Raw genomic sequence first — 144,179 nt, 5'->3', positions numbered from 1 at the left:
GGGGATTATGACCTTAAAAGCTTAATGTTATGTGTGTTCAGATTACTTCTTTGTAGGGAAAATGAAAAAGTCCTCAAGTACAACAGGTTCTGGTGCTCCAAACTCAGATAGTCAGCTCCCAGAAAAAATCCACAGGACACATTCGGCACGTGCTGCAAAGATACAGGCAAGAAAAGAGTAAGAAGCCATCTTTTTGCCTTTTGTCATAATTACACAACTAGACAAATCACGAACTTACCCACCTTGTTTGTTTATTTGTTTTATGTGTTGTTTGTGTTTGTTTTCTTAATGTGTAAATTTAAATTGAGGATTTTTTTTCTTTTTATTTATTTACTTACATCCCAAACACTATGTCCCCCTCCTGGTTCCCCTATCCCAGAGCCCCTTCTACCATTCCCCCTCCCCTTCTCCTCTGAGAGGATGGGCCCCACCCAGGGTTTCCCCCCACCCTGGAGCACCAAGTCTCTGCAGGGTTAAACTCATTCTCTCCCACTGAGGCCAGACAAGGCAGGAGCCCTGTTGGGGAACAGATTCCACAGTCATGCCACAGCTTTAGAGACAGACCCTGCTTCAGTTTTGGGGGGCCCCACTTGGAGACTGGGCTGCACATCTGGTACATATGTGCCAGGGGGCCTCGGTCTAGCCTGTGCATGCTCTTTAGTTTATGGCTCAGTCTCTGAGAGCCCCAGGTGTCCAGGTAACTTGACTCTGTTGGTCCTCCTGTGGAGTTCCCATCCCCTTTAATCCTTCCTCCAACTCTTCCATAAGAGTCTCAGACTGCTGTCCAGTGTTTGTCTGTGGGTATGTGCATCTGTTTCAGCCAGCTGCTGGGAAGAGCCTCTCATAGGAGAGTTATGCTAAGCTCCTGTCGATCCATGAGCATGGGAGATTTTTCCCAAATTTTAGGGTTTTTTTATTTTTTTTTTATTTTTATTTATTTATTTATTTATTTATTTTTATTTTATTTTATTTTATTTTATTTTTTGTTTTTTTTTTTTTTCGAGACAGGGTTTCTCTGTGTAGCCCTGGCTGTCCTGGACTCACTCTGTAGACCAGGCTGGCCTCGAACTCAGAAATCCACCTGCCTCTCCCTCCCAAGTGCTCGGATTGGTATTTAAAAAAAAAAAAAATACCTTCTAGTTGAATATTATGACTTTAGAATTTTGTAATTCATTAAAGCATGTTAACACATCTACTTGATAATACTACAACCTTCTGAAGTAGTTTTATTATTACACATTATAAATGAGAAAGAAGAACTGGAGAAATAGTTTGGTGATTAGGAGCTACTTCCTAAGGCCTGAGGTTCTGTTTTCAGCACCCATGTTATTCCATGTAGCTCACAATAACCTGTAATTCTAGCTCCATGGGATCCAACACTAATGGCCTCTGTGAGAACCTGCACTCATACACACATGCCCATATGCAGGCACACACATACACATAATTAAAATATTTTTTAAATCTTTTTAAATATGTGAAAAAAGGCAACTGAGAAGTGATTTAAAGAAAGGAAAACCAGATAATAAGTGATATCAGCTAAAATTCAAAAGGATTATTCCTGTAGCTTGGAGTATTTGGGGGGTGGTATTGGTGGTGGTAGTGGTTGTTTTATGTTTTTTGTTTTGTTTTGGAGACAGAGTGTCTCATTTTGTGTCCCTGGCTGTCCTGGAACTGACAGAGATTTGCCTGCCTCTGTTCTTAGGTGCTGGGACTAAAGGCATGCACCACAATGCCCTTTCATACTTTTTTTAATGTGTGTGTGTATGTATGTATGTATGTATGTATGCATGTGACAACTTTGGGTGTCATCTTCAGGAATGCCATTCAACTTCTTTGAGACAAATAAGCACTCTCATTGGCCTAGAGTTTGCCAGTTAGGCTAGGCTGGCCAGCAAGCTCCAGGCATCCTCCTATCTCTACATCCCTAGCACTGGGATTGCAAGTACATGCCACCATGTCAGGCATTTTTATGTGGGCTCCAGGAATCAAACCCAAGTCCTTGTCCTTGCATGCTAAGCTTTTGCCAAATGAGCCATTTCCCAGCCCCGTCACCTTATTTTTTTGAGTGAGGATTCTTCATTAGACTGGAATTCACTAAAAGGGTAGGCTGACTTGCCAAGGAGCCTCAGGGCTCCACATGCCTCTACTTCCCAAGTGCTGGGATTACCAGTATTTTTGAACACATCTTTTTATATGGGTGCAGGCTATTGAACTCAGTTTCTCATTTTTTACCCCAAAAGCTATTTCACCAGCTCCATAGTTTTTTTAAAATTTATTTACTTTATTTGTATGAGTACACTGTAGCTGTCTTCAGACACAGCAGAAGAGGGCATCAGACCCCATTACAGATGCTTGTGACTCACCACGTGGTTGCTGGGAATTGAACTCAGGACCTCTGGAAGAACAATCAGTGCTCTTAACCACTGAGCCATATCTCTAACCCCCTCCTAAATGTTTTTAGAAGGTAAAATTTACTTCTCACACCTTCCATTTATTCATATTCTCTCTTTCTCCCTCCCTTTCCCTTCTGTCTTCCCTCTTCCTCCCTTACCTCTTTCTTCTTCTCCTCTCCCATCCCCAACCCCCAACAAGTAGTAGGAATTAAATCCCAGGATCTGACTTAAGGAGATTCTTAGCAGAGTTACCTAGTATGTACAAAATCTTTGGTTCAATTTGTTCAATTTCCATCATCACATAAAACTAGGTGTGGTAGAATCCCAGCACTGAGAAGTAGAGGCAGGAGGATCAGAAGTTTAAGGTCATCCTCAGCTGCACATTCAGCTCTTTAAAGCCAGTAAGAGGTTACATGAGACACTGTCTCTGGGGCAGGAGGCAGAAGAGGGAGAGGGGGAGAAGGAAATGAGAGGTGGGATAAGTGAGAATGAAAATATGTGTGTGTGTGTCTTGCACAGACCAGGACCACATTTCCTCATCCCAAAGTCACTGTGGAGTCAAGCTAGTCTTGAACTCTTGATCCTCCTGCCTCTACATGCTAAGTGGTGGGATTATATAAGAATGTGCCACCAAGCTGGGCTTAAATTAAGTATGGGTCTTAATAAACTTTTAGGTGTTTTCTTTTTTTACATCTCAAGGGAAATATTAATTATTCCATATCCTCATTCTGATTAGAGACCACAAAGGACTAGTTCCAATTACTCCACCCAAATGTTTCACATTAGGTCAGTCATAGTAATGGGGAAGTATAAGAGGATGCAAAAATCTAGAGTTGTCTAGGATTTCAGGAAAATGAAAACTACTTCATAAATAACTAACCTCTTTTTCCTCTTAAAAGTGATAGAGAGATTTCAGCAACAAAAATACAGAAAGCCTGGTTCATTTATGTGGACAAAACATTGTTTAAACTCCTAAAACATACAGTTTGTGCAGCGGTATGTATTTTTCCCCCCTCGGGCAGAGGTTATTCCTTAACTAGTTAAAAGACCAGTTAATTAAAGATAAAACAGATAACCCTCTTTATCTCTGACTTGGATATAATAATATTATATAGAGTTCTAAGATTGCTTATTTTGCGAATCTCAAATGAATATTTCTGGTCTTTTTTATTTCTATTTTTATTTACTTTATTTGTATGGATGTTTTGCCTTCATGTGTATCTCCGCACTGTGGCATACAATGCTTGTGGAGACCAGAAGAAGACATTGGAACCCCTGTGACTGGAGTGAGAGGCAGCTATAATTGGGTACTAGGAATCCCACCTGGGTCCTCTGGAAGATCAGTTAGTACAGTGAACTGCTGAGCCATCTCTCCAGCCCTCTGGGTTTATTTTTAATGTGGATGAGTATTAACTATTTTTCTAAAATTAGCATAATGTTGTATTTCCATTTTTGAATTTGTGTCCTTATTTGAATATAGGAGATAGTGATCTTCTATCGAAAAAAAATCTCTAGATTAAGAACTGAAGGTTTAGCTCAGTGGTAGAATGTGTATTCAACACATGTAAGGCCCTGGGTTTGATCCCCAACACTTCCAAAAAAAAAATCCCCGAATTTAAAAATGTACTTTGCTTTTACCCAGTGGTTTCATTTTTTTAAAGATTTATTTATTATGTGTATTTGTGTGAGTCTGAGTGAGTTTATGTGCACTATGCGTGTACAAGAGCCTGCAGAAGGCAGAAGAGAACATAAGATTCCCCTGTCCCCTGGAACAGAAGTTACAAGCAATTGTGAGCCACCATGAGGATGCTGGGAAGCAAACTAAGGTCCTCTGCCAAAGTTGGACATGCTCTTAACCACTGAGCATCACCATATAAAATCCAGCCCAGCAGTTTCCTTCTAAGAGTGCATTCTCCAATACAATTCCATTGCAGCCCTGATTCATAAACACAAGTAAATGTCTCTTTCTTTATGTGTAAAGCTTGAAATAGTAACAATATTCCACAATAGGAAGACAATCAAGATAGTTTGTTAGTGAAAAGGGCAAGTCAGAACAGTATAAGGAATATAATCCTATTTGAATACAAACAATAAACAGATGCCTATCCTCTTTCCCTGCCACAACCAAAACAAAACAAAAACCCCTCTGGAAACTGTTCTGCTATCAGAATAGCCACAGTAGAGGAATTTTAGCAGTCCTGAAAAAGTTTGAGGAATATGTATACTTTTTTCACTGTCTTACCCACAGACCTATTTGTGTTATCATACAAAACTAATTTTTAATTATCATGTTACTATTTTCCTCATAATTTAGATGCTTAGTAAATAAATGAAGTTAATTTGTTATTTTTTTACATCTTTAATTCAATGCTTCAAATTAATACTTCACATCAAAATGCTGTATCTTATTAAAATCCCATCATTGTATACTTTATGGAATTATCACAGGCATAAAATTGAACAGGGTCATTTAAGGAAAATAATGGAAATTTTAGAGTCAAACAGATCTAAGTTTGAGACCTAGCACTTCCTCATTTATAAAATGAGATACTATTCTAATTGTGTTGTCGTTATGATTAAATGAGGATGGATAGATAGATAGATTAGATAGATAGATAGATAGATAGATAGATAGATAGATAGATAACCACTATACTACATGGTAAATAAAATGTGCTTAAAAGCTAGTCATTTAATACCATTATTATCTCCATATTCATTCAATATTAAACACTTGTTAAGTTTCTTGTGTGTTTCAGGTTCTGTATTAGATGCTAGGGTTATAATAAAGAATAAAGATGTTGTCTCTACCTTCATGGTTCTTATAATCTAGTTGGAGGCACAGATAAGTCTATATATAAAGGCAATAGATTGTGGAAAAGTATTATCATAGGGAAAGAACAATGCCTGTGATCTCAAAAGGGATGGGAACTCAAAATTGGAGAACCATAAGTTGAAATAACTGACTCTACTGCATAGATGACAAATAGAGGAGTCAGAAATAAAAATGCTGCTCTGCAGAACCCTGAGACCACTGTACTGTTCACTCTGCTTCCATTCTTATAATCAGTAAGTGAAGCCTGAGCAGTTTACAGTGCCATATAGTTCTGTTTACAGTGCCATCATTTATTTCAGGAATTTTGTGTGGCACATGAACTACTGAAGAAAGTAAGCCCCATAGAGGCTGCACTTTTGAAAGATCCTAGCATGGAATGTAAAGTCAGATTCAGGTAATGTGACTATGCTAATTTATTTCACAGGAGAAATAATAGAAATGATTTTTTAATCCTGATTATTACTCAGGACAAAATTTAAAAGTAAGTGTTTTACTTACACTTGTTACATAAAAAGGCGAAGTTGCCATAAAGTTTCACCCCCATTTTGTCCATAAGTATGAGCATACTTGTGACTTTCACCTTTAGATCCATTTCTTTATAGGCCCTGTATTTGAAAAATACATGTACTTAATAGAGTTGTACAATTGTATTAAGTACAACTGTATTATGTACATGATGAAGAAGCAATGGGGTACCACAGTTGATACTGCATAACTTTTTTTATCTTTATTTCAGATTCAGTGGTGAAACATTTCCACCTTGCATTGTGTTTAAAATTTTTTTCAAAAGTGATGGCCATGGTTACAAGTATTTCAGCGGGAAAAATTTACTAAAGCCGGCAAGTAAGGTGATGCTTCGTGACGTATGTTTTCTATTATTATTGTTTCTTAACATCTATGTAATATCTAAATTGCATTCCAAGTATATAGGCTACATTATTTTGCCATTAGTCAGCCCACCAAATGGGTAACTTTTTCCTAAGCACCATGCTTCAAAGTGTCTCCACTAAAATAAATTTGAAGTTTATTACTTATATGAGACTTCACAAAAAAAACTATCAATTTTCTTTGCATTAAAATTTTAAATTCTGCAGAGTGTTGGGTGCAATTTTCTTTGCTTCAATGGAATTTTGTTTTTCCTTTGATTCTGTAGTATACCTAAAAAATATGTGCTGAATATTGGTACTGAAAATGTCCTTTTAAGTTGAGTGTGATGGCACAACTCTGTAATCCTCATAATGTGACAAGAAGCTTCATTGCTCGAGGCCAGCCTAAGCTAAATAGTAGAGCCCTTTCTGAAAGAAGGATGACCTGGGGAAGAGGAAGAGAACTTTCAAAATAGTTATTTTTGACGGGAGTTCTCATAGTATCTTGGCAGTTCAGGAATCATCGCCATAATTGTGTCTAGCACTATGAATTCCATGAGGAGCTTGTCAAACTGCTGTCTCTCCTTTTAAAGGCAAAGATCTACAGAGGAGGTTTTAATCCTTTGGCCTTTGCTCTGAGTATAATAGAGTTTAAAAGGTAGATATGGTCATTTTAGCCATTAATAGAGACATTAGTCTAGGCTACCTGTGTAACTTGGTGGTAAAACTTTTGCTTAGTATATGCTATGCCATATGTCATACATTCAATCCCAGGCAATGCAAAAGAAAAAAACCTTTGAGAAATATGTTACACAAAAAGCATGGCCTATCTGAAATCATAAATGTGTTCTGGAGAGAAGACTGCACAGGCCGGCAACTTCTGATTTGATCCAGCAAGTGCAGCTTTTAGTCTCTGAAAATTATTAGAAAAGTCATTGGGGCTGCTTTGCTTTTTGTTTTCCAGCAATATCAGAGAAAAATAAACTCCACAAATATAGCAAATGAACTATAGGCTCTCATTATGTACTATGGAATGGTGTTTCAAAAACATTAATATTTATCTATTATAAAAATTGGAATAGATGGAGAAATATATATTGGTTTATTGAAACAGGATTTCTCTCTGTAGCTCTGGCTGTCTTTGACTTGTTCTTTAGACCAGCCTGACCTCCAACTCAGAGATCTGCCTGCTTCTGGCTCCTGAGTGCTGGGATTAAAGGTGTGTGCCACCATACCTGGCTTGAGAAGTATATTTTCATCTTCCTCTTGAGGGATAAATTAATATCATTATCATATTCATTTTCAGAGTAAGCTGAGGTTGGTTCTATAAAATACCATCTATTGTTTCTATTCTAAAATGATATAATCAGACTTTTCCAGGAACTGAGATTCTCCTGGGTTAGTTCCACCATCCCTAATGTGCTTAGGCTTTAAGAAAATGAGAAGTTCAGAAGGAAGAATTTACTAGAAAACACTATTAATACATTAAATCTCATTAGAACATTGTAAAACAACTTCTTTAATTTTTTGTTTATTTATGAAGTAACTGTTAGAAGGGGAGAAAATAGCCCAGTGATATAAAAAAGAAAATGTGACTTCCCTTTTCTCCAGCATCCTGAAAGCTTCATCACTTGTCTTGCTGTGTCTCCATCAGCCACGTGTCTGAGAACCTGCTAACAAACAGGAGGAAGACAACTGGATCTTAGGAAATCCCAACTCAACACATAGATCCTTTTATGGCTACTTCATCTGACAAAAACATGGAAAGTCAGAATTCACAGAGCCAGAGCGAACTAGCTGGCCAAAGACATCCCCTACCAGAAGAGAATCCCAGGATGAAATGCAAGGACTGTGGGGCCTTTGGGCACACTATAAGAAGCAGAAAGTGTCCTATCAAGTGTTGGGATGGGGCCAAGGCACCACTACCGTTGGGAGTAAAGAAGGAAAAGGAGAACCGGGACCCACAGAAGAAGCCACAGAATCCCCAGAGTCCTGAGCCAGTGAATGAGACAGAGAAAGAGAGAGAAGAGAGAGAAAAACTAGAGAAGAGGAAGAAGTCTCTCTTGCTCAGATTTCCCAAGAAACCCCCAGAGAAGAGGCCACCGGGTTGGAAGGATACAACAAATTCTGGTGGCTATCTGAGGCGCCCAAGCAGACCAGCATTCCTCCATATAAACAGGAGATTATTCATAGGCCATACTGAGGTTAGTGTACCAGCAGACGAGAAATCTGATGGCCAGCCGTGCCATACAGCACCTTCCACAGAAGACCCTAATACTATCTTACCTCTTGAGGAAGACGAATGGCAGATCCTGGAAGTCCCTAGTGTGCCAAAACCAGCATCTGAGCACAATGATGAGGACCCAGCTGTCAGTGAGAATCCAACAGACCAAAGCGCCAAGTATTGCTTCCATCAACTTCCACAGGTTGCATTCCAAGTGCAGGAAATGGGCCACATGTTTAACACTCAGTCACCAGCCCAGCACTCTGATGAAGCTAAGCATTCCCACCTATATTTTCTACATACAGATAGCCAGGATGCTGAACTCAGCTTCAAGGTAACCAGTGAGAGAAATTTCCAGGTCCACACACAGATTATTCAGAATTCTACAAAGAAATTGCGACTAAGCTCCTACCAAGAACCTAAGAAGAGCACCAAAGGGCCTGTGGGGAGGGCTTCCTGTCCTGTGCCATGTTCTAGTACCAGTACAGTTGAACCAAAAGGATTACCTCAAGGAGCCAATGTTGAACAACAGCCTCCACACAGTAGAGCTCTCCTGAATTTCAGCCAGCTTCACACTGAGTCCCATCATCCACTGGCCAGCCACGTTCCAGTGCAACCCCTCCGAATGGTCTTCACTAGATTGAGAAATGGCTACTGGAGCTCCAAGATCTTGGATACTTCCTCATTCCGTATTACTGAGAAGAAAATATCTCGGGGTAAGATTTTACTCTCCCTGAAGAGGTCTGGAGGATCTTCTTCCTGGGTCCTTTATAAGTAACATTCTAACCTCCTCCTTTGAGGAAAGTAAAAGAAAAGAAGCCCACTTGAAAACAGAGACTGCCTCAGGGTGACTTAAGGAAGATTGTTGGGTAGAGGGGAGGAGAGTAGAGGAAGCTGACTGAGCCAGTTGAACCGGGTCCTCTGGACAGAGAGGCCTGGAAACAGGCAAGATACGATCAAAAGCACAACAGACAGACGCTTACTATTCAGATCACAGAAACTGTACTTTGAATGGAGCTTACTGGAGTGAAACATTAAGGAGTTTTAGGTGAAGTCTGAGAATTTGAGCTAGCATGTACGTGTGCCTGTTTATTCACAGATAAGTAGAAAACAGGAATTATCCTGTTTGGCATTCAAATACCTGCATTAGTGGAAAGTCTGGAGGATCTCTACGACCTACATCTTCACGGAAGCACGCTCTCATGGGTAAAAGCCATCATGAAGAAAGTTCTTTTGCACTTACAGATGTTCTTCTTTAATGACTTGTAAATACATTTAAAAAATATGTTTCAGTGTTGATAAAGTTCTAGAAATGATGCCAAAGAAAAAAAGAAAATGTACCTTTCTGCCTTTCCTACTGTGGTAAAGCTGTCACTCTCATGGAGTAACAAGCCCTACCAGTCCATCCCGTGGCCTTCATTTTCCCCCATGAAGTAGAGATTTTATAATTCTGTTTGTTCTTCTTATTAAGATGTTATCACACTATTCAGCCTTTTTCAGTGGACACTAAATGTTCTTTTAATGAACAGAACATACTCAACTAGAAGAGAACAGTTTGGACTGCCTTTGTCCCTTTCATTCATTTTCAAAACATATTTGACTAAAATGTTAATTCATAGTTGAAAGAAAACTTGCAATGGTGGTGGGATTTTTCTCGTTCTGAGTTTACATTTTTGATCTTTGAATAAAAGTTTCTTCAGCAAACTGGTCCAACTTTTCTGTTTATTTCTTTTTTGTTTTGGTCCGTTTGTTTGTTTGGGACGGTCTCTCTGTGCAGCCCTGACTGTCCTGGATCTCACGAAGTAATCCAGACTGGCCTTGAACTCCCAGAGATGCCTGCCTCTCCCTCCAGAGCTCTAGGACTAAAAGCATCTACCACTACACCTAACTCGTCTTGAACTTCTGATTGTCCTGCCTCCACCTCCAGAGTGATAGGATTACAGGGGTGCAAGACAGGTGGTTTATGGGGATCAAACTCAGGGTTTCATGTACACTAGGTAAGCACTGTGCCGACTGAGCTGTATCCCTAGACCTAAGTCTGTTTCTATTATTTTATTATGTATACGGGTGGTTTTGCCTACATGTATGTCTGTATACAAGTGTGTCTGGTGCTGGAGTCAGAGGAGGGTGTCAGATCTCCTGAAACTGGAATTAGAAACAGAGGCAAGTCATTGTGGGAGTGCTGGGAAAAGAACACATACACTCTGTAAGAGAAATCAGTGCTCTTATCCGCTGAGCCATCTTTCCAGCCTCTCATTTGTTTCTTTATATAAGTAGGTCAGTCTTAGTTTGTTCAGATGTTTAGTCTAAGTTTACTTATCTTTGAAAATAGTCTTATGTGTATGGAGTGGATGGATGTTCCTGCATGCCTGTGTACCACATGCATGCCTTCCTGGCGCCTGAGGAGGCCAGAAGAGGGCATGGATCCCCTGGAACTGGAATTGCAGATAATCATCGTGAGCTACCAGCTGGGTGATGGGAATTGAACTCAGGTCCCCTGGAGGAGCAGCGCTAGCTAGTGCTCGTAACTGCTGAGCCCTCTCTCCAACCCCTCAAATTCTGTGTATAAAGAAGGAGGAATGTAACACAGTTTTGCTCCATCATTCCCCTCCATAGTTTCATTTCTTGTTGTAATTCCTTATCATTTTCCAGCTCTCATGAATTCACAAAAACAAAAACCAAACAAGTGAAAGGGGAGGGAAAAAAACAGAAAGTTAGATAATTTATACTACCTGATTGCAAGACTTATAAAGCTACAGGAATTAAGGCAGTATAATGGTGGCATAAAGACAGATGTAGAATCCACCAGGAAAAAATAGAAACACATCTATATATAACCAATGTTTTCTCCAGAGGTGCCAAGGCAGGTCAAATGGTTCTAAAGCAGTGCTTCTCAGCCTTCCTAATGCTGTGACCCTTTAATGCAGTTCCTCGTGTTGTGATAATCCCCAACCATAAAATTATTTTCATTGCTACTTCATAAGTGTCATTTTGTTACTGTTATGGACTGTAATCTTCTGGTTGTCTTGGGTGACATCTGTGAAATGGTCATTCAAACCCTAAAGGGATCATGACCTACAAGTTGAGAACTGTTGTTTTAGTGTAATAGAATAATAATGTGTATATGTGTGTCTGTATGTGTGTGTTCCCATTTCATTTCCCACTTTGACAAACTATTTTCTCAGCATTGCTACGTTGCAAGAGAATTGTCGTTATTGTTGGCCCACCAGAAAATTTACTAAAGCCTTGCTACCCAAAGCATGTGCGGCCTACACATTGGCATCCACTGGACCATTTAAAAATTCAGACCTTAGAGACTGGAGAGATGGCTGAGCAATCAAAAGTATGTACTACTCTTGCAGAGGACACAAGTTTGGTTCTCAGCACCCTATCAAACACTTGTAACTCCAGCTTCAGGGGATCTTGTGTCCTCTCTGGCCTCCTCAGGCACCTGCATGCATGTGCACATGTGCACACAGAAAGAATAAAAATAAATATTTTTTAAAGAAAGAAGCCATGGTCCTACTTCAGATCTCCTGACCCAGCATCTACATTTTAGCAGCCCCTCAGGTGATCCTTGATACCATATCATTTGTAAGGACTTTCCTATAAAGCCTTCCACTCTGTGGCCTGGAGGCCACTTATTAACTGACATCCTTTTTTTTTTCATGTCTGACAGTTAATGTACCTGCATGATAATGATGTTTAAAGCAGCTAGATCTCACATAAGTGTAAAATTATTACACTTACAGGCTACAAAAGGAGCCTGGGGATCTATCTGACAGGCCTGAACTGTTAACATCCAGCAATTGTTATTTTATATTGAAAAATTCCTATCCCTTTAAATTTCATTCATATAAGACAAACAACAATAGCCACCCTTGTTGTTTAATTATTCTGTCTGTCCCTCACCCCTCCCCCTCTTCTTCCTCTTTCTCTCCCTCTCCCCCTCCCCCTCTCCTCTCTTCTCCTCTCTCTGTCTCCCCCTCTTCCCTATTGCTCTTTTCCCCCCTCTGTCTCAAGTCTCATATATACTAGGCTAGCCTTGAACTCATTATGCAACTGGTCTTGGGCTTCTGGTGTACACCACCATATCTGGTTTGTACGGTAAGTTCTGCGGATCAAACCCAGGGCTTCATGCACACTAGGCAAGCACTCTGTCACCTTGCTATGTTGTCAGTCCTACTTGATCACTTTGGGATGGGGGAGTACAAAAGCTGGGGATTGAATTCCTCATTAATTCCTATCTTATTTTTGAAACAATCTCTCTGAATCTGGGGTTCACCAATTTAACTAATCAGGTTAGCCAGTGAAATTCAGGGATCTGTTCATCTGTCTCACAGTAGCGGCGTTTCAGATGTATGCTTTAATGCTCAGTTCCTACATGGGTACTGACGATCAGAATTCAGGTCCTTATGTTTATGCAGCAAGCACCTTACCAACTGAGCCATCTCCCCAGCCTTCTGGCCCTACTCAGTCAGTTTCTATCAACTATAATCTCAAATGTGCATTACACATAATCCCCATAAAACTATTCTGTATATGAAAGCAGAAAGGAGACTAGTGGGGAAGTGGAATGAGAATTATTGGTAGTAGAAGGAAAACATATGTGTCTAAAAATGCCATAACGCCTAATAATGAAAAAATAAAATCACACATTCAAAAAAATCAAAGACCAAGTAACTAGCTTAAAACATTATGACTAGAGTGTAAAGGAACTGAGGCCAAAGTCCATGTTCTTAACCATGCCTGAGGTCAGGGACAACACTCGATGTACATGGTCTCTCACATGGCCCTCCCTCTTCACTATGGTGAGAAATACTATTCCCACTTTGTCTGTGAGAAGGCTAGAATTTGAAGAGACTTGGAGGCACATAAGTGAGATTTGAATGCTTATCTGTTTCTGCCATACTGGGTACATTTCAAGGCTGAAGCAATCCCAGTAGTTATTGAGCTTTTTATTTATTCTGTATCTTCATATAATAAATTATTCCAAACCAAATGCAAAGGTACCACTTATCGCTACTTCCATAAGTGGGCATTTCCAGCAAGAATGAGCAACTGACTATGTGAGGCAGATGTCTGTCTATTGGGCAGCACTCTTTTTTCCCCCAAATACCCCTGTGTTTGTTTGAATGAAAATGTTCCCAATAAGCTTACACATTTGAACACTTGGTCCATGATTCACCGTTGTTATTGGAGATGTGTTCTTTTAGCTTCCTGTTCTGGCCACCTGCTGCTGTCTCTCACCCTTCTATTATGGACTCACCTTCAGGAGCTGTAAGCCAGAATAAGCTCTTCCATAAGTTGCTTTTGGTCATGATTTCATAGCAATAGAAAAGTTACTAATATATCCTCTCAAAAGCAAGCAGAGTTTTTTGTCCTATGCTTCTAAGCATGGTTTTCTTTGGCCACAGGACTAGAAACTACAACTGAGGCAATATATGAATAGGAAAACTGGGCCTAGGAGAGATAGGTGGTAGTGAATGAGTGGGGCATTGGAAGGAAGGAACTGATAATAAATACCTTTTCTAGGTAATTTGAGCTAAGGTAAAATATAATAATTCCTACAGAAATGCCTAAAGCATAAACTACATGGTTTAATACCTGTTCAGTGTGCCATGATTTGTTTTTACCTTTAGTACGGTTGAGCTGGTTCAAAACCCACAGGACATTGTAATAAAGTATAACAGAGAGATGTACCAATGTCTTCATTTCTTCAGGTGCATAATGTGCAAAGAAATTGGTGAGATGAAAAGTAAAAATAATCTACCTATGGGAAAGCTCATATTTTCATTAAACTGATCACCTCGGTGCATTAATAATAAAATATGACCACTGAAATCTTTTCTTCCCATTTCATTTTCCATGGACATCACCAAAGCTTTGGAATTCAAATCAAAATTTAAAAGGACTACTTAAAAACTTTTAAAGGAATATATGAAGGCAAGCCATTTTGTTGTATTTTAAATAAAAAGAACAGAAGCTCTGGGTTTTGATTCTGCCCAAGCAATCTATTCTGGCCTCCTCAGTGTTAACATGGTTTCCACACTTTCGCAAATAGCACATTCTGAGGTACATGGGGAAAGAATTGATCTGGAATAAAAATAGATTTAAATTCTCTTCTTTGCCAGCCTCCCTCCACATAAGCAGACCCTTTGTGTCCAAAAGCACGGATCCATATTATAAATAGGTATTAGACAATTCAGCACCAATATTATCAGAAGGATAGATATATATGTGGAAGGAGTTGGTATGATGAGAACCAAGACAAAGAATTTTAAGCCTCCGTTTTCTGTGATTTTTCTCTCACTGGTCTCTCAGACACTTTCTTTGATTGTAAATTGTTGACAGTTTAGAAAGAAGAGGAAATCCTTTATTTGCTTTTCTTTGCCTACTGAAAATGAAGTCTAAAGGAAAGGAAAGTGTACATCCACATTTCCATTTGGAAGCCATGAGTTAATGAACAGAAAAGAGTGTTGCTTCCAGGAACCTTTTATTCTAGTTCCTAGGGCACCCCCTTTAATCACCAGGTAAGTTTTCCCTGACAGAACAAATGAGTTTATGGTGTTCTTTTTTTTTTAAATAACCAAACTCTTGGGCCTGGAGAGATAGCCATCTCAATAGCAATTGAGAGCACTGACTGCTCTCCCAACTGACCCAGGTTCAATTCCCAGCACCCATATGATGGCTTGCAACTATCTATAACTCCAGTTCCCGGGGACCTAACACCATCACACAGACATACATACAGCCAAAACACCAATGTACATAAAAATAGAAATAAATAAATAAATACATTAAAAAAAAATCTTTAAAAGATGGTCCAGGCTTGAAAGAAATCTTAATAGTTAAGAGCACATACTGTTCCTGTGGAGGACTCTAGTTTGGTTCCCAGCACGCACGTCAGGAAGCTTATAATTGACTGTAACACCAACTCTAGGAAATCCAACATCCTTTTCTTGCCTCCTTGAGCACATGCATCAATTCACATACATATACACATAATCAAATATAAAATTTTTTAAGATTTAAAAACTTTTTGTGTGGTACTGATGTATGTCTGTGCACCATGTGTGTGCAGTGTGCCCATAGAGGCCAAAGGAGGGCTTCAGATTCCCCTGGAACTGGATTAACAGATGGTTGTAAGCTGTCATGTGAGTGCTCTTTTTATTTTAAAAAATACAAAGGCTATGGTCCCTTGAGTACTACAGACTCAACTATACCTATAGTTATATTTTAAAAGTATGCATCAATGGCTATGGGAACAAATATCAAATGGTTTAAATATCCATATGTAAGCCAGACACAGAGGTCCATGCCTATATGCCCAGCACTTGGAAGGAAGAAGCAAGAAAGCAAGAAGTTTAAGCTCATCCTTAACTTCACAGCAAGTTCAAGGCCTGCCTGGGTTACATGAGACTCTGTCTCAAAATAAATCCATATATAGCTGGGCATGGTGGCTCATGCCCCAACATTTAGATCTAAGGTAGGAGGCTTACTACTAAGTTCCTGACCAACCTGGGATACAGAGTAGACCTTAACTCCTTCCTCTACATCCCCCAAAACAGCTATATGATATCTTTTTTGTAATATAGACTTTCTATTAAGATAGTAAAGGCAGAAACAATTTTTGCTACATTTGTCAGAATATACAAAATATGTGCCAATGATTAAAATATATTATTTTTAAAATCTACTTTCTTTATAGGCAGTGGCTGATGCTTATAAGATAATGGGGGAAAGGAAATTTTATCAACAAATTATGCAAGATGAGTATTTTTTCAAGAACTTCAAAGTAGCGGATCGTGTGGATATTGTCACAGTGCAAGATTACATGCAAGTAAGGAGTTTATATAGAGATGTTGAAAATTCAAACAAAAATGTTTTCCTGACCTCCAAAGGAAAAAAAATCATACTTTTTAAAATTGTGATAAAATACACACAACATAAAATTTAACATTTGGGGGCCTAGAGAGATGGCTCAAAGATTAAGAGTGCTGTGCTTCCAGAAGACCCGAGTGCAGTTCCCAGCACCTAAATCAAACAGTTCACAACCACCTGTAACACTAGTATCAAAGGATCCAATGCCCTCTTCTGGCCTGTGAGGGTGCAGCATACACACACACACACACACACACACACACACAGAGAGAGAGAGAGAGAGAGAGAGAGAGAGAGAGACAGACAGACAGACAGACAGACAGACAGACATGTATCTTCAGATGGAAGGACAGTGGGCCTGGGTGACAGACAGGGAGAGAAGCTGAAGGAATCTATCTGGCACTATTCCTGAATTTGTGGTTTGCATAGCTGGGCAGAGCAATGCTGAACTGGGGCATTTATGTTCCATACCCAAATAATAATAATAATAGCAAATGCTTCTGAAATACTACACTTTTTCTCCTAACAATCCACAGAGGCAATCAATGAAGAAATAAAAGTTGTCGATAATCTGATCCCTAATGTAATAATAATGTGACTAGAGCCTCATTTGGGTACCTCACTTTCATATATGACATAGTGCCATATTTTGTTATTATTCTAATTCCTTCTTTCTCCTGAAGCCAGAGGTAGGTTTTCAGCACTGGAGCTTGAACCCAGGGTCCTTGCATGGCACTCTACCCCTAAGCTATGTCCCTAACCCCATACAAAGCAAACTTAATCATCGGTGGAGAAAATTGGTTGGCATGTTAAAAAACAACTGTATATGCTGGTGCTTGATATAAACTCAGCACTCAGAAAGTTGAAGCAAAGAGGATTTAAAGTTTGAGGCCAGCCTTGGTTACATAGTGAGCTTCTAAGCAACCCTGAGTTACACAGCAAGATCCAGTCTCAAAGCCCAAATAAAAGGAAATATTAAAAGCTCTCTTATAATGGACATGGAAGCCTCAAACCTTTAGTACAGTATTGTTTAAAACATTTAGAAACACTGAGAGTGAAAGTTTTATTTCTTTGTAAAAACTAATCAACTGGGAAAACACTAAAACCCAACGAGTTGGTCACTTTATTGGGGGGTGGGGGGTAGTATTTGTATGCGAATGACAACAAGGCTGTGAGTATAGCACACTCACAGGTGTAGTTTGGTGGTCCAGCACCTTAAGTTCAATCCTAACATAGTCAAAACCAAGAAAATCCATGGGGAACGAAATCAAAACCAAGAACAATAGGAAACCTCTTAGGTGACTCAGACCTATAATCTTAGATGTTTAGGAAGCTGAGAAGGATCAAAATTCAAAGGATACAAGTTCAAAGCTTGCTGAAGTACAGAATAACTGTAGGCCAAGCTAGGAAACTTAGCAAGACTATATCAAAAAAAAAAAAAAAAAAAAAAAAAAAAAAAAAAAAAAAAAAAAAAAAAAAAACTTTAAAGGTTGAAGGGCAGAGCACTAGCCTAACATGCACAAGACCCTGGGCTCCACCCCCAGTCACCCACTACCAGAAGAGCACCTGAGAGAATATTTGCCTTCTTGTTCTCCTGTAAGTAACAATAGAGACCAACTGTCTTGCTGTAACTTCAACTGCTTGCCACACCCCTAAGTTTGAATCAGTTGCTGACATTTTAGTCTTCAAGTTCAATATGATGCAGAATGTGTTAGACTTCTCATGATGTGACAGCTTTTCTGCCAGTGTCATTTCATTCTTCTTGTCACAGTCATGTACATTGGTAAGTTCCCCTTCACCGCATCCCTCTAGCTACACAGTTCAAGTCTCTTGAACGGTGGCAGCCTTTCACGGCCTCCTGTTTCCTCAACACTACAACTCACTTCACATTGGGTTCTGATTTCACCTCCAGTGGTTCTGTGTTTGGTACGTTTGCTGGCCAAGGTTGTCTTTTTAAAAAAAAAATTATTTTTATTTTACTCATGTGTCTGAGGTAAGACTGTATGCACATGTGGACAGGTGTCCACAGAGGCCAGAAGACAGCTTTTGGATCCCCTGGGCCTGGAATCCCAGGTGGTGAGCCAACTGCCACGAGTACCACAAACCTAACTCAGGTCTTCTGCAAGAGCAGCATGTACTCTTAACTGCTGAGCCATCTCTCCAGCCCCCTGATTCCCTCTTTTGAGTATCATTTAAAAAAAAAAAAAGTGTCACATGGGTTTATCATTGTGAAACAAAGGCACACAACTGCATATCTGTATGTGAACTCATTAAGGGATTCACAGTGACCAAGCACTGACAGAGTTTTACAGACAGAACATGACATGTCACTAAATATGATTGCCCACTTGTCACTAATGTAGTAGGCTATGAATTGAAGATCTAGCTGCAGGGTCTGTGCTTTATTCAAAGGCTTGCAGTTATATTGTGAAAACTAGACTTGTCTGTCTCTTGTTGAGAGACTGGGATTACTCAACAAAATGGTGGCAACTGACATTCTGCATGACAAAATGGGGTAAGTGTGCATGTGCTTGTGTGCATGCATTCGAGTGCACATGAAAGTGAGTGCACACTGAAGTTTGAGAGCATATAGTAGATCTTAAAGTACTCGCGCCTAGCACCGTAGCTCCTCAGCCCCGTCCGCATCTCTCCAACACACATTTGTAATGTTAAATTGAATATATAAATTATGGGTTTAAATTGCTTACTTGATATCATTTTAAATTGGAAAAAAGTAAAGTAAGATTGCTACAAATATTACAACAATAATGAAGTTCTCCACTTAGCACCAGAGAATAACTCATCATTTGTAAAATAGCGTGTGCCAGTGTTTATACATTAGATAAACATTTAGTGAGTGTGGCGCTGTATGAACTGAAACTGCACTGGCCTGGGTCCTGCCTTCCAGTAAGGGAGTTAAGATGAACACAGAAAACAGAAACGTCTGGTTGGAATGAAAGTCATGGGAGAGAGATGTTGATAGAGTTTGGAGGTGAGCACCAACAACTGACCATTGTGCATTTTCTCCCATATAGTACTGCAGTCTTATAGATGAGACCCCTGCATCTTCTGGTGGCAAGAATAACCACTGGCGAAGACTAAATCTCAGAAGCATTCCCAAGACAATGATGATGTATGACATAGTTGATTATGCAGAGTCTGGAGTAATCTCAGACCGTTTACAAAAAGAAATGAAGTATTTGTTGCAAAAACCACAAACAGAAAAGATGCGTCTGCACCAGCTAGAGATTGTTTCTAAAGTTAGGTAAAAGACCATTTTTCTTGAGGTTACAGCCCTAAGCGCATTGCTGAAAATGTTCCCATTCTGATACACAGTCTACTAAAGATGATCAGAAGGCATATGGGAAAATTTAAACTGGGGAAGATTGTCCCAAACATATGCAACGTTGTAAATAGAGTACTAACAAAGGTATTGGTGCCACTGGTACCACCAGACTGGCACCTCGGGGTGACAAGAGGCTGCCCTGACACAGATTAAAAACAGTAGAGTAGTAAAGGGGACCTGCGGGCCACTCTTTAACTCTAGCAGGTGGTAGAACAAGGACGGAAGGGAAGCCTCAGGCCAGCACGGCTGCCTATGAAGAAGCAGTGTAACCTGGCAAGAAGTAAGACCCATCCTAACTGACAAAGTGGTAGGCACAGCAGAGTGACACAGGGCTGAGTGTGCCTTTCTGGGAAGAGGGGTCTGTGTGTAACTGTTAATAGTTTTGTTTTCATGAATACAGCCAAAAGGGCTTCTCCCATTGCCCATTCAGTGCGGAGATGAAGGCTTTTCCCTTCCCATTGAAAGCCTTAGTACTCTCACTCGCCTGACTCCTGTTGCCTAGAATCAATTGCGTATAAATTACAGTGGCATTATTTCCTTCTTTACCAATAACAAGCAAACCAATTTGTGTTTTGGAAAGCCATGTTGTATTAGGATCTGAAATGACAGGGACAGAATGTGATTGTTCCAATTAGATTCCTTTTAGTTTCCATTACCAAGACTCACCCAGCCCATCTTATCTAGAAATGAATCTGGCTTTCTTAAGAAAAAGAAAGTGGCGATAAGGCTGAAGGGGACTTGTTGGTAATACATTTTCACACATATACTTTCAATGAGAAATATTCCTTTAGACCACAAAGAAGATGCTGGCGAACATACTGATGATTCTCAGGCATGGAGATGAAAGGTGCTGACTCAGCAACCTAATTTAACTCCTTTATTTTAGAGGCAAGGATATTCACTTTCCAAACAGATACCCTGGTCCAAGTCACAGCCTGTTATCATGAAATTGATTTTCTCTAACTCACACATATAAGCATTGAATACAGAACTTAACCCTATTTACCACCAAGGTCAAATAAATGATGTCATTTTCCTCACTTCCATATATAAGCTTGAGCTGACTGCTTTTTGGATCCATGCTACTGATTATCCAAGAATGAGTCTTTTAGGAGCCAAATATCTAACCAATTTTTAAATCAACTAAAGAAGAAAAATATTTTCATAAGAGCATGTTTAGTTAAAGCCCAGAAGCAATCCCCAGCATCAGGAACTGATTTGGAGCGGTTTATTCGGGAGGTGATTCCAGGACCCACTGAGGGGTAGGGCAGTAAAACAGAAAGGTAGGCAACCCAGACTGTATTAGCAAGCTAGTTACCGCTGGAGCTTCATCCTTCCCGAGAATTTTAGGCCAGTGTATAACATGCAACTCAAGAGTTATCCCACTGGATACACTAATACCCAGCAGCCACTGGTTAAGTGTTGGCAATCAGGGTTGGTATTCTTGGATGTTTTTAACCTTCTTTGCACATGGAGTCTTGTTCTGAAAGAGAATTCTAAGGATGAATGAATGATACAGATGCTGGCAGTTAGATATTGGGCTGATCTGTCCTGTGATAGTAAAGCAGAGGGGACTGAGTGCATGATATGAGCTATATCAGATCCTAACACTGATTTAATAAAATAGCTTTCACTAGACTGGAAAGATAGCTCAGTGGACAAAGTAATAATTCCACAAGCCTGAGAACTAGACTTCAGGTCCCCAGAGCCTATGTAAAAAGCCAGGCAGGTGAACCAGGCAGTGGTGGCACATGCCTCAAATCCCAGGACTTAGGACTCAGAGACAGGCAGATCCCTGTGATTTCACGGCCAGCCTGATCTACAGAGTTCTAGGACATCCAGGGTTCTGTAGAGAGATCTTTTCTTGAATAAAACAAAACAAAAAAGTTTAAAATTTTTTTATTAAAAAGCTTTCTTTCTCAACTATTATGAAATGTAAATTGTGGTGTTAGTTATGGTGTTAAAAAATATGCTGGATGCAAAGCCTAGACACTATTGCTGATGCTAAAAAATGCATACTGACAGGAACCTGATATAACTGTCTCCTGAGAGGCTCTTCCAGGGCCTGACCAATACAGAGGCAGATCCTCGCTGCCAACCATTGGACTGAGCATGGGGTCCCCAATGGAGGAGTTAGAGAAAGGACTGAAGGAGCTGAAGGGGTTTGCAACCTCATAGGAAGAGCAATAATATCAACCAACCAGATCCCCCAGAGCTCCCAGGGACTAAACCACCAACCAAGGAATACATATGGAGGGACCCATGGCTCCAGCTGCATATGTAACAGTGCATGGCCTTGTCAGGCATCAATGGGAGGGGAGGCCCTTGGTCATGTGAAGGCTCGATGCCCCAGTGTAGGGGGATGCCAGGGTGTGGAGGTGGTAGTAGGTGGATGGATGGGGAGCACCCTCATAGAAGCAGGGGAAGGGGGGATGGGATAGGGGGCTCAGGGGGAAAGGGGATAACATTTGAAATGTAAATAAATAAAATAACCAAAAATAAATCACGCTGGAGGCTTGACTCTGTGAGATTGAGGTCAGCCTAGAAAACATAATGAGACGCTGACTCAAAAAAAAATTTTTTTTTTAAGTGGCCACTCCACAGTATTGTCCAGGAAGGCTGGAGCATGTCAGTAAAAACTGGCATTCAGTGCCACTCTACATACTGAGGTCTGTCAGTATGCTAGACAATGCATTGCAGTTTACAATTTGCCTCAGGTTTAAGTCTTATCTTGTGGGGTTTTTTTTTTTTCTGTCTCTAATACAAATGTCTTCTAGGTATCCATCCATTACAACGGGCCGTCCCTTTTACCAGCCCTGGGAACAGCAAAGGAAAATGAAACATCTGGGTCGTCGATCCAAGCAAGCACAAAAGAAGGTTGAAAAAATGAAAAAAGCCTATATGAAAAGTAAAGAAGAAAAGGCTTCCTCCCAGGTAACTGCAAGTTTAACAAGCAGTGAATTCTCCCTCGTTATTATGGACAATTTTCAAAACTACCTATAAGGTTTTTCTTATGAACAAGGAAATACAAGTTCAAAGGTGAAACGCTTTTGGCATTCTATATCTGAGTAGTATGAAGCTAATTTCATCCTGCTAACATCCATCTTTTAATTATTATTATTATTATTATTATTATAAATTATATGATAATATTATAATAATTATGTTTTTACACAGGGTTTCACTATATATCCCTCAGGCTAACTTCAAATTCACAGAGATCCACCTGCCCCTGCCTCCTGCGTGCTGAGATTAAAAGTGTGTGCCACCACCACACCCAGCTGCATTTTTGGTTCTTAAGCATCTGACACGGTAACACACACTTTCTAGTACTAAGAAGGCAAAGGCAAGACCGTGAGGGTCACACAAGCTGGATTACATTGTTAAGCTCAAAGCCAACCTGAGTTGCAAAACCTTGTGTCAACAAAGAGGGAAAAAAGAAGGTGGTGAAAGTGACCTGACGAGATGGCTGAGTGCTCAAGAGCATTGAGCTGCTCTTCCAGAGGTCTCTGACTCAATTCCTGCAGCCACACTGTGGCTCACAGCTACCTTTGACTCTAGTCCCAGGAAATCTGACCTGCTATTTTAGCCCCCAAGGTCGCTGCATGAACATGGTGCACAGACATACATGCAGACAAAACATAGAATTAAAATGAAGGTTAAAGCTTTTAAAAAAAACAGATTTCTTACACAAATATTGATAGATATTCTATTAAGAATCTGCTGTTTGGCCTCCACATCAGCAAAAGCTGGCAGAGAAAGAGAAGGAGAGAGAGAGAGAGAGAGAGAGAGAGAGAGAGAGAGAGAGAGAGAGAGAGAGAGAGAGAGAGAGAGACAGGCTTCATGTTCAACCTAGCACACCCCGGCTAGTGCTTTTCTCAGAATGACAGCCATCTGGTGTGTGTGCTCCAAGTTAAAGCAGAATATCACTCAGCTATATTCCTACTTCTGCCCCTTTTGAGACATGAGGTCTTTTCTGAGCTACCCAAGATGGCCTCTCCTTCTGGGCTCAAGTGATAGTCTTGCTTCGGCCTCTTGAGTAGCTAGAGCTATGAATTTCTAGTTAACCACAGAAAGCTATGCTATGTAAATTCTGCCTCTATATTTCCACATTGTAGGGATATTTATAATGAACATCTTTTGATACAGTACTTTATAATTTTAAAATAGTCTGCTGGGCTGCTGAGATTCTCAGCAAGTACAGCCACTTGCTAACAAACCTAATGACCTGAGTTTGAGTCCAGACGCCACACTGTACAAAGAGAGAACCAACTCCCAAAGAGTTTGTCTCTGACCATCACACTTGTGCCATGGCACTTACATATATTTTCACACACATACACACACACATACACACAAACACACACAGTAGATAAATAATACACAGTAGATAAATAACACACAGTAGATAAATATATTTAAAATATTCTTAATTCTGCTATAAATTTTTGGAGGGGGAAGCTAAGTAAAAGTAGAAAATAAAAATACCAAGTAGTAAAAACCAAGTATGAGACGCTCTCCATTCATTTTTAATTCCACCTAGGAACCACCAGCAAGCCGAACACAAGTAAAGAAGAAAGTCATCTTCTACACTCCAACTTTTGAAATTTTAAAAGTTGATGAACTGATAGAAACCGACCTGGAAAGTGATGAAAGAGAATTATTTGCCTGGTATCAAGATCTCTATGTTAAAAATTCTTCATTATTTTGAAATACTAAGTGACCAAGAGCACAAGTTGTTTGACAGTATTGTTGTCTGGCTATAAATAAAGAGCAATCAACTACAAAGAAATCTTTGGTATACTTTCTGAATTCGTGGCATAACGTATTTGTGAGCTCTTTTGCATTACAGTAGGTGGGAATGGTTTTTAACCTGAGTTTGTTACTTCCATTAGATGCCCTGGTACTAGCAATGTACAGTTTTGTCCAAGAAATGAGAAGAAACTTACTCGTCCTTGGTTTGCCAGCCTGTTATTTTTTTTTCAGAACTCAAAGGGTCTATTTATTAGCAAGGAAATGTCAGTGCTTTATCAAAGATGAAGAGGTCAGAAAGAGATGGTGGAATGGAGGACCCTCAGCCGGGACACTTCTTGGCCACAATGAGGACAGCAGAAGGCATGAGTCCCAGTTCCTGCAGAGGCCACTTCATGTCTGCCTCTGAGAAAGCCCCTCTGGTTGGGGAAGCCACTGAGCCACTGCACAGGGTCCTGGTCCAGTCCAGGTTCCTCCCCACGGTGAAGCTCCACATAGAGCCTCACATCTGCCAGCTGTTCCCGGGCCGGAACCTTTGGGTCAGTGAAGTTCCATCAGGCAGCCTAACCTGCATGCGACTGGTCATACTCCTGCTTAGTAGGGGACTCCTGGCTGGGAGAAGAAGGAACAGGACCTGGATCTGTTGCTGGTGGGGATGACCAAGAACCCACACTACCACCAGACTTCTTGGCTCTCTCTGCTTTGTCCCTTTCAATTTTTTCTCGCACCCTTTGTCTGGCAGCTAACTCTTCAGCTTTTTCCCTCCTGCGCTCCTCAGCAGCCCGGCGCATCTTGTCTTCCTGTACTTTCTGTCGTGCAACTGACAGCTCTTACCCTTGTCTCCTCCGCTACTTTTCTGCTTCTCACTCTTCTCTTCACATTCCATTGCTTCTGTGCCTCGAGGTCCAACATTCTCCTAAGCTGTTCTTGTCTCTCCTCTTCAGTCAAAATGGATTTGCTTTCTCCAGCAGCAGACCTAGATCCTTCAGGGCCAACTTGCTCTGAGGACATGGGTTCTCCTTCCAGGATATGGCTGAGGGGAGTCTCTAGAGGTTCCTACACATGGGGGTCGTCTTCATGCTCCATAAGCCAGTCCATCTCAGCTTCGATGACTTGGTTCCCTGTGAGGGCCAGAGCCTTCTCCGTGTGTCCCCTGGGAAAGCCCATCTCAGTGAGGCTCTCCAGAGCCAACAGCCCCGCCATGGTGCCCACCTTCACTTCCGTGGTGATCAGGGATAGGGAGATCCAGGGGTGGGGGAAGTAGACACTGCGTGAGGAGAACAGAGGGGAAGCAGAAGTGCCCTGTCTGTTTGTGTCACGTGGAAGCAGGGTGGACCCAGCCTGTTAATTTAATAACTCTGTCTGGGGGTCCACCTTCAGGTTCAAATCATGTATTTTGGCTGCTAACACGTTGATGTTGTTAAAGACAAGCTTTAACACGATGAGCAGGAATAAAAGTATTCCCAGGGGAAAAAAAGGACTAGCATGATCAAGCTTTATATTCCAGTCTTGAAGTTTGACCAAAATAGAAATACTGACCTCAGGCCATGGGTAATTTTATCAGCAGTATATGCCTCATCAATGCTCAGCAGAACAGCATTCTTGAAATTGACAGGCTCACTATGTATCGTTAAAACATCCAGAGAGGTGTTAGAATTATGCCAAATACACTGCAAGTGTTTTTAAACTTTTTCCTAATTATAATGACTACTACTGTAAATTTTAGAACTAACATGAATCCAATGGTATTTTGCATGACACTCAAGATGGCTCCTTACTCTTAAACTCAGAACCTCCTTCCAGTAATTTGAATAGGATAAAGAACATCAATCCATTGTTCCAAATACCTATCTAAATCCTCTTGTATATTCAACACATTAGTAACATTTTTTGCTAAATGATTAACAAAAGTAGTTGTCTTAACTTCTTGTGTCAAAGCCATTTCAGAAGCAGTGGTGCTAGCAATTAATGTAATTAAAGCTGTTATACCAGCAATAATCAAGCCCACTACCCTCTTGCTTCTGCTTAAAGACTGACTCACTTCTTCCTGTACTTGCAAGCTTTTTGTCAGAAGACCAAGGTTCTGTGATACTCAGGGCAATAAAACAAAAGCTGGTTGATAGACCTGCATAACTGACATGCCGGATTTCAACACACTAACACAATTAGAAAGTGTACAATCAACACAACTCACATTAAATATTGAAGAAAAAACAAAAGTATCTGCACAGAGCTTTACCACCCTAAGAAAGAAGTGCATTGCTTTTGATAATGCATGTTCCACAATGGGTAAGGAAGGCATTCTTGGCAGAAGGACCTTAGATAGGCTCAGTCTTGTTAATGAAATAAAAAAGGGGGAGCGGCAGAGAGCCTTTGGGGTTGCTTGACAAGAATCTGACATGGACCAAGGACAAGGAAGTGAGCTTCAGGCAGGAATCTGACATTAGCCTAGAACAAACAAATAATTTCAGGCAGGAATCTAAATTTTAGGCTAGCACAAGGAAGTAGGCTTCAGACATGAAAATGATTTTGGGCTAGGACAGGGAACTTAGCTCAGATATTTTGGTCGTCCTGATAAACCCTTAGAAACAGAGATCACAGGAGTGCTCACGTAATTGGGTTTAATGCCTTGCTTGTTCTTTGACTATTTGTGTTTATTGTCTTGCTTGTTCCTTGACTATTTGCATCTATTGTATTGCTAGTTCCTCAACCTAAAATTGACCTTAATACTTGCATGTAATTAAAATGAGGTGGGGGGGTGGTTTCTAGGGAGGGGAAATGGGGAAAGGGGATGGCATCTGAAATGTAAATAAATAAAATATCCAAAAAAACTACAAAAAAAAAAAAAAAGAAATGAGAAGAAAATTAATCCCAAAGCATTTGATTCAATGTTGATTTTTCTCATTAAAAAAAAAAAACTGATGAGGCCATGTAGGAACTATGCATCGGAAATGGGAGGGGGGGTGCTTTCCATGATGGTGGGTCCCAATAACTCAAGAAAGTCCGGAGTTCCAAGAGTTTTATTGTTCATGGCATGTGATAGATGGTCTAGGTGCACCCCCCATTTAAGCCAGAGTGGGCCTGGCTTAAATAGGGAGGAGGAAGAGGGGAGGATCTGGGAAGGAGTAACTTAATTAGCTAGACCCTCTGGTCTTTAGGTAACTCATTAATATGGAAATCTCTCTAGGGCTGAGGCCTGTAGTCACGCCCTCTACCTGTGGATGGTGATGTAAACCTCTCTGGGAGGGGCTGCTTTGTCCTCTGTGACTGAAGGGTGCAGGTTAAATGGAGATATAGACCGTGTGTCAGGACCCTGGCTTCTGGGGGCATGACAAAACACCTGTCGTTGCCCCATTGGGGTCACGAGGTTCCAGGCCCCTGCCCACCCAAGAACCAAGATACCCTTCCACAGCCCGACAAGGCCATGCTTAGCATGAATATTTGAATTCATAGGATGAAGGGCTATTCTTTAGTCGACCTCCATTATCTTTGTTTAGCTGCATGTTAGTTTTATGTAATGGCTTTGGAACAACCTATTCTGAATTACAATAACATGATAATAGAGCTGCTGTGACAGTAGACACCACGGTCCCTAATCATTATTATGCACTCTAAGCACCTAGGTCAGAATATAGCATCTGCTTTGGACATTTTTCAAATATAAAGACTGTTTTGAGTAATATTTGTCCATTTCATTTTGAATTGACAAATTCACCTGCCCGATAAGAGCAATTTTTTTTATTTCTTTTGTGATCCAAGCTACTGAGTCATATCAAACATTGCCAGAGATTATGAAGGCTAAACAAAATGTAGTTATTTATTGAACTTCTAAAATGAATTTTTTTATTTTTCTTAGGATTTAAAATACACTGGTTGATTGTTAGGCTGCTCAGGCATCACATGGATTGTTAGAGTCCAAAAATCCAAAATAACCCAAGCAGTCACAAAAGTCCAGCAAAACAAGACCTTTATTTGATTTAGGCACCAAAAACTGACCAGTCAGGGACAACAGCACAGACTCTGGAGCTGACTGCATCTTCAAACATTTGTCTTCATGACTATTTAAGCAGATGACAAAAATGCATTGTATTCAGGCTGCTACTGATCGATCAGGGCTGCAGAACAGATGAGAGAGCTGAACTGTGACCCCGAGCCAGAATGGTACAGAGTTTTTGAGCTTAAAAAAACGCAAATACCTATGTCAAGTTATCCCACCAATCAGGATTTAGGGACAGATTATTCAACTGTGGTGGGGTGACTAGCATTCATGTCTTTTTCTGCCAAACAGGATGTCAGTTACCTAGGGAGATCTTGAGAACTTACACTTTATTTGACCCTGATTCGAAATGGAAGTTTTATTCAGAATGACTTCAGTTTGGTTCCTTCTTACAGGATCTCATTCTCTGTTAAAATACTCTCTTAAATGATAAATATTGGAGGAAATGTATATGATTCCTGTTGGAATATATTTAACACAAACATGTACTTTTAAATATTAATACAGCCTCTTTGATATTCATAAATGAAGCGTAATCCCTTCTCTTTAGAATTTGTCTCAACATTGGTTGAATTTAAAAAAAATACAACACAGCAATTTGTCCTCCTGAGTCACAGATATTTTCATTAATATAGGAAGCAGTTCTTCATCTGATCAAATGCATATGAGATTCAATTCATAGTACAAGTAATAGCAAAGCTAAGGAAGATGTCACGTAGAAGATGAGGAACAGGACAAAGGAAGGCCACACTATGTCTCAAAGAACCCATTTTTCCTGTTTCATTATAATTTCTGCCCCATCAGATCACATAATAACCAATGCAGCCACATCATAGAGAAACCTTTACAAAGCAGAATTGTACATAGTCCAATCTCTGGAACAACTGGTTTCTCTTACCTATACCTTTATAATCTATGTGAACGCATATATATATATATATATATATATATATATATATATATATGCGTATATATATATATACTATTTAAATTGTATAAATTATAGCTTTTATTATAACATTTTCATACATGTGTATAGTATATTTTGAACATATTCACTCTCTATTACCTTCTTATCCCTTCTCTTGCTAGCTCCCTTCTTTTCCCCAAATAATCCCCCTTCTACATTCATGGGTTATTTTGTTTGTTTTGGTTTTTTGTTTTGTTTTGGGTTAGGATGGGTTGGGTTTGGTTTGGTTTTTTTGAGACAGGGATGTCTCATCCAGATACTCCTAGATGTCCTAGAACTCGCTCTGTAAACCAGGCCAGCCTGTCTTTGCCTCCCTAGTGCTGGGATTAAAGACTTGTGCCATGATGCACAACTTGGTTTTTTTTCATTTTACATATGAGAGAAAACATAAGGGATATGTGTTCTTTTAAATGTAGTTTATTTTATTTAACATGATAGTCTCTAGTTTCATCCATTTTCTGCAAATAACATAATTTCGTTATTCTTTTTAGCAGAATGAAACCTCATTGTGTGTATATGCTGCATTGCTTTATCCATTTATTGGCATCTAGACAGGTTCTTTAGCATAGCTATTGTGAATAGAACTATAATAAAATATGGCTATGCATGCATCACTGGTATATATCAACTTTCATATTTTGAGTTATCCCCAGAAGTGGTATATTTGGATCATATGCAAGCTCCACATTTAGTTTTGTGGGCATAATCCATGATGGCTTCCAAACTGGCTGAATTTACATTTCCACCAACAGTATAAGAACTGGGGTCTTCTAAAATGTGTGCATGTGTGCACCCGCGCACCACACACACTTGTCATGGTGGGAGGTTAGAGGACACCTTTTAGGCATCAGTTTTCTTGTTTTACCATAGGTTCTGGAGATCAAATTCATGTTGTCAAGTTTGCATGACAAGTATTTTTAATCTCTGAACCATCTCAGGAGTCCTGGTTGTTTGTTTTCTTTACATAGCCATTCTGATTAGGGTCTGATACAATATCAATGTAGTTTTCCTTTATATTTCCCTGATATTGCTCATACATTTAATCATAGGTAACATCCAAGTTTAAATTTCTACTTAATGTCTACTGGGCATAGTAGTGCATGCCTTTAATCCCAGCACTCAGGAGGCAGAGGTAAGTGGATTTCTTTGAGTTTGAAGCCACTCTGGTCTAATAGTGATAGATAATATAGCCAGAATTACAAAGAGAGACCCTGTTTCAAAAAAACTAGTTTAGTTCATTCAATGAATAATTTTAATGGTTACATGATAGCTCGTTGGGTAAATAAAATACAAACTGGCTTAGACATACCAAATGATTGGATTTTTTTTTTTTTTTGAGACAGGATTCCATTAGACAACCCAGGGTGTCTCAGTTAAGGCTTTACTGCTGTGAACAGACACAATGGCCAAGGTAAGCCTTATAAGGACATTTAATTGGAGCTAGCTTACAGGTTCAGAGGTTCAGTCCATTATCATCAAGGCAGGAGCATGGCAGCATCCAGGCAGGCATGGTGCAGGAGGAGCTGAGAGTTCGACATCTTCATCTGAAGGCTGCTAATGTAAGACTGGCTTCCAGGCAGCTAAAATGAGGGTATTAAAGCCCACACCCACAGTGACACACCTACTCCAACAGGGCCACACCTCACAATAGTGCCACTCCCTGGCCCAAGAATATATAAACCATCACATTCCACTCCCTGGCCCCCAAAGGCTTGTTCAAACATATGAGTCTATGGGGGCCATGCCTAAACATAGCATAATGCAAAATACATTTAGTACAACTTCCAAAGTACCCGTAGTCCATAGTAGTCTCAACAAGGTTAAAAGTCTAAAGTTCAAGGTCTCGTCTGAGATTCATCCAATCACTTAACTGTAATCTCCAAAGCAAGACAGGAAACCAGCTGGGCAAACTCCAAACTCTGCATCTCCATGTCTGATATCAAAGCAGTCTTCAGATCTCCAACTCCTTTTTCATCTTTGTTGACTGCAACAAACTTCTTTGTCCTGGGCTTGTTCCACTCCCTGTTAGCAGCTTTCCTCAGCAGATAGCGCACGGCTCTGACATCTTGGGGTCTCCAAGTCAACTTCAGTTTCACAGATTCTTGTTCCAATGTCTGGGATCCACACATGATCTTCTGGGCTCCCCCAAAGGCCTTGTGTACAGCTCTGCCCTCTGTAGCACTCTATGCTCAGGTTGATCCACTCCATTGCCACTGCTGTTCTTGGTGGTCATCCCATGGTACTGGCATCTCCAATATGCTGGGGTCTTCCTCTGCAACTAGGCTGTCTTAGGGTTTTATTGCTGTGAACAGACACCATGGCCAAGGAGGCCACTCTTATAAGGACAACATTTCATTGGCCTGGCTTACAGGTTCAGAGATTCAGTCCATTATCATCAGGGCAGAAACATAGAAGCATCCAGACAGGCATGGTACAGGAAGAATTGAGAGTTCCACATCTTCTTCTGAAGGCTGCTAGCAGAATACTCACTTCCAGGCAGCTAGGATGAGGGTCTTAAAGCCCACACCCACAGTGACACACCTACTCCAGCAAGGCCACACCTACTCCAACAGGGCCACACCTTCTAATTGTGCTACTCCCTGCATGGAGCATATACAAAACATAACATAGGCTTCACCAATAGTTTCTCATAGGCTCTCTTCATAGTGCCAAGCCTCAAATCCTTTGCATGACCCCTTCAGTCCCGGGCCATCAACTGCAACTGAGTCTGTACCTTCACCAATGGCCATCCATGGCCTCTCACAGTGACAAGCCTCAGCTGTTCTTCAAAACCAGCACCACCTGGGTGACTCTTACACATTACCAAGTACAGCTGCAGCATGAGGTACAACCTTGGCTATCTCTGGAACACAGCTTCTGTGTGCTCTCAGAAAACACTTCCCAGAAGATTTCACCTTAGTGATGGTGGTCTCTTCTTAAATCACTGCTTATTTCTTAGCTCTAGCCAACCAGCATCAATTGTCCCAGTAGTTCCTTCTATTCTTGACTCTAAAGCCAGAGCCAAATGGCCAAAACTGCTGAGTTCTGCTGCTTGCTGGGGCTGGAACATGAACATGAGCCTCGCCCCCCCGCTTTGTTCAACTTTATCAATGCTGGGATAAAGGGTGCACACCACCACAGCTGGACTTAAGCTTTTCTTCACCTAGAACTTGCTCTGTCCCAGGCTGGCCTTGAACTCAGAGATCTGTTTGGCTTTATCTCCAGGGATTAAAGGTATGTACCACCATGCCTGGTTCTAAACTTAGCTGGGTAGGATCTTGCACCAAAGTTATACTCCCTTATCTGCTCTCTCCTAGAAAACAGGATTCATCTCCATTCTACTTCCTGGTTCCCCTTTAATATTAAACCATATATTTTATATTTTTCCTTTCTAAGCTTGCTATACTTGTTCAAACCCTCTTCCTGAGACTTACCGAAGAACAAAGTCTATGACGGGCATTTTTGAGACTTCCTTTGTCATCGCAATTAATCTGAGTCTCTTCACCTTAGCCTTAGGCAGATTCTTCAAACAAGGGCAAAAAGTTTTTCACCAAAATACTAGAAAAATAGTCTCTAGCGCACATACTGAAGTTCTTCTCCACTAAAACCTCTTTGTCCAGGTCTGTACAGTTGAAATCATTCATAGCAACAAAATCTTCCATATTTCTACTAGGATGGCCCATTAAGCCCCACTTAAAACATTCCATGGCTTTCCAAATCTAAAGTCCCCAAATCCACATTCTTCCAAACAAAAGCATGGTCAGGTCTATCACAACAATACCCCACTCCTGGTATCAACTTCTATCTTAGAGTTTTACAGCTGTGAACAGACACCATGACCAAGGCAACTCTTTTTTTATTGGACATTTTATTTACATTTCAGATGTTATCCCCTTTCCCCATTTCCCCCCAACCAGAAACCCCCTATTCCATCCCCCCTCCTGCTTCTATGAGGATGTCCCCCCCATCCACCCACCCACTCCCACCTCCCCACCCTCGAATTCCCCCACACTGGGGCATCCAGCCTTCACAGGACCAAGGACCTCCTCTCCCACCTATGCCCAACAAGGCCATCCTCCCCTACATATACAGCTGGAGGCAAGGGTCCCTCTCTATGTGCTCCCAGGCTGGTGGTTTAGACCCTGGGAGCTCTGGTTGGTTGGTATTGTTGCTCTCCCATTGGGGCCCAAACCCCTTCAGCTCCTTCAGTCTTCTCTCTTACTCCTCCATTGGGAACCCCATGATCAGTTAGCTCAATGGTTAGCTGTAAGCATCTGCTTCTGTATATGTTAGGCTCTGGCCTAATCGTTATTTTAGTTAATCAGGAAGGAACTCCAAACTGTGTGGTTTAGAATAACTTTAACTTTCTATCCTCCTGCCTCTGTCTTCCTAGTAGCTGGGATTACATATTGTGATGGTTTGTATATGCTCCGCATAGGAAATGGCACTATTAGAAGGTGTGGCCTTGTTGGAGTAGGTGTGTCACTGTGGGTGTGGGCTTTAAGACCCTCATCCTAGCTTCCTGGAAGCCAGTATTCTGCTAGTAGCCTTCAGATGAAGATGTAGAACTCTCAGCTCCTCCTGCACCATGCCTGCCTGGATGCTGCCATGCTCCTGCCTTGATGATAATGGACTGAACCTCCGAACCTGTAAGCCAGCCCCAATTAAATGTTGTCTGTTCCGCACCCCTCTCTGAGTCCCCTTTGCCCTCGAAAGAGACACGAGAGGCAGTGTTCGGGTGGTTACTACAACGAGGCTTTATTCTTGTATCAGCAGAAGCGGAGAAGACCCAAAGCCCGGGAAAGGCACTGCTATATGTACCCTAGAGTGGCGTGTTCACTTCCGATTGGCTGTTCACTCATCACCCCATATTAGGCCCCGGGGATGGGCAGTGACTTTGGTGCGCTTTTGCCTTTTGCACCTGCGCAGTTAGTTGTTTACTTGTGGGAGCACAGGATGCCCGCGCCATCTTGTAATGGCGAATGTTGTCACGCTCACTGCAGCTCCTAACAGTTGTCCTTATAAGAATTGCCTTGGTCACGGTGTCTGTTCACAGCAGTAAAACCCTAAGAGTCATACAACTAAAGGCTCACCTAGCCAGTGAAGACACAGCAGCTAGGTGTACTCTACACAGAGCCTCCGGTCTGGTTTCTAGTACCCGGTTCTTAAATAATAGCTATCTTGAGCCACATGCAGTCTATGGACATGAAACCTGTCTGTATCCAGCATGAAACAGAGGGGCAAAAAACATTGAAGACAATGATAGACCACCTGAATCCGAAGCCTTTTAGAAAATGATAACCAATGAGAGATAAGAAAGAGAAAGTTAAAGAAATCTACCAAAGCTGGGTGGTGGTGGCACAGGACTTTAATCCCAGCACTGGGGAGGCAAAGGCAGGCAGATTTTTCTGAGTTTGAGGCCAGCCTGGTCTACACAAAAAGAGTTCCAAGAAAGCCAAGGCTGTTACACAGAGAAACCCTGTCTTGAAAAACAAAACAAAAATGAGGAGGAGGAGGAGGAAGAAGAAGAGGAGGAAGAGGAAGAGGAACTCTATCAAAGGCAGCTAATGAGATAGCTCAGTGGGTAGAGGTGCCTGCTGCCATGTCTGATGACCTGAGTTCAATTCCCAGGATCCACATGGTAGAACTCCCATGAGTTGTCTTTTGATTTCCATACATGAGCTGTGGTGTACATACACCAATACACCTACACACAAAATAAAAATTTTAGTGTAAAAAATTTTCACAATTTTAAAATAAGAACTCCATAAGGAGCTATCGAAACTGCAAAATTTCAAGTGACACAATGGTGGCTCAAACCTGTAATCCCCACACTTGGGAGGCTGAGGCAGGAGGATCGCAAATTTGAATTCAATGTAAACTACCAAGTGGGACTTGGATTCTTAAAAGAATAACCAGAAAGCTTTGTGTAATGTTTTAGAATGCTACCGACACAAAAGACCAGTAACAGTCTTACAAAATTCCAGAAAGAAGAAAATAAACCCACATGAAAGCTCAGGGTCAGCTTTCTCACTTGCAGTGCTGCCAGCTACAAGACAACAAAGTGATGTCTTTAAAATCTAATGATTGATTTCCAGAGCAAGCCAGAAGGAAGACAGAATCAGGGTGTTTGAGATTAGAGCAATTTTAGCTCCCCTTTGCTTTTCTCAAGCAACCCTAGAGGATATGCTTTTACCAACATCAGAGCACAAAGAAAGACGAACTTGGTATCCAAGAAACAGGGTGTACAAGAGAGATGAAAGAAATACTTGAGATAATGAGAAAGCTCAGAATAGGAGCCATGGAGCAGACCTGGAAAAGCAAATCAAAATGGGCCAATCAGATGGCTCCAGAAACGTTTCTTCTTCCTTTTTTTTTTTTTTTTTTTTTGTTGGATATTGTCTTTATTTATATTTCAAATGTTATCCCCTTTCCCCGTTCCCCCCGAAACCCCCTTTCCCATCCCCCTCCTCTGCCTATAGAGGGTGCTCCCCCACCTACCCACCCACTCCCACCTCCCCACCCTGGCATTCCCCTACACTGGGGCATTGAGCCTCCACAGGACCAAGGGCCTCTCCTCCTATTGATGCCCAACAAAGCCATCCTCAGCTATGTATGTGGCTGGAGCCATAGGTCCCTCTATGAGTACTCTTTGGTTGGTGGTTTAGTCCCTGGGAGCTCTAGGGTGTCTGGTTGGTTGACATTATTGTTCTTCCTATGGGTTGTAAGCCCCTTCCTTCAGTTCCTTCAGTTCTTGCCCTAACTCCTCCATTGGGGACCCCATGCTTAGTGCTGTGAGCACCGGCCTCTGTATATGTCAGGCTCTGGCAGAGCCTGTCAGGGGACAGCTATACCAGGCTCCTGTCAGCATGCACTTCTTGGCATCCACAACAGTGTCTGGGTTTGTTGACTGTATATGGGATGGATCCCCAGGTGGAGCAGTTTCTCGATGACCTTTCCTCCAGTCTCTGCCCCACATTTTGTCTCCCTATTTGCTCCTGTGAGTATTTTGTTCCCCTTTCTAAGAAGGACCAAAGCACCCACACTTCGGTCTTCCTTCTTCTTGAACTTCATGTAGTCTTTGAATTGTATCTTGAGTATTCTGAGCATAAGAAACTTCTGTTTGCTTGTTTGTTTTGTTTTGATTTGATTTTGGTTTTTTGAGACTGGGTTTCTCTGTATAGCCCTGTCTGTCCTGGAACTCACTCTGTAGACCAGGCTGGCCTCAAACTCAGAAATCCACCTGCCCCTGCCTCCCAAGTGCTGGGATTAAAGGTGTGCATCACCACTGTCCGGCAAGAAACTTCTAAGAAAGACAAAAATCATAAACCTAAGGAGTCTAACATTTGAAAAGTTTCCTTAACCATTGAGCCATCTCTGTAGATCTATATACATCTTATTTTAAAACTTTTATTTTAGAGATGACTCAGTGGTTAAGAGCACTGACTGCTCTTCTGGAGGACCTGGGCTCAATTCCCAGCACCCACATGGCAGCCCACAAATATCTGTAATGCCAGTTGGGAGAGGTGGTCTCACACCCTCTTCTGACTGCTGAAGGCACTGTACACATGTAATATACAGACATGCAAGCAGCAAAACACTCATACACATAAATATAAAAAATAAAAAACTATAAAAAGCTTATCTTAAAATATATTTGTATGCTGAACATGATGGTGTATGCCTTTTATCCCAACACTTGGAAATCGTCATACTTGCCCTCCACGGTCACAAGTCCTGTCTATCAAGGGCAACACTGCTGTTACATTAGGTTTTCTTACTAGCCCTGCTCCTCCATGACTCATGTTCCACCCTTCACTTCTCTCCAAAGTAGGCTTCTCTTCAGAGCACCAGGCAAGAGCAGAACTGAATGTCCAAAGGGCACCCCTAAGGCAGGAGCAAGCTACTGGAGAAGACGCCTCAATAATTACCACTGTGTCAGAAGAACCTTGACTGACCGGTCCAGCCACCACCTGCCTTCTCTTCACCTCTCCTAAGAGTGAGCCTACTCACTCCTTTTATAGTAATCGTTCCCTTGCTTGCTTGTGTCATCACCTAAGCACGCAGCCACAAACATGGCACTTTCACCTATTTTCATCTAGAGGTTCCCTGCCTACCTCTCTTTAAAATGTATTTCTTTGTTTGTTTCTTTGCTTATGTATTGGTTTTTCAAGATAGGGTTTTTCTGTTTAGCCCCAGGTGGCCTGAAACTCATTATGTAGAACAGGCTAGCCTTGAACTCAGATCCACTTGCCTCTGACTTTACCTCTGCCTCCCAAGTGCTGAGATGGAAGGTACACACCACCATGCCCAACTCCATTTATATTTTTATTTTATGTGTATGAATGTTTTATCTCCATTTACATATGTGCAGTACCTGTATGTAGTGCCTGTGGAGGCCAGAAAAGGGAGTCAGTTCCTGGAACTGGGGTTATAGGCAATTATGAAGGGCAAATGGTCTTAACCAGTAAGCCCTGTCTTCTAGCCTTCTGTTTGTTTGTTTGTTTTTTTAAGGTTTGTTTTTTAATTTTTGTATTTTTAGGTTTTTGTTGTTTTGTTTTTGTTGTTATGTTGCGTTATTTGGGGTTTTGTTGTTTGTTTGTTTGTTTGTTTGTTTGTTTTCAAGACAGGGTTTCTCTGTGTCACAGCCATGTTACCCTGGAACTCTCTCTGTAAACCAGGCTGGCCTCAAACTCACAGAGATCCACCTGCCTCTGCCTCCAATGTGTGACACCACTGCCTGGCATATTTTTATTTTTTATGTGTATAGGTGTTTTGCTTGCATGTTGTCTGTCCAGTGTATGTGCAGTACCGGCAAATGCCAGAAGAGGGCACAGAAACTGGAATTAGAGTTGTTAGATGCCATGTGGAAACTTGGCACCAAATCTGTAAGAATAGCAAGTGCCCCTTATGGCCCCAATGGCCATCTATCTCTTCAGCCCTGCCTGCCTACCTCTTTTTCATCTTTACAATTTGTTGATTTAGCTGACAGCATCTTCCAGAATCTGGGGTGTGAGGATTGAGATGGAGTATCTCTACATAGCCCTGGTTGCCCTGGAATGTGCTCTGTAGACCCATCTGGACTCAAACTCACAGAGATCTACCTGCCTTTGCCTCTCCAGTACTGGGATCAAAGGTGAGCACCACCATGCCCTGCTAGGATCTGGATTTTTTAATTGAATATCCACCACGTGGCTAAAACTGTTATTAAAAACAATAAAAACAACCTGAAAAATGAACTCAGCAAATATATATTCAATGTGTATTATATATTTGAATGTGGAATAATTTTAAAACTGTTTTCATCATTTCAAGAAACTTGACACATCCTTCTTTAGGAATAAACTGATAATGTTCACATTACAACATTAACCTGGTCTCTATATTAATTAGTTTACCATTACTGTGACAAAATGCCAGAATTGGTCAACTTAAAAGAAGGAAATAGTTATTTTGGTACAGAGATTTCAGGCCAGGGTCTTTTGGCATTGTCCTTTCAGGCCTTGGAGAGACAGTGCACTGTGGCAGGACTGTGTGACAGAAAGTCTGTTCAGCTCATGGCAGTTGGGAAGGAAAGAAAACAGGAAGGGGCCAGGGTCCCAATATCCCTCCTTTAATAACATGCCCCCAGTGACTTAGCTTCCTCCCACTCCCATTTGGTCCCATCTCTTAATCGGTCTACCACTGTTCAATAGTGTAACCAGCTGGGGATTAAGCCTTTAACATACTTCCAAGTCAACAGTCTCCAATTCAGAAGACAGTTCCAAAAATGGCAGGCCTAGCTAGGTGTAGTCCACACCTGTAGGCTCAGCACTTAGGAGGCCAAAGTTGGAGGGTTGCTCTGAAGTCTAGGCCAGCCTAAGTTACTAAGTGAGTTCCAGGATATCATAGGCTACAGAGTGAGTCTCTATTTCAAAAAAACAAACAAACAAAAAAAAAACAAACAAAAAAGAAGAAAGAAAAACAAAAGAAAGAAAAAGAAAATTAAGTTGTTTTACATGTCCTTTCATTTAAAATTAGCTTATGGCTTATTTTCAAACCAAACTAGTGACTATAATATAGTAAGTTTACAAAGTTAATCAGGTTTTAATAACAAGAGAATTTTTTTCAACTCTACTATTAAATCTTTGTCTAGAAGCAACATGAGAGGTTCAGTATCTTTGGCCAGGAAAGGTGCAGAACAAGTTAATATGGCCCAAAATCCAAAACTGTCTGAACCTAGTCTATAAATTTACACTATTATATTCAACTATGAGTCATAGAAATGACATTAAACTTAAAATATTCAAGTGTGCCATTTTTTAAAGTTCTCGAAGAGTAAATCATTCTCCTCTGTATTTTTGGAAAAGTGAATATTCATTTCTCCCTGGTGATATTAAATTATGACAATCTTTGGCATTCAAATTAACCTGTCAAATTATATCCTCCCCAATTCTCCAACATTTGCACATATGAGAAGCTTCTGAAAATGAAAATAAAAAGATATGATGGTTATGGGCCACAATAAAAAAAAATTATGCTGCTCCATCATGGAATTTTTTAAAGACTCAAAACATATTTTGGGTCAATAATTATGACAGATTTCTATAAATAAGCTTTCAGTGTTAAAAGGTGTTGGATCAGCATTTCTGGAAATCTATGACTAATGCCATTATACTATCTGTCTGAAGAGTTTTATTATGATGTCATCTCTTCAGAAACTTTAAATATTAATCCATAGGTTATTCTTAGCATGCTGTTTGTTCTTTTTTTCCTGATTCAGGATACTTTGTCTCTTCATACAAGTGAATTCATGCCAGACGTTGGTCACCACTTTGTTGAGGGAGATATTTAAAACAGCGGCACCTGATTTGTCTTGTGTTAAGGAGCCGCCATGTTCCCAACTAAGCTAGGCTTGATGTCACAAGCAGCGATGTGTTCTAGCTGCTGCACGAGGATCAGACCGCTGGCTCAGTCCACAGGCTCAGGTGGCCAGAGACACCGGCCCTGCCACCCACAAGATGCCAGTGTGGGAGATGGCTCTGCCAATCTTTCATGCTGTCTCCACAAGGCTAGACTGAGCCCAGACCATCCCACCATCCATGCAGTACCCTGTAGAAAATGAGACTCTAATGTTTAAAAATTATCCAATAGCTTTATATATTTGGTAATGTTCAAATATCAAGATGCCCATACAATTAGAAGTGTTAACCAATTAACTAACCTAGATATAAGTTGTTACCCAGGACTGCTCTCGATACATGCGTGGTCATCCATGGCTCCTACATGTCTCCCTCCCTTGCTCCTCTTCCTCCTCCTCTTCATCCCTTTACTCCTCCACTTTCTCTCCTTACTCCTCCCACTTTAGTTCCTCCCAACTTGCAAGGAAAATATGCCGCTACATAAATGAATGTAATTCTTTTACCATGGTTTGAATCCATTTCAGCCAAATTAAAATTTCTCTATGCAAAGACAGTACTTTGCCAGTCTCTCTTTCTTTTCACAAACTATGAATGAAGGCACAACATCAAAGGGATTTTTTTGAGACCTGTCTCACACTCTGTTGCCCAGACTGTCCTCCAACTCTTAGACTCCAGTGCTCCTCCTGTCCCATTCTCCAGCGTGGCCAAGACTTGAGCCACGTGCTCACTGTGCCTGGTAGGAACATTGTTTCTGACAAAAATTCTGGATCATTTATGTGGAATACATTTCCATAGTTCTAGTAATTTTACAACAAATTAAATGATGGTATTCATGTTTCTCTTCTAATATCATGCAAATATTTCTATGGAAGCTAATTTCTCTCACTTCCAACCACACTGTAGCAGATACCTGGATCTCCTGGCCTTTACCGAACTTCCAACTTGCCAATCCCTAGGCATCTTTGTTTATGACAGATGCCCCTAGGTTTAAGGAAGTGGGCAAAACAGGTAGAGAATCAACTCAGCTCTTGAGTTACTATCCCTCAAGGACTGAGAGAAGTTGGTTGGAGATATCCCAGCTCCTTCTGCCTTATATGTGAGCTTTAAGATGGGTCTCAGAATTTTCCAGCAGAATTGAGTTTGAGGCCCCACAGTGGTCACTGCTTTAACACACCTCCTTTGTTGGCTCTTTCACTTAGCCTTCCTTCCTTAGTAATTTCCTCACTTTCCTAAGGTATATTTTGGTTTGCTTGTGTTTTTGAACCTTCTCAGTGACTGCAGCCTTGCCTAGATTTCAGCTTCTGCCAGCCTGAGGCTCACCAACCTGTGCGGCTCTGCTTTGTTCTTTCCTCTGCATTTGAATTTGTCATTTCCGGGGCTTACATTGCAGAGAACAGAGTAAATGTCAATTTTGTTAGGAAATGGCTTTCCTGTTACTTCTGGATCTGTCTTCTTTGTAGTCTGTGTCAAAAGACAGTCATTTTATTCCTCAGCTAATCCCTCAAGATAAACAAATCTACAATTGGTTCTGGCAACCTGGAGAGAAAAAATTGGGTCTCTGGAGTCGCTATAGTCAAACACAGGTTCCAGTCAGTGATTTCAAGGGTGTCATTCGGCTTTAAAATTCAGTGAATTTTATCCAGAACTCTACAGAAACTATTCTATAAAACTGAAGAGGAAGGAATACTTCTCAACTCATTTTACAAAGACAATGTCACCCTAATAGCAAAAGCAGACAAAGGCTATACAACTGGAAAAGGTTACAAGTCAAATTCAGAAATATCCAAAAAGAACTGTGTGCACCACAATCAATCCGAGATGTATTTCAGAAGGTGGGTGTTTGATATTCAGAAATCAACTGGGCTGGCTCAGCAGTTTAACAGCACTTAACGGACCTAGTTTGGATTCCCAGCACCAGCATGGCAGCTTACAATAATCTGTAACTCCAGTTCCAGAGTAATCTGTCACCCTCTTCAGACCTCTATGAGCACCTGGCACATACTACACACACAAACAAGTAGTCTAAATAAACACATAAAATTATTTTTTAATCTTAAAAAAATTGAACAACCAATGTAATCCTTTAACCATATTAATAGGCTGAAGTAATTGATTCAAAACAAAGGAAAAGAAAATAATAATAAAAAGGCCCACAATGCCATTTAGAATTACTATTTAAGCCAGGTGTGGTAGCAGCTCTCTATGGTTTCAAGGCTAGCCTGCTCAACATAGAGAATTCCAGACAAGCGAAGGCTGCATAGTGAGACTCCTGTCTTAAAAGTTTCAAAAAGATACCTAGGTATAAACCTAACAAGACGTACATAAGCTCTGTATATTGGAATTTTTAGAATGATGATGAAAAGAATCTAGTTTAGAAATGCCAAAGTCAGTATGCATGTAAATCCTGCCCAGATTGATACACAGGTTTGACACAAATCCTATCAGATCCAGCAGGACTTTTTTTGGTAGATGTAAGTTCATTCTTTTTTCTTTTTATTCTTTTTTTTACAGTCCAGATCTTATCCCCCTCCCGGTCCACCCTCTAATTGTTCCACGTCCCATACTTCCACCCACCTCTGTCTCTGTGGGGAGTCAACAGAAGGCAGCTATCATCCTTGCAGACATCTTGAGCCATATTACCTGACAAGAGACTTGATTACAATAGCCTACAACAGCTGAGCACACTCTGATAACATCTTGTTTTAGATACCCAGGATTTTCCCTTAGGTGTGTGAGACTTAAAGGTGTGTGACTTAAGGGAGTGACTTAGAGATCAGATTTAGAGACAAGACTTAAAGGCATGATTTAAAGGCGTGACTTAAAGGTGTGGCTTAGAAGTGAGACATATAAAAGGCGAGAGGCAGACAGAAGAAATTATTAGACACTTGTACTTAGTAGGCACTTGAGACAAACAACTATTATTAGACACTTACACTTGGACTAGACACTTGGAAAAGGAACTTAGAACTTGGAAAGTACTCGAGACTTAGACTTAGAACTAGGGACTAGGAACTCAAGACTTGGGACTTGGACTAGGAAGAAAGACTGAAGAATAAACGGGATTGAATTGCACTCTGTCTGCTCTCCATTCCTCATGTCTGTCCTCACTCTCTCTCTCTCTTGCTGAACCCCGACCGTGGACCAGAGCAGCCTGGGGCAGTGCTGGGCTCTAACAATTTAGCCCCCAAGGCTTTTGGCAGTGCGAATTCCGACATTGACAGAGTGGTCCGTGACATTTTGGCCCCCAAGCGTGGGGTAGCTCAGGCCACAAAATGTCTCCATGAGGATGTCCCCACCCCCTGTACCTCCTGCACCCCCTACCCCACTAGACCTCCCCACTCCCTGGGGCTTCCAGTTTCTTGAGGGTTAGGTGCATCTTCTCTAACTGAACCCAGACCTGCAGTCCTCTGCTGTATATGTGTTGGGGGCCTAATATCAGATGGTGTATGCTGCCTGGTTGGTGGTCCAGTATCTGAGAGAGCTTGGAGGTCCAGGTTAATTGAGACTGCTGGTCCTCCTACAGGGTCGCTTTCCTTCTCAGCTTCTTCCAGCTCCTTCTAAAAGTTATGTGCAGAAGACAAAGGAACTAGAATGTTGAAAATGATTTTAGAAAAAGAGGAATTAATTAAGAATAATGAAGGGAATATTGACATAAGACGTAGCTGCAGAAATCTAGGCAGCATGAAACCAGCAGAAGAAACAGATCAATGGAGCAATGCAGAGTCTGTAAGTGGACCAAATAATTTGTAATGCAAATAATTTCTTACAAAGGTGCAAAGGCAACTCAATGGAGAAAGAATGGTCTTTCCAACAAATGTCACTCAACTGATTAGCTGGCCATAAGCAGAATAAAAACACAAAAATTTAACCTGAATAGTACACGGGAAAGTTTATGAAAAAAATCATCAGTAACTGGAATTATAGTGGTTTTTTTTTTTTTTTTTAGACAAGACACCAAAAAGGCAATCCATAGAAATCAATAATTGGACTTTAGAATAATTAGACTTTTTACAATGAAAAACTGTGCTAAAAATGATGGAAAGACAAGCTACATAATAGGTGAAAATATTTGCAAATAATATGTCCTACGGTGACAGGTCCCCAGACCTTAGTAGGCCCCAGACTTTAGCACAGACTCCATGGTGGAAGTACCATTCAGGCTGTTAAACTCAGCAGGCAGACAGCACCACCTGCCAAAACTGAAACAAAGGCCTGATCCATCAAAGTCAATAGTTCTGGGAAAGTTAACTAAATGTACTAGCCTTGCTTTTTGGCTTCTGTAGTTCTGCTTCTGGCCAACTATTCTTGTTAACTAAAGTATGTCAACCTTTTTGCTTAAACTCTCACCCTGAGAAAGGTTTTGGGACCCCAAGCACCCAGTGTAGTCACTGGCCGGCTAATAAAGACTTTCTATTGGCTTAAACCCATGTTCAAGAGCAGTCTTCTCTGGTGAATAGCCCACAACACCACAGAGAACTTGTTTCCTGAATATGTAAAAGAAGAAAAGGGGGAGAGGAAGAAGAAAAATAAGGGGAGGGAGGGGGGAGCAGGAGGAATAGGGAGGCAGGGAAGATCACTACTCACCTAACAAGTGCAAAATAAAAAACGATAATAGCACCAAATGCTTATGTGTGCTAAAATCCAAATAACCACTGAGATCAGGAACCTAGTAAGAGGAGAATCTCCCAAAGGGTAAATAAAACAGGTTATAGAGGGATGAAGCAAACTAGACTGGGAGGATTAAATTACGATGGGGATGGGAGAGTGGGGTAAGAAGGAATATATATGGGGAGGGAGGGACAACTAACACTAAAGGTCTTTTGAAGAATGACATAGAAATCTACTGTTCAAGAAGCTTCCTAAAATATGTACATATATGAAAGGAAATATGTACATATATAAATGGAATCTCCATGAAGGAGACAATGCCCGAACTAGACATCTTGTGCCACCAAATTCAATGTCTAATGCCAGAAATGGGTTATATCTTATTGAGTCATTGGCCAAAGGGGCTCTTTAATCCCCCAAACTTCATAGGCTGTTGCCAAAACTATTGGTTACCCTCCATAAGCTGATGGTAAGGCTTCATTCCTGAAAACACCACTTACTTATGTCATAAAGCATAGAGAAATCAAGCTGGTGTCCAAGTAGAATTTTCACCTCCTAATGACTAGCATTCTTGATGCTGGAAGGTACTCTGGATGCTACCAGAAGAGAAAGATGATCATTGATATCACCCAACTACAAACCCTGAGACCTAAAACAGCTACATGCCTGTTAGATATACTGATGCACTAATAGCACATATATTATGGGGGTAACCAGCCACTTTTATTGGATTTAAGATCCAATCTATGAGATGAAACTCATAGCTTGCATTTCGAAAGTGACCAAGACCCTGAGACTAGATAGGAAATGGACTTAAGGGAAAGTTTACTACTATTATTCTGTTAAAGGAATACAACAATAAAAAAAAAAGGCTTCTGGTGTCATATTGTTATACTCATAGCTCAGTCCTCACTCAACCCTTATCAAAGAAGCTTATTCTTGCAGCAGATGGGAAGTAACACAGAGATCCACAATTGGACAATGTGTAATGAGTGAGCCTTTGGAACACTCAGTCCTATATGGGATATCTTCCTAACCCCTCCCCTCAAGGCTCAGAGGTCTAAGCAGAAGAGGAGGCTGAAAGACAGGAAGAATCAGAGGTAGTGATGACTCCAAAGAAACTGTCTTTCAGGCACAGTGAGACTGATGCACAGAAACTCACAGGCTGTGGCAGCACGAAGAGGGCCTGCACAGGTTCCAGCCAGACAAGGTCCCAGCACTGAGAGGGGAAAGTGGACATGTACTTCCACCTCTAAGCAAGAAGCTATTTGTGATTGGTGACTGGTGGCAAAGGGAAAGTTAGTCTTCGCTAATGGAGTGTCACCGGTCATATAAACCACACTCCAGGGCAGGTCCCATGGCCAGGAGTAGGTAGCCAACACAAAACAGATTCCATGGGGTTTATTTGAGGGGAGTTGCTCTTGCTTATTTCTTTGTTACTTTTTTTGTCTCATTGGGCTTTTTTGTTTATTTTGATTTTTGGTTTTTGTTGGGGGTAGCATTATTTTTGTTTTGAGAGAAAGAGAAAAGAGGGAAGAGGGGAAGAGAAAGAGAACATGATGTTGGGTGGGTAAGTAGGTAGGAAGGATCTGGAAGGAGTTGAAGGAGGGAAAATATGATCAAAATATATTGTATGAAAAAAATCTCAGAGCCTGGAGAAAGAGTTCAGTGGTTAAGAGCATTTGCTACCTCTACAGAGAACTAGGGTTGATTCCCAGCACTTACATGGTAGCTCACAACCACCTGTAACTCCAGATTCAGGGGATCCAACACCCTCTTTTGGCTTCCTAGGTCACTTATATATAACACACACACACACACACACACACACACACACACACACACACATGAATAAATAAATAAATAGTTTTAAAGAAAAGAATAATCTTAATAAATAAAATAATATCAAATTCTGGTAAGATGTGGAAGAACTGGATCACTTCATAAATTACTAGTTTGTTTCCACTCTGGAAAACAATAAAAACTAAACATGCATTAGCCATGTGACTGAATATTCCTACTGTTAAAATATTTATCCTGAAGAAAACTTTGTCCAGAAAGACACTGTGTATGGATGCTCACAGCAGCTTTACGTCCCAAAGTAAAATGCTAGACACATCCTAAACCCATCTCCGTGGGTGAATGATTGGGCAAACTTCTGTATATCTGTAGAATAGAATAGTATTTCGAAAGCAACAGAAATGAATTATTGATATTTTATCAACAACTAGCATGGGCCTCAAGCTCATTATTCACAGGGAAAAACGTTAACCTCAAAAGGTTACACACTGTATGATTCCATCCATATAATATGCTCAGAATAACAAAACCGTAGAGAAGAACAAATTAGTGGTTGCCAGGCAACAAGAACAGGAGTCCAGAATGTAAACTACATGCAAATACAAAATTCTGAGATAGTATTCCTTAGTGACAACGGAACATGTCTGAGTCTTGATTGTGATGATCAGTACATAAATCTACACATATGATAAAATGTACCCTCAAATCCACACAAACAAATGCAACATAAAAATGGTGAATACTAAACCAAGTGCAGTGGCACATGTCTATGATCCCTGCACTGTGGAGGTGGAAGCAGGGAATCAGGAATTGAAAACAAGCCTTGGCTACATAGCAAGTTTAAGGCCTGCCAGGGTTACATGAAACTGTATTTCAAGAAAACAATGTAAACCAATAGTGAAAATTGAACATCTATAAGACAATGAACAACAATTAACTGATTACAATAATTTTCAATTTCCTGGTATTTTATATTATATACAATATCACCATTGAAAGAAGCTGGAAGCAGGGCACATGGGGTGACTTGTAATGATTTTAACACTTCCTGCAAGATTTCTTCCAAAGGAAAGAAATTTTTAATTCTAAATTTGTTATCCTAGTGTGAGAAAGAAAAGGCATAAAAGCTCTTTAATTATTATTAGAGAAAGAATCTATAGGTCATACTTAGAAATGCCATAAGTACTTCAAATATAATAAATGTATTAGGTGGAAGATGTAGCTCAGTGGAACAGCACCAGCCTAGTATGAGTAAGATTCTGGCTTCAATCCCCAGCAAAGATATAAATAGATAGATAGATAGATAGATAGATAGATAGATAGATAGATAGATAGAGATATTACATATATATTATTTACATATGAATGTGATATTATAATTATAATAATATATGTGTTATATACATATATGTGGGTATGTATTATATACCCACATGTATACACAAAATAGAACAGTAAACACATTGATGTACATAAATTTCTGGCAAAATGTAAATTACCCATCACTAAAACCTTAAGAGAATGAGCAAGAAGAGCTTGAGAGCATTGGAGTGGAAATGCTCTGACAGGACAGTTTCTGATTTCCTTATCCCTGTGTTTTAATTTAATCTTCTCTCTTTGTTTTGCTACTGCTGAGGGTACATAAAAGTTCATGAATTATACATTATATGATGATAAGATATTGCTCTTTGTCTTATTAAATGTTTGCTGTTTTGAATTCTATTTGTCTATTATAAAAAAAATTTCCATAATGCTTTCTTTTCCCAGAATTTGCTTAGTATAGCTTCCCAACTTTTATTTGTAATCTTTGCTTGTTGTTATGTGTGTCTTTTTCTTCTTTATTTCTCTCTTTTGGGACATGCACTCATGTAGCCCAAGCTATGTGGCCACAGATGATTTTGAGCTCCTGATCTTTTTGCCTCCGCCTAAGTGCTGGGAACACAGGTGTGTGCCACCGTATCTAGTCTTTTATGTGTGTCCTTGATAGAGAACCAACAGTTGTATATTTTCCCAAATGAAAATCTTCTATTGTTTAAGGAACAGTGCTCCATGGTGGCACACCTAAAATCCCAGCACTTGGGAAGCTGAGGCAGGAAGCCAGAAGTCTGCATAATGAGACTTCATCTTACAAAATGTGAAAGAAGAAATAAAAAATGATATATATTTTTAAATATTTTTAAAATTTTGTCTTATGTGTATGTGTGTGTATCTCTGTGTGTGCCCTGTGAGCTGCCCAACATGGGCTCTGGGAAACTTTGGGAGAGTAGCAAGCACTTTTAACCAACGAGCCATCTCTCCAGCCTCAAGAAAATGTACCCACTTGTTTTATTGTGACAACTTACTCTTTGATTTGTTTTTCAGTGGTCTGTGTCTCATGTACTCGTGACATTTCCTTTCCTTTCCATCCTTTGGCCTTTGCTTGGATGGCCCAGTTTGTACTGGTCTTTACTTTTATTTCCTCTAGTGACTTACAAGGTTTATACACTACTTTCGTCCTAGTATTATTTTCCTTAATTTGCTCAATTCCTAATTTTGTTTCTATATTTGAAAGTGTACAATTTAGGGCTGTGCAATGATGGCACATGCCTTTAATCCCAGCACTCAGGAGGCAGAGGCAGGACAGCCTGGTCTACACAGAGCAAGTTCCAGGACAGCCAAGGCTACACAGAGAAACTCTGACCCCCCCCCCAACTATACTATTTTAGTTATGAAAGTTGAAAAATGTCTACATTTACCTCCTGGGCCCATTAAGGCATTTGTCACATGTACTCAGGCATCTAATATTTTGTTGAAGTCTTTTGTTTATGTTTATACTAAACAAAACCCTTTAGTTTGCTAGATAGAAATTTTCAGTTAGCCCCCAGGAAACACTCCTTAAAGATATTATCTTTTCGAAAAATACCTCTGGGGCCAGCAAGATGACTCAGTGGAGAAAAGCATCTGCCACCAAGTCTGAAAATGCAAATCTCTAAGACCCACATGGCAGGAAGGGACTGAATTTGCCAGCTGTCCTCTGACCTCCAGGTGTATGCCACACCACACACACTCATACAAACACACATGTCAAAAAAAATTAAAATGTAATAAGTTTTTTTAATTAAAATATAAAATCACCTTTATAGTTTTGTCAAAAACAAATCAATTGACTGCCTCTATGCAGGTCTCCTCTGCCCTCCCTGTTCTAGTCCGAGGATCATTTGGTTCTACCGTCACTGCAAAGACACTGGAAGAGCCCACAAAAAAGGTCGATAAAACCAGTACATGGATTTAATCAAGGTCATAGGATATGAGATCAACACACAAAAAAACCCCAATTGTATTTGTATACTACAGCAACAAAACATTGGAAATTGAATTTTAAAACTGTAACGTTTGCAACAGCACTAGAATGCCAAATCCTTAGTCATAATTCTTACAAAGAGTGAACAAGATCTGGAGGCTCACTGTCTTAATTCTTCTGAAGTCGGTTACTGAGCTCTCCAACTTCGTTCTTCAAAATTGTTTTGACTATTGTAATTCCTTCGCTTTCTCAAAGACATTTTAGAGTTTGTTTGAAATTTTCTACAAAAAGCTTTCCTGGGGTTGAGATTCCTGGTAATCTTTTGATGAATTTGGAGAAATATGACATTTTCTTTATTACTGATTTACCAAATGGCTCCAAACCTAGTGGCCTGTAACAAGCATATTTATTACCTCATGAATCCTGTGGTTCAGGAATCTGGGTAGAGTTCAGGGCCTCCTACCTCAGGATCTTTGGCTCACAAGGTTGCAATCAAGTCGTCAGCCAGAGCTGAGGTAAGGATCAGCTGGGAGCTTCCATAGTCATAGAGTCGTCTGCATGATTAGTGTTGTTCCCAGCCCCAACATCAGGCAGTTCACGCCTGCCTGTCCCTCCAGCTCCAGAGGTTCTGATAGCCTCTGAGAATACCTGTACACTCATCCATGGTGTAGATTTGGAGACATCCCAGTTTGCTTTCTATTGTCTACACTAATCACCATGACCCAAACCAGCTTGGGAGGAGAGGGTTTATTTCAGTTTACAGTTTCACATACACTCCATCACTGAGGGAAGCCAGGCCAGGAACTCAAGCAGCGCAGGAACCTGGAGGTAGGAACTACACAGAAAAAACCATGAAGACATGCTCTTGTTTACTGGCTTGATCCCCATGGCTTGCTTTTTCATACAAGGAAGTAACTCTAGCCCAAGGGTGGCACCACCCACACTTGGCTAGGCCTCTCACCTCAATCATTAATCATGAAAATGGCCTCACGGGCTTGCTTGCCTCCAGGACAATCTGATGGAGTCATTTTCTCAATTGAGTTTTCCTCTTCCAAGATGACCCCAGCTTCTGTCATGTTGAAAAAAAAAAAAAAAAAAAAAAAAAACCCTAAGCAGCCCAGCAGTCAAGAAGACAAAATGCTCTTTCAGAGGACCTGGGTTCTAGTCCCAGATCCCCAGTAACCCCATGGCAGCTCACAGCTGTCTCTAACTCCAGCTTCAGAGGATCTCATGCTGTCTTTCGGCCTCCTCAGACTTCAGGCGTGTAGTGATATACACACATTCATTCAGGCAAAACACTCCATGTAAAATAAAATTAAACACAGCAAAATTATATATTTAAAGATGTTGCTAATTGTGGCTGGAGGACTCTCCGTGGTTCCTTTAGCCTCTCTTTAGAACTGCTCACAACATGGCAACTAACTCCCCTAGGAGTGTGAGAGTGAGTGTCCAACAGAAACACGGCCTCTCCGGAAGCCTATCTAGGAGGTGATACTTTCAAAACTTGCCTCTTACCTCTTCTGTTTATTGCAAGTGTGTATCTCCCTCCAGTGCACCCTTCAAGAGAGGGGTTATGTAAAGATATGAATGCCCAGAAGGCAAGGCTCACTGGAGACCATTTTTTAGGCTATCTGTCACAAGATATCCACAGTGAGGCTTCAGTTGAGGAGCACATTGTACTTACTCTGGCCATCTTTGATGTTTTTCATTGAAGTTTTGTGATGCTGAGCCTCCAGACCTTGTACATTCTTTGTAAGAATTATGACTAAGGATTTGGTATTTCTAGTGCTGTTGCAGATGTTACCATTTTAAAATTCAATTTCCAATGTTCTGTTGCCATTGTATACAAATACAATTGGTTTTTTTGTGTATTGATCTCATATCCTGTGACCTTGATTAAATCCATGTACTGGTTCTAGTGACCTTTTTTGTGGGCTCATCAAGTGTCTCTGCAGTGACCGTCTATAGAAATGGGCTTCTTTCTTCTTTCAGATTAAATGTCCTTTCATTTTCTAGGCAAGGACTTTCTGTGCTGGCTATTAATCACTATTCCTTCTTACATTCCAGAGGCTTTTATCCTTCTGAGATATGTTTTGGAAGGCTCTTTTAGAGACTAAATTGGTACGCTGGTTGCTATGTAAGTATAAGGATCCAATTTTCATCCCTGGCAACCAAAGAAAAATGTCAGGTGCCCCCAGATCTGGGGAAACAAAAAACAGGAAGACCCTTAAGGATTGCCAGCTAGCCAGTCTATCTGAATTGTTCAGTTTCAGGTTTAGCAAGAGACCCTGTTTCATAAGCTAAGGTGAGAAACCATTTAGGGAAATACCTGACATTTGCTTCTGGCCTCTACATGCACATGTGCCCTTGAAAACACACACACACACACATTAATTAAATAAGTGCATCAAAGTTGTTTTAATGATATCTGTTTATGGCTGAAAATATCTTTATTACTCCATCATTCATAAAAATTTACTTATTGGATATAAAAGACTACACAGATAGCTTGTGCTTTTATTGCTTCAAGGATACTCTTTCATTGTCTTACAGCTGTCACTATCATTGAAGGTCTTCTACTTGTCTTTGAAGTCCTAAAGTTTTATCACTCTGAGTATGAATTAGTTTTATTTATCATACGTTTAGCTTCTTTGGTTTCTGCATATGAAGACTTGTGTATTGACTGACAAGATAGCCTTGAACTCACTTTGTAGCCAACAATGACGTCCTTCCCTCCAGACCCTTTGCCACCACCTCCAAGACTGCAATCACAGTTCACTTCCTGGTCATTCTTTGAAGTCAATAGAATATCTCCAAAGACTTTGTTTGCTGTCTGGTAGTTTTCTGTGGGCATTCCTAAGGACCACTCTGAGGTTTCCATCTGGGAGAGGACATATGAGTGGATTTTCTTGGTCATGGGCTTTCATTAGCTGAGCTTTCCAGAGATGTGTTTTCTTTTTCCTCCCTTCTTATGTGATGGAAGGGGAACTCCCTTTTGTACCCTTGAGTTACTATGAGAGCTCTTTGGCTGCACCCAAAACCCCAATTAATACAAATGCTGGTTAACAGGGGACAAGAGAAAGTTTTATTAATTTCATGACTATGGGGAACAGCATAATTATAAAATCTGAAGCAATGAACAAAAGAAAGAAATGACTGGAGATATGTGAGTCTTGAGTAGGGTAGTACATTCTAGGGATGTTACGAACAGACACATAAACTGGGTTGTAGAGATGGTAGAGCATAAAGGTTGGTGGGACATGCTAGTAATCCTGACATTCCGGGAAGTGGAGTTAGAAGGATCAGGAGTTCAAAACCAGGTTAAGCTACATAGTTACTTTCAGACCAGCCTGGTCTACATGAAATCCTGTCTCAGAAACCAAAAATGAATCTGGGAGAGAGATGTCTCCATAGGTGAAGATGCGTGCAGCTAAGCCTGACAGTCTGAGTTAGATTCCCAAGACCTACATGGTCGAACAAAAGAACTGACTTCCAGGGGCTATTCTCTGACCTCAACAAGAGTGCCATGACATATACATGTCCCTGCACATATGCACTTGCACACAACAAAATAAATTAATGCAATAAAATATAAATTGAAAAGATTACTTTGGGCAAACCAAGGAAAGCAGCACCCTCCATGGCCTCTCTATCAGCTCCTGCTTCCAAGTTCCTGCCGAATGTGAGTTCCTGTCTTGATTTTCTTTGGTGATGAACAGCAATGTGAAAATGTAAGCTGAATAAACCCTTTTCTCCCCAACTTGCTTCTTGGTCATGATGTTTTGTGTAGGAATACAAACTCTGAGTAAGACACAGGTGAAAGACTAAGGCAGACTCAGGAAGGAACATTTGGCTGAAGCAGACACAGGAGAAAGGATGTTCTGCTAAAGCAAGCACGTGAAAGGACACGTGATGAAGGATTCTTCACTAATGACACACACATGTATTGGTCTGCCTTACATTGTATAGTTGAGCTACATTTGTCTGGACTCCATAGAAAGAAACACACCAAAAAAAAAAAACTTGTAGTGGTGTGCTGCAGTTTCTTGCTACCCTTGGACTCTGACTGATTAGCAGAGTGATGTCAGCTGAGACAGACACTCGTGCTGAGGCAAGACCCGTGGAGGACACGTGATGTTTGGAGGGCCATAAACAGACTGGACAGACAATGATGGAGGCTGAGCTAGGCTTGCTTATAGAACTAGCTGTGTAACGCTTGTTGGTCTTCGCTGAGAGAGGCACAGCCGAGAACTTTTCCTGGCGTCTTTCCGGGTCGGATCCTTCCTGCTAACTTGTGCGGAGGCTGAGGCCTGGCTGTCTCTGCTAGGTAGTGCCACTGCTGCAGATTCCTGTCTGCTATCCCAACTGGACAGCTGGTGTGTATCCATGAAGTGTTTGTGAGTGGATCAAGCTGCTGCTGCTGACCTGTGAACTGAACTGCTGATTTCCAAAAGACACAGATGGTAGTTGCTCCAAAGAACCTTTCTAAACAGGTCCACCACCCCCTATATCCTTTCTTTTCCACTACCTCTGGTGGATGGTGAGACAAAGGGGAGGCTAATGTGTTTAAGAACCACCATTAAAAGTAGACTTTGAAAAAAACTAAAAAAAAAAAAAAAAAAAAGATTACTTTGAAGAGCTTGGTAAGTCAGGATCATTAAAGCTGCTGTGACCAAGACTATTTTCCAGCCTTGATACCAAGGACATTTGTCTCATAAGAAAGTCTATGGCTTGTTTCATGCTTGGAAAGATGGCCTTGATTGTGGTTCTGGATCTTCAGTAGTTTCAGATTCCAATGATGGATGTGACAAGGTGGCATATTTTGATGTGTTTTGAGACGATGAGTCAGCGACTCCTTTACAAGGGAAAGTCTCCAGTCTGACCTTACACATTGCCTAGACACTAGGCTTTGTTTCCCGTCCGTTACAACATGGCTCTAGGCTGCAGTATAAATATGGTCTCTAGTTCCTATTGTGTGCTTTCTGCTCATGTGTGTCCTGACAGAAATTCCCTTTCTTTTTCTCTTCTTTCTTTTTTAGCTTCATTTTTAATTGTATTTATTCATTTCATTTTATTTTTATGTGTGAGTGTTTTGCCTTAGTTTATGCCTGTACCATGTGTGTTCTGTGTGCCTGTGAAGGTCAGAAGTGGGCATTAGATCCCGTGGCACTGGAGTTATGATGGTTGTGAACAACCATACAGTACTGGGTGCTAGGAATTAAATTGGGTCTTCTGCAAAAACAAGTGCTCCTAGCATCTAAATCACCTGTCCAGCTTTTCCTTCATTTTTCTCTTCTACTCTCCCTATTAAACACTTAAACTTTTTGACATTGCATATGTTCTACAAGGCCTTTCTTCAAAAATATAGGCCTGAGCTGGAGAGATGGCTCAGTGGTTAAGTGCACTGGCTGTTCTTCCAGAGGTCCTGAGTTCAATTCCCAGTAACCACATGGCGGCTCATAACCATCTATACTCTCTTCTGTCTGGTAGGCATACAAGCAGGCAGTATTTAAATAAATAAATAAATAAATAAATAAATAAATAAATAAATGTAGGCCCCACTGTTGCATTTTCTTTTACTGGAATTTCTTCTGTGTTGTATGTCTTAAGACCTGTATAAGAAAGCACCATGGATACTCCTTTTAAACTACTGTTATGTCATTTAACCATTTTTTAATAGGTTTGACCCCCATAGATTCATGTGTTTGAATATGCTTGGCCCATAGGGAATGGCACTATTAAAGATGTGGCTTTGTTGGAGAAAATGTATTACTGTCAGAGTGGGCTTCGAGATCTCAGATTCTACCCAGTGTGGAAAAAAAAACGTCTTCCTGGCTGCCCATGGAAGACAGTCTCCTCCTGGGTACCTTTGGATCAAGATGTAGAACTCTGAGCCCCTTCTCCAGCACCATGTCTGTCTGCATGCTGTCATACTTCCCACCATGATGATAATGAGCTGAACCTCTGAAACTGTAAGCCAGCCCTAATTAAATATTCTCCTTTACAGTTGCCATGGTCATAGTGTCTTTTCACAGCAATGGAAACCCAAACTAAAACAGCCATACATTTTTAAGATATTTTAATGAATAAGCATGTCAGTTGTGTTGCATGGAGTCCCCTGGGAAACAGACACTGAGATGAAGATTTGTGGACAAGAAACCCATCAGGAAGCACAACTGAGAGGAATGCCTCTGGGAAGAGAATCATAGGATGAAGCAACAGGGGTGTGGTGGGGAGTGCAGGTAATTATGTAGCTAAGTCATTAAATCTCCAGCTCTGGAGCTTGCAAGGCCCTGCATCATGGTCCCAAATTGAAGGAGAAGGCTGGTTCTTCATATTCCTGTGTAAGTTGTTATAAGTTGTCCAGAGCTGACTGACAGTGTCCAAGAGGTTTAAAGTGGTATCTGAGTATCACATCACAAAATCTACTATGGACACTTTGGACTCCAAACAATACAAAATACCATTGAGTTGTAGTTTCCTTTTCCTTGTTTAGTGTAAGATCTGCCGCAGATGATGGCTGGCATCAAGAGCATCCATCCTGGATCAGTGTCCGTGGCCCAGTGGGTAAAAGCACTTTCCATAAAACTGGCGATCTAAATTTGATCCCTGGGATCCCCATGATGGAAGAAGAGAAGTAACCCTTGTCCTAGCAAGCTCTCTTCTGACTCACATACATGCACACATGTGTGCACACTCACACACACATAATAAATAAATGTAATTTTTTAAAATGTGGATTTATTTTTATTTTATGTGTTTGTGTGTTTTACCTGCCTGTATGTCTGTACACCATGTGTGTGCCTAGTGCCTGAGGAGGCCAGAAGAGAGCATTGGATCCCCTGGAACTGGAGTTACAGATGGTTGTGAGCTGCCATGTGAGTGCTGGGATTCAAACGTAGGTTCTCAGGAAGAAGAGCCAGTACTCTTAACCACTGAGTCATTCCTCCAGCTCCAATTATGTAATTTTTTAAAAAGAAGGCTAGAGAAATGGCTTAGCCATTAAAGGCTGGACTCACAAACCCAATAAAAAGTAGTCCCCCCACCAATACCTCCTCTTTTTTTCCTATCAAGAAAATAAAAATTGCTTTTAGGGAGATAACTCAATATATAAAGGTGCCTGCCACCAAGGCTGACAACCTGAGTACAATCCCTCCACTCTGGATGGTGAAAAGAAAAAAACTGACTTCAGTAAACTGTCCTCTGGCCTTCACATACACAGGTATGTTCACACATACATGCAAACACACAAGGAAATAAAGCTAATAAAAATGGTAAGCAAGCTGCCAGCTGTCCCCTGACCTACATCATCTGACCCACAGCTCTGTCTGCCTTTGAGGGGCCACAGAAATCTAGGTTACATCCCTCCCCTACCAATCCCTTGCCTTCAGGGTCTACCTGAGGCACAGTCAACGCAAATGAGCTGCAAACTATCCCCTGACCTCCATCTTCTGGCCCACAGCTCTTCCTGCCTTCCCCTAGGAGGTCTGAAGGGCCCCAGGGACATTCAGGTCCACCTGGGACACAGCCAGCAGAAATGAGAAGCATGCTTTTCCCTGAACTCCACTGTCAGTTCCATGGCTCTTCCTGCCTCCCAGAGGAGTCCTGCTGGCATGAGGAAGATTCAGCCAACACCAGGGACAACCAGATGGCTAAAGGCCAGAGTAAGAACACAACCAACATAAGGATATAATCAACAAGAGGACATAACCACCCACCAGAGCCCAGCTATCCTATACAGTAAGCCCTGGATATCCTAACACAGTTGAAGCTCAGGAAGATGACCTAAAATTCAATTTTACAAAGATGATAGAGGTCTTTAAAGAGGAAATGAATAAATCTCTTTAAAAATACAGGAAAATACAATCAAACAGGTAAAAGAAATGAATAAAATTGTCCAAGAATAGAAAATGGAAATAGAACCAATAAAAAAAAGGGGGGGGGAATCCTGGGGATGGAAAACCTAGAGATGAGAATAGGAACTACAGACACAAGCCTCACCAACAGAATACAGGAGATGGGAGAGAGAATCTCAGGTGTAGAACATATGATTGAAGGAATCGATAAATCAGTCAAAGAAAATGTTAAATCTAAAAAGTTTCTGACATAAAACACCCAAGAAATTTGGGACACTATGAAAATCCCAAAGACCTTGGATTGCGGAGGCTCCCAGGACTCAATGTGGGTGACTTTAGCTGAAATGCCCAACAATGGGGATATGGAACCTGAAGAGACTACCTCCAGTAGCCAGACAGGACCCCCAGAGAAGGAATGGGGACACCAACCCACCTACAAAATTTTTGACCCAAAATTGCTCCTGTCTGAAAGAAATGCAGGGACAAAAATGGAGCAGAGAATGAAGGAAAGGCTGTCCAGTGACCGGCCCAACTTGGGATCTATCCCATGGGTGGGCACCAGACCCTGACACTATTACTGATGCTATGTTGTGCTTGCAGACAGGAGCCTTGCATGGCTGTCCTCTAAGAGGCTCTACTCAGCAGCTAAATGAGACAAATGCAGATACCCACAGCCAAGCATGAGATGGAGGTTGGAGACCTCTATAGAAGAGTTAGTACAAGGATTGAAGGAACTGAAGGGGATGGTGATCCCACAGGAAGACCAGTAGTTGTTGTGGATGGCCCTGATATTTTGTATTTTGATGTTAATTCAGCTCTCCTGGGAGGGGCTGTGGACAGTACTCAAGGACTTCTTGTGAACCATCCCCTAATGAATAAAGGAGCCAATCACTGGGCAAGTAGGAGGCGGGACTTCCGGGTTCCACGGAGAAAGAGAAGAAGCCAGAAAAGACTTAAGGCTTTTGTAACAGGGTTAGGAAGGCTAAGATGTAGTGCCAAGAATTTCTCAGTATCATGGATCCACCACTGGAGGATTAGATTTAATAAGGCTTACAAGATTAAGTTTTAGTTGTTGCGTCCAGAGATTGAGTTATCATTGTTCCTAAACTCTGTGTGATGTTTTTCTTCTAGAGGCAACTCGACCTAGTTCAAGAGAGAAAGGTATGGCAGCGGCAAAGCCTGGGTTTGTGTGATATGCCCCTCAAAGGCCGTGGGGGTTTGAAGCATGGGGATGCCATGGAAGTGACCCACCAATGAGAATTTAGCGAGCTGGGTGGTGAGATTTTGGAGCTCTGGAGTTCCTGTCTATGCTGGGCATAGTTCGGGAACATGGCGGCTGAGCCGGGAGCCAAATGGGTGCTTCTCTTTTCTAATACTTCCTGCTACAAGTAGTATCAATTAACCTGGACCCTTGGGAGCTCCCAGAGACTGAGCTACTAACCAAAGAGCCTACACAGGCTTGTCAGAGGCCCCTGGCACATATGCAGCATAGCCGCCTTATCTGGACTCAGTGGGATGTGGTACATTTACACAATGGTGTACTACTCAGCTATTAAAAACAATGAATTCATGAAATTCTTAGGCAAATGGATGGCACTAGAAAATATCATCTTGAGTGAGGTAACCCAATCACAAAAGGACACACATGGTATGGGTATGCACTCACTAATAAGTGGATATTAGTCCAAAAGCTCGAAATACCCAAGATACAACTCCTAGACCACATGAAGCTCATGAAGAAGGAAGACCAAAGTGTAGGTGCTTCGGTCCTTCTTAGAAGGAGTAACAAAATACTCATGGGAGCAAATATGGAGACAAAGCATGGGACAGAAACTGAAAGAGGGGTCGTCTGGAGACCATTCCACCTAGGTATCCATCCCATGTGCAGTCACCAAAGGTAGACGCTGATGTGGATGTCAAGAAGTGCATGATGACAGGAGCCCGATATAGTTGTCTCCTTAGAGGTCTGCCAGAGCCTGACATATACAGAGGTGGATGCTCACAGCTAACCATTGAACTAACTGATCACGGGGTTCCCAATGGAGGAGTGAGAGAGAAGACTGAAGGAGCTAAGGGGTTTGTGGCCTCATGGGGGAGAGCAACAATACCAACCAACCAGAGCTCCCAGGGTCTAAAACACCAGCCTGGGAGCACATAGAGAGGGACCCTTGCCTCCAGCTGTATATATAGGGGAGGATGGCCTTGTCGGGCATAGGTGGGAGAGGAAGTCCGTGGTCTAGTGAAAGGTAGATGCCCCAGTGGGGGGGGAATTCGAGGGTGGGGAGGTGGGAGTGGGCAGGTAGGTGGGGATACATCCTCATAAAAGCAGGAGGAGGGGGGATAGAATAGGGGGTTCCTGAGTGGGAAAGAAATGGGGAAAGGGGATCACATCTGTAAATAAAATATCCAATTAAAAAAAACAAAAAAAAACAAAAACAAAAAAAAACCAAAACCCAATGACTTCATGAAATTCCTAGGCAACTGGATGGAACTAGAAAATATAATCCTGAGTGAGGTAACCCAATCACAAAAGAACACACATGGTATGCACTCACCGATAAGTGGATATTAGCCCAAAAGCTCGAAATACCTAAGATACAACTCACAGACCATATGAAGCTCATGAAGAAGGAAGACCAAGTGTGGGTTAGCACAGGGGGCAGGGGAGTCTAAGGAGAATGGGAGGAGAGGAAGGGAGGGTGCAATCTGTATATAAAGTGAATAGATACATACATACATACATACATACATACATACATACATATATACATACATATAAATGAAAATAAGCAAAAAATTCTACGTATTAAGAAAAGAACACAGAAAGCCTCTAGTAGACTTCATATAACTCCTTGACTAGAGTTGGCCCCTGTGGCCACTCTTGGTTGCAAGGGAAGGTGGGAAAATGGGGTGAAGATTGCCATCATTTGGTGCCTGGAGCAGTGAAAACTGTTGCCCTGAACAGCCTCTAAAGGTTGTTAGTGTAGAAAACAGGGAATGATGTACAGTAGGCCATGAACAGTGCTCTGCTCCAATAGACTTCTCAAAAATGTTTTGAAGAGTAGCACCTGGAGAGAACACTCCAAAGCCCCATATTCCTGGACAGTGGGGCTATTGCCTATGCTATACCGTTGTTAATATCCTCATCAGCTCACAGTCTTATTTACAATGTCTCTGCAGGTTGAAATGCTAAATATGTCATTTCTGGATGGCAAATGTGTTTTCTAAAAAGGACTTTGATAGAGATTATGAATATGTACCTGACAGAGGTTCTGTAGTTATAATCCAAATAGCAGTAAATAGAGTGACCTAGTTTCCCACATCCTTCTTGACACTGGGGACTAACACTCTTATTTTTCCTTCATCAGTCTTATATTATGGGGAGAAAAAAAAAGAACCTTGTTTTCATTTGCATTTTTATTACTTTTATTCATCATATTTATTCAAGGTTTGTAACCTCCCCCTTTTAGTTGTGATTCAAAAATGAAGACAATTTCAGCCTTTGGGAAATTATTGTGGTGCCATGTTCTGCTCTTGTGCTGTTCAGGTTAATCACAGCAAGTCTGCATTAGCCTGAGCTGTTCAGTTGAAGCTCCTGCTTGACACTGTCTAGTAGTCAAAGCATGAAGTGTATTGATTAATAGTGTCTCTGTGTAACCAGGAGTCCAGAGAGTTTCAGGGCAGTCTGACCCAGCTTGTCAGCATTCTTTATTGGTAACAATGAGATTGAAGAGTTGCACCTGGGCTTGAAGTGCTGCCTGCCCCCACCCTCATCCCCACTTGCCTCTCCTTCCTCAGAGATCTGCTGGTTCCACAGCAGGGATCTGCCTATATGACCACCAACACAAAAACAACCTCAGCAAAGCCTTCATTTGAATCTTCCACTTCCAAAGTATCCCCTCCACAAGTCAGTGGGTCCTGATCCAGGAGATATTTGGCCAGGCCTTTACAGATAACAAGCCTGGGAAGATCCCACATCTGGCCCCTCCAGACCCCGGGCCAGGAGTCATCTGCTCTGTTGCCTAGCCTGACTTTCTTACCAGTGCCTCCTTTCTTTGTATAGATATATGAGGGGTTGTGAATCTAGGGTTTGGGGGAAGGGTTGTTCTGACTTTTGGTGCAAGGATTGAACCCTTATGTGTAGTAGGCATGAGCTCTTGTCACCAGGCTATACCCTGAAGCCTATTTAAGCATGCTGCTGAAGCTGCTAGATAGAATTTCTGAAAATGTGTGGCCACCAGAAAGGAAAGTCATATTGTCTGCTAGATGGGTTTCTTTCAGGGAAGCTATTAAATACGACAGACAAACCATATTATTAAGTGGATCCCCATCATATTTTCCCTTTGTACATCTTGATGCCATTTTTTTTTTCAGATTGTTTTGGCCTCAAATTTTACCAATTTAAGTAATTTTGACCTTTGGTTTCACATAATTTGCATCTGGCTTTATGTGGTGGTCAGGGATTGAATTCAAGTCACTACATTCTCACAGCAAGTGATTTACCAATAAAGGCATTGCTTTAGCTCCAGCTGGTTTGTTTGTTTAAATATTTCTATGGAGTCCAAGTTTTTCCTTATCTTGCAATCCTCCTGCCTCAGCCACCTTGAGTGTTGGGATTACAGAGATGTGACACCATTCTCAAAGTTCTTTGATAACAAAAAAAGGCTATAAAAACCTACTAGATCATGGAAAATATCTCAGGAGCCAACTTTACAGCAACTACAGCTACAATGACATGAACATTAGTGTACATAACTGAAGTGGGCTAAGACGAAACCAAGTTGGAATCTGTGGGCTGATATTACCAAAAAAGGAACCTGTATTGTTTAGCTTTTAAAACTTCATTTTAAAAGGATTTTATGGCACTGTTAAATAAAATATTTAATCAAAACAACAATATTTTTTATGCTGGCAATTGAACCTTTGGCTTCAAATACTGAAGCACAGATTCTACCTAAGCAATATACCCAAGCCTTGTAGCAAGAATAATTAATTTTAAAAAAGCATCCCCAGGCCTATATTGCCTGCTTGTCAGCATTTTAAAAATGAAATAGTATCCTTTAGTTCTTTGCTATTCAGCCAAGTTGAGTTCATATTTACTTTTTTCTCTCTTAGTTAATAAAGTTTTAGATTTAGATATGTATGAATTATTTGTAGTCTTAAAACTGCCTTTTGTAGTTTTTACATGACTTCCCCAAGTTTTGGCCACTTGTGTTTTTCAATCCTTTATTATCATAGTATATTTTTGCTGGATTCTTTTCAAGATATGTGAACCAACAGAGACAAGCAAAGGGCCAAGCTTTTGGTTTCTCATCAGTAGGACATGGATAGTAAGAATTCCTGCCTTGGAGGGTTATAAGTCAAAAGTGGGTGACTCAGTACATATCAGTGCCTACCACACAGATGTGTCTAAAACTGGCTAGCTATTACAAAATTGGGAACGATAATTTGACAGGCCTTACAAATCTTTCCACCAAGTCTGTTTTCTCCTGGAAGCTTATGCTACAGAGAAGTCTATGAAGACAAGTGTTTCTGCTTCCTTCAAGCAGAGTACTTGGTACTTTGGGCTCCACCCACCTTAGTCTGCACGATAGCTCCCTAACTCACTAGCCATGTAATGTTAGGGCAGCTGTTTGAGCTCCCTTATCTTGACTGTCATCCCTGGATACAACACAGTGGACAGGGAGAACCAATGTCTCCAAGTTGTCCTGTGACCTCCACATTTGTACACATATATAAATAAAATTTAAAAGGTGGACACATGCATAGGCCAGAGGACAACTTGCAGGAGTAATTTCTTCTGCCATGTGAGTCCTGGGGATTGAACTCAGGATGTCAGGAAAGCACTGAGTCATTCTCTCTGGCCCATTAAAAATAAATTTTAAAATGATTGCCAAATGTAGCTACGTGCAGGTAGTTAGATCTTCCTGGAGTGTCAAGCCTTTCATTCTGCAGATACCATTTTCTGAAGCTCAGGGCTCCCTTCTTTGTAACTGCCATCTTTCCTGCTCTGAACTGGAACAGCAAGTGCCCCTATCTATGCTGGTGCCGGCTCTGTGTTCTCAGCATCGCTCATCTCTTTCATAATTCTCTCTCTTCTGCCTGGGAAGGCTGCGGGTCCTTGGGGCTTGGCCTTGGGCGAAAGTAAATTGTCATCACTGGATTGGTGGACTCAGTGTGCTGAGTCTAACACTCCTGAGTCTCTGTGGCTTATGGGAGGAAGATAAGCTGGCCCGCGGCCGCCTGAGGGAAGGGGTTCTGGCCAATTTTCTGGCTCCCATTATCTCTAAAAGCAGCAGCTGCCCGAAAGTAAGTGCAATGTGTGACTCACCTGTGACAGGACTCCATGCTTGGGTGGGGTGAGAGAGAAGCCAATTGTGGGATCCCAGGACCAAGTGCTGCTCGAAGCAGCTGCCGCAAGCTGGGGCCTCTCTGTGGGAGCTGGCTACAAGGGCAGACCCACCCTTAGGCCCAGATCTGGACCCTCTCTGCGTTGAAGGAAGCATGTTTATAGCAGCCCACCACTGTGTGAGCATATAAGTGTGTGAAGCTCTGCTCCAGAGCCCAGGCTCCACTTGACAGCTTGACGTTCTGTTCCGAATCCTTGCTTTTCTCCCAGACAGTTATCCCACGGTAAAACTTCCAAGTGCCTCCACAGACCAAATCATAGACTGCTCTATCTCTCTTGATTTTCATGTGAACTGCCCCCCACGTACCCCAACATAGTGGTACTATCAAAACGCTCAGTTGCCAGGCACCTAGGACTATTGTATGTGGTTCAGACTTTATTGGAACCTCACCTCTATTTGAGTACTGTCCAGGGCTTCCCTCAATTTCATAGGAATTCCCAAACTTCCACAGCTCTGTTTGTTCTATACATGAAAATCCCAGATTTGAATATTTTCCAAGATTTAAGATACAAGTCCCTTGGTTCCTACTGGCTAACCTGGTCTACTTTCCTTCATGGATGGGTATGAGGTCAGTATTAGCCAACAAGAAGAGTGTGTCCACACCCAACACTGGTCACTGTGCAGCACTGGCCTGATAGATCTCATCTTAAAGCCACCATAATTCCCTGAGGTATGTTCCAAGATTACCACTTAGCAGATGAGAAGACTCAGGTTGGATAAATAAATGAGATCTTTCTTTTTAGGAGAGTAGTATTTTTAAAAAAAAAAAAAAATCACTTGTAGTGTGATAGGGAACAGGGAGATGTAGTCCACTGTTCTGTGTTATTCCCCTTTCCATCCCTGCCACAAACACTTAAGATAATGCACTTAGAAAAAAATTGACTTTGCTTTATGGCTTCAGAGGTTCCCATCTATAACCAAGTAGTTCTGTTGCTTTGGGGGTCTAACAGCTTACAGCCATGAAGTAAACAAGGGGAAAAGAGAGAGCAAGAGCAGGATCCCACAAATCCTGTTGAGGGGAGCCCCTCAATAACATAACCTTCTCTTAGTAGGCCCCACCTCTGAAAGGGTCCACCACCTTCATTCTGATGGCTCCATGCTGTGGAGCAAACCTTACTTTTGGAGAATATTCCAGATCCAAACTAAAACACCTTTGTATCTGAGTATAAACCTTGAACCAGTCCTCCTGCCTCAACCTTCTGAGTGCTAGATTATAGGTATGGTTTCCGTGGTGCTGGGAATAAGCCCAGGGCTTCATGTATGCAAATACCCCACCAGTTGAGCTATAGCCTCAGGCCCAGCAATCAGGATTTCATTTTGTAGGCCTGGCTGGCCTTTGACTCATAGAAATCTGCCTTTTTCTCTCTAATGCTAGGATTAAGTGTTCACCACCATGCCCATCCCCAGCAATCTCTTAAAGCTATGAAGTAGTTTGGGCTTTTTCTTCTGGCTCTAAAAGTAAATACTTTTCAGGAACAGTTTCCAAGTCTTCCAAGTTGTTCCTCGTTCCATGCTGACGGATACCACTTCCAGTCCACATTTTTCCTGCTGCTGAACTCTCCCTTAATTGTGACTCCGTGGAGTCTGGTGGTCATGCCTGCTTCTCATCTTCTCTAGCCCAGAAGTCAGTGGTAGTGTGAGGAAGTTTCTGTACCTCTCAGTGAGTTATGAAAGGCTAGTTTATGCTACAGTCTAGACCTCTCACTCCCTGTCTGGTTCATCATTGTGATTATTCTATTTCATTCTAAAAGATGGTGGGTAGGGCTGGAGAGTGGGCTCATCAGTTAAGAGCACTTTCTGCTCTTGCAGTGAACCCTAGGTTCAAATCCCAGCATCCACATGGTGGCTCACAACCATCTGTAACTCTGGTTCCAGAGGATCCGTTGTCCCTGTGTGACCTGTGTGGGCAACCAAGCACACATAAATGCAGAGAAAAGACAAATAAACTGATAAACTCTAATTGCACCCCCTCCAAAAAAAACCTAAGAAAAAGAATGTGGCTCACAGGATGGCTTCTGGGACCAGACTCCAAATGTTAGGCCTCTGCCCAGGGAAGGCCCAAGTCTGAACAGAACAAAGTTGTGGGGGCAAGAATGACAAACCTTACAAAACATCCCCTCCACCCTTCTCTTGTATAAAGCACTCTAAAACGTGAAGTGTGGGTCTCTGTTTCTGTCTAATTAACTCCATTTGCCTTCAGATTCATTTCAAAGCTGCTCGTAATTTCACATGGCTTTCTGTCAATCTCACTATTTTCAATAGGTTTTCATCTTTTCTTCTAAGCTCGTGGAATACTTGAGGGAAAATTATGAAGTGTTTTACTGTGGGTTGCAAAGTCCAATTTTCCTTGTATCCCTTTTTTAACAAAGTCATCTGTAGCTTCACGAATATTCATAAATATGTTTTTGTTGTTGTTTGACATTCTGCTCCCATAGTTCTTTTGGTGAGGGATTCATCATTCACAAAGCAATCCATATGCTTCTCACTCACATCTACCCATGCAGTTCCCTCTGGCCCAAATCCTCTTTATTTTTGGCTTTTAGCAATTCAAGAACAGGATGTTTCAACCTGCTGCCTTGTTTTGAGTCTGGAGACACTGACTCCATCTTTTATTAGTTACTTATATTTCAAATGTCCCCCTTCCCAGTTTCCCCTCCACAAACCTCTCACACACACCCCCAAACCCCCATCCCATCCCCCATCCCTCTGCCTTTATGAGGGTGCTCCCCCACCCACTCCTACTTCCCCGCCCTAGCATTCCCCTACACTGGGGCATTGAGCCTCCACAGGACCAAGGGCCTCTCCTCACATTGATGCCAGACAAGGCCATCCTCTGCTACATATGTAGCTGGAGTCATGGGTCCCTCCCTGTGTGCTCTTTGAATGGTGGTTTAGTCCCTGGGAGCTCTGGGAGAGGATCTGGTTGGTTGGTATTGTTGTTCTTCCTATGGGGTTGCAGACCCCTTCAGCTCCTTCAGTCCTTACCCTTAGCTTTTTCATTAGGGTCCCTGTACTCAGTCCAATGGTTGGCTATGAATATCTTCATCTGTATTGGTCAGATGCTGGCAGACCCTCTCAGGGGACAGCCATACCAGGCTCCTGTCAGCATGCACTTCTGGTGTCAGCAATAGTGTCTGGGTTTGGTGTCTGTGGACAGGATGGATCCCCAGGTGGGGCAGTCCCCGGATGGCCCTTCCTTCAGTCTCTGCTCCACTTTTTGTCTCTGTCTTTCCTTTTGACAGGAACATTTCTGGGTTAAAATTTTTGAAATGAGTGGGTGGCCCCATTCCTCAACTGGGGGCTGTGCCTATCTACTGGAGGTCTCTCTCTCCTTTGTTGGGTATTTCGGCTAAAGTCGTTCCTGTTGGGTCCTGGGAACGTCTCACTTCCCTGGCATCTGGGACTGTCTAGTGGCTACCCCCAGATCCTCATCCCCCACTGCTACATGTTCCTATTCAATTTCTTGACCATCTGTACTTCTGTCTCTTCCCATACCTTGATCCTGGACCCCCCCTTTTCCTTCCCCCTCCTCTCTCCCTCCCAGGTCCCTTCCTTTACTTCCCGTGATTATTTTGTTCCCCCTTCTACATAGGACTGAAGCATCCATACTTTGTTCTTCCTTCTTCTTAAGCTTCATATGGTCTTTGAGTTGTATTGCGTGTATATTTTTGAGACAGTCTCATTCTGTTGCCTTGGCTAGCCTAAAACTCTCTACGTAGATTATGTTGATCCTTGAACTCAGAGAGATCTGACTGCCTCTGCTGCCACGGTGCTAGAATTAAAGGGCATGCTCCACTATACCCAGCCTGACTCCATTTTTATGAGTACAACCAGTTTAACTTCAATTTTAACAATATGATGAGTTTATTTTGGGCATAGATCTTGCAGTGTAGCCCAGGCTAGCCTCAAAGTAACAATCCTTCTGCCTTATATTCTTAAGTACTGGGATTACAGGGTATGTACCACCATACTAAGCTCCAGTCTGGATATAATTTTATAAAGAATATATTTCTCTTGAAGGGAATGGGAGCACACCTTTAATCACACCCTTGGGAGGCAGGGAGAGGCAGATCTCTGTGAGTTGGAGGTTAGTCTGATCTACATAGCAAGTTTCCATTCCAGCCAGAGCTACCTAGTGAGACCCTGTCTCAAAACAAACAAACAAACAAACAAACAAACAAAAATAAAAGCAAACAAAAGAATATATTTCTCAGGTGGGAGTGGGTGGGGGAGCACCCTCATATAAACAATGGGGAGGGGGAATAGGATGGGGGTTTGTGGAGGGGAAACCAGGAAGGGAGATAACATTTGAAATGTAAATAAATAAAATAACCAATAATAAAAAAGAATATATTTCTCTGTACAAATTCAAATCCACTTAATTGGTTGATATCAATTTTCTTAAATAGTGCAAGTAAACTGTTTCTGGTATTTTTTTTTTAATCTTTTACTGACATTATTTTAATCTGTAAAATTCCTGTTTCTGTAAATGTTACCAAATTGAGCCTGGCATGGTGCTATACACATTGAATATCAGCAGAGCCAGGCAGAGTTCCAGGATAGCCAGGGCTCCACAGAAGAACCTTGTCTCAAGAAACAACAAACAGGGGCAGGAGAGATGGTTCCATGGTTAAGAACACTGGCTGTTCTTCCACAGGACCTGAGCTCAATTCCCAGCAACTTCACAACCACCTAAAGGGATCTGATGCCCTCTTCTGGTGTATCTGAGGACAGCTGTAGCCGTATGAACTCATATGTACTCATGTGTACTCTATACATAAAATAGAACAAAATTTTTAGAAAACAACAAAAACAGAAACAAACAAAAAACTGCCTGCATAGTTTATTTTTTTACAACTTTTTAATTTAAAACAGGGTTTCTCTCCATGTAGCGCCGACTCTTGAGCTTACTGTTTACATGAGGCTGTTCTGGAACTCATAGAGATCAGCCTGACTCTGCTTCCCAAATGCTGGGAATAAAAAGCATGTGTCACCACACCCGGCTATCTTTTTAACCATTTGTTAAACTTATTATGAGTGAGCTAGTTTACTGTCTCTATTATAATTTTCTGTATTTGAAAGATCTTGTCAGCCTAAGTTTTGTCAAAATGTGAGTGACTGACAAAATGCAATCGAAAGTAACAGTGCTCTCATACCCCTGTACATCTAGCCTTACCTGCAACTTTCTGCTTAAGGTCTGTCTCAGCCTACAGCCAGACCTGAAGTGCTGGGTAGTTAAAGTCCCTGGGAACCACCCTAACTAAGCCAGTGACTCATGGGAGTTGGAGGAAAAACACCCGCAGCTTTCTAGTCTCAGATGGGGTGTGTTCTATACTGACTTCTTATTCTCAAGGAGAGAGGACTGATATCAGTTGTCCCCAAAAGACGAAAGTTTTTATTTGTTTGATTGATGGATTGATTTGTTTTTGGTTTTTTTTTTTTTTTTTTTTTTTGAGTCGGAGTTTCTCTGTATATCTCTAGCTGTCCTGGAACTTGCTCTGTAGACCAGGCTGGCCTCAAACTCACAGAGTTCACACAATGGCACACATGCCCCTATACTGAGATACATACATACATTTTGAAATGTTATTTGGATGTATGTACATGTACATCCTGGTGTGTGCAGCTGTGAGCATTCGTGCAGAGATCACAAGAGGATGTCAGGGTCCTCCTGTATTACCTTCTGTCTACTGAAATGAGGTTTCTCCCTAAGTGTAAAGCTTGCATTTCTTGGCTAGGCTAGAAACAGGCCCCCAGAGAGCCTCCTGGTCTACCTCTGTCACAGATGAAGTTATGGGAATGCCTAGGATACTTGGGTTATAACATGGGTTCTCAGATCCAAATTCCAGTCCTCAAGATTGTGAAGCCGGTTAGTTCTCTTGAGAGGTCATCTGTCCAACACCAGCGATTCCATTCTCTGTCCCACCCTCCAACCTTCGATTCCTAGAATGATCTCTCAAACTAATCATACTTAAATTCTCTTTTCAGGGGAGTCCAGACTAAGATCACAAATGCAGGTCTATAGTTTTTGCCACCGTTGGTTTAACTTTTATTATTCGAAAATTTTACACATGTTTACAATGTATTTTGGCTATACCTTACAATGTCACTTTTATTGTTAATTTTTTACCAACTCTGAAATATTTTCCATTGCCATTTGTTTTTCTTAAATTCTCAGAATAAACACTTGTGTTAAAATGAGTCCAGGCATTGATTTTATTGAGAACAAATTTTGCTAGGCACTATCTTATGTTATTTCTGCCTGCTACATAATACAGCAGAGTCAAAGATTGAAATGTTCACTTAGCAGATTAAAGTCATAGGGTCAGGGTTGAATGCCTTGGTCAGAGCCTCCTGCCTTGTGTGACCTCCCCATGTATTTCTGTCTTTCTTCCCTTGGCACCCCTTTCTTTCCCATATCCACCCTACTGAGACATCCTATTTAATCTACATGACCTAGTAAAAAGTCAGTCCTGCATGACAAGTACAAAGTCAGCTCTACCATCAAACTGGTCCTTGTCTTCCTCAATGGCAATACAACCCCTGAACTCTCACAACAAGCTACTTTTTCCTCTGGCACTTTTTATTTTCAGCGATATTTTTTTAGTTGTTCACATTCCATCATTAGCAAAGTGGATCTTACTTGGTTTATGGTAGCATGTGTCTTACTAGGACCTGCTGCTTTACCACTGAGCCATGTCCCCAGTTCTTTTTGAGTTTTGAGATAGGATCTCACTAGGTTGCCCAAGTAGGCTTTGAACATACAGTTCTCCTGTCTCTGTTTGTAACTGAGATCACAGGCCTGCATCACCACAGTTGCCCTCTCCCCCAAGCTGACTTGGCTCCTGCTGACATCCACATAGCAGGTATTCAGTGAGAATTTAAAGGTGAGCTGAGGATGTGGCTCTGTGGATTGAGTGGTGCAAATGTGAAAATTGAGAGGATCAGTTTGGATCCCCAGAATCCATATAAATGTCTAGTGGGTGCATCCACCCACCTATATTCCCAGGCCTTGGAAGGCAGAGACAAAGTATTCCAGAGCAAGATAGACAGATAGACTAGCCATATGGGCCAGCTCTAGATGATGAGAGAGACTGCCTCAGCGAGTAAGGTGGAACTTGAGGAAGACTGCTAACATCAACCTCAGGCCTCCTAATGATTTGCACATGCACCCTCAAACATATATGCTCCCATACATACAGACATTAAAAAGCTGAACATATATTTTCATTATAGAAGAGAGACCTACAAAGAATTATCCTGATAGCCAGATGAGTAGAATGTTAAGTTAGCTTTTGAATAAGTTTCCTCTGGAACCTTTAAAAGTATACACCTTTAACAGTGCCTTTATCAGCTTCCTTCTCGCACAACTATTTGATGCTTAGTCATATTGCTTCACCAGTATATGTCCCATCCCTTTGATTTTCTCTAGGCAGTTTGTGTCCCACAGTTAGTGAAATGCAACTGTCTAATTATTAAAAATTGCCTCAACAGGGGGATGGAGAGATGGCCCAGTACCTAAAAGTACTTGCTGCTTTTGCAGAGGAGCCAGGCTTGGTTCTCAGTATCCACGTGTCAGCTCACAGAGTTATCTGTAACTCTAGTTCAGGACATCCAACACCCTCTTCTGGTCTTGGTGAGCATCGGGCACACAGGTAGTACACATGCATGTAGGCAAGCAAATGTTCATGCACATAAATCTTTTAATTGCCTCAGTAATTGAATATATTTTGGTTCCTGTCTGAAATAGTATACTCAAATGTGATGAAAGAATGGCCAAAATTCCATAATGGAAGGCTGGAGAAAGAACTCAGCAGTTAAGAGCACTGGCTGCTCTTCCAGAGGCTTCAGGTTTGCTTCTCAGCATCCACATGGCAGTTCACAACTGTCTGACCTCCACAGGCACCAACTATGCACATGGTGCACAGATATACATGCAGACAGAACACTCATAAACATATTAAAATAAAAGCAACAAAACTCTGTAACACAACCAGACGAAGTGGCATCACATACCTATAATCCTAGAATTTGGAAGGCTGGAGCAGGAGGATCTCAACTTCAAGGCCATCTTGGGTGGCATGGTCCAAGGCCAACCTGGACTAGTATGACTCTGTCTCAGAAAAAAAAAAGGAACAAAAAAGAGAAAAAGGCCTGAGCTGGTAACTGGCTTACATCTTAAATCTCGGGAGTCAGTGGCAGGCAAATCTCTATGAATTTTAGGCCAGGTCTACATAATGAGGCCCTATCTCAAAATAAAGGTGAGAGAGGGATGGAAAGAGAAGAGAGAAGGAGATAAACGGAACTAGAATTAGAATCAAAATATAATTTTCATCTATTTGGTATCTGATTTTTTTTTAAGTATAACAATCAGTACCTGTGAGGATATAGCACTCAAGTCATGTCCAATACTAATATGTATAACACTCTACAATTTGCTGGAGCCAAATCCAGCAATATTTGTGACAGACTCTGAACACTTCATTTGGGGGCATGAAGGTATGACTAAGTGATAAAATTCCCCCTTATGCATGCATAAGGCCCCAAGTTCAATGCCCTGCATTACAAAAGTAAGTAAATAGAATGCTCTAAATTTCATTTTCAGAAAATTACTTTAGAGAAATACTCAGAAGTTTGGATGCATTAGTATAAACAAAAAAAGAACATTAAATTTATGACATTTGTGTGGGAGTGTGCACATGCCATGGGGCACAAATCATGGTACCCTTGTAAAAGTCCGAGGACAGATTGTAGAGTTAGTTCTCTTTCCACCAAGTAGGACCTAGGGGTCAAACTCAGGTTGTGAGACTTGGGGCAGCAAGCACTTTCCAGCTGAGGCATCTCACCAGCCTTGAAATAAAGAACAAAGTGTAGTGTGTATTACTAGAGACAGGGCCAGATAAATGACAGTATAGCTAGATTACAGAACATGGAGCAATCATTAAAAAGATTTCAAAGAAGTTTAAAGGCTTGGAAAATTGCTTCTAATAAAATTTTATATGAGAGACAGAGAGAGAGGGAGAGAGAGAGAGGAGGGGAGAGGGAGAGAAAGGGAGAGAAAGAGAGAGAGGGGAGAGACAGACACTTAAGTTTTTGACACAGCCCTTATAGCAGCATTTTAGGGAGAGGATTCGCTAGGCTCCTTGTTTGGCCATTCTGGAAACCCTACTTCCTGTAAGTTGTACAAATTAGTTGTACAAATTATTTTCCTAGAGGGAGAAGATAGAACCTCCTTGTAAAGAAAACCCTCAGCATGCTGTCATCTTGGCCTAGAATCTGACTTGGCCTGTAGTATGCAGTCCAGAGTAAAGCAGAGTGCCTCAACTAGAGACTATACTCATTTTCTTTGTAATTCTGTAACTATGCTCTAAAATTTGGTTTTAGGATTTATGTGTATGATTATTTTTCTTGCATGCACCTCTATATATCATGTGCAATCTGGAACTGGAGTTATGAATGGTTGTGAGCCACCATGTGGGTGCTGGAAATCAAAACCAACTCCTCTCTCTCTCTTAACATAACTGATTCATGTTTCCCACCCCTTAGCTAGACTTTTTAAAAAGCATTCTGTGATCAAACATTTAGTTTACATGGAGATAAAGAAAAATCAGAACGAGTTAAGTGAACTTCTAAGAGCCTTTAGTAATGAAAATGCTAAATCTGATAGATACTTCTCTAAAAAAAGAGGACTGGTGTGCACTGCTTCCCAATATTATTGAGATCAGTGAATTATTTTCTCACCCCCACATTTTGAGACTGATGTCTTGCCAAGTACTTTTAGTCTGTTTTACTTGGTATTTTTGGCCTGAATCAAAAATACTGAGATGTCAAGGGAAGTATTTGTTGACAACTGTAACAGCTGTACACATCAGCCTTTCAGTCATGAAAGCAGTGGCAGTAAAAATGGATGGAGACTCTTTACGGAAGGCAACCTTTGTGGGCAAGTTCTGTAATACAACTTTTCACCAGGAACATCTTGTTGGTACTCCTCCAATATTCTTGCTTCTAAATTATTGAAGACTTACCATGTGCCAGTCAGATTCTTAGAAGACAAAAAGGACAGTATTTATCCTTAGAGTTAAGGGTATAATGGAGAAGGCAGTTTTCAGGCATCAGAAAAGGTAAAATGTAGGTATCAACAAGGTGCTATGGTAAGACATAAAGGTAGATATTTTAAAATGACAAGAAAGTTTGTTACCAAGATTGGTTTGTGAAGACCAAAAAAGAGTGAGCCAGGAGAGGAAAGGGTGGAGGTGGGGGTAGAAAGGCAATGAGGCTTGTAAAAGCATGGCCTACTTAGAAACCCATGTGGCTTATATAGCTATATAGTTAGTATAGGATATATGGCAGTGACCAGGGAGTTGGGGATGCAGCTCAGTGGTAAAGCTGTTATCTGGCAAGTGCAAGGTTACATCCCCAACAGGGAGAGCAGGAGGGGAAGCTAAAAGGTTTTGCATGGCACACTAGTGAGCTAGGTCTTATTCTCAAGATAGGGGCGAACATTGGAGAATGTTCAATCTCAGGATCAGATTTAGCTTCAGAGCTCGCTCGCTCTCTCTCTCTCTCTCTCTCTCTCTCTCTCTCTCTCTCTCTCTCTCTCTCTCTCTCTCTCTCTCTGGCAGCAGTGTGTAAAAGAGAATTATGGAGGCTGATCAGAAATTTCAGGACAGAACCAGACAAGTATGGCTTAAGAAGATGGCTTAGAGTTGACAGTGGCAAGAGATGAGTTGATAGAAGACCTGTATTCCCAGCACTAGGGAGGCTAAAGTAGAATTACACAGAGTTCAAGGCTAGCCTAGAATATACAGTGAGACCCTGTCTCAAAAAAACAAAAACAAAAACAAAAACAAAAACAAAAACACAAAAACCTGGAGATGGGTGACAGAAAACTCATATATTAGGTAAAAACAGGCCATTCAGATTTCTGCGTTGAACTACCACAGGCTATGGCAGAACCACATAATCCAGGGAAAACTGTGGGCCAGGTGTGAAGAGAGGGAATACAATACATTTGAGACATAAATGTCCTCCATAATCTCAGGCATTTGAACACTTGGTCACCAGCTGGTTATTTGGGGAGGTTTAGTAAGTGTGGCCTTGCTGGAGGAAATCCTGTTCCTGGGGTGGCCTTTAAGAGTAAAAAGTCTAGCCTATTTCTTGCCTGCTCTTTTTGACTTCATGTTTGCATTTGAGGATGTGAGCTCTTTGCTTCCTGCCCCTAGCACCATGACTGCTTGCTGCCACAGCACTCTGCTATGACATAAGGACACTTATCCTTATGAAACCATAAGCCAGAGTAACCTCTCTTCCTTAAATTGCTTTTGTTCTAGTATTTTATCACAGCAGTAACAAGGTAACTAATACAGGAGATAGTCAAACGTGTTCAGTTTTATAAGCCAATGAAACATGTAAGGAATGTTCAGAAGGCTGGACCTCTGAGTTGAGAAATGCATGGATTTTGTTGTTTTGTTTTGCTGGTTTTTCAAGGCAGGATTTCTGTGTAGTCTTGGCTGCCCTAGAACTCTTTTTGTAGTGAAGGCTGTTGGCCATGAACTCACAGAGTGATTCACCCACCTCTGCCTCCCAAGAAATGCAGATCTGTTAGAATACAGAGTTAAAGTTGGAAGGGAAGCTGTAGGTGTAGCTAAGATTGAGTAGAAAGTGTGTAGATATAAAGAAAGCAGAGCTAAAACTCTGGGAACTCTAACTTCTCATTCATCTGACTCCCTACTGCATTTGCCACTAACCTACATGGAACTTGCCATGCTGCAATGAACACAGCTCAGAGTTCACTGTGAACATTATAACAGGGTAGCCCTGGTGGTCTTTTCATTCAAGGTAGTAAGAGAAGGTATTTATACTTAAAGAGACTATGATCTAGGCATGGAGAAAAATTCTGTACTGGGCTATTGTACAAAATGAATGAAATCAGACATCTAAACATGTAGAATGTAGAAGACACAACCAATTCAGTGGATGTGAAATACAGGTTTCAAGGGGAGAGGTGTGTTACTTTTTATTGCTGTGTTAAAATATCATGACTAGGGGTTAGGGATTTAGCTCAGTGGTAGACTGCTTGCCTAGCAAGTACAAGGCCCTGGTTCGGCCCTCAGCTCTGAAAAAAAAAAAAAATCATGACTAAAGAAAATGATAGAAGAATTTTGAACTTACTGTGCCAAGGATTAGAGTCCATGATAGCAGAGCATAAGCAGCAGGCAGCAGCCGCAAACATGTGGATGGAGAAGCTGAGAACTGAGGGCTTCCATCTCTATCACAAGCATGAAAGAGAACTCACTTAAAATGACAAGTCTTTTGAAATTTCAAAGACTGTCCTCAGTGACATCCTTCCTCCAATAAGACCACACACCTAAGCCTCTCCTTGAGACCAAGTATCCAAATGCCTGAGATCATCAGGAGACAGCTCCTTCAACCATCACAAAAGCATTTGAGTTGGGCCTCATAAAATAAGTGGATTGACAGAGAAAGGGAAAGACAGTTTGAGGCTGGAGACGACAAACACACTGAAAGATGACAACAGAATGCAGAAACTATATAAGAACAGACTGCCAGAAGTGATGCAGAGAAAAGCTGGAAAGGGATCTGAATGATTCAGGTCTGCAGGACTCCTGCTAAGGTTTCTTAGGGGTCCGTGTGAAAGAAGGTGTATGTGTGTGTGTACACATACCCAAGTCCTTTGCCTAAAGTATTCAGAAATACCTTTAAGAACAACAAAAGAAACAAGTCAGAGAAAACCTAAAAGTCACCAAGTGAAGTTGAGGGCTGTATATGCTTTTTCTTAGTTCTTTGTTTCTATTCTGTAAAACTGCAAAACTCTTGTTAGTAGATCTTTAACTACTTGGCTTTGTTAGATCATTTCCATAAATCAATTTACTCTAATGCTCTCATTTGAATTTTCTGTGGAAAACATTGGTAGAAATCACTTTTCTTGGCATGTTGAAGCGTAACAAAACATACTCTTTAGTAAAGAGTATGTTTTAATAACTTACTAAGTTATTAAATAACTTTAATAACTTACTAAGTTATTAGTGACTTGAATATGAAAGACTAAAAGACTAAATAATCAGTTAAAGACATAGTTTTAAAGATTAAAAATATTTTATTTAAACTTTTCTTCATAAACACTTTTAACTTTTTTTCAATTTAAAAACAGAATGGATAGCATAAAACATGTTGAATAGATTATATCCACGGCTTGGGAAAAAAAATAACCTGACAAAAAAATGTAAAGGCTCTCAAAACAGGTATAAAAGGCAAACCTTAAATCATTCTAAGACTTTAATATCGGCCCTAGGATTATTTGACTACTGGCCCCAAAGGTACCTAAAGGTCAAAATATTTTTCTACAGACAAAGTATGCCCAAGAGCATAGGGCATATACAAGTTAGGTTAAAAGAAATGAAAAGAAAAAAGAACCTTTCTGGTCACCTCTTCAGAACATTCCTTCAAAAAGTACCCAGTCCTTAGTGATACACTGATTAGTAACTTTTAATGCAGCTGTTCCCAAAGAAGTCAAAAGAAAACCCAAATGTTTTAGGATGGAACAGAGCTGATGGCGTTCTCAAGGCTACTCACGGAACAGTGGGAGTTATACTGGTACAAGGAAAGGATAGGATTCCCATGAATCATCTATTCCAGTCTGCCTACAGGATATTTGAAGGAATAAACTCTTAGAAACTAATTTTGAGTGGATTTTATTTTTAAGATAAATATCTTTTTAGAAGATATTTATTCCCAAACCAACTCTAAATGTAATTAAACAAATGCATGATCTCTCAAAATGTTTAGAATACAAAAACAAAACAAAAAAAACTGAAAACGTGGTAGACAAACAAGAAAACTGGCACTAGCAGTTTCACTGCTGTATAGCCCTCAAATATTTCTAATTTACACTATTGTCTATGTTGTTTTACTTCAGTCTAAAACTTTAAATTATGTATTCTCAAGAGAGCTAGTCTCTTCTGAGAGATAGCTTATAAACTGAAATAACAATTTATATTATAAACTGAAATGTTATGACCTACACCCACATATACATATATAAAAATAGTCCCAAAAAACGTTTGACATGATTAATTATGCAGCTCAAATAATTTGTTATAAAATATTTTAAAGCTTAGTTTCATGTAATTAAGACAAAACTCTCCATTTTACTTCTTCCCACACAAGTGTGTGTGTTCTTTACTGTGATTCTCAAGCTTCCCAGAATGAGGTGTCCAAAGGTGCTGCTCTTAAAAGATATGTGAAGGGCTCAGTAAGTATTCATAATTAGAGTAACACTCACACAAAGCAAAGCAATAAGGAGGACACAGGAGAAGCTATCAAGAAAAGCTAATCATTCTATAATTCTTTGCCTTTAGAAACCAGTAGCATTTCTTCCAATACAAAACCTTCAATGTGAGAATCTTGTATTTTATGAAAAGCCTGTAGTGCAAGGATTTTCTTTAACATCAAAACTTGGAAGGTCAAAGACATGTAAAAAATAATAATAAGCAGTGCCAGTTAAAACACCATTAAAAAAATCAGCTACTTTTTGTGAAGTCTAGTTTTTAAAATGTGAAGTAAAAGATGACACATTTAAAGATCCTAACAGTTAAACCATATAGTTTCAAATCACTTACTGAGTTTTTCCAAAATGACAATCTTGATCATATGTAATGCATATAGACTAAGTAGTTCCAAATGAAGCACAGAAAGGCTTGAAAAAAACTCTATGAGAAAATTTCCATAGTTTAGTATAACAAAAATAAATCTCTTGCAGCTATTAAACCATAATTTTAAAAGGGAATGTAAAGTTATTTGTGGATTTATAATCTAAATTAAAACTACAGTTTCCTCATACATTCTGAACCCAAGCAATAGCAACTAGTCTTAAAGCTCAAAACTGATTACTGCTAAGATTATAGTCAGACATGACTTACTTGAAGCTGAACCCAGAATTAGTTCAAGTTAAGATTCCATGAATTTTTCTGAAACAATCGTTGACCTTGGCCTTGTATCTTCAAATGGAAGACCAAGAATATTCAATTGTTTGTGCAGATGTTAACCTACACAAGACTATGAAGTTGTAACAAAGCAATTACAGAGAACTGCCACTGGAGTGTAAAGCCTTTGATATGGGTACCCTGTCTGATGTCCTCTTCTTGGTCATTTCCAACAAAAGATATCAAGGAAAATAATGAAGACATTATTTTATTTAAAGCAACACATATAAACTTCTAAGTATATTAAAAAATAAGATGGCTAACCTAATTTATAGTTTCCAAAAGCAAAATAAACTTATTTTTAAAATAAAGAAACATTTTACCCACATTCTAAGGGAAACTCAAATAACAAATTTTATTTTCAGAAATCAGAAATAAATGAAAGGCCACCTAATGAAAATGGAAGAACCATATATTTTGAAAGACATTATTTTGATTCCTGAAGGAAAAAAAAAAAAAAGGTTTTCCTTTTTAAAAGCTACTTGTGTACCTGACACTTCCTAAAACTCCACACCTCTGGTTTTACAGTTTTGAAAATCAGGCTTTACGCAAACTATGAACTGCAGTGTGGAGAGAGGGTGAGAAGAAGAAACCAAAATCTTCACATTTCCATGATTTCACACTTCCATTTTATATTCAATGGTGCCAGCAGCAAAAACAAAACAAAACAAAGTAACTAGAAAAATTTATACAACAGCAGCCATATAGAAGGCATTGCAATATTGCACCAAAGTCACAGATCTGGCAAGCTATGCCAGGGTAAGCTTTAATCACATACAGACTGCTCACAAGAAAATGGCCATCAATGATATCACTTTCAATGATCTACTCACAGATCATTCTTGCTTAATTTTTTTCAGCTATATTTCCTTCCTTTGAATTTAAAGAGTTGAAGTGTACAGCTAATCCTAAACTATTTATTATAAATGCCTTTAAAACAGCTATTTGAGACTTTCTGGTGACTATCCTTCATGCTAGTAGCTTCCAGAAATAAAAAAAAAAACAAAAAAAACAAAAAAAAAAACAAAAACAAAAAAAAAAACAAAAAACCCATGTTGAGGGTTGTCATCTCTCTAGTGCCACAGAATATTTTGTACTAACTGATCAAGCAGATATAACCAGTAATATTATAACTCGTTCCTAACCTCTCAGTCAAAACTGAGCTCAAACTGTAAGAGTTTCTGGCCCACATTCAACACCTGCAGCAGCCTGGAGAGAAACAACGGGAGTTGCACTTCCTTTTAAGGGGCTTTTACTTAGGAGTGTGGTATTACCTAACTTTTCTTTAAAAGTGCTTGTATGATGCAGGGTCAGAGCTTAACACAGACCACTCTGAGTCTCACTAAAACAGGGCAACCAACATTAAATAGACTGCAAAGAAAAAACATTTTTAAACAAGAAAAAGCATACACTGACATGTAATATTTAGTTTTGAAAATAAAATGCCAAACATTAGTTTTTGCAAATCCATACATGTTTCAGAACTATGAGTTCAAATTTTACTGAACCAGTATGGACTGAAGATAGACTACTTTGATACCAATGAGGACTCCAGTTATTTTAACTTTCTAAAAACATTAATACATTAAAGACATTATTACATCTAAATTTCAACAAGTATGGCGAACTGTTTGTGCAAGTGCACTAGCTTAAAAATATAGAATCCTAGCCACGCATAAAAGGAGTGTGCCTTATATATTTATAGGGTGTATATGAGCATGGGTATGCTTTCACTAACGCAATGCACATAAGAGAAGGCAGCTTAGAAATAGTGTTCTGATATAAAAAACTTTTGTAGAAAATTTAAATTTTTGCATTTTCAGCAAAAAGCCATGCAAAAAGGTCAAGAGTTTTAGACTTTTAAATAATAAACCAAAACATATAGCAGACTAAAATAATCTCCAACGAGTTCAAATAAAGAGGGACTGAAATCATATCCAGTGACACTTACTTGGTCTTCGCTTAGAAGATGCACAAATACTACACTAACATCTGAAAGAAATGTGTAAAGCAGAAAGTCAACTTCCCAGGTAAGTGGAGCAGCTTATAAACTGCTTTTGGAAGTAGTTTCAAGAGCTAGTGCTTCAAATGAACTTATTGCGTGAGTCTGAGGCCACTGAAAGGAAAAGAAAGATGCTAGCACAGAATGAAAACTTACAATATTAGACCAATGGCTTTGATAGGAAAACTGGTGAGGTTTTTCTTTATGCTTTTAAACTACTGTATCACAAATGCTTTATTTGCCTTTTTCCTTTTAAGGGAGAAAGATGTCATCAGTTGCAACGTCTAACCTCATCCAGTACATAGTCCGGAAAATGTAGGTTGCACACCTGTAAACCATCCAGCTTGCAGGGCATCCGAGGGTACTCATCTTCTTTCCACTTATTTTCATCTGGGTCAAAGGTGAGAATGGAATCACTGTAATGACCATTATAACAAAGGCCTCCAAGGACCATTATCTGTTTGTCCAGCACAGTCACACCATGACCACTTCTACCAATTGGCATGGATGCCAAGATGGTCCACTGATCGGTATCTGGGTTGTACACCTCTGTGGAAGGGCAGCCCTGAGATTCAAAAGAGGCCCTCAAGATCACACAGACACCACCAAAGACATAAAGCTTGCCATTATAAGAGATCATTTTGTGAAAGCATCTGGCATAATTCATCTTGCTCTTATTCTCCCAGCAGTTGGTGACTACTTGAGTTCTTCTGGTCCGCTGTTCTATGGTCCCTTCTTTACTGGGGTCAAACACACACACCTGTTTAGATGTGGAAGATGAAGTGATTCCTCCAGTGATAAACAACTTGTTATTGAGCACTGTCCCTTCATGTCCATATTTGTTAACTGGATAAGGATCTACAAATTCCCATTTATCATTAGTGATATCATATCTTTCTGTTGAGTAGAAAGTTTCATCTCTTGTTCTGCCTGCTACAGCATAAATAAACTTCCCAATGACACCAACAGCAAATTCTGAGCGGGGTACAGACATGTCTGCCATACGCAGCCAAGAATTTTGTCTTGGATCATACCTGAACACTTTTGAAGAGGCATGGAATTCGCCATCGGGGCCCAGTTCTTCTCCACCTAGCAGGAATACAAAATTATTGACAATAGCAAGGCAGTCTGGCCTTAGAGGTACTTGGGGACCCTCCAGTTCCCACCAGACTCTTGGTTTCTTTAACAGAAGTATTTTACTATTAACCATGCTATGTCCAATCATTCCTCGGAATACTGTAGTTTGGGGTTTGGCAGAACGAATACGGCTTGACTTCATGTCCAACAAGGGCTGCTGGTGAACGTTTTGAAAGTAATTCAATGCTTGGTCAACTTCATATCGGAGCTGTCGGGAGTATCTATAAAATTCTGATGTTTTAACCTAGAAACACAAGTAAAAACATTCAGCCAAAAGATAAAGCATAAACATAAATCAAACTATTAATGCCTACTGAAATGATCCAGATATTATTGTAAGACTCCTTTGTAAAACTGTATTTCCTAGCAAAATTATCTACGTTGTTTTCTACAAAGCTTACTCATTGTAACTGTTTTTATAACTTGCATTTAGAATCACACAGATATATTCCCAAGTCTTTAAAAGTAAATAATCTCCTTTTAAGGCATAAGTTAATTTTTAGATAGAATAAGATTTTTGAAAAAGTCTACCAGACACCTATTGTAACATTAGGCCCTAGGCTACGAGTGCGGATAAGTTCAAATACAGGGCTTCATAGTAGAAAAAGACCACAGCTGTAGTTTTCTTAACCAACAAGAATATATACCATAAAACAAACTCAAATGCATCATTTGGAAAAATTATGGTGGTGTTAGTGAAATTTTTATATACATACACAATTCCTAGTAAGGTTTTTACATAAAGACTTAGTCTGTTCAAGGCCAGCCTTATCTACAGAGCAAGTTCCAGGACAGCCAGAGCTACAATGAAACCATGTCTTAAAAAGGGGGGGGGGGGGGAGGCGGGCGGTGGTGGAGCACCCCTTTAATCCCAGCACTTGGGAGGCAGAGGCAGGCGGATTTCTGAGTTCGAGGCCAGCCTGGTCTACAGAGTGAGTGCCAGGACATCCAGGGCTACACAGAGAAACCCTGTCTGGAAAAACAAAAAAAAAGGGGGGGGGGGGACTTAGCATGTCACCAACAATTCCTACAGTAATAATTCAGCAGACAATAGGTCAACTTTTCCTTTCTATTTTTGGAACTAGAACTACCTCAAGATGGCTCCTATCAAGATCTTTCAAGGCTGGAGAGATGGCTCAGGGGTTAAGAGCACTGATTGTTCTTCCAGAGGTCCTGAGTTCAACTCCCAGCAACCACATGGTGGCTCACAACCATCTGTAATGGGATCTGATGCCCTCTTCTGGTGTGTCTGAAGACAGCTACAGTGTATTCATATAAGTAAAATAAACAAATTAATCTTTTTTAAAAAGATCTTTCAAAACACTTAAGTGCTGTATTTAGCACTATGAGGAGATATAAAGTAAGTGGAAGAAGTGGTTTATTTCCTTTAAAAACTTAGGATATATTTATAAAAATGAAAACATACATATATTGGTTAATAGAATCAGTTGACAAGTATGAACACATCTCTCTACGGTGGCACTTTAGATATAGGTGTAAGAACATTATCAACCCAACCAAAATACCCGAAAAATACTTTGTAAAAGAGGATGCTAGAAACCAGCGGGGGGCGGGGGGGATTCTGCTTGTTAATGACAAAGATGCAGGAAGAGAATCTTAAATTTGGACAGGAGAAATGAAACAGTGTAGAGACAGAAAAAACTCTCTAAGAAGAGGAATAGAGATGTAGCTTAGTAGTAGCACTTGCCTACTACATGGCAAGGTTTGGGCGCCTTCTTCAGACTGGAAACAATTCTACAGAACTCCATGACTAATTTGATACTGAACAAAGTAGAAAGGTGAGAACTTTAATGTGATTTGTGGATTTAAACTTGAGGCATTACACAAGAGTGATGGATTATTAATATGAGAAAAGCAGCTAGCTTAGGAAAGGTATTCAATTCCCTGGCAGGTAAATTGTTGACAGGGTACCGAATTAGGAAACTTCTGAGAGTCTGTTGGAAATACAAAATCAGAGCTAAAAAAAAAAAAAAAAAAAAAAAAAAAAAAAAAAAAAAAAAAGTCAAAAGCCAGCAAATGTCCCTTCTTAGGTTTCTTTCATTAATCTATCCTGCCATTAATTCTCCCAGATAAGTCCAAAAAATAGCCAATACAATAAGCAATCAAAGTTAGATGTTTTCTTAACTGTATTCAATAGAACTGATTTCCTCTGTAATTCCAGGCATTTCATTTATGCAAATAAGACCATTTTTTTTGATATGGAGGTTCTCCCCATGGGCTTCACTAAACTAAAACAATTGTAGAAAAATTCAGCAAATAAAAACTGTAAATGAATGATTGCAATAAGGAAAAATAAGAAGACCGCTAATCTTTTACTAGTTTTACTTCACATTTAAAAAACACCAGTGGCGGGGCAGTGGTGGCGCACACATTTAATCCCAGCTCCTAAGAGGTAGAGGCAACTAAAGCTCTTGTCAAACAATCCAGTATGGAGATTAATAATTCAATTTAGAAAATTTCTGATTTGGGAACACATTAGCTGTACAACCTTGGACTTTTAGTCCTGTTTCCTCACCTGTTATTACTGAGGTAACAATAGCACCTATGCTTCTTAACTCCGTGGCAGATGACTGAAACAGTCAATGTGCCAAGGACTTAGATTGGTTTCTGTCATATGCCTACGTATAAAAATCATCAGCTGCTGTATTAGTAATTAGTCTGTCGAGTAAGGCAGAAATGAGAGGAACCTACTTTGGTAGAAACTTGGTTAGTGATGTACTAACAGACTACTACTCTATAGAAAGAAAGTCTTGTTGTTTGGAGATGGAGAAAGGAAAAACTTTGCATACTAGATAGGTAGCTTTCAAGTTTTTTTCAAAAGAAAATCAGAAACTATGCAAGGAAGTGTTGGGAAGGCATGGAGGCTGAAGTACAGTGCTAATTCTTTAATTGCAAAACATATGGATGAGAGGGAAAAAGTTTAAAAACTATGATGTGGTGCCAGAGAGTTATCTAGAATTCAGATGTTAAACAAGCTCATGGAACAAATATTATAAAGAGTGGAATGAAACTGTAAGAAGGAAGTAAAATATGCTGGTACTTTTACAAACTACCAGATACTAAACAAACAACAGCTTATAGGTTAAAGTAAAAAGTAGAAGACAAAATGAATCTGTCCCCCATGAACTACTTAATGTATTAATAACAACAAAGAGGAAAAGCCTCAGGTGACACACACCATTAATCTCAGCACTTGGAAGAGATCGATGGATCTCTGTGCGTTCTAGATATACGTAACAAGTTCCAGGCTAGCCAGAGACCCTAACTCAAAGAAAAAAATTAGTGGAATGAACTACAGTATATACCATTATTTTTAATGCTTATATATGGCATGTGAAATGAATCTAAAATGTACTGACAGATGTTCAAAATGTTAAATAAGGAAAAGCAATGAACATTACACATATCCTCAAACAATAAAAGTCAGCTGTTTTAGATGAAAGCATATATGGGAGGGTCTGCATATGTGTTCAATACTCAACTACCAGTGAGCTCCTGTGATCTACCCTGTTTTGATTCTTTCTATATGGGTTGGAACTGGGGTCAGAATATACAATTTTTACAAGGATCAGAGCCTTCTTTTGTAAGAATCAGTAAGAAGGTATCTATTTCTCCCAAACCAGGACAACTGGACCTCTGGAGTCAGTAAGTCCTCTGCTACTGGAGGCAGTTCAGTTGTGGTTAGCAGCAAGAACAATAGATGGGGATTCCAGTGTCACAGAAGACTAGGCTAGATGACCTGACACATTCTAACCCTGGCTCTTAGAGATCTCATCAAACTGGCCTAGCTTACCTGCTTTGGGAATCATTTTCCAGTCTTGCATTTTATACCCAATCTTCTAGTTTCTTTGTCCTCTTCCCCATTCATTCTATTGTGCTCCTTTGAAACCTGGGTTCCAAAGAACTTAAGAGATTCACTTCAATTCTATGTTTAAGTCCAATCAAAGTGTTCTACCTCTAAGCTTCCAATAACAGAAATCATGCTTTTTGAAATAGCTAATTCAAAAATCTTCCAACCAAAGAAATTAGTTCCTATTTCTTTCAGTCAAAGCAAGTTCTAGATCTGCTTTGCTCTTTTCACAAAACTACTTAAGGCTGTGCTTTTTAAAAACTACTTAGTATCAACAAACACAACTAACTCCTTTCATTGCGGGGCTAAAACTAATGTCTCTAAATCTTGGCCTAAGTAATTTTATATGCACGCACATGCACTCTACTTTAAAACAAAAACAAACAAACAAAAAAAAAAAACATAGGGATGAAACCGTATGAAAATCCTTGAAAGTATATTCATGACAAGAGATACCCAAAACCAAATGTGATTCATCTTTTCATAAAAAGGCACGTCTCCCATCATTCATTCCTCATGTAACAGCTTAGCCATCTATATATCAGGTACTCTCAGAAGACAAACATAGAAAGAATGACACACCTTTCGTGTTTTTGAAATACTTTCATTCTCCATTCATAAAAAGCTGTCTTGTTTTAATACTTGGAAAGATTATCACTTTCCTATTTTCATAAGTTAAGAATTTTATTATACAAGTTGCATTTTTGTTTTAAAATGAAATCCAGGGACACATGTATAACCTCTTAAAAACAGTAGTCTGAATCTTTAGTTGTCCATTTCCTCCTCAAAACTTGTCAATTTCGTATAATTGTGTGCATACATATATGCATCATTAGGAAAGGAAGAAATATGACAAAAGATTAATTCTGATTGTGGTTCCTTAAAGATACTTAAACAGGTAGTCATTAGAATAGAGAAAAAATGTTTCTTCTTAAAATATACAATCCATTTATTAAATAAGCAAATTTAAAAGGTAACTTGTTTTTATTACCTGTAATTTTGAGAAGTGAAATGAACTTGTAATGTACTAGGCATTTCCCTAAAGGGAATATAATTATATTACTAAATTTAACTCAAAATCTGTGATTTCAAATATCTACCAAAACTAGCTACAGTCTAAATCTTAGGTTTGTAAGCAACAAATTTAAGATACTATCAGCTATTTCATGCGTTCAAATAGTCCTGGTGGTCAAACTCAAGGTTACATATATGCTAGGCAAGTTCTCTTCTACTAAGCTATACCCCTCAGTGATGAAATAATTTTTAATGTCTAATATATTTCCACCAAACCAAAGAAAATGTTCGGTATTAATATTTCCTTCAATGTGAGACTCTGAACCACACTCCTTTAGATGTTTTCTTCCTTATAGGAAACATCAGCTACATGAACTTCTGACCCTTCCTACATCCAAAAATGCTAACTCTCGGAATGATGGGTGCAAAAAGTATCATGTACAAGTTTCTATCTTGATTGTAAATTTCATCCTCACTTCTCTAGCATGATCCAATCTTCTAAAGTGACAATCAAAAATAAAGTACTACCATGGGGCTTATGCTAAAACTGATCTTACAAAAACCACAACTGCCATTTCATTTAATTTTAGGGTTTTGTTGGTGGTAGTGATTAGCCAGTTTTATGAGATAGGGTCATACTATATGACCTTGGCTGGCCTGGAACTATGTGGCTTAGTCTGGTCTTGAACTTGTAAGACATCCTCCTACCTCAGCTTCCCAGGTTCTAGGAAATGGCACCAAACCTGGTTCATTTGATAAAAGTTTTAATTGTTAGTAAAATTTGGGGTAGTCCTTCATGTGTTGTACTGGAAAACTACTGTGTCAAAGTTTATGAAATACTCAGGGGTAAGGGTGTGGTTTAGTAATAAAGTCCTAGCCTAGCATTCATAAGGCCCCGCAGCTTTGCTCTCAGAAGCAGAACATATTCACAATCAGAACTAAAGCTTATACTTATGTGAAATAAAAAGTTAGATGCACTCAACAAAGGTGATGCATACCTTTAAGAGAAGCAGAGGCAGGTGGATACCTGTGAGTTCAGGGCCAGCCTGGTGTACAGAGAGTTCCACAGGACAACCAAGGGTGTTAGACAGACAACCCTGTCTCAAAAACAAAAACAACAACAAAGCTAAAAGTAAAATGCCTTTTATTAAATAAAACCTTTGTCCTAAAAAAAAAAAATTCAGTGATAAAAAGTAAATTCCAATTAGGTGTGGATCCTTTCAAGTAGTAGTACTATGACTGCTCAGCTCTTAGTATCAGAGACGATTGGTTCCAGGACTTTATGCTGATGCTCCCATCTTTTTAAATGGTAGAGTTAACATTTAGTGGGCATTCATGATCCAGCATGCTCTAAACCATCTCTGGATTGCTTTAAGTTCTTTAAAAACTTCAGTATGACAGAGCTCTGTCAGAAACAGTGCATAAAGGTGGGAAATCATTTAAAATAGTTCTTAATATTTGAGTAGCTATAAGATTAAAGATTAAATAATCTGAAAGTTAAAAAATAAACTTAATAGTGTTTTAAGGCTGTTTTCTTTCCCTTAAAAAAAAAAGATTTATTTATTTATTATGTAGTGTTCTGCCTGCATATATGCCTGCATGCCAGAAGAGGGCACAAGACCTCTCATTACAGATGGTTCTAAGCCACCATGTGGTTACTGGGAATTGAACTCAGGACCTCTGGAAGAGCAGCCAGTGCTTTCAACATCTGAGCCATCTCTCCAGCTCTATTCTCTACTGTATATTTTATTTATAATTATAGTAAAGCAAGAAAGCCAAATAAAAGATTTAATCATAAAACTTAACTTCTTATGAGTCATGAGTCTTTTTTTTTTTTTTTTTTTTTTGGTAATAAATTTAAAATTTAATACTTCAAACCAGGTAGTAGTAGCACACACCTTTAATCCCAGAATTCAAGAGGCAGAAGCAGGTAGATCTCTTGAGTTGGAGACCAGTTTGGTCTACAGAGGGAGTTTCAAGACAGGTTTTCAAGACAGGTTAGGGTTACAGAGAGAACCCGTCTCAAAACAAAAACAAAAAATAAATAAGACTTCAAGGCCCAAAATACAAACATTCCCCTTGTTCCTAACCTTTTCTCCAGTCATTTTGACATTTGACCTTTTTAAAAAGCTTTCACAGCAATGGTGATTGCTGTGAAACCCAGAGGCACCTCCACACTAGGACAAGCTCTCTACACATCCAGTCCCCTTTAATCCTCTCATTCTGTTTTTCTATCACCTCTTCCAATTTATTAAAAAGGGTTACTCCTCTTACAGATCAGCAAAGAGGTCCTTATCCTCCTGGTTTTGTTTCATCTTTCTTATTGAAAAAGGGAACAGTGAAATGTTTTCTTTGAAAACAGTGTCTCATGTAGCCCTGACTGACCTAGCACTCACTGAGATCCGCCTGCCTCTGCCTCTGGAGTACTAGGATTAAAGGTGTACACCCCATGACTGGCCCAAGCATCAACTTTCAAACTCTTGTTTTCAATAAATTCCTATCTACTTACTACACTCCCCCCAAACACACTGCTTTTCCCAAGACTCTAACAGCAGTCAACATCTAGACTTCAGACATTCTTGAAAAAGCTGTAAGCCTAACTGAATCCAAGTCAGAAGTAGGAAAAAAAGCACTCTGTATACACAGCAGACTTTAAAGCCTAAAAAATACTATAGGTCATTTTTTTCTAACTGCATATGGGTTAATTCCAAGCTTCTATGGGCCTGGGAATAAGGATTAGCAAAAAGGAGACTGATATGACTGAGAAAACTCATTTAACATTGGCCTAATTCCCAAATGAAAATCCACCCATTTTTGTTTTTACTTGAAGGGCTAAATGAGCTAACTGTTCATTTAAGCAATTTCAAAGTCTAGCTCCATAAATACTATTTAATATCTGAAGATGATTTTAAACTTTTTCAAGCACAACTCAAGTGTATTACAAATTTTGGTCAACTGTCCAATTTTTTTCTTTAAAAAATATTTTTTACAAGGCTAGAGAGATGGTTCCATAGGTAAGAGCACTTGCTATAAAAGCAAAAGTCTGAATTCAAATCCCCCAGCACCAATGTAAAAGCTCTCAACATGACCCAGCATTGGGGGTCAGAGAAAAGCAGATTCCAGGAGCTCACTGGCCAGCCAGCCAGCCTGGCCAGAATGGTAAGCTTTAAGTTTAGGGAGAGATTGTCTCAAAAACTAACGTGAAAAGTGATAAAAGACTTCTGACCTCCTCTAGCCTCTATGTACACGTACACAGACATCTTACATAATACACAAACACTTAATACACATGTGCACATATAATTCATATATACATGCATTATTGTCAACTACAATACTGTTTATGTATTTCTAAAATTGTGAGGGTTACAGGGAAATTTCTACTTGTTCTATCTCTAATTGAAGTCGTTAGATATAAGCAAAGTCTTTTCAGAGGTTCTGACTAAATGGTGTTAAAATTACAAGTAACGGTTTGGTGGCTGGACATAAGTTTTACTTCAGACAAGTACCAGATTAGTCAACATGTTTCAAAACATACATGAAGGGATCCCAGAGAGCAAAAATAGCATCTTCGCTTTATTACATGGGCTGTACTTCAATTAATGAGAATATCATACCCCAAGTATGAGATCAAGAACAATGCTAACAGTCCATTGTGAATGCTGTGTAGATCAACTACACTGATGGAGAAACTGTGGAAGATTCGTGTTTAGTGAAAAGCACTGACAGCTACTATATTCTAAGGTATACTTCAGATGCGATACTCTCATCCTTGAATTCTGCCAGTTTCTAGGTGACTTCAGGATGCTTTATAGCCTTGTTTTAAAATATTGCTTTGAGTGTGTATGTTTATATGCATGTGGAGGCCAGAAATCAACCTTAGATGCCATTCTTCTGGCATTGTCCACCTGTTTTTGAGACAGGGTTTCCTACTGGCCTAAAATTGGCAAATGAGGTTAGGCTGGCTGGCTAGCAAGTACCCAGGGTTTTGCCTCCTGTGTATTCAGATTATAAATGTGCAATATCAAAGCAGGCTTTTTATTCTCCCACCACCCCCACATGGGTTCTGGGAGTCAAACTTGGGTCCTTATGATTGCATGGCACTATACCAATTGAGCTATTTATCCAGACACCAAAATATAAGTTTGTTGTTGTTTGTTTGGGTTTGTTGTTTTTTTGAGATGGGGTCTCACTATGTAGCTCTAACTGTCCTGAAACTATGCAGACCAACCTGGCCTTGAAATCACATAGATCTGCCTGGCTCTGCCTCCTAAGTGCTGGGCTTAAAGGTGTGCCCACCATGTCTGGCTCAAATTGTAGCTTTCAACTCTAGGTGAGTATTATGACATAGGCCTGTAATTTCATCATTCAGAAAGCCAGGATAGGATGACTGCTATCCTGGCTAGAATGAGATCCTGTCTTAAAACATCAAAGTGTTAGAAAGCTTTTCTGAAGCATTATTTTCACTGACTCTTGCATTAATTTTCACTAATAAAGGCATATTTTAAACTATCAAAATTGCCAGAGTAGTAAATATTCTATTACATGTATGTGGGGGTGTGCATGCCACTGTATGTGGGTGAAGACCAGAAGACAACACTCTCCTTCCACCATGTGGGTCTCAGAGATTAAACTCAAGTCATCAGGCTTGGCAGCAAGCACCTTTACCCATTGAACCATCTTGCCAGCCTAAAGTAGTAAAGAGTCTTAAACTTTTATAAAAATAAAGATTTATTAAGTCTAAATATATTACCAATGATAGAAAAGTACTATTCTAAGATATAAAAGTACTATTCTAAGGTCTATACATACAACAAATACACATTATGGCCTTTTCTCCTTAAAAACATTAGTTCTGCATTTTAAAATCTATAGGGACTCATCATATAGCCCAGTGGTAGAGTACATGCCCTTGGGTGTGCTACCACCCAAAAAATATTTAAATTTTATATAAATCTAATTTGGGGGTAAAAACAGTGAATTATGCTTAACCAACAAGGAAAAAAAAAGCATACTCTGGAGTCACACATAAAACAAAGTACTTAAAATAAGCACAATGGGTTTAAAGCAGAATACATCTATACAGACTGTTTCCTTAATAAACAGCCACTCAAATCAACTCTAAAAGTAAATAGAAAGCTGAACTAATCTGGTTTTCTATCTTCATAAGACTTAATAATTTTGAAGTTATTTTATATTAATATAGTATCGAGAGGGCCAATGGCATGCTGAGTCTTACCTTATGAACATATATAACTTATGAGGATGTCCCAGGTTCAAAAATGTTAAAATATGGACTTGCATTTGCCTAGCATATAGAAGGCCCTGGCTCACTCCACAGCACCACCAAAATAAAAAATGTTAACATGGCACTAGACTATTTTGTCATTATGTTCTGGTTTTTTGAAACAAGATCCTACACTGTAGCTCAGGCTGGCCCCAAACTCAAAGCAATCCTCTTGCCTCAGCCTTCCAAGTACTAGAATTACAGGAATGAGCCACCTATGTCACTGTATTAAAGAATAAAAAAGCAACAGATGTGTTTCTAATCAATAAATTAACAATTCTGTTACCAATAAGATGCATTTATTTAATAATTTATTCTATCTATTTATGTATGTGTGGGCATGTGGACAGCATGGCATGTGCGAAGGTCAGAAAGTAACTTGGAAGACAGTTCTCTCCTTCCATCATTTAGGTCCCAGGGATGGAACTCCAGTTGTCAACCATCTGACAAGCCCAATATTGTTTGGTATTGTTGTTGTTGTTGTTGTTGCTGCTGCTGCTGCTGCTGTTGTTTTTGTTTTTAAGCACAGCATGGTGGTGCATGGCTTCAGTCTTATCCCTCCAGAGGCAGAGGCGAGCAGATATCTAAGTTCTATGCTAGCCTGTTCTACAGATCAAGTTCCAGGACAGCCAGGGCTACATAGAGAAACCCTGTCTCGAAGAGGAGGAGAGGGGAGAGGAGAGAAGAAAATAAAAAGAAAACAACAAAAAGCTAGCCAAGTACAGTGCATCACAATTGTAACTTAGGAAGCTAAGGTAGGTCCTTCAGGTCTGGGCCAGAGCACTGAGCAGATCTTGGGTGGCAGCTCTGCCCCCAATCTCTAAAAACCCAGAGGAAGCGGGAATCCCAGGTGCTCTAACTCGGGCAATATCTTAGGTAAGCAGACAGCAAAGCCTGCCCCAAACAGGGAGTAACTGGGACCCACAAGGACCCAGGAAGTCATTTCTGGCCCAGAGCACTGTTCCTTCCTGTCTGGGCCAGAGCACAGAGCAGATCTTGGGTGGCAGCTCTGCCCCCAATCTCTAAGAACCTAGAGGAAGCAGGCCTCCCAGGTGCTCTAACTCGGGCAGTATCCTGTCTGAGCTTGAACACTGAGCAGATTTTGGACCAAAATGCTTACCCTAGTAGTTACATCCACCCAACAAAGTTCTGATACAACCAAGATAGGAAAGACAGACTCCAGTGAGGGACAGGGCAGGTAGCACTAAGGAGATACAGATGGCAAAAGGCAAGCGCAAGAACATAAGCATCAGTAACCCAGGGTACTTGGCATCATTAGAACCTAGTTCTCCCACACAAGAAAGTCCTGAATTCCCCATATCACCAGCAAAGCAAGATTCAGATTTAAAATCACTTTTAATGATGATGATAGAGGACTTCAAAAAGGACATAAATAACACTCTCAAAGAATTTGAGGAGAACACAGGTAAACAGGTAGAAGCCCTTAAAGTGGAAACACAAAAATCCCTTAAAGAATTACAAGAGAACACAACCAAACAGCTGAAGGAATTGAACAAAACCATCCAGGACATAAAAATGGAAGTAGAAACAATAAAGAAATCACAAAGGGAGACTACCCTGGAGATAGAAAACCTAGGAAAGAAAAAAGGAGTCATAGACACAAGCATCATGAACAGAATACAAGAGATAGAAGAGAGAATCTCAGGTGCAGAAGATATCATAGAAAATATTGACACAACTGTCAAAGAAAATGCAAAAAGTTCTTAACACAAAACATCCAGGAAATTCAGGACACAATGAGAAGAACAAACCTAAGAATAGGTATAGATGAGAGTGAAGATTCCCAACTTAAAGGGCCAGTAAACATCTTCAACAAAATTATAAAAGAAAACTTCCCTAATCTAAAAAAACAAGATGCCCAGAGACATACAAGAAGCCTATAGAATGCCAAATAAACTAGACCAGAAAAGAAATACTTCCCGTCACATAATAATCAAAACACCAACTGCACAAAACAAAGAAAGAATATTAAATGCAGTAAGGGAGAAAGGCCAAGTAACATATAAAGGCAGACCTATCAGAATTACACCAGACTTCTCACCAGATACTATAAAAGCTAGAAGATGCTGGACAGATGTCATACAGACCCTAAGAGAACACAAATGCCAGCCCAGGCTACTACACCCAGCAAAACTCTCAATTACCATAGATGGAGAAACCAAGATATTCCACGACAAAACCAAATTTACACAATATCTTTCCACAAACCCAGCATTACAAAGGATAATAGCAGGAAAGCTCCAATACAAAGAGGGAAATTATACCCTCGAAAGAGCAAGAAAGTAACCCTCTTCCAACAAACCCAAAAGAAGATAGCCACACAAAGATAACTTCACCTCTAATAACAAAAATAACAGAAAGCAACAAGCACTGTTCCTTAATATCTCTTAACATCAATGGACTCAATTCCCCAACTAAAAGACATAGACTAATAGACTGGATACATAAACAGGACCCAGCATTTTGCTGCATACAGGAAACCCACCTTAGTACAAAGACAGACTCTACGTTAGAGTAAAAGGCTGGAAAACAATTTTTCAAGCAAATGGTCCTAAGAAACAAGCTGGAGTAGCCATTCTAAAATCTACAGCCCTAGAACACAAAGGGAGGGACTCATGGCTCCACCTGTATAGGTAGTTGAGGGTGGCCTTGCTAGGCATCAGTGAAAGTGGACAGCCTTGGTACCTGAAAATTTGGATTCCTTAGTGTTGGGGAATTTCAAGAGCAGGGAGGTGGGAATGAGAGGATGGTGGGAGCCCACCCTCATAGTAATTGGAGGAGGAAAGATGGAGTAAGGGGTTAGGCATCAGTGAAGGTAGAGGGCCTTGGTGCCTGAAAGTGTGGATTCCCAAGTGTTGGGTAATTTCAAGAGCAGGGAGGTGGGAATGAGAGGATGGTGGGAGCACACCCTCATAGTAATTGGAGGGGGGTAAGGGGTTAGGCATCAGTGGAAGTGGAGGGCCTTGGTGCCTGAAAGTTTGGATTCCCTAGTGTTGAGGAATTTGAGAGGAGGGAGGCGAAAATGGGAGGATGGTGGGAGCACACCTTCATAGAAACGCCCAGAATTATATGGATTAGATATGATAGAGGCTGGCAGCCAGAAGACTAGATTCCAGAATTCAAACAAACAATTATCTTGATACTAAAATTTGTTTTGAGAATTGTATATTGCAGAATACACAGCCTTGGTGTATCTACTCATCAAGCATACTGAGCAGACCTGCTCGAACCTCTGATGTCCTGGAATTCCAGCTGGATGCAGTGAAGACACAGCTTCAGAGGCTTATCAATTTACTCTTCTCCCAAACCTTCTTCTAATATCTCAACACCCATAATCAGGTTGAAGAAGTTAATGAAGAGTCGGCGCCCCTATTCCCTGGGCTTGGGGACTGAGGTAGTTAATATTGGGCTGTCTTTCTAGGGGAAAGTGGTGGTTTTGGTGGAACAGGGAGGATTAGCTAGGATTTATTGCATAGCCATAATTTACTGGTAGAAATATGTATAATTGTTATTAAGATGAAGTTATAATTCCTTAAATGGTACAAAATTTACTTTGATTTCAAATTTAAGGTTCTCATTGGTACGAGCTTCTTATTAATATAAAAGTGAGATGAATATTGTTACTATCATAGGCATTGCAACTGTATAACACATTTAGGAATACAAGGCTTAGACCCAGTCTTTCTTTAACTTTTTTAACTTATTTGAGATGGTTAGCCTGTGAGTTAAGGGCCTAGGGCAAATTCATGGCTTTGAGTTTATTGTTAGGGAGTTTTCTGTATTTTCTTTAGAAATAGCTGAGAGGAGTTAACAGACAACAGTCCAGATTGCCTTACATGGATAGTTGGTTTTCAAAACATCAGAAATCCTCAGAATTGACGTCACAGACATTTCCATATTAATGTTCATTTTGATTAGAGACCTGTCTGCTCCTGACAGCTCCCTGTCTTGGATTCTAAGAAGAAATTGAGCACCTTTGGAGTTATTCCAGTTGTGGTGAGACAGCCACTAGGCAAGAATTACCTCTCTCCATCTACAGACAAATCACTGTCCAGAAAAGGACACACTTGCAGAATAGTCAACTGATTTTATCTGCCAAGATAGAGTAATCAGCCCTTAATAATTCTGCATCACTAGGTCTGTCAGATGATCCTGGGCCAGAAGGCTGAAGATCGGGTGCTCCAACATTCTGTAGTATAGGGACTGTCCAGGTGTTCAAAGGTCTCTATAAATTGACTATGTTTTAGAAGCTATGCTTTGTGCTTCCCATAATTTCAGTTAACTCAGTCATTCTGGATTTCTGATGAAGTTGAAAACTTATAGTCTCATAGCCAATCCTGGCTATTTACTTTGAGAGAAAAGATTTGAGAGGACGGTTTTCAGCTGACATTCATTCTAAAGCCAAGGAAAAAGCCAGGTTCAAAACTAAGTCTTTTATTTAGGAGAGATGACAGAGGTTCTGCTTAGTCAACAAAATGATGGACTGGGTATCAGGTCTATCTTGCACCTTCCTGACATAAATTAGTATAGTTATACTCTAACTGTATTTTGAGAGAAAAGTTTTATTTTAACAGGAAGGGTGATATATAGGAGGAGCTAAGGTGGGAGGAGTACAGAGAGGAGGAGTAAGAAGAAGAGGAGGAGAAGGAGAGGAGTAGCTAGGTGATGAGAGAGAAAGAGAGAGGGGGACCAGACATGGAGGCGGATGTTCACATGTCTCTGCCAGTCAAAGATAGTTGATATATCTAGATTGGGTATTAGGTTACACTTCTGATTGATATTGAGCATTACCAAACTTATAAAGCCTTTGGTTGACATTTTAAAAAATTGTATAAAAGCAAAAAGGAAAAGGGGGCATGGCATAGGGGTTTTCTAGGGAGGGGAAATGGGAAAAGAGGATGGCATCTGAAATGTAAATAAAATATTCAATTAAAAATAAAAATAATAAATAAAAAAAGGAATCTAAGGTAGGAGGACTGACTCAAGTTCAAGTCTAGCCTAGGCTATATAGTTGAGTTCTAGCTAAGCCTGGGCTACTAAATGAGACTCTGTCACAAAACAAAATTGAAACAAACAGCATAGTTTAAATGGTTTAAATCTTTACTGAAATTCATTATGATAACAGGCCTTATCTTTTTGTTAACGGATGCAAAGGCCATCAAAGATAGTAAAAAAAATACATGCCAGATATATGCTTAAGTAAAAATTAAAATTTCAGTTTAGTTTCAAAGCTAAGGATCTGATACAGACAAAAAAACCCATAATTTAAACAACTATGTTTTTAAAAGACAAGATCTAACTTGGAATATAGCTTAGTAGTGGAGTGTTTCTTGTAATATGTAAAGACCTGAGTCCAACCCCTACCCAGCATCAAATTAAAATAAGATTCTGAAATTGTTATTTTAATTATATAGTAAAAATGTGCTTTCATACCTTATATTCTTTCAGGATTATGAACTTCTTAGTTTTTGTTGTTGTTGTTCATGCTAGCACGTTAGAATTTCAAATTTCTATTAATAACTTCTAAATGACCCAAGGTGAATCAGCATACATTATGCACCTCCAGGGACTCTCATTAGTCTATCAGCTTTAAGAAAGATCCTGAAATAATACATATTCTATGACGGGTAATGAAGTCATTCTTGGCAGAATGACCTAAGACAGTTTCAGTCTTGTTTATGAAATAAAAAGGGGGGAAAGTAGAGAGCCTTTGGGGCTGCTTGGCAAGAATCTGACATGGGCCAAGGACAAGGAAAGGGGCTGCTTGGCAGGAATATGACATTGGCCAAGGACAAGGAAGTAGGCTTCAGGCAGGAATCTAAATCTTAGGCTAGAACAAAGAAGTAATTTCAGGCAAGAATCTAAATATTAGGCTAGAACAAAGAAGTAACTTCAGACAGGATTCTAAATTTTAGGCTAAAACAAGGAAGTAGGCTTTAGACATGAAAATGACTTTGGGCTAGGACAGGGAAATAGGCTCAGATACTTTGGTCATCCTGATAAGCCCTTAGAAACAGTGATCACGGGAGTGTTCATGGAACTTTGTTTATTGCCTTGCTTGTTCTTTGACTATTTGTGTTTATTGTCTTACTTGTTCCTTGACTATTTGCATCTATTGTATTCATAGTTCCTCAACCTAGAACTGACCTTAATACTTGCATGTAATTAAAATGGTATAAAAGCAAAAAGGAGGAGGGGGATGGGATAGGGGGTTTCTAGAAAGGGGAAATGGGGAAAGGGGATAACATCTGAAATGTAAATAAATAAAATATCCAATTAAAAAAAAAAGATCCTGAAATGAGAAGTAAGCAGACCTGGACTCCAGGCTGGACAGTGCCACTTGATCTGGAATCATAGTCCTAACCTTTCTGAACCTGTTTTCTTCCCTATAAAATGGGGATAATATTTGGACTCTATCTATGTGGAAATATATTTATTTAGTGCACAACCTGACACAAACACACATGTGTATGCACACACAAAACACCATGCATGTTTGTCTATGTATCTGCATGTTATATGGTGTTCTGATAAACAGTACAGATAGATGCCTTTGAGGAACTCAGGGGATCTGGAAGCCTTGGCCTGTGGTGGCCAGCCACAGCACAAATTGAAGCAGTGTGCTGAGCTGAGAAAAATTCAGAAGGGGTTACAAGGAATAATGCAGAAGAATAAACCTAGTGATTTCAACACAGCTAGAGAGCATCATCCAGATTCCTGAGACTGAGATTGGATGGGGTGGAGCTCTTCTTTCCTGAGAAACAGAATGAATGCCTCTTTCCCTTCTAAAATGCCATCACTCAGATCTGAAAGCTACTGTTCCAGGAAGAAGCTCCTCCTCAAAGCTTTGTATAGGTGCTTATTTTCCAGAAGACATAAAAAGGATCTTTAAAAAAAAACATGCTATATTCATTAACCATTCCATAAAATCTTTAGATCTGAGACTTCTTTAACCCTTACTGTATATAGCCATAACCAAAGGGTGAGTATTAGGAAGGGGGGTTAAATATGTTAAAAAGGCTGTTTACTATATACCTATTCAGAGTTGCCAATGAAAACTCACTTCCTGAACATTAGAGCAGTATTCTGCTATAAAAATATAATCCAAATAACAAATGCAAGCCAAAAGATGCAATTTTACATGCCCTACTATTCACATTTTTAAAAGCACAAAAGGTGAAATTTTCTTTTATTTAATTCAATATACCCAAAGGACAACTTAAACATGTAACCAATCTCAAAATTATTTAAGTCTGGAGATATAGTTCAGTACAGAACACTTAGCTGGCATCCATAAAGTCCTTGGTTTAATCTTTAGTTCCAAAATAAATCTGAGATAATTACCATCCTTTTGTTGCCTTTTAAAAAATGATTCATTTATTTCATGTGTATGGGTATTTTGCCTGCATGCTCATATATGTGCACCACATGCATGTCTAGTACCACAAATCCCTTAGAACTGGCATGACAGTCAGTTGTGAGCTGTCATGTGAGTGCTGGGAATTGAACCCAGGTCCTTTAGAAGAGCACCCAGTACTCTTACTTAACCACTGAGCCATTTCTACAGCCCCCTTTGTGTTGTATTAATCTCTGAACACTGGAGCTCAAGTCACAGTTACAAACTGATTTGGATAGTACTGGAGACTGAACATAGTATATGCTAAACTCTACTATTCAGCTACAGACTGAAATCTCAGGCTGATTTTATTAACAAGAAATCTTTCACTTTTAAAACTTCACATAGTTTTAAGTCTAAAAAACTGAAGGGTTTTTTTTTTTTTTTTTTTTTTGAGGAGATGGGTTTCAAAACAGGGTTTCTCTGTGTAGCCCTGGCTATTCAGCCCTCTGTAGAATAGGCTGGCCTCCAATTCAGACATTCTCAGGCCGCTGCCTCCAAAGTCTTGGGAAGAAAGGTGTGCGCCACCACTGTCCACTATTATTCTACTTTTTTAAGAGAGAGAAATTTAATTACTATAAAAGAAACTTAACACAGAACAAATTAAATAAATCTTTTGATTTTAGTCACAGAAATGGGCTGCTTGGAGTCACAATACAAAAAGGGTGGTGATTGGCCATTTCTAAGCCTGATCTGAGCAACTAAGTGGTTTTCTAAGTTTTCCTCTGAGATTACAATATTTTCCTGTAATTGTTCCTGAAAAACTATCATGTTAAAATGTAGATCTGTTAATAGGAAACAAGGGGTATAGAGAAACAAAGTAAACAACACAAGGAAATAATCAGATATATCTAGAATACATCCAGCATGTAAGAACACCAAGACAACAAATGAATAAGCAGTCTGGTCTTTCTCAAAAAAAAAAAAAAAAAAAAAAAAAAGATGGCTGCTGTGGATTAAGACAGCTTAAATATACAAGATGGCCAAAAGCAATGCATAAACACTATTTTGGAGGCCAACTCCAAAAACTTCAATATGCATTAGCAATTTGATGATGGGCCTTAGTGTAATTGCACCTAAGGTAGAAATAGGATTGTATTTAGATAAGAAAAGTCCTTACTTATAGGAGAAATACAGTAAATATTTAAGAGTGAGGTATGTTTTTACAACTTATTTTCAAAGGCTAGAAAATATGGCAAATATAACAGTAACAGGTTTTTTTTTAATCTAGGCAATAGCTGTACACTACACAGGTATTCATTACACTATTCATTCAACTTTTCATTTTTGAACATCCTTATAACAAGAAAAAGGAGAAACAATTCAAAATTAAAACAGACAACGAAATGTACTGTGCAAACCTTGATTAAATTTTAGTTCATGAAAAGCAACTAAAAAAGACACCTTTGAAATGACAGAAAATGGCCTGGATGTTATATGATATTAAAAAACATTATTAATTCTCTTGAATATGACAATACTATTTTGGTTATGGAGGATGATATCTTTAATCTTGGGAACTGACAGCTGAAGCTTTTAGGGATGATACTCACAATGACTACCATATTCTTTGAACCAGTTCTGGGAGGAAGAAAGGACACATGAAGACTATACAAGGCCTGCTGCCTGGAGCAGACACCCACCTGGTCGGCTCCTGTGTGGACACTGTATCCTGAGACATCCTAGAGGGACCACTGAACCCAGAGTGGCAGGTAAGAACACTCACATACTGCCCTACGCCCACCCCAGAGCTACGACTGGGGGCAGGGAGTGTGCAGGTTCCAGCAGACACCCAAACCTTACCCCTTCGGAATACCACTCCCCTTCAGCCCCTCGCCTGGGCCTACTTGGATCAGACACCCACCTGGTTTGCTCCTGTGTGGACACTATCCTAGAGGGGCCACTGAACTCAGAGCAACAGACACCAAAGCCGGAGACATCATAAAGGAACAATTGAACTCAGAGTAATAGACACCATAGCTCGAGACATCACAGAGGAGCCACTGAACTCAGAGCAATGAGCACCCATATCCTGAGACATCCTAGAGGAGCCACTGCACTCAGAGCAGCTGGAGCTCAGGATTACAAGATCACAGAGACATCTGGACCCTGAGGAGTTCAGACACAAGCAAGATAACTGGAAAGGCAGGCTCCAGTCAGACATAGTGAGTGCAGGTAGCACTAGAGTTAATCAGATGGCAAAAGGCAAGCGCAAGAATGTAAACAACAGAATCCAAAGTTACATGGCATCATCAGAACCCAGTGCCCCCTGAACACCCCAACACACCAGAAAAGCAGGATTCAGAATTAAAATCACTTATGACGATGATAGAAGACTTTAAGAAAGACATAAATAACACTCTCAAAGAATTTAAGGAGAACACTGGTAGAGAGGTAGAAGCCCTTAAAGAGGAAACACAAAAATCTCTTAAAGAATTGCAAGAAAACACAACCAAACAGGTGAAAGAATTAAACAAAACCATCCAGGATCTAAAAGTGGAAGTAAAAACAATAAAGAAATCACAAAGGGAGACTACCCTTGAGATAGAAAACCTAGGAAAAAGATCAGGAGTCATAGACACAAATATCACCAACAGAATACAAGACATAGAAGAGAGAATCTCAGGTGCAGAAGATACCATGGAAAGCATTGACACAACTATCAAAGAAAATGCAAAATACAAAAAGCTACTAACCCAAAACATCCAGGAAATCCAGGACACAATGAGAAGGCCAAACCTAAGGATAAAATAGGTATAGATGAGGGGGAAGACTCCCAACTTAAAGGGCCAGTAAATATCTTCAACAAAATTATAGAGGAAAACTTTCCTAACCTAAAGAAAGAGATGTCCATAAATATACAAGAAGCCTACAGAACTTCAAAATAGTCTAGACCAGAAAAGAAATATCTCCAGCCACATAATAATCAAAACATCAAATGAACAAAACAAAGAAAAAATACTAAAAGCAGTAAGGGAAAAAGGTAAAGTAACATATAAAGGCAGACCTTTAAGAATTACACCAGACTTCTCACCAGAGACTATAAAAGCCAGAAGATCCTGGACTGATATCATACAGACCCTAAGAGAACACAAATGCCAGCCCAGACTACTATACCCAGCAAAACTCTCAATCAATATTGATGGAGAAACCAGGATATTCCATGACAAAACCAAATTTACAAATATCTTCCCACAAATCCAGCACTTCAAAGGAAAATTAGTGGAAAACTCCAACACAAGGAGGGAAACTACAACCTAGAAAAAGCAAGAAAGTAATCTTCCAACAACCCTAAAAGAAGATAGCTACACAAACATAACTCCACCACCAATAACAAAATAACAGGAAGCAACATTCATTTTTCCTTAATATCTCTTAATATCAATGGACTCAATTCTCCAATAAAAAGACATAGACTATCAGACTGGATACAAAAACACAACCCAGCATTTTACTGCATACAGGAAATGCACATCTGTGAAAAAGACAGACACCACCTCAAAGTAAAAGGATGAAAAACAATCTTCCAAGCAAATGGTCCCAAGAAACAAGCTGGAGTAGGGATTCTAATATCAACTAAAATTCATTTTCAAACAAAAGTAATCAAAAAAGATAAGGAAGAACACTTCATATTCATCAAAGGAAAAATGTACCAAGATGAACTTGCAATTCTGAACATCTGTGCCCCAAATGCAAGGGCACTCACATACATAAAAGAAACTGTACTAAAGCTCAAAGCATATATTACACCTCACACAATAATAGTGGGGGATTTCAACACCCCACTCTCAGCTATGGACAGATCATGGGAACAAAAACTAAACTGAGACACAATGAAACTAACAGAAGTTATGAACCAATTGGACTTAACTGGTATCTATAGAACATTTCATCCTAAAACAAAAGAATACACCTTTTTCTCAGCACCTCATGGTACCTTCTCCAAAATAGACCACATAATTGGTCACAAAACAGGCCTCAACAGATACAAAAAGATTGAAATAATCCCTAGTACCTTATCAGACCACCATGGACTAAGACTTGTCTTTGACATAGACAAAAACAACAGAAAGCCCACATACACGTGGAAACTGAACAATGCTCTACTCAATGATAACTTGGTCAAGGAAGAAATAAAGAAAGAAATTAAAGACTTTTTAGATTTAAATGAAAATGAGGAAACATCATATCAAAACTTGTGGGACTCACTGAAAGCAGTACAAAGAGGAAAAATCATAGCTCTAAGTGCCTGCAAAAAGAAACTGGAAAGACCATATACTAACAACTTGACAGCACACCTGAAAGCGTTAGAACAAAAAGAAGCTAATATACCCAAGAGGAGTAGACAGCAGGAAATAAACAAACTCAGGGCTGAAATCAACCAAGTTGAAACAGAAAGAACTATAGAAAATATCAACAAAACCAGGAGCTGGTTCTTTGAAAAAAATCAACAAGATAGACAAACCCTTAGCCAGACTAACCAAAGGGCGCAGAGACAGTACTCAAATTAATAAAATCAGAACTGAAAAGGGAGACATAACAACAGAAACAGAGGAAATTAAAAAAATCGTCAGATCCTACTACAAAGGCCTATACTCAACAAAACTGGAAAATCTGGATGAAATGGACAATTTTCTAGATAGATACCAAGTGTCAAAATTAAATCAGAAGATAAACCATCTAAACAGTCCCATAATCCCTAAAGAAATAGAAGCAGTCATTAAAAGTCTCCCCACCAAAAAAAAAAAAAGTCCAGGACCAAATGGTTTTAGTGCAGAATTCTATCAGACCTAATACCAATTCTCTTCAAACTATTACACAGAATAGAAACAAAAGGAACAATGCCCAATTCATTCTATGAAGCTACAATTACACTCATATCTAAACCTCACAAAGATCCAACAAAGAAAACTACAGACCAATCTCTCTTATGAATATTGATGCAAAAATACTCAATAAAATTCTCCCAAACCGAATCCAAGAACACATCAAAATAATCATCCATCATGATCAAGTAGGCTTTATCCCAGGAATGCAGGGATGGTTCAATATTCAGAAATTCATCAATGTAATCCACTACATAAATAAACTCAAAGAAAAAAACACATGATCATCTCACTAGATGCTGAGAAAGCATTTGACAAAATTCAACATCCCTTCATGTTAAAAGTCTTGGAAAGATCAGGAATTCAAGGCCCATATCTAAACATAGTAAAAGCAATATATAGCAAACCAGTAGCCAACATCAAACTAAATGGAGAGAAACTTGAAGCAATCCCACTAAGATCAGGGACTAGACAAGGCTGCCCACTCTCACCCTACCTATTCAATATAGTACTGGAAGTCCTAGCTAGAGCAATTAGACAACAAAAGGAAGTCAAAGGGATACAAATAGGAAAGGAAGAAGTCAAAATTTCACTATTTGCAGATGATATGATAGTATACTTAAGTGACCCCAAAACTTCCACCAGAGAACTCCTAAACCTGATAAACAACTTCAGCAAAGTGGCTGGATATAAAATCAACTCAAACAAATCAGTAGCCTTCCTCTATTCAAAGGATACACAGGCTGAGAAGGAAATTAGGGAAATGATACCCTTCACAATAGTCACAAATAATATAAAATACCTTGGAGTGAATCTAACCAAGCAAGTAAAAGATCTGTATGACAAGAACTTCAAGTCTCTGAAGAAAGAAATAAAAGAAGATCTCAGAAGATGGAAAGATCTCCCATGCTCCTGGATTGGCAGGATTAATTTAGTAAAAATGGCCATCTTGCCAAAAGCAATCTACAAATTCAATGCAATCCCCATCAAAATTCCAAATCAATTCCTCATAGAAATAGCACTTTGCAAATTCATTTGGAATAACAAAAAACCCAGGATAGCGAGAAATATTCTCAATAATAAAAGAACTTCTGTGGGAATCACCATCCCTGACCTCAAACTGTACTATAGAGCAACAGTGATAAAAACTGCATGGTATTGGTACAGAGACAGGCAGGAAGATCAATGGAATAGAATTGAAGATCCAGAAATGAACACACACACACACACACACACACACACACACACACACACACACACACCTATGATCACTCTATCTTTGACAAAGGAGCTAAAACCATCCAGTGGAAAAAGGACAGCATTTTCAGCAAATGGTGCTGGTTCAACTGGAGGTCAGAATATAGAAGAATGCAAATCAATCCATTCTTATCTCCTTGTACAAAGCTCAACTCCAAGTGGATAAAGGACCTTCACAGTAAACCAGATACACTGGAACTAATAGAAGAGAAGGTGGGGAAGACCCTCGAATACCTAGGCACAGGGGAAAAGTTCCTGAACAGAACACCAATGGCTTATGCTCTAAGATCAAGAATTGACAAATGGGACCTCATCAAATTGCAAAGCTTCTGTAAGGCAAAAGACACTGTCAACAAGACAAAACAGCAACCAACAGATTGGGACAAGATCATTACCAATCCTACATCCGATAGAGGGCTAATATCCAATATATACAAAGAACTCAAGAAATTAGACTCCAGACAACCAAATAACCCTATTAAAAAATGGGGTACAGAGTTAAACAAAGAATTCTTAACTGAGGAAACTGGAATAGCCAAGAAGCACCTTAAGAAATGTATTGTATTTCTAAAGATAAAACCTGTAATCTGCATTGAACCGGCGGCAGCGCAGCCCGTAAGGTGTCCACCTGCAGAGGGCGCTCTCTCTCTCTCTCTCTCTCTCTCTCTCTCTCTCTCTCTCTGTGTGTGTGTGTTCGAATCCCGCTCACTCCCACCAGCCTCCTCCCACGTCTCGTGGGGAAAAAAAACCTGTAATCTGCATAACTGAAGTGCATCTCAACATTTAAAAAGCCACAAATTGGTTTGTTAAGCTTAAATCTCACACACTATTAAGGCAAGCTTACTCAAATAGAAGTGAAAGATTTTATAATTACAAAACAATGAATTTTTTTCTCCTCAATGGGGTCTTAAGTTTTCCTAAGAAAGTAATTCTAGAAGGAAGCTTTAACATTTTTATAATAAAACCAAATACCTAGTGAATGGTGATAACCACTGTTATGTTGTAGGTGCAAAAGGAAGTCAGCAAGTTCAACTGTTAAACAACTACCCGATAGCATTATCTTTTAGCCACTATAACAACTGCCTATCTTGAACACTGATACTCGAAGTGTAGACTAGCCTAGCAGCTCTGCATTTGTAAATTAACCGCTATCAGTTAACAATTATATTGTCCCACAAGAGAAGTTGTATTTTATATTTTACAAATACTTTCTACTTCTATCTAAATTGAAACTGGGGGACAAGGGGATCTGTTTTAGTGATGAGAAAGCATCGAGATTTAATGTATAAAGACAAAATATGAATCCCCAGAGAAAGACAGCAATAAAAAATAGTAATAGCAATAGTAAAGGTAGAAAAATCAAAACCTAAACAGCAAATGGTTTACATAGTTGATGTGGGGATGGTGCCTACTGAACAAAAACAAGTAAATTTTTTAGTTTTAATTATTTTTTATACTAATAAATTTTGAGAATAAAGATAAAATTCCATAAAAATGAGTTTTCTATTAAAGATGATAATGACAGTTCATAGCAGTTTAGAAGGGAAAAAAAAGCATGCCAGGCTACTGAGTGTGGGGGTTTTTTTTGTTTTTGGTTTTGGTTTTGGTTTGGTTTGGTTTTTCGAGACAGGGTTTCTCTGTGTAGTCCTGGCTGTCCTGGAACTCACTCTGTAAACCAGGCTGGCCTCGAACTCAGAAATCTGCCTGCCTCTGCCTCCCAAGTGCTGGGATTAAAGGCCTGGCCTGCTGAGTGTTATTTAAAGGCACAAATTTGTTTATTTTTAAAATGGCATAATAAAACTTTTTTCCCACAAGATCTGGTGGGTATTTATCAACCAACTTTTGTATGCTTTCTAGAAAGAAGGAAAGATGCAAGAGATAAACAGAGTCCCAGAGGTAACCATGTGATTAGAAACCAATTAAGTTAAGCAATTACTGAAGCTGTTCTCTCTCCTTTGGGCAAGAATGGATCACAACTGAGACTCTGATAAAGAAATGAAGATGTTTTTATGCAAAAAGGCCAGGGTTGTTTTTTAAGAAAGTATTTTTAAAAAAGATTTATATGGTAGAATGTACACAGAAATGCTTTGTGGGTGTACATAGAAGATTTATGGTCTACTAGTTTGGAAATGTCAAAATGTTTTTAGACATATAACTTGTTTTTGTGGTTAACCTTAGTATCCACAGTAAAGTGGGGAACAGAGATAGGCAATAGTATGGAAGACTATCTATCACTCTATGGCCTACTGGTTATCAAGAGTATGTGCCCTTACTGCATTTTAAATAAGAAAATGCATTTAATGTATATGCACCATGTAGAACTATAAAAATCCTCAATGCAAATTCTAGCATGTATTACTTAACTTTTAAAAATAATCTAGCCCGTTTCACATTAAGAAGAGCTAAAGTAACTTTGTAATATTTGTATCACATCATAATCTAACCTTAAAGGTACTTGAAAAGTTGAAGTATTCTACTACCTACCTGGTTTATCCTTCACCCACAAAATGTACTTTTAAAATTCCTAAATGCATAAGATTAACAAAATCAGCATCTTATATATAAAATATTCTTATAAACTACTCCTTTTTTGACTCCTGACCAACTCTGTGAATCTTATCTATAAAGACATCTGCTTTAGCTAAATTGAGGAGTCCTGTCTACTGCTTTCAAATGCACCAACCTTCTCAAAAACGCTGGATGGAGTCATCAGACAAAACCTGATGTTCTGAATGATGGTATCTGTGTGTCTCCATCGCCGTCTATCATGTCGCAGCCAAGACTGCACAGCCTCGTACAGCTCTATTTCTGGAAACCTGCTCAGATGATCATTATCCAAATAAGACATGAGCTTCTCAAAGCTCAGATATGACAGGAAGTCAGGTCTGGACATGAGTGGCACGAAGTTGTCTAGCAGAAAGGCATCCAGCTTCTCCCTGACTCCCTCGATGTTAACACCGAAATCATCTAACAGTCTCATAATTTCCGCACAATTTTCTAAGCAGATTTTGGCTAAGAGAAAAGAGCAGCAGAATTTCACCACTTCTATAAGCTGAACATACATTGCTGCCTGAAGGATTTCATGAACCGTATTCATACTTAATTCTATAGTTCCATAATACATAAACTGAAGAACATGGCTGAAACCAGTAGCTGTTAGACCTTTTAAATGAATTTTGTTCTGATCTCGTTCCCTCATGTCTGCTGTGAACATAATTCTGAAATAATCACTCTGAGTGGCCAAGAGGGCTTTATGGGCCTGGAACTGATGGTCTTCAATAACCAGAGTGACATCGAGAAGCAATCCCTCCTCATACAGTGCTCTGAACCCAGCAGAGACACTGGTGTCATGAATGGAGGAACAGAATCCTTCCACGTCCCCTGCCATGAATCACCTGGAAAAAAGTAATTAAAGAAAATGGTATTAATTATGACCATATTGAGAAGGTACTATTAAGAATTATAACAGTTTTTATAATATATTAGATCTACTACCAAAGTCCTAAGTATATAAACCCTTAAAGAGAAGGCAACCTTCTATGATAGTTTCCAAGCTAATGTTTTTCTGGCTTCCTACCTGGAAAAAAGACTCTACTAAAGACAGATCTATTAAACAGTGCTGGTAACCTATTAACTTATAAATACCCACCTATCTGACTTTATACAATTCACCAAATATATTCATGCTTCAAAATTAGGAATACAAAAGATTTCATAAACAAACATTTAGTTAAGGAAAAGCCAATAAATAGGGAAAAAAAACCAATCTCAAAAATGCCTAGAAATTCATCCCAAAGAAAATAATTGGATAAACATGCCAAAGTTGTACAGATAAAATTCTTCTTCCTATGTATAATAAAACCATTATAAAGTATCTGACACAGCATCATGCATCTGCAGTTCCAATAGGAGAGGCTGAAAGAGAAAAATCACTTGAATCCAGAGTTCCAGTCTAGCCTAGGAATGATGAAGAAAAGGATAAACGGAGATGGTTGGAGAATGGAGGGAAAGTGATAAATAAAGCTTGCTGAGAATTCAAAGTCAGCCTGAGTTACAGAACAAGTTCTAGACAAGGTCCTGTCTTGGGCTATATAGACAGACCTTCCCTGTCCACAAAAAATATTCAAAAGTTTAATACTTATGGGGCATGTGGAACACACCTATAATCCAAGCACTCAAGAAGCAGAGGCAAGAGGATTGCAGTAAGTTCCAGGCAAACCAGGGCTATATAACAAGGCACTCTAAAACAAAAAGATTTGACAACAGATTATTAAATACATATGGTACACCCTAATGGTAGATTAGTATAACAGTTAAGAGTGGCAATAGCAATCTGCCTCATCTAACAAAGGATGTTTAGATGTTACCACAATATACTGAGTATACCTTCAAAAATAAAATACTTAATATTTGTTCAGACGAGACAAAGTCTGAAGAACAGATACCAAAATGATGAAGCTAGCTAGCAAGTTTTAAGAACACTTCTTCTCTTTTACACTTACCTGATTAACCTCATTTTTAAGAAACAAATGAATACTTTTTTATATTTACAGTATGTAATTTTAAAGGAAAGTAAAAAATTATTCTGCATAGTTTAGAAATGAAACTAAGATCATACAATTAAAATTAGATCTAGGAGACTGGGCATAGAGGCATATCTTTAATTACAACACTAAGTAAGGTAGAGGAAACTGTATCTCTCTGAGTTTAAGGCCAGCCTTACCTCAAGTTCCAGGCTAGCCAGAGCTACTCAGTGAGACCTTATCTCAAACAACAACAAAACAGATCTACAGCTCAGGGAGAGTGTGTATTTAGTTTGCAGGCCCTGGATTCAATTCCAAGCATCACAAAAATATAAATAAGAAAAATAAATTAGGTCCAAATAAGGCAAACATAAACTAATTTAGTCTAGTCTATTTATGAATTGAAGTAATTTCTTTTTCCCACTAGCACTGGCCTCAGGCCATCTTCTATCTTGCTCTTCCTTTGCATGCTCAAACAGCTCCTAGCTTCCTCTCTAATGATTTCTCCATTCTTGAATGCCTCACAACTGCTTTCAATGTGTCCTGTGGAACCTTCCTTTACTATATACAAATTTCATTACATGTATATGTTGGTCCAAAGTTCCTTCTCCATCCTCATTTAAACATTTTTTCCTCAAATTCCCACCTTCCAGACATCCTACTTCTATACTTCCTACTTTCAGTATTCTTAGAAAAAAATACTCTTTGAAGGCATACAGATATTTCTAATCCTTTCCTTAACTTTTGACCATCTTTTTCCTAAATAAAACTTAGGCCTTTTAATAAGATAAAATCCCATCTTCTGGGGCTGGAGAGATGGCTCAGCAGTTAAGAACACTGACTGATCTTCCAGAGGTCCTGAGTTCAATTCCCAGCAACCACATGGTGGCTCACAACCATCTGTAACAGGATCTGATGCCCTCTTCTGGTGTGTCTGAAGACAGATATAGTGTACTCATATACATAAAATAAATAATTTTTTTTAAATCCATCTTCTGCTGTCTCTTGTTACACATTTCTTGATCAATGGCTCTCCCATCTGACTAGCACCTGGCTGAGTTATATGTACCTATTCAGCATTCTCAAAAGACAACGCACACAAAAAACTGAGTCACAGCCACTCTCTCAACTCCTATATACTATCCTTATTCCACTGCAAACCTTTAAGACCTGCCTTCATCCAGAACTAGTCTACATCTGAAACCTCAACTATCAACTTCCTAATAAACAATGCTCCTTTTAAAGAAAGAAACTCACCATATAATGCAAACTAGTCGAAGATTCACAGGCCTCCTGCCTCTCAAATGCTAGGATCATAAGCCTTTACCACCATAGCTAGTGACCTTCCTCCTCTTTCTTCACACCTTAGCATATCTTAACTCATATCAGATCAACAACTCCTGCCAGGGCCTCCATTTCCCTCCCCTCTTTGCCTTTTTGCCTGTCCTACATACCTTCTAACTAAACAAAAACCATGCTGATCTGTCTTTTACTCTTAAGGTAGACCTTCAGTGTCTGTAGAGAGTTTTTTCTTTGAACAACTGTAAGACCATTCCCTACTGGTGAGTACTGATGCACAACCAAAAAGATGTTACCAAACTAAGATTAACTGACTGATAAGGACAAATCTCTGGAATATTATAACCATTGAAGGAGAGGTGGTTTTCAGACAGGATTTCAGAGTCTCACTCTGCTACAGTCCAGGCCTTGAACTCACAGCATCTTCCTGTTTCAGACTCCCAAATCCTAGAAATACAGAAGTACATCACATGCCCCACAATACAGCCACTTTGAAAATAGTCTAAAATTTCTCATGTTTTGGAATTGTATGTTTGGGCCCTCTGCTGAAATATTACCAGGCTTTGAAGGATACATCTCGATATCTGTGGCACTGAAACCCTACCAAGTAACAATGCTGGGACCTAATCTCAATTCCTTTTCCCTCTGGTTGGGTGTTTGGACCAAGAGCCTTTCCAACTAAGCAACTGGCAACACATCTGACTTATGTCACATACTCTATCTACCTCCTCCTTCTAGAGGCAACACCTGCCAATCTCACTAGTCTATTACCATAGCTTCCCTGTTATTTACTGAAGGAAAAGCACCTGTGTGCCAGGTACCACACTACATATGGCTATATGTGCCAGGCAGGAATCTTCTCTGTACAATAGATGTGGTTAAGGAGAAAAAAGCAGCATTCAAGACACTAAGCCACCACTCCTCCACTCTCATGAGGATGTGATCACTAAATTTCCTACTGCTTCAATATGTTATCTATGACACTATCTTTTAACTTATTAACTTTTTAACCTATTTAATCAGTGTCGAACCTGGCTTGAGCTCACATAACAAAAGAATGTTAGTAAGAAAAAAGTCTGAGCTAGGTAGAGTGGCATATACCTGCAATCTTGGTATAGGAGGAGGAGAATAGGAGTTCAAAGTCATCCTTGGCTACAAAGGTAGGTCAAGACTAGCCTGGGCTACACCAGATCCTGACTCCTAAAAAAAAAAAAAAAAAAAAAACAAGTCTGAAAGCTGGAGAGATGGCTCAAAGGTTAAGAGCACTGGTTGCTCTTCTAGAGAACCCCAGTTCAATTCCCAGTACTCACATGGTAACTCCAGTTCCAGGAGATCTGGCACCCTAGTACAGACATGCAGGAAAAACATCTATGCACATAAAAATAGATCTTAAAAAATAGTCTGAAAGGGTACTATACCAAAAATATTAAGAATGGTTTTCTTGGCATGGTGGCACGTCAGCCAGTTTCAGTAATGGCTAATCTGTTTTGTAATCACTATATCACTGTTTTTACAAAAACCTGCTAACAAAAATCTTTAAAATCCTGATTACTTGGTCTCTTTTTCTTGAACCCTTATGCAGCATGATATAAGCCACTGGCTCATGGCTGTCAGCAGCACACATTATTCTGAATCTCTTCTTCATTCTCATTCATGGGTTCACTTTTCTCAAACTGACACCTTGAGCATTGGTGTCACCTGTAAGTCAGTTTTTGCTCCCCTTCTCTCATGTAAACACTGTGTCCCTCTAAACAACTGTGTCTAAATCCATGGTTTCAAAGATCTACTTTCACAAATATCTTGACAGTCTTTCCATATTTCAATCCTTCCTCCATTCTGCCATATAATAAATCAGTTGTGCAACAAACACTTCTGTACACTATACTTGGGACTTCAAAATCAATATACCTAAACAGAATCCCAATCCTATCTGCCCCTACTCAGTTTTTTTCTTTTATAATTTTCATTTTATCAAGAGAGATATTCTAAGTACCCACTTCTCCCCATGTCTTTTTTTTTGCCAAGGTCATACTCTATAGCCATACTGGCCTGTAACTTCTGTAACTCATTATGTAGTTCAAGCTAGCCTCACACTCAGAGCAATTCTATTGCTTCAGTCTCCAAAAAGCTATGGCTATAGACATGGACTACTATACTCAACGCCGTTAATCTCTTAACCCATCTTTAAGGCCTACTGATTCTAACACATTAAATGTTCACTAATCAAAGATAACACAGTTATGCACTAAATGAAATTAAGATCAAAATATTTGGTATGTCATTAATTTAAAATTATACAATTTTAACCAGGTTTTTGTTTGGGAGCAGGGACTTACTATACAGCCCTGGCTGGCCTATAACTCACTATGTAAATCAGGCTGTCTTAAACTGATTTACCTGCCTCTGCCTCTTAGTTGAACATGGCTACACAGTAAGACCTTGTCCAAAAAATTTTAAATTAAAAAAAGGCATAAAATAATTTTTAAAAATATTTTTCAATCTTTTTTTGAGACAGAGTCTCTATGTAGCCCCAGCTGTTCTGAAACTTGCTTTGTAGACCAGGCTGGCCCTCAGACTCAGAGATCTGCCTGCCTCTGCCTTCCAAGTGCTGGAATTAAGGGTTTGCAAGACCACTAAAAAATATTTTTAATATGAAATTTTGAGAAACATAGGAAACAGAGGGCTATTTTTATGGGGGGCTGTTCTGGATGACATAATTATATTTATCAGAATTATTTTAACTCACACATTCAAGATTAAAGTCAGCAGGCAAAGTGCACACCTAAATCCTAACATTCAGGAGGCTGAGGCAAAAAGACTGCATTTGAAACCAGCCTGGTCACATAGAGGATTGAAAGTCAACCTAGGCTACTCACTACTCCTCAACGTTTTTTCTTGTCTGAAATTTTTGTTTGTTTACTTTTTGTTTTTTAAGACAGGATTTCTCTGTTCAACAGCCCTGGCTGTCCTGGAACTCTCCTTGTAGACCAGGTCAGCCTCAAACTCACAGAAATCTGCCTGTCTCTGCCTCCCAAGTACTGGGATTAAAAGATGTTGAACCACAAGGCCCAGCCTGTCTAAAACATTTTTTTAAAGTAAAGTAAATTAGCTCAGAAGTTTCCCAGTGATATAAGGCATATATACAAATATAAAATACTAGAACAAAAGTGACCTCAAACAGCATGGTATCTGGATAATCAAACCTTCTGATTTGTATAAAGCTACCAAAATGCTAACTACCAATTTTCAAAATAATTATCAAATAAAACATCATAACAAATTAAACTGGATAAAAATTCTGGTATTTCATTATTTTCTCAGGGTCATGGTTACCAATTATCATTGATAATTCAGATATACCAGTCACATTCAATGATAATTTAACAACAGAAGCCTAGACATTACCATTCATATACTATGAAGTGTTCTATTTTGTTAATCTGTTATTTTGACATTGCCTAAATCAATTTTATATATCTTCATAACACAGAGATCTTCTCTAAGGCCTGGAGCTCAGTACAGTGCTTGACTACCATGCACAAAAACCTGAAATCAATCTTCAACACTGTAAGAAAAGTGATCCACTACTACCTAGAAAGGTTTCAAACAGCTATGTTCATGAACATTTATTTTAAAAAAACTGTACCTAAATGAAGATCTTTTTATGTTTGTTTATTTTGTGTGTATGAAAGTTTTGCCTGCATGTATGTATGTGCACCACATGTATGCTTGGTTCACAATATGGCACTTGATCAGTGGAGCTGGAGCTACAGATGCTTGTGAGTCACCATGTGGGTTCTATGAACCAAACTCACTTTCTGTAAGAGCAACAAGTGCTCTTAGCCACTAAGCCACCTCTCCAGCCCCTAAATAATAACATTTAAATGAGATACATGACCTGCAATAAAACTCCACATGTGCAAGTCTCCAGGTTCAATTCCTATCCTGGTTCAATCCATGTGCAGCAAAAATAAAAGAGGTATTGTACTTTTTTGTCAGGGGAGTATTTTTGTTTGGGAGACAGGCTATGCACTTGAAGCCTGCCTCACCTTATGATCTTCTTGCAGGATATATCAAAAAAGTAAACCAAGCCCAAGTCTGGTGGGTCATTCTTATAATCCTAGCTACTTAGAAAGTTGAGGCAGGAGGATTTCTACAAGTTGCAAACCATCCTGGCCTACAGTGTGAGATTCTGTCTCAAGAAAAAAAGTGATCAAAATACCTAATGATGGCAGAAATATCATATGGCAATCAAGCATGTCAAAAAAAAATCCAAAGACATAAGCACACCTGTTTTGAGTACTGAGCACCATCCTAGCAGGTAGGCTCTTCTGTGGGTCTAGCCCCAATCACATATGGTCAAATCTACCTGGGAAATATTAATCAAGATGAATACCATTCTGTTAACAAATCTAGAAAGGCAGGGGAGAGGAGAAAGGGAAGAAGGGTTGTATACTGACTATGAATTACTAGAATTAAACATTTCAAAGAGCAGCTATAGGCATCCACTTGTGGCCTAATTATCACAGAAATGCGTCAACTGAGAAAAAAATAATGCCTAGACAAGAATACAGAGTGTTTCATAACACCTTCATTTTCCAGTCCCCAGATCCAGATCTGAAAGAAATCTTTATGTTCTTGGAATAGTCTCCCTTGTTATTACCTGAGCTGACTTCTACTTACAGCAAAAGATCCTAAATAACAGTCTTAGAGCAGAAATATCTGTTAGTTACTTAAGATTTCTTAGCCTTGTCTCTATAAAAGAGAGAGAGAAAGAGTGCACATTAGATATAATCTCTGAACTTTTGAGGCATACTATTCTCATTTGATTTTCTGATTTTTGTATGATTGTATAGATATGCAATGCTCTTACATAAATATTAAAACTAAAGTTGGGTAGTGGTTGCTCACACCTTTAATACCAGCACTTGGGAGGCAGAGGCAGGTAATCTCTAAATTCAATGACAATCTGTTCTACAGAGCTAGTTCCTAGACAGCCAGGGCTGCCCAGAGAAAACCAATCATGAAACTAAACAAACAAGCAAACAAAGTATAGATACTTTAAAGTTCCACCAAGATACATACATAATCTAAATATAAGATCTACAATCCACTTCAAAGTAATTTGTGATAGCTAGGGCATATGCAGTAATTCTTTTCCACTCAATGCACTTAACAGTAAGATTAACAGCTTTAGACCAGGATCAGTAACTTACACTTGTATGGGAAACAGAAATACTCCATGATGAACTGACAACACCATACAGTCTCTCAGTAAAAGCATGAGTCAAAGTCAGATCTAGAGTCACCCTCAAGAGATCAAATTGTAATTCTGCCTCTACTAGCTCTGTGACCTTACAGCAAGCTATTTAGCTTCTCTGTGGCCTAATATCTTCATCTGTAAAATGAGGGTACTAATAGTAATAGAATCTACATTATTGGATGCTTTGCGAATTAAATGACTTAGTGCATATACAGCACTTAGCATGATACATAGCTCTGAAGTGCACTATTAGTACTGCATCCTTTCTCTTGGTGCCATTCAAGCCCAATAGTAAACTTAGAAGTTGAATAATAAATCTGATCCTGCTAACCTCATAGAAACCTTAACAACAACACTTTGAATCATAGCCCACCTTCTCAGAACCCAGACCAACTGTAACTTACTTGATAGATGAAGACACTAAGGTTTACAGATGAATACACACTATTCAAGATCACACGTCTACTTTAAAAAGTGTTAAAAAGAGAGGGTACATACCTTAATAATAGAAGGGAAGAGGGGCATAAAAAAAAGGAATTTTTAAGGGGATTGGAGAGATGGCTCAGCAGTTAAGAGCACTGACTGCTCTTCCAGAGGTCCTGAGTTCAATTCCCAGCACCCACATGGTGGCTCACAACTATCCATAATGGGATCCAATGTCCTCTTCTGGTGTGTCTGAAGACAGCTACAGTGTACTCACATACATTAAATAAATAATAAAAACTTTTTAAAAGATGAAATTGTGATCTTTTAAAAAAATAAAGAATTTAAAAGAATATAAAAATAATTTTACCTGTTTTTCTCATAGTAAAAAAAAAAAAAAACCCTATGGCTAACAAAATTCTTTTAAATGTATTATGTATCTGACATATTCTACTAAACAGCATAGATTTATAATATCAACATTTAAGGCATCAAATAACCAACTTACAAATGAACACGTGAAACAAAACCAACTTGTTCACAAGCCATACCCTGGACACTACAAAGAAAAAACAAAGACTTAGAATGACAAGGTTTAAACTCAAAGAGAAAAAAGAAAATTATAATACAAAAAACCACACATTTACATAAATTAAAAAATAATTAGGAACGGCAAATTTAAGACTGTAAAAAAGATATAAAATCTTATATAAAAATTCTCTACAAAATGATATCAATTTTAGAAAGGAAGTAATAATTATAATAAGTATAACACAAACTCAAATATCTAACTTTATGATCAATGAGAGCTGGGAAAAAAATCCAATAAATAAGGGGCTTTTGAGAAAATTATTACTAACACACAAAATGTTAAAGGTTCGGAAATTCTATATCCTCGTTTCTCATAATATATCTTCAGATCAGGGCAAATTGTGGCTTATAAACCTAATGTATACATATTCTATACTTGGCCTTCAGAATTTAAAATAATTGTTTTCCAAAAGAGCCTAAATTACAAGGCATGCTTATACTACCAGGAAAGAAATACTGAATAGTGTGTCTTGTTTTATCAACTTGGCACTGACAAAGCATGGGGGGAAGGGAGTTGGCTAGAGAGTCAGTCCATATCTCAGTGGCAGAGGGCCCTGGATTCAGAGCTCAATTCCCAGTACACACACAGACACACTCAGACAAAGAGACACGCAGATAGATACATACACACACACACACACACACACACACACACACACACAGCCCCCTCTCAAAAACAACTTACCTCTCACCTTCACTTTCTAATTTTCAGATGTGAGGAGTATTCAGAATGTGACTACCTGTCATATTTTTATAAGACCAAATATTACAGAAAGATTTGTAAAAATATGGTCAGCAAAATAATCTAATTATTAAGGATTTTTGTTTTATGTTTTTTGAGACAGGATCTCACTCTATGGCCCAGGCTGACTTTGAACTCACAAATTCTTTTTCAATCTTCCAAGTGCTTGGATGAGCCACTACACCTAGCTTCAAGTGTTTAATTACAGTTTTGTAAATTTTTAGAAGACAAAAAATTTTCATTAGAAACCATTATTTATGTAACTTTAAGGAGGCTACTTTTCAAAAGAATTACAAGTATTTTTAAATTCCCTAGCATTGGTTTCTACATAAATCAATACAACCCACATAAACCAAAGTTCTTTAGAATCTAAATAAATTCTGATATAAAGAGTATCAGTGAAAGGAAGATAATTGACTACACACATGCACACATGCAAACACACACACACACACACTCACCCTGACTTGGAAGACTATTACAGATATATATAGATAGATAGATAGATATCACTGAAATTTCTAACAGTTCAAACTCTCTAGTGACCAGTAAAAAAAGAAGTCTGGTGGAGGTAAAATTGGAAGGAAATTAAAGGCACAGAAATTAAATGCTTCCCTTCTAGTTAGAAGGCTACCATTCTGATTTGAAGGCTAAATTCTAGACAACTAAATAGATCTTTTGAAATCAATTAACTTCCATGTTTGTGACATATGTAGTAATTTATTGCTTTCATATTTCTCCCAAAGCTGCCTGAAAACTCATATAAAACTGTAAGCTGTTCAGTATAAAAGCTAGCCTCTCAAACAGCTGTTGATCCTTAATGAAAACTATGATTCCATACTGCCTTCACCATTGAACTGTTCTACCAAAAATGATACCTATGAAGTAAATGCCATACTTACAAATTGAAAGTGTGAAGCTTACTATTTTAAAAAAAATAGAATTAATTTCCAAATCATAAAATCTCACATAATTTCTATAACCTATCCATTAATTTTAAATTCAACAATCTCAAAGCAGCCAACTTCTCAAAATATGTTTTGGGTTTTTTTGTTGTTGTTGTTGTTGTTGTTTGAGTTCTAAGAAGCATTCCTCTTACCCTCAAATACATACTACTACCCAAATCAGGAAAGAACACAGCTGAATGTCGGAGAAAGACTGCGTATTAGTTTGATAGTGAAACTCTTGTCATCATAACATTTCTATAGCTCAGTACTAAATTGCAAATGATGATTTAAACTGCTAAGAAAAACCTAGTCCTCCAGCCTCAAGACTGCACCTATTATCCAAATTAGTTTACTTCACAGGCATGCTTAGTATTTAGTCATCTTGTAATATAAGAAAACCAAGAAAAAAACCCACCTGTTTCAATGCTATTTTCATCTTTAATACTCCTTTACTACAAGAAAAAGTAGCCTAAGAGTGATGTCATGGAAATCAGCTTCCATGGCCTTTAGAGATTGCATCCAGTGAGAATTCTAGGAACAGTCTCACTTGGGAAATAAAATCCCAAATCTTCTAAGCTGCATTTTAACATGAAATCACAAATCATGTACTGTTAGCATTTCATTCTCCCCCAAGAATTATATAACTATCAGGAATCTTTTGGTAGCTCCTGCTGTTATGATACAGATTTCCTGCAAGCCTGTGATGCAGTATTAACTTAATTCAAAGATATTATCAAGGACAAAAGAGACTTTTTCTATCTGTTATTTGTCTCAATTATTCAGCTATATTTTTCCCTCAATGCTTGCAGACAGAGCCCGGGGCTTCACACATGGGATGTAAGTGCTCTAGCAATGAAATATATCCCAGCCCAATGAGCTTTAAGTATCTCCCATTAAAGAGCGAAAACTAAGCTTACTCAGAGGGTAAAGGTGCAGCCAAACAGGATGACTCAAGTGCCATCCGTGGGACCCACATGGTAGTGGAGAACCTACTCCTACAAGTAGTTCTCTGACCTCCCCATTCATGTTGTGTGGCCTGTACACATGTATGCAAACACAACAGACAGACAGACAGACAGACAGACAGACAATTTTAATTTTTTAAAGAGTCCTACAGCCAGTGAGATGGCTCAGTGAGTAAAGGAGCCTGTTACCAAGCCTGATGATCTGAGCTTGATCCCTGGTTTAACCCCAATACTTGAGAGGCAGAGGCAACCAGATCTCTGTAAGTATGGGGTTAGCCTGGTCTACAAAGTGAATTCCAGGACAGCAAGAGTTATGTAGAAACCATGTCTCAAAAAAAAAAAAAAAAAAAAAGGAAATTAAAAATACATAGGGCAAGCCGGGCGGTGGTGGCGCACGCCTTTGATCCCAGCACTTGGGAGGCAGAGGCAGGCGGATTTCTGAGTGGGAGGCCAGCCTGGTCTACAGAGTGAGTTCCAGGACAGCCAGGACTACACAGAGAAACCTTGTCTTGGAAAAAAACAAAACAAACAAACAAAAAACAAAACCACAGGGCATCTACTTATGTTTTACTGGGGGGTAGGGGCAGCACGTTGTTTATTTTGAGACAGCATTTCTCACTTTGTAGCACTGGAGAGCTTTAACTCAAAGAACCTGTCTTTGTCCCCTACATGTTTTAATTAAAGATCTAGGAAACCTTCAGATTTAAAACATCATCTATGCTTTTAATTTTCTTAATATTTTATTATGTATATGGATGTTTGGCTGCTTATATCTGTGTACCATGTTAAGTGCCTAGTGGCTATGGGAGCCATCAGAGTTTAGGATCATCTGGAACTACACATGGATTCTGGGAATTGAACCCAGGTCCTCTAGAAGAGCAACCAGTGCTCTTAAGCACTGGTTAAGCTGCCACATGGATTCTGGGAATTGAACCCAGGTCCTCTAGAAGAGCAACCAGTGGTCTTAAGCACTGAGCCATTTCTCCAGCCCCATGGGTCATCTACTTTTATGCCAACAGTAATACAAGGTATAGCTAGGGCAGAAATATTTAAAAGAGCCTTTCCAATGGCTCCTAAAATGGCAATGATAAGCTTCTTCAACACACACACACACACACACACACACACACACACACACACACACACTCTCTCTCTCTCTCTCTCTCTCTCTCTCCTCCCCCTCCCTCCCTCTCCTCCTCCTCCCCTCTCCCCTCTCCCTTTTCTCTCTCTCTCCTCCCCCTCCCTCCCTCTCCTCCTCCTCCCCTCTCCCCCTCCCTTTTCTCTCTCTCTTCTCCCCCTCCCTCCCTCTCTCCTCCTCCCCTCTCCCCTCTCCCTTTTCTCTCTCTCTCCTCCCCCTCCCCCTCTCCCTCTCTTCTTCCTTCCCTCTCCCCTTTTCTCTCTCTCTCTCTCTCTCTCTCTCTCTCTGTCTCTCCTCCCCCTCCCTCCCTCTCCTCCTCCCCTCTCCCTTTTCTCTCTCTCTCCTCCCCCTCCCCCCTCTCCCTCTCTTCTTCCTCCCCTCTCCTCTCTCTCTCTCTCCTCCCCCTCCCTCCGTCTCCTCCTCCTCCCCTCTCCCTTTTCTCTCTCTCCTCCCCCTCCCCCCTCCCTCTCTTCTTCCTCCCCTCTCCCCTCTTTTCTCTCTCTCTCTCTCTCCTCCCCCTCCCTCCCTCTCCTCCTCCTCCCCTCTCCCCTCTCCCTTTTCTCTCTCCTCCCCCTCCCCCTCTCCCTCTCTTCTTCCTCCCCTCTCCCCTCTTCTCTCTCTCTCTCTCCTCCCCCTCCCTCCCTCTCCTCCTCCTCCCCTCTCCCTTTTCTCTCTCTCTCCTCCCCCTCCCCCCTCTCCCTCTCTTCTTCCTCCCCTCTCCCCTTTTCTCTCTCTCTCTCTCTCTCTCTCTCTCTCTCTCCCTCTCTCTCCTCCCCCTCCCTCCCTCTCCTCCTCCTCCCCTCTCCCTTTTCTCTCTCTCTCCTCCCCCTCCCTCCCTCTCCTCTTCCTCCCCTCTCCCCTCTTCTCTCTCTCTCTCTCTCTCTCTCTCTCCTCCCCCTCCCTCCCTCTCCACCTCCTCCCCTCTCCCCTCTCTTCTCTCTCTCTCCTCCCCCTCCCCCCTCTCCCTCTCTTCTTCCTCCCCTCTCCCCTCTCCTTTCTTCTCTCTCTTTCTCTCTCTCCCCTCCCCCTCCCTCCCTCTCCCTCTCTTCTTCCTCCCCTCTCCCTCCTCCCTCTCTCTCTCTTGTTGCTCCTGTTCCTGGAAAACCAGTTCCTCTCTGGCTAGGATCACTCTATCCAGATACCTAGGACTCCCTTTAGATCATTAGGGAAGAGTCAACTCATTGAGACCTTGTCCCAAACCCATATTAAAATAACAGAACCCAATGGGCTTGGTGGCACACACCTTTATTCTCAGCACTCAGGAGGTAGAAGGTGGATTTCTGTGAGTTCAAGGCCAGCCTGGTCTACATAGTGAGTTCCAAGACAGCCAACGCTATACAGAGGAACCCTGTCTCAAAAAAAGCAAGCAAACAAACAAACAAAAAAAAACTTTAACAAAAATTACGAAACTCCTCTAAAGATCTACAAAGAATCTACATCTCCACTGTCTGCTTTATTTTTTCCCCTATATTTAATGCTGAAGTCATTTGTTTTGAGACAGGGTCTCATTCTAGGCTGCCCCTGCTGAGAAAGATTCTGAACAGACCCTATTGTCTCCACCTCCTAGTGCTACAACTTTAGAAATGGGCCACCAAACTTCTAACTTTTGTTTAAAAAATTGTTTTGTGCCAGATATAGTTACATGTGCCTATAATCCCAGTACATGGAAGGCTGGGGCACAAGGATAACCCCAAGTTTAAGGCAAACCTGGGCTATAGTGAAAGACTGGGGGAGAAAATTCTAAAACAAAACCTGTTCAAACTATTAACACTAACCTGAATCTCCAGCACCTAGAACAGTGTGTGGCACATAGTAAATGCTTAGTAAATACCTGATGTACAGACAAATTTACTTTACAAACTTCCAAGTTCTATAACCACTTTCAATTTAAAGATGAAAAATCCAAACTATGAGGTTAAGTTACTGGCCTAATATCAAATAATATCAAATTATGGAGCCAGGATCTTCTGGGTTCTGGCCCTTCCTAATAAACCACTGTTTCTACAAGCAAGCCCTCACCAATGGCCACCTTTTGTTGCTCTTCAGTTTTAAAAAAGCCCAAATGAGCTATAGCATTCTAGCTCTGAGGAAATGTCTGACAAGAAATTAATCTACAGCACATGCCCCACCCAGACCAAGAGTCACTTTCCTCATGTAACATTCAGTCCCCAAACCTGACAATGGGCCACCAATATCATATGTAGAGGGTCAATATCAGGGGGAAAATGTTAAAGGTACTAAAATATAACATCTTTTCCTTTCTTCCATCTCTCTTGACTTGTCATGACATGTTTGTAGCTGTTGGTATATGTTGTCCTAAGAAAAATTAAAATTTTAAATTATTAACACAAATTTTACCATTCATTTATATTGTACAATGTTGGTTTACACACATCATTAAACCAAATATAAACCCCGACTTCTGAATACCCATGAAGTCAGTCAAGTCATCCTTGGTTCCAAGATTTCAGCCCCAAATAACCCAAAGCAAGGCAAAGAGGTCAAATTCAGAAATGCCCAATAAAGTAGTGATCTGCAAAAATTATCTTCAGAACAAGGGATAAACCCAAAATATAAAAGCAGCCACTTTAAAGTTGGCTGTTCCTTTTCCAACTTAATCCTGCCCACCTTAAATTACTCTGTCTTTTTATAAAACACACAAGCATACTGTGAAAGACCACTGGCATTGAACCAGGGAATTAAAATTTTAACATCTACTCAGGAAAAAAAACATTTTACAACTAAAAATAATATACTCCAAAATGCTCCTTTCACTTTTAATTGACTATTTTAAGCCAAAACATTCTACAGTTTTGAAATTCTAGAAAGTAAATTCTATTTTCAAGCCACAAATATTTACTACCTTATTTTTTTTTGCCAATTAACAGGTAGTAAGAGTATTAATTAACATTTTTACCACTGACAAACTAGGACTCAAAGCACCTACTAAGTGCTGTGATTAAAAATGAGAATTGAATTACACTAATATTGCATTAAGAGCTAAAACGTTGAAATTCCCTGTATATTTCTAGATCTACTGAGCATTTGGGAAACATGAATGCATGTGTAAGCTCTTTAAAAACCATTTTCAAACGTGTAGAAGCATTCAGTCATTCTGTTCTGTAGATATGAAAAGCAAACATTGAAATTAAATCCTATATACTAAAAAAAACACTTTTAAAATGACAACAGTAAATCATATTGACAAAGGAAGTGAACCTCTTAAAAATAAAAAAGACTAAATAAATGTAAGCTGTTAAATATTCTGAGTAAGAAAAGGGGCTGAGAGGCCTAGAAAGATCAAAAGCCCTATAGTAAGATTAAATTTGAATTAAAGGATACCGTTATTTAAATAAGCAGTTCGCATTTTGTAGGGGGAAGGCCAACCAACACTGACTATTAAACAGCTATCCATCACTGCACTGTTGTGCTATGTCGTACTTATTTACTTATAATATAGAAATTAAGAGGCAGCAACAGTTAGCCACATTAACCACTCAAGCAAAGGTTATCTAAAGAAATGACCTTACATTTTCTACAACACTTTACAGCTATAGATTATTTTCACATATATGACCTCATATAGTCCTCATTACCTTTCTGATGTGGCTAATGACTACATTGCATAGATAAGAAACTCAGGCTCCGTGCGAGATTTCCTCAGTTCGAGATTTTTCTCAGTCACCCAGTCGGACCCAGACATTCTGATTCCACGCATTATGCCGCACATTTCGCATAGTTCTATTTCAGGCACAAACAGGATTTTTAAAGGGAAGGAACCGGTTGGGGGGGGGGGAAATAATCATGGTACCTGCAGCTCTATGCTGCAAAAAATGGCTGAATTATGCTTCTTCCTTTTTTTCCTCTCCCTCCCTCTCTCATCCCACCACACCAGAAAAAAATTTACATTTCAAACAATTTAAGTAAACTCAAAAACAAATTAGCTCCCTGCATCTATAAAATGTTTGAGTGCGGCCAGTGCGGTGAGGGCCACGGAACCCGTGCCATCCTCGGGGCCGCGGGCAAAGCCTGGGCTCCGCAGGCCGGCGGCCAGGGGCGGCTACGCACCTCGGGGGTCCTGTCCAGCCTCTAGTGGACGGCAGTCTGCATCAGGAAGAAGCGGGCCAGTGGCCGAACGGTGGGAGGGTCGGGCGCCGGGATGGACCGCGATAGGCTCCTCGGACCTCTACAAGGGGCCGCTCCCTGGCCGGGCCGGAGCGCTCCGGCGCGGGGCGAGTGTGCAAGCCGGAGGCCCCCTAAGAAGCAGTCCTGGGAAAGAAGACAGCGGGAAAGAAGAGTGGCGAGTCCAAACAGTTCGGCTAGGCGTGATGCGCGCGGCGTCGGGGCCGGGGCCCAGCCTTGCCAATACCGGGGAACGTCGCGGCACCCCACGGGGCTCAGCAGGAGAGCCGACTTAGGGCCACGAACTGGGGGACAGCTGAGGGGGCCGAGAGCAATAGAAACGCCAGCGGTAACGACATAGACGACGGCGTCTCCGGGTTTCTGCCCCAAAGCGCGCGGAGCCTCGGGATCACCCACGCCGGGGGTGGAGGAAAGCGGGAAAGGGGCGGGAAAGGGGCGGGGCGTGGGGGGCCACGAGCCAGGGGCCGCTCCGGGCCTCGCGCCCCCTGCGGGCCGCGGGAGCCGCCCGGGGCCCGCCCAGGGAGGCGGGGTCCACGGGCTAGGGGCCCGGGCCAGGGTCTCTAGGACGCCGAAGCAAGCCTCTCCAAGCTAGAGGGCGGGGACGGGAAGCCGTAGGTTAGAGAGCAGGCCCGGGAGGTCCCCTTAGCCCCTGAAGGCGCCCCGTGGGGGCCAGCGCGCCGCCTGGCGGGTGTTTACCTTCCCCCTGGTCGGGCGCCAATGCCGCCATCTTTCAGCCCAGGCGCGTCACTTCCGGCGCCACGGAACGGGAGCCGGTGTGGGAACCGGGTAGAGGGAGGGTTGTCCCACGCCAGCTGCGTGCGCGCGTTGCCCCAGAGGCCGGCCTGCTACAGTAGCGGGGGCGGGGGTGGGGTGGCGCGGCGGGGAAGGGGCATGAAGGAATAGAGGTAGCGGGTCTCTGCAGGCGGGGTCTGATGAGGTTTCCCCTCCGAGCAGTGCCGTCGGGGCTGGAGAGACTCGGCAGTGCACTTCCCCCGGGCGACAGGGTCACTCCGCCTGACCAGGAGGTGGGCCCCGTGGCGCTGCGGCGAACACACAAGTGCGCAAGTTGAGGGCTAGGAAACCCGGAAAATTCCAGTTTTGCATCTTGCACACCGTCGGATGAGGGGAGTTTTGTCAATGGTACCTGTTAGAAAAGTGACTAGATCAACGCCAAATGACTTCATTTTTGTAAGGCAATTTGCAATGGGTCATTGCGTCATGGTTCCACTTGGCTTATTGCATAGCAATTACATGTTTCACATACAGATTTCCCAGAGATGGGAAAAGTCACCGAAAATGTCCTATTTTCACCAGAGGTAGAAAAGTAGGATCTTAAAAAGCGGGTTTGTTTTGCATCAAAATAGGCAAGAACGAATATACAGAAGGCACCAATTTCTGGTTTGTTTTTTTGGCGAGGGGTCTGTTTTGTCTGTTTGCTTGTTTTACAAATCTACTTAGAATTCTAGGTCATGGCTTTTAAATACTACCCTTACTTGATTTGAGAATATGAAAATACACCGTGAGACTTTTGTAAATTTATTATATATCTCTGTAAGGAAGCTGTAGATAACAAATACACAGCTGAAGCTACTGGTTCTGCAACCAGTTAAAAATTAAGGCACCCGTTAACCATTTCTGATCTTAACCGAGCTTTTTGCTTCCTCTATCTCTAGCTCCACCACCGAAGCCCATCCCCCACCCCCGCATCGCCATTTCTCTCTAAATGAATATCCTGATGAACTTTTCAAGAGACTATGACTAAAAGCGATCAGTATCTCTTTCTAACAAACTTGATTAACATGCCACGTTTCCCCAGAGGCCAAAGTAGCACATCGTGTACTGTTTTGCTGAAGTACACTACTTCGTTGTAAAAATAATTATTATTCTGGAAATAGGAAATAATATCTTTTCTGACTTCAACACTGAAGTTCACGATTTGTTTCACCTATTCTATCTTTCCCAATAGCCCCTTTAATACCTTTATTTGTGATGGTTATTTTTAAATCCTAGCTTGTTGGGCTGCTGAGATGGCTGGGCAGGTAAGGGTGCTTGCCACTAAGCCTGACTACCAGAGTTCTAGCCTCAGGATCCACAGAGTGGAAGGAGAGAACTGTTTTCACTCACAAGTTGTTCTCTGACCTTGACACATGTCATGCCTGCAGACATAAACAAAAGGGAGTAACAAGATTTTAATTTCTAGTTTGCTATCTTTGAATGTTACTGCATGACTACCCCAGAATATATTACCTTAAAACAACAAATTCAAAAATTAAACTATAAAATTAACTTTCAATTGCATACATTCAATGTCTGAAGTTTATAAGTTTTATATGCCATAAATAGATAGCTAAAAGAATTGAATTTTTTTTTACATTAACAGACATGCATTTTAAGCTATACATTACCATGAGTGAGTGATCTGTCTAGAGGCTTCTTTCTGTTTCTGATTTGGAAAACTGACATGTTTGTGTGTCATTCGTAATATGTATAGCCGTGAGTGGTGTCACAAAGTATTATGATCGGTATACACATTTTATGGCATCATGTGATCTCATCTGGCATTTTGTTCTCTTGCTCTGCTTAAAGTCTTCTCAAAAATACTTTCCTGTTTCTGAAAGTGAGCTTTTTTTGCCAATATGTATGGGTGTTTGGCTGCTTGTGTGTATGTGCACCTACTGTGTGCCTGGTGTCCAGTGAAGTTAAAGATGGTATCATATCCTCTGGAACTGAAGTTACATGGAGCTGCCATGTGGGTACTAAGACTAAGCCTGAGCCTCTGCAAGGACAGCATATTACCCACTGAGCATCTGTCCACCTTCCTGTACTATGTCTTTCCATCCATCTATATATGTTTACTATATAGAACACCCCCTTCAAAACTATCCTTAATAAATGATGCTGCACCAGGATAGGTGCTTGCCACATAATCCCCCAGCACCCACATAAAAGTGGAAGATGAGAATCCACTCTACAAGGTTGTCCTCTGACTTCTACATGTATACTGAGGCATACCCATCATATACATACACACAGTAATTTAAAAAAAAATCAATGTAGATGATGCCACTTTCATGTCTCTCTCCCTAGGGATGAAACCTAAGCCCTCATTGGTTTTTCAAGTACTGTTTTATATATAGGAGAGTCTAAGATTTTAATACCCAGGGAAATGAAACCCCTTTATCTAAATAAACTGACAGCTGCTGCAGTAATTCCTGTTTTCATTTACAGCAGGCATTGCTCGACAGCAGTGATATGTTCTGAGAAATAAATAAGCAGGGGCAATTTTACTGTTAGGCAGACCTAGATGGACACCTAATGTGATGATGCGCACCTTTAATCCAAGTAAGGCAGAGGCATGTAGATCTATGTGTGAGGATAGCCTCATCTACATAGTGAGTTCCAGGCTAGCCAGGAGCTACCAAGTGAGATCTTATCTGAAAAAAAAAAAACTATATATAGTTTTTCTCAGTTCCCATGGTTTGCTATGACTGGTTTCTTTATACCAGAATCAACCACAAAAGGAGTAATGTGTCTCACTCCAGTGTTATGATAGCTGTGGTATCAGTAGGTAGTGGGGATTTTTCAGCTCCATTATAATCTTTTGAGAACACTATCATAAGTGTAGTCTGTAATTGATTGAAACTACATCCTTTCTATCTACCTGTCTATCTGTCTGTCTGTCTATCTATCTATCTATCTATCTTACGTTTATTTAGTTGGGGAGGGAACAAATAGAGATCAGACAACTTACAAGAGTTAAGTTCCTCTTTCCACCATGTGGGTGCAGCGAATTGAACTTAGGTTGTCAAATTCAGGTTGTCACACTTGGTGGTAAGTGCCTTTAACTGCTGAGACTTGTCACTGGATCTAACTTTTTTATTTTTTATTTTTTATTTTTTGAGACAGCCTTTCAATTATCCCAGGATGGCCTTGAACACATTATTTGGCCAAGAATGTCCTTGATCCTCCTTTGCCCACCTCCTCAGTGCTGGAATTACACTGGTGTGTAGTGCAGTGGTTCTCACCCTTCCTAATGCTGTGACCCTTTAATACAGTTCCTCATGTTGTGGTGACCCCCAACCATAACATTATTTTCTTTGCTACTTCTTAACTGTAATTTTCCTACTGTAATGACTCATAATGTAAATATCTGATTTGCTGCCCTCACGACCCTCAGGTTGAGAACCACTGGTGTAGCTTGCCTAACATACTTCAGATGCCAGGGATTGAACCCAGAACCTCATGTACACAACACAAGTTTTCTATCAACTGATTTACATCTTTAGCCCTGAAACAACATTCTTAGACAACCCAAAACTGCACTTTTCTCATTGTGCTGGAAAGTAACTGGAGTTCCTTTATCCTGGAAGAGAGCCCAAAAAGCAATTCAAAGCTGTCTCTGCTTCCCAGGTACTAGGATCACAGGTATGAGTGCCCAGCCTGTCTTTTCTTAGCTCGATAGCCAAGTGTTTAAGAATACAATACACATTCGTCTGTCTGTTGATGTCCGACTGTCCTGACAGTACTAAGCCATGCTAGAAACTTGGTCTGGAATTAGAAGGCAGTCTCTACCTAGGTCTTTTGTTTTGTTTTATGTTTTAAGAAGTTGAAGCCCCCAGTGGTAGTGTGTACTTGCATTATAAGGACTAACAAGGCGCACGCCTTTAATCCCAGCACTTGGGAGGCAGAGGCAGGTGGATTTCTGAGTTCGAGGCCAGCCTGGTCTACAGAGTGAGTTCCAGGACAGCCAGGACTACACAGAGAAACCCTGTCTCAACCCCCCCCCAAAAAAAAAAGAAAAAAAAAAGAACTAACAAGGCTGGAGCAAGAGGATGCAGACTTTGAGCCAGTAAGACTGTGTCTCTGAAATCAAAAGACTACCTTGAGCTCTTATGATGCATGACTCATGGAAAATTGGTATGCATATAAACATTGGAAGATTCTTGATTAGTGTTTAAGCATCTTGGCTGTGGCCTCTTAACTTTTTCTATTTCCTCTGGCCTTCTGGTGTGTCATCACTTCTCTGAATTCTTCCAACTCTCTGCCCACCTCTTAATTCATGAACCTGACCCAGTTTTCTAGGAAAAGTACAAATTGTAAACATTGAAACTTCCATCCCTTTAAATAGCTCAAAGCTTCTGGAGATGTCTACACAAGGATTTCCCTCACTGCTCATCCCTTATGTCAAATCTGTAGTCTTTGTGGGAATCTTTACATTGTTTCCCTGTATTCTCTCATATCATGAAGCCCAAATCCCTCCCCAAAATCTAGATGGGGTAATGCCAAGCCCTTAAACACAAGAAAGGATCCTGAGTACAAAGAAAAAAGACATTCTAAAAGTAGTACCTAGTGTTTGCTTGAAACCCCTGCTCATCTCCTGCACAAGCTAAAAACCCTCATTTGCTTTTTTTCTTCCCCATTCCCCAACCCAGCCTGCAGGAAGAAAACTTGCTAACATGTCATCTCTCCTGTCTCCACATTTCCAGCTACCAGCCCACGAGTGCCCACTCAGGAGTTCAGCTTCTTTCTTTATATGTGCATAATCCCAGCCCCTAGCTCAAACTAATCACCTCCAAAACCCATAAAACCCCCTTGCGTTAGCCTGGGTCCATGACATCCCTGACCTCGACCTGTGAGATCAGTGAACTCATCTGGAGAGCTGCCTCTCAATAACTGACTTTAAAACTTCTGATTCGGCTTCAGTTGGTTCATTTTGTAATCGGAGAAACCTATCACTTAGAATATGAACCTTGTTGTTTTTCAGGAATATATGTTTTTCACCAACAAAACAAATTAGTAGCTCACAGTTTGCAAAGCCAGAATGACTCATCATGATCAAAGTAACCCACTCCCCCAAAGAGGGGCATCTGTGTGTGTGTGTGTATTGTATTAGTTCAAAAACACTGGAAGCTACTCAAGGAAAATAAATCAGTAACTTAACTTTACATTACCAAAATGTCTCAGCAGGATCTGTGCACCCCAAAAAACAGGATACCTAAACTATGTACATTACATTATTTCAGAAGTATAGGGAGCTATCCAAGGAAAACAAATTAACAAATTTACATCACAAAGAAAGAGAATTCAGCATGACATATTCTAAAATCAACAAATGCTTCACTTTTAAATTCTACCCTTAAAATACCACCTATCTTAGGGGAGAGGGGAGGGCATGAGAAAGAGGCTGGAGAATGAACCCAGGCCCTTGCTAGGTAAAGGCTCTTACCACTGAGTCACATACTAGGAAGCTAGTAATCTAGCACTTTTTAGTAGTTACACAGCCCCAGTAGACAGCCATCAGGATTCAAAACCACTCAGAGTTACCTCAGAGCAACAGCTTTAGGTGACATCAGAGTGTTCTCGTGGAAGCCAGGCTTCAAAGGATTGAGCAAGGCTTCTCAAAGGAAGTCCAGAAGGAAGGAGAGGGAGGAGAGAGAGAGAGAGAGAGAGAGAGAGAGAGAGAGAGAGAGAGTAAAGTGCCCACAAGGCTTCATCCAGAGACCAGGAGAAGATCTTCAGCAACTGCTAATAACTGAATAGGGTAAAATGTAGGCCAAAAGAAGGGGAGGGGGAAAAGGAGAAGGCCACAACCATAACCTGTGATAAACCTGTGTGTGTTCTCTCTCTCTCTCTCTCTCTCTCTCTCTCTCTCTCTCTCTCTCTCGCTCAACATTTCATATACATATAAGAGACATTGCAATTATTTGAATCTCCCCTGTGTTACAGGCTGAGGCAGAAAGAATTATTCGCTGCAGAACAAACCTCATACACACAAAAATTTAAGACGCAGAAAGAAAAGTGCCTGCCTCTGCTTTCAGGAGAAGCAGAAGAGAACTGAGCAGAAGACAATCATTATATAGGGTCTCTGATATTGGGCTTTTTTTTTCCTGCAGGTCAGGGCCTGGCCACTCTCCTGCCTAGAGCATCTTGGAATTTTAGAAAAGAGGTTACAACCCTTAGCAAACTCTGGGGGCAGGGCCTGGGCATTGAGGCTCCTCAGGGGCCTTGCCACTCACATTCTTTGAGGGGACAAGCCTGGCCACCAGAGTAGTCTGGTTGTGGAGCCTGGCAGCCAGACGTCTCCAGGGTTGGGACATCCCCTCCCCACAAGTCTTCACATTAATTCATTGTTTTGTTGTTAATGTTTTATTTTGACATTTTTTTTATGAGATCCGTTTTTGTCAGGACCATCTGTAGATAGTTCCATGGATTTGAAACTATTCACTGGAGCATGATGAGCTCATCAATGGGTACACAACTGACGACAATGACTGTCCCTCTCCTAGAGTTCAACAATAGCCAACAGTTTAACAGGAATCTGTGAGCCCCTGCCCAATCCATAATTGACTGTTGATAGGTCTAATCTTATCTAGGTCCATTGTGCACAGCTGCAGTGAGGTCCAGACTGCATTACTTATGTGACCCTTCCCTTAGCTTCCCAGTATTACATTCTTCCTAGCCCCTGAGCCTTAGAGAGGATAGTCTAAATGTCTAGATGAGAGCCAAGCACCTATTACTTTCTCAGCACCTTGAGCAAACACAGGTGTCTCTGCACAGGTGTCACCAACCACCATTCATTGTTGTCTTAGTTAAGGTTTCTATTGTTGTGATAAAACACTATGACCAAATCAGCTGGGGAGGAAAGAGTTTATTTTGCTGACACTTTCACACATCACAATTCATCATCAAAGACAGTCAGGGCAGGAACTCAAACAAGGCAGGTACGTAGATCCAAGAGCTGGAGCAGAAGCTACAGAGAAAAGCTGCTTACTGACTTGCTCCTTATTGCTCACTCAGTCTGCTTTCTTATGGCATTCAGGACTAGCAGCTCAGCGGTGACGCAGAGGCTAAGGCGGCCGCCTGCAGAGGGCGCGGCCCTTTCTCTCTCTCTCTCTCTCTCTCTCTCTCTCTCTCTCTCTCTCTCTCTCTCTCTCTCTCTCTCTCTCTCTCTCTCTCTCTCTCTCTCTCTCTCTCTCTCTCTCTCTCTCTCTCCCTCCCTCCCTCCCTCCCTCCCTCTCTCTCTCTGAGTCCGTTCGAATCCCGCTCTGCCCCCCCTCGCTTCTCCCCCCCCCCTTCGCGTCTCCGCCCAAGTCTCATGAGAAAAAGAAAAAAAAAAAGTTTCTCTGCAAGCCAGCGGTGGCCCACGCCTTGGGCGGCCGCCTTCCCGAATTCGAATCCCGCTGTTTCTCCCTCTTCCCATGCGATTCATGGGGATGGGGGGGGGGGGGGTGGAAAGCCGGGCAGTGGTGGCGCACGCCTTTAATCCCAGCACTTGGGAGGCAGAGGCAGGCGGATTTCTGAGTTCGAGGCCAGCCTGAACAGAGTGAGTTCCAGGACAGCGCTATACAGAGAAACCCTGTCTCAAAAAAACAAAACAAAAAAAAAAAAAAACAAAAAACAAAACAAAACAGGACTAGCAGCTCAAGCGTGGCCTCACTCACAATGGGCTGGGCCCCTCTACATCAATCACTAATTAAGAAAATGGTCTCCAGGCTTTTCCACAGCCCCTTTTTATGGAGCCATAGCTGGCATAACTGGAAAGGGAGGCTTCTCTGATTATGGCAGGGAGATTTTTTAAATCAGAGCTACATAGTGAGACCCTGTCTTGAAAAATAAAAACAAACAAACAAACATAAATAAATAAAAACAATTTTCAAGAATTAATTTTATCTTTTTTACCATGTAGATCTGAAAAATGAAACTCAAATTGTCAAGGCCAGATGGTGGGCACCTTCACCTACTGAGCCATCTCCATGGCTCTGTGTTGCCTCTTGACCCTTGCTCCTCCTACTGGACCATGTAGTTACACTGACTGACATATTAAATTATCTTCCTACTTTTGAATTTCATAAATTTGGGAGGGATGCACAAGGTCTCACTCTATGTAGAGTGGGCTGGCCTCAAACTCACAAAAATCCTCCTCCCTTTCCCTTCCAAGTTCTGGGATTAAAGACCCATACCATGGGGGATGAAGAGATAACTCAGTGGTTTATAGCACTTGCTGTTCTTTCAGAGGACCAGGTTTGGGTCCCAGCATCCACATGATGGCTCACAACTATATGAAACTTCAGTTCTAGGAATCCAATCATGTGTTACATACATACATACATGCAGGTAAAACACATGTGTGTGTATGTGTGTGTGTTTATTTTAAAAGGACTGTGTGACCATGCACAGCCATAAATTTTAACTTGTAATTTACACTGATTTACTTATTTATTCAGTAAGTAATTATGATGGCCTACCTCAAGCCTACTGCTCCTATACATTGAGGACTTTTCAGTATATAAAACATGAAAATCCTTGCCTTAAAGTTTATATAACACATGCTATAAGTATGTATCTTCTGTGACCAGTTACAATATGCTAAGACTTATGGGAAGGATCAGAGTACTGTAATTTTAACTGAGATGATCAAGATAGGAAGATAGCCTTGACTTGGAGATGAGAGATCATATTATATAAAAACTCTGTAAGCCATTGTAAAAATCATTGGCCTTTGAGATACTGAAAACCATTGGAAGATTTTGAGAAGAGGGGTGGTATGTATGATATGACACTCAGGCTGCAGCGAACAGAGCAGAATAAATGGACAAGCATAGAAATGGGGGGGGGGAGTGAGTAGGAGAACCAAGGGCATTTCTGGGAAGGGAGGATACAGGAAAGAGAAAGTCAAGGATGACACTGAGGAGGGCCCATGCAAAGGGAAGAATGTGGTTATCATAGTCCAAGATCTGGAAGACTTCAGTAGGAACAGGTTAGATGGGAGTGAAAGAGAAAGTTCAAGGCCTGGGCCAAAGGACCTGCCAAGGGTACAGAGCTGTCCAGGAGGACACAAAGAACTGGTCTAAAAAATGAGGCTGGGGCCAAGGAGATGGCTCAACAAGTGAAGGTGTTTGCCAGGCAAAGCTAACAACTTGAATTCAATCTCCAGAACCCAAATAAAGAAAGATAGAAGGGAACTCCATAAACTTCTCCTCTGACTTCCACATGTGTGTGTGAACATTCAGACCCATGCACACATACATACACAATAATACATAAATTAATAAAATTGAAAAGACGAGACAGCATGGTGTGCTACAAGCTGGGTAAAAAAAGTAAAAACAAGTGTGGTGGTTCAGAGCCTGAGTGGATGCTGAGGCAGGAGGATCGTCTTGAGTTCAAGACCAGAATGGGATGCAGTATGACATGAGAGAGAGAGAGAGAGAGAGAGAGAGAGAGAGACAGAGACAGAGACAGAGACAGAGACAGAGACAGAGACACAGAGACAGACAGAGACACAGAGACAGAGAGACAGAGGGAGACAGAGAGACAGAGAGAGGGTGAGGGGACACTGAGGAGTAGAGAGAGCACAGAATAGGGTGGGGTCACACTTGTAATGCCAGCAATTGAGAGGTGAGAGCAGAACGATCTTCATCATATAGATAGTGTGAGTTTGGAGCTTATCTGGTGAGGCTGGAGAGATGGCTCAGTGGTTAAGAGCATCTTCCAGAAGACTCTGGTTCAATTCCCAGCACCCACATGGCAGCTCACAACTGTCTATAACTCCAAGATCTGACAACTTCTTTGTGCTGGGTGGTGGTGGCACACGCCTTTAATCCCAGCACTTGGGAGGCAGAGGCAGGTGGATTTCTGAGTTCGAGGCCAGCCTGGTCTACAGAGTGAGTTCCGGGACAGCCAGGGCTACACAGAGAAACCCTGTCTTAAAAAAAAAAAAACAAAAACAAACAAACAAAAAAAAGAAGCTTATCTGGACTACAGGAGACGAAGTTTCAAGGCAGGGGCAGGGGTACTAGTGCTGAGAGCTGAGACACGGCTCATTGATTAAGAGCACTTATCTTCCTGTGGACTGGTTAAATTCCCAGCAGCCACATGACTGAGAATTGCTGGTAACTCCAGCTTCAGGAGATCTGATGTCTTCCTCTGAGCTTCACAGGCATACACACAAGAGGCTTACAGTCACCAAATCATATACATGCTAATAAAACTATAAAAATCAATCTTTTGAAAAAGACAGTATAAGTATCTTTTAACATCAGCTATCAAAACATGTGCCAGGTGGTGGTGGCATATGCCTTCAATCCCAGCACTCCGGAAGCAGAGGCAGATGGATCTCTATGAGTTTGAGGCCAGCCTGATCTACAGAATGAGTTCTGGGACAGCCAAAGCTACACAGAGAAACCCTGCTTTGAAGAAACAACCAGCCAACCAAAAAAGATGCAATGACTATTGCTATGTTAACTAAATAAGGTAAATATTCTTACTTTGAAACATTAACATAGACAATACCTTCTACTAATGGAAATATTTAAAAGTAATGAGCACTAGGGAGTTAGAAACAAAAGGATCAGGAGTTCAAGGTAATCCTCAGCTAAACAGCCAGCTCAAGCCAGCCTGAGCTACATGTGACCCTGTCTCAAAAGCCAAAACAGGGACAGAGAGATGGCTCAACAGATAAAAGTGCTTACCACTAAGCCTGAAGACTGGAATTCATTCCCTGGGGCCAACTTGGTAGAAAGAGAGAAACTCAAGCAAGTTGTACACACACACACACACACACACACACACACACACACACACACTGAATAAATAAACAAAACATAAAAAATTTTAAAGTCAAACCAAAAAGAATGACCAAACTTCTAAAATAAATTCTCTCTCTCTCTCTCTCTCTCTCTCTCTCTCTCTCCTCTGTGTGTGTGTGTGTGTGTGTGTGTGTGTGTGTGTGTGTGTGTGTGTTTCCTTATGAGTCATTGAGAATTACAATGTGCTTCAGAAGCCTCAAAATTCCAGAGGTGTTTAGGAGATTAACAGAGGGCTAAGTACAAATGGGGCAGAGAATGGAGCCTTGGAGAGTCCTCTAGGAGGAGACACAGAAAGAGTAACTAATTGAGATAAGAATAAGAGGAGAAAGTATACTATGTGCAAGAGGATAGAAAAATGCTGTAACTGGTAACTATCCAGTATCAGTTTAAAAAATAAATATTTCCATTTGAACTGAATGTATCTACTGTGAAAGATAGCATGCATGGTACGCCCCTCGGAAATGAAAATGTTGAAAAGAACACTTGAATGCTGTTTCTGAACTAGTGAAAAGCAATCCTATACTTTAGAAGTCTCTGACACGAGCCATGTATTCACAAGTATTGCTATTGCATTTCAGATGTACAAGAAACACACACACACAGTCACAGAGTTGAGCTGAGATGTAGCAGTGAAGAGTTGCTATGTAATGTTGCACAGTGACGTAGAAAAGACTCCAGTAATTTCTTTAAAACATAAGAGTTTAGGGACTGTGGTTAAAAATACAAATAAGATTGAATGCAGGTTCTTGGGTTTGGGTTGTTTATTGGTCCTAAAACAACATCATTTCTTTCTCTTTTTTTAAGATTTTTTTTTTTTTAAACAGGGTCTCACTATTGTAGTTCTGACTAGCCCGGATTCACTATGTTAACAAGTTAGCCTTGAGCCAGACAGTGGTGGCGCAAGCCTTTAATCCCAGCACTTGGGAGGCAGAGGCAGGTGGATTTCTGAGTTTGAGGCCAGCCTGGTCTACAGAGTGAGTTCCAGGACAGCCAGGGCTATACAGAGAAACCCTGTCTCAAAACAAACAAACAAAGTTAGCCTTGAATTTTAAGTTAAAGGTTTATTTTCATTGGGGCTGGAAAGATGGCTTAGTGGTTAAGAACACTTACTGCTCTTGCAGAAGATTTGAATCTAGTTCCAAACACCCACACTGGACAGCTTACAACCTCCTGTGACTACAATTCCTGGAAAACTTTTGTCCTCTTCTGGCCTCTGAGGGCATCGCATGTATATGGTGCACAGACGAGAGCAGGTGCACACACACATAAATTAAAAATAAAATTCTTTCTGTTTCTTTTTATGTATGCTTGGCTGGCCTGAAACTCACTGTGTAGAGTAAAACTCAGAGATTTGCTTCCCAAGTGCTGAGATTAAAGGTATGTGTCACCTTTCCTGGCTCCAATAAAATTACTTTTTATTCTCTGTCTCTCTGTCTGTCTCTCTGTCTCTGTCTCTCTGTCTCTGTCTCTCTGTCTCTCTCTGTCTCTGTCTGTCTGTCTGTGTGTGTGTGTGTGTGTGTGTGTGTGTGTGTGATATGCCTGTGTAGGTATCCACAGAGGCCGGAGGAGGACGTTGGATTCCCTAGAGCTGAAAATACAGGTGGTTTTGAGTTGCCTGAAGCGGGTTCTAGTCCTCTGAAAGAGCAGCAAGTACTCTTTTTTTCCCAATATTTTTTAAAATTCACTTTATATCCTGATTGCAACCTCTCCCTTCTCTCCTCCCAATTCCACTCTTACAAATCCTTCCCCCTATTACCCCTTTTTCTTCTCCTCAAAGAAGGGAAAGTGCCCTTAGTTACCATCTCACACTAGGACATCCAGTCCCAGCAGGACTAAGCATATCCTCTCCCACTGAGGCCCAACCAGGCAGTCCAGGTAGGAAAAGGGGATCCAATCACAGGCAACAGAGTCAGACAGCTCCCTTTCCAACTGTTAGGAGACTCATATAAAGATCAAGCTATAAATGTGTAGGGGGCCTAGGTTCAGCCCTTGGATTCTCTTTGGTTGGTGGTTTAGTGTCTGTGAGCCTCCATGGGCCCAGTGTCAGGAGTTAGTCTCTCACATGGAATGGGTCTCAAGTTGTGGCAGTCATTGGTTGTCCATTCCCTCAATCTCTGCTCCATCTTTATGCCTGTGAATCTTGTAAGCAGGAACATTTTGAAAGTTTTGTCAGAGGGTTGATGTCCCCCTCCTATCACTGGAAGTCCCATCTGGCTATGGGAGGTGGACACTTCTGTCTCCATATCCCCCGTTGGTAGGAATCTCAGCTAAGGTCACCCCTATAGGCTCCCTGGAGCATCATCCACCCCAGGTCTCTAGTTAGTCTCAGATATGCTTCCCACAGATTACCATCCTCACTCCCAGCCTTCTCCCACCTATCCCCACATCTGATCCCCAGTAGGAATTATTTAATCTCAGTCAGGGGTTTCTACCCCGCTTCTGATTATTTATTTCCCAGATAAAATGCACAAAACTTTTATATTTATAATAATCCTTAACAGCAGTAGAGCTGGGCAAATACCTACCCTTTATGCTATTATGTCTACTTCCCTGCCAATAACTCCAAGCTATGACTTGCCATGTTCCATCTGGGCTGCTCTTACTACAATTGGCAGCCCTCATGGTCATGTTTTTGTGATTCGTCTACCCCATGGTGTCTTTTCCTCTCTCTACCTTCTCTGTCTTCCCTTGTGTGGTCCTGCCTCAGACTCCAAACCCACGAACTGAAAGTCCTCTGCCTAACTCTCTTCTGCCTGGCTGTAAGCATCTTTATTCAACCAATAGTTATAAATTAAGGAGCAAGGTCACATAGCATCACTTGGTTGTGTGAGGATTCCCTAGTCCCTGAGGCAACTAGACCTTGGGGGCCAGATCAAACCTCAACACCTCCTCCCCCATCCAGTTCCCTCTCTCCATCCACCTCTGATGTCTATTTAGTTTCCCCTTCTGAATGAGATTCACACATGCTCCCTTGGACTCTCCTTATTACCTAGTTTCTTTGGGTCTGTAGAGTGTAGCATGGTTATCCTGCACTTTATGGCTAATGTCCACTTATAAGTGAATAGATACCATACCATCCGTGTCTTTCTGGGTCTGGGTTACCTCACTTGGGATGATATTCTTTAGTTCCATCCATTGCAGCAAGTGCTCTCAACCACTAAACTATCTCTCTAGCCACCATCAATCACCCCCTTCCATATTTTATTATTTCTTTTTTGAGACAGTATCATGTAGGCCAGGATGGCTTTAACTTGCTCTATAGTCAAGAATGGTCTTGAACTGCTGACATCTTGCCTCCAAATCTGACATCCTAAGTTCAATTCCCAGAATCCACATGGTAAGAGTGAGCCAATTCGCAGGGTGGTGGTGGCGCACGCCTTTAATCCCAGCACTTGAGAGGCAGAGGCAGGTGGATCTCTGAGTTCGAGGCCAGCCTGGTCTACAGAGTGAGTTCCAGGACAGCCAGGGCTACACAGAGAAACCCTGTCTCGAAAAACAAACAAACAAAAAAAAAACCAAAACCAAAAACAAACAAACAAAAAAAGAGTGAGCCAATTCTTAACAAGTTACCTCTGACCTGCACACATACATACACACTATGTATAAATAAATAAATAAATAAATAAATAAATAAATAAGCAAATGTTTAACAAATTAAAAACCAACCAAGCGGTGGTGATGCACACCTGTAATTCCAGCACTTTGGAGACAAAGGCAGGTAACAGCTCTCTGTGAGTTCGAGGCCAGCCTGGTCTATAGAGTGAGTTCCAGGACAGCCAGAGCTACACAGAGAAACCTTGTTGTAAAAACTGAAAACAAATAAACAAACCAACAAACAAACCATTGGTGATTGCAAAGCTGTCTCAACACATCAACACAAAATTTTTTTGTAGTTTACAGGGCAGAGATGGACTTTAATGTAAGTCATTCTGGCCCCCTCAGCTTTGAATTGGGTCTCTGACTATGAACACTGGGCTTAGACTCGGCCTAAAGGAACATTGCCTTTAATGTTGTCTAGAGATGTGGGGAGTACTGCCTTGGTGACAGATAACAGAATCCTAAGCATGGGTGAAGCAAACCCCAGAAGGGATTGGAAGTCTCTATATTATAAGATTACAATTTCCCCCACATTGATCTACAGATTCAAAACAATCTTAACCAAGTTGACAGTATGTAGTTTAGAGGTACAGTGCACATAAATACATGGTCCAGTGTGTGCTTAGCTGCACACAAAGTCCTAGATTAGGTCACTATCACAGGGAAAGAGGGGAAGAGAGAATGGGAGAGGAAGAGGCTAGGCAAACTGGACAAGAGAGCACACACTTGTAATTCCAGCCCTAGAGAGACTGAGTTAGAGGCTCATGAGTCCCAAGGTCATGTCTGACTAAACAACAAGTTCCCGGCTACTCTGGACAGCATACAAAAGCTTGCCTCACAGAAAAGAAAGAAAGAAAGAAAGAAAGAAAGAAAGAAAGAAAGAAAGAAAGAAAGAAAGAAAGGAGAGAGAAAGAAAGAAAGAAAGAAAGAGAGAAAGAGAGAGAAAGAAAGAAAGAGGGAGAAGGAGGGAAGGAGGGAGGGAGGGAGGGAGGGAGCCCTGTAAGGATGGATAGAGTTCCTGTTTTGTAAGCAGCAAAGAGAAAGTTGCACCACAACGTGCAGATAGTCAGCACCACAGCAGTGCACATTTATTCAGATGTATATTCTCTCTCACAAGGTGATTCTAGAAGATGCGGATGATTTTTTAAGGTAGTCCCAGAGATCAAACCTATGACCTTGGGTATATTAGACAAGCGTCCTACCTGTGAACTAGATTGCATCCTCAAGCCAAGACAGTGTCTCACCATGGTGTCTTGACTGAATGGAACTCACAGAGAAATGCCTGCTTCTATGTACCAAATGCTGGACTTAAAGACTTTTGTCATCAAACCTGACTGTTTGCTGTTCTTATTGTTGATAGAGGTATGAGGGGTCCTTAGCCAGGAGAGTCCCCTGCTGCTGCTGGCTCAGATTATCAGTCATCACTGTTGTCACTGCCAGTTGGGATCAGTCCTTGCTAGGGGCCTCTTATATCCCTCATTGTTGTCAATACAACTTTTTTTTTTAAAGCAGGATTTTCTTTTTCATGGAAATTGACAAGTTGATTCTAAAATTGATGTAGAAACACAAAGGCCTCAGAATAGCCAAAACAAATTTGAAAAAGAACATAGTTAGCCAGTATAGTCATGTACACCTGTGATCCCAGCACTTGGGAGGCAGAGTCAGGTGAATCTCCATAAGTTCGAGGACAGCCTGGTCTACAAGGTGAGTTCCAGAACAGCCAGGGGTGCACAGAGAAACCATGTCTTGAAAAAAAAAACTTTTAATTAAAAAAAAAAAGGTTAAGATCACCTGTAATCCCAGCACTTGGGAGACCAAGGCTGAGAGATTGTAATGAGTTTCAGGCTGGATGGACTAGTGTGAGACACTGTCTCAAAACATGCAAATGTGTACCTTCGTACAGTTGGCGAAGTGCTTGCCTAGCCTTAAACGGTCTGTGATGGGATCCGATGCCCTCTTCTGGTGCGTCTGAAGACTGCAACACTGTACTCCCATATGTGAAATAAATAAATTAAAAAAAAAAAAAAAAAAAGAACAAAATATGTTTGAAAAGACCATAATGGGCCTGTAATGATGCCCTTAGTTCCGTATCCAGCACCCAATAAACCAGGAATGGTGGTGCACATCTGTAATCCCTGAATTCCAGAAGTATCGGTAAGAGGATTGAGGAGTTCAAGATCAACTTTGGCTACCTAGGGAGTTCGTGATCCACCTACACATGTGAGACTCTTCCTCAAAACCCAAACAATGTGTGTATGCATGTATAATAAAACTACAAAACCCAATCAGTGTACTACTCATACAAGGATAGGCATAGAGACCAACAGGACGGAAATGAAAGTCCATAAATGTATGGTTTTTGTTTTGGTAATCCTGGCTGATCTCGAACTTTTGTACAGTCCCCCTGCTTCTGCTTTTCAAACACTGGAACTACAGGCATCAGTCACCATGCCCTGCTGTAATTTTTATTTGTTGTAGTTGGTTTGGTTTGGTTTGGTTTCATTTTGTTTTTTCAAGACAGGGTTTCTTTGTGTAGCTCTGGCTGTCCTACAACAAGGTCTGTAGACTAGGCTGGTCTTAAACTCTTAGAACCGCCCCCTCCCTCTGCCTCCCAAGTGCTGGAATTAAAGGCTCATACAACCATTGCCCGGCCGGTTATATTTATTTTTATTATTATTACTTTTTTGTGGCACTAGAAATGGCTTTGTACATGCAGGCAACCTGAGCTATACTCCCAGCTTGACACCATTTTTATGTAAGTACTAAGGCAATTCAATACAAAAAGGCAGTCTTTACAACAAATACTATTAAGACAACTGAATATCTACACACAAAAAGGTAGGTTTCAACCTTCCTCTCCAGCCATATACAAGAATGAACTCAAATCTCATGTTCCCCCTCATATGCAGATCCTAACTTTTTAAAATATACATTGTAACAAAATATCATGGGAGGCAGAGGGAGAGGCACCTGGGTGAAATAGGGGAGGGGGAGAGGAAAGGGAGACAGGATCAGGTAATG

General features: G+C 40.4%; 2 protein-coding genes and 1 pseudogene across 11 annotated transcripts; 1 reads left to right on the top strand and 2 right to left on the bottom strand.

The window, feature by feature from the left end:
• The first annotated feature begins 47 nt into the window (after window positions 1-47).
• Window positions 48-24,337, top strand: CXHXorf58 (chromosome X CXorf58 homolog). Its single transcript, XM_034486055.2, has 8 exons — window positions 48-177; window positions 3,296-3,392; window positions 5,532-5,626; window positions 5,969-6,080; window positions 16,034-16,165; window positions 19,242-19,471; window positions 22,330-22,486; window positions 24,096-24,337. Exons 1-8 carry the CDS (start codon window positions 62-64, stop codon window positions 24,261-24,263), a joined length of 1,107 nt encoding a protein of 368 aa, XP_034341946.1. The 5' UTR covers window positions 48-61; the 3' UTR covers window positions 24,264-24,337.
• Window positions 24,338-24,626: 289 nt separating this feature from the next.
• On the bottom strand, window positions 24,627-25,507 carry LOC117695208 (UBX domain-containing protein 1 pseudogene; annotated as a pseudogene).
• A 44,963-nt stretch (window positions 25,508-70,470) lies between these two features.
• On the bottom strand, window positions 70,471-126,733 carry Klhl15 (kelch like family member 15). 10 transcript variants are annotated; one of them, XM_076918861.1, is made up of 7 exons: window positions 126,670-126,725; window positions 125,899-126,099; window positions 123,074-125,571; window positions 117,956-118,006; window positions 116,052-116,130; window positions 108,623-109,334; window positions 70,471-82,511 (listed from the first exon to the last, which is right to left on the bottom strand). In XM_076918861.1, the coding sequence occupies exons 6-7, from the start codon at window positions 109,325-109,327 to the stop codon at window positions 81,402-81,404; spliced, it is 1,815 nt and encodes a 604-aa protein (XP_076774976.1). In that variant the 5' UTR covers window positions 109,328-109,334; window positions 116,052-116,130; window positions 117,956-118,006; window positions 123,074-125,571; window positions 125,899-126,099; window positions 126,670-126,725; the 3' UTR covers window positions 70,471-81,401. The 10 variants fall into 10 exon arrangements, with proteins under 10 accessions (XP_076774976.1, XP_076774973.1, XP_076774978.1 ...); XM_076918858.1 differs by lacking the exon at window positions 126,670-126,725 and having other exon boundaries at window positions 123,074-124,146; window positions 125,427-125,571; window positions 125,899-126,477; XM_076918863.1 differs by lacking the exon at window positions 126,670-126,725 and adding an exon at window positions 126,200-126,477.
• Between the last annotated feature and the right edge of the window lie 17,446 nt (window positions 126,734-144,179).

Source organism: Arvicanthis niloticus, chromosome X, assembly GCF_011762505.2.
Source record: "Arvicanthis niloticus isolate mArvNil1 chromosome X, mArvNil1.pat.X, whole genome shotgun sequence".
In the NCBI taxonomy this organism is placed as follows: Eukaryota; Metazoa; Chordata; class Mammalia; order Rodentia; family Muridae; genus Arvicanthis; species Arvicanthis niloticus.
The sequence above is the reverse complement of the archived record's forward strand: the minus strand, read 5'-3'. Positions and strand labels throughout refer to the sequence as shown.

What these genes read in the sequence shown, in the direction of transcription:
- CXHXorf58 (XM_034486055.2), top strand. Translation starts at nt 62, where the DNA reads ATGAAAAAGTCCTCAAGTACAACAGGTTCTGGTGCTCCAAACTCAGAT. An exon ending in GAATGTAAAGTCAGATTCAG is followed by an intron (nt 5,627 to 5,968) that starts GTAATGTGACTA and finishes TCTTTATTTCAG; the next exon opens with ATTCAGTGGTGAAACATTTC. An exon ending in CAGTGCAAGATTACATGCAA is followed by an intron (nt 16,166 to 19,241) that starts GTAAGGAGTTTA and finishes TCTCCCATATAG; the next exon opens with TACTGCAGTCTTATAGATGA.
- Klhl15 (XM_076918862.1), bottom strand. Translation starts at nt 109,327, where the DNA reads ATGGCAGGGGACGTGGAAGGATTCTGTTCCTCCATTCATGACACCAGT. An exon ending in CATCCAGCGTTTTTGAGAAG is followed by an intron (nt 82,512 to 108,622) that starts GTTGGTGCATTT and finishes TTGTGTTTCTAG; the next exon opens with GTTAAAACATCAGAATTTTA.